Source organism: Lolium rigidum, chromosome 4, assembly GCF_022539505.1.
Source record: "Lolium rigidum isolate FL_2022 chromosome 4, APGP_CSIRO_Lrig_0.1, whole genome shotgun sequence".
Classification (NCBI taxonomy): domain Eukaryota; kingdom Viridiplantae; phylum Streptophyta; class Magnoliopsida; order Poales; family Poaceae; genus Lolium; species Lolium rigidum.
The window spans coordinates 209187091-209311166 of record NC_061511.1 but is presented as its reverse complement, the minus strand read 5'-3'; the positions used below and the strand labels follow the sequence as shown (position 1 = coordinate 209311166).

The 124076-nt window shown below is 46.5% G+C and overlaps 3 protein-coding genes, 1 long non-coding RNA gene and 2 pseudogenes across 4 annotated transcripts; all 6 read right to left on the bottom strand.

Annotated features, from left to right (window-relative positions):
• Positions 1-16615: 16615 nt before the first annotated feature.
• On the bottom strand, positions 16616-17561 carry LOC124649567. The gene is made up of 2 exons (XR_006986696.1): positions 17393-17561; positions 16616-16969 (listed from the first exon to the last, which is right to left on the bottom strand). It is a non-coding gene; the product is annotated as an uncharacterized LOC124649567 (long non-coding RNA).
• Positions 17562-22421: 4860 nt separating this feature from the next.
• LOC124648140 (putative disease resistance protein RGA1) lies at positions 22422-25073 on the bottom strand. The gene is made up of 3 exons (XM_047187951.1): positions 24774-25073; positions 22483-23619; positions 22422-22427 (listed from the first exon to the last, which is right to left on the bottom strand). Exons 1-3 carry the CDS (start codon positions 25071-25073, stop codon positions 22422-22424), a joined length of 1443 nt encoding a protein of 480 aa, XP_047043907.1.
• Positions 25074-43349: 18276 nt separating this feature from the next.
• Positions 43350-51572, bottom strand: LOC124648139 (annotated as a pseudogene).
• A 2278-nt stretch (positions 51573-53850) lies between these two features.
• Positions 53851-58091, bottom strand: LOC124648138 (inactive protein kinase SELMODRAFT_444075-like). The gene is made up of 10 exons (XM_047187950.1): positions 57890-58091; positions 57639-57778; positions 57431-57528; positions 56970-57336; positions 55594-56257; positions 55261-55421; positions 54979-55055; positions 54743-54890; positions 54216-54365; positions 53851-54114 (listed from the first exon to the last, which is right to left on the bottom strand). The coding sequence occupies exons 1-10, from the start codon at positions 58089-58091 to the stop codon at positions 53857-53859; spliced, it is 2265 nt and encodes a 754-aa protein (XP_047043906.1). The 3' UTR covers positions 53851-53856.
• A 10727-nt stretch (positions 58092-68818) lies between these two features.
• On the bottom strand, positions 68819-76390 carry LOC124706943 (annotated as a pseudogene).
• Positions 76391-77139: 749 nt separating this feature from the next.
• Positions 77140-81498, bottom strand: LOC124648137 (inactive protein kinase SELMODRAFT_444075-like). The gene is made up of 9 exons (XM_047187948.1): positions 81294-81498; positions 81047-81186; positions 80840-80937; positions 79236-80749; positions 78903-79063; positions 78483-78559; positions 78247-78394; positions 77721-77870; positions 77140-77622 (listed from the first exon to the last, which is right to left on the bottom strand). Exons 1-9 carry the CDS (start codon positions 81496-81498, stop codon positions 77365-77367), a joined length of 2751 nt encoding a protein of 916 aa, XP_047043904.1. The 3' UTR covers positions 77140-77364.
• Between the last annotated feature and the right edge of the window lie 42578 nt (positions 81499-124076).

The window sequence follows — 124076 nt, the reverse complement described above, 5'->3', positions numbered from 1 at the left end:
CGAGAACTCCGTTGTACGATGCAGCTCGTGGGACGGAGGAGAGCCGTCCGAGATACGCTCTCGATATTATGGAGATGAAGGCAAAGCACAAATGGACGGACACAAGCGTGGACGAACTCTTCGGATACTTGAAGATCCACTTTCCTAAAGATAACACGTGTGCCGGTAGCCTACAGGAGGCCAAGAAAATCGTGTGCCCTCTCGATTTACCGCACTGTAAATACCACGCATGCATCAGTGACCGCGTAATATATCGGAACGAGCATGCCAATCTCGATACATGCCCACAATGTGGCGAATCTCGATACAAGAGAGGGACAAAAAAATCTCCTCGAAAGTTGTGTGGTACTTCCCGCTCACGCCCGTCCGCAGCGGTACTTCGTGGACCCCAAGGAAGCAAAGCTCATGCGCTCGGCACGCGGAAAGAAAGGAGGCGGTGATGCGTGATGTAGAACGGGTTGAAAACCCAGTGCTAACACACCCTTCGGATGCAAGCCGTGGAAAACATTAGACGATGAGTATTACGAAGAATTCGGGAAAGAACCAAGGAACATCAGGTTGGGTGCGAGCACCGACGGACTCAATCCGTTTGGGAACCAAAGCAAGCAAGCACAGACACCTGGCCCGTGTTTGTATGGATGTACAACCTCCCTCCATGGCTATGCCTCGAAGAAGAAGTACATACACATGAGTATGCTAATCCAAGGGCCGACGCAGCCAGGGAGCGATATCAACCTGTATCTGGAGCTATTGAAGGAGGAGCTAGTCACTCTGTGGGAGGAAGGGACAGAAACTTGGGACGCCTACGGACAAGAAACTTTCCGTATGAAAGCCGCACTATTGACGACGGCGCAGGACTATCTTGGATACGGATATATCGCGTGCCAGGTGTGCCACGGACACAAGGCATGTGTGAGGTGCATGGAAAAGACGCCGTTTTACAACCTGGGTAAGGATCCCGGGTCTTCAAAACCGTCTACATGAGGCATCGAATGTGGCTTCCCAAGAATGACCCGTGGAGGAAGCGTGGAGACTCGTTCAATGGGAAGGATGAGGTCGAGGGACCTCCACCTAGGAGAAGCGGCGAAGAGATAGATACTCTGTTGAAAAACTGGAAAGACTGCGCTCCGGCGGGTAAGATAAAGATCCGGTAGCGGAAGAAAGGAGACAAGAGAAAGAAAAAGGAACCCGGGCCGCTCTTGGGGGTATGGAAAAGGAGGTCCGTGTTTTGGGACTTGCCGTACCGGAAGATCCTCGTACGCCTCATAGCCTTGATGTCATGCATATCACGAAGAACGTGTGCGAGAGCTTGCTTGGCACTCGTGCTCAACATGCCGGAGAGGACCAAAGATGGGTCGAAAGCAAGACACGACCTCGATGGCCCTTGATATCGAAAAGAGCTTCATTTCGCCCAGGATGACCAGGAAACCGAGGAGGAGGAGACGGATGGTCGCAAACGCAAAAGGGTGGCCAAGCAGCGCGAAACTCCTCGCCCTCCCGCTTCACTCTAAATCCCGATGAGCTCGAACAATTCTTCAAGTGCCTACTAGAAGTCAAATTTCCCCTAGGCTACGCGGGGCTGATACGCAGATGGCTGGACCCGACGAAAAATCTTCGCCGGGATGAAGTCTCATGACCTGTCATGTCATGATGACGCAGATACTTCCGGTTGCTATCCGAGGGATAATGGAACCGCACGTTCGTGCGACGCCGACCGACTCGTGTAACGTCTTCGACGTCATCACTCGAAAGTCGATAACCGTCAAGAAACTCGGGAGGCTGCAGGAAGAGATCGTCACCATCCTATGCGAGATGGAGATGTACTTCCCGCCCGCATTCTTTGACATCATGGTCCATCTCGCTGGTGCATATAGTGGACGATATCGAGGATCTCGGGCCCGCGTTCCTTCACAACATGATGGCGTTAGAAAGAATGAACGGCTTCATCAAAGGATACGTTCGTAACAGGGCACATCCGGATGGAAGCATCGTCCAGTGGCTTTCTCACCGAGGAGTGCATCTCTTTCCGCAAGAATTATTTAAACGAGGACGACCCACGTCCGGTTGGATTGCCCGCCAACAAGCACCTCGGCAGATTCGAGGGAGTAGGCCACAACGCTGGCAGGAGGGAACTCGACGCGGATCAAGATGATAGGAGAACCGACTTTAACAGGGCCCACTTAGTAGCACTACAAGACATGAACGAGGTAGAGCCTTGGGTGGATCAAGCACATAAACATGATCAAGAGCAGGGCTGACAAGCTGATGACTGAACAAGAGGTATTTAGAGCGCACAACTCCTCTTTCGCGAGCTGGTTCAAAGACCAGATTGATGCCAATCCCCCACCAATGGCAAGCGACGTAGACAAAATGATATTGGCCTTGTCTTATGGGCCCGCCGCCAACCTCATGACTTATCAGAAATACGACATCAACGGTTACACATTCTCCACAGAGGAGAGAGACAAAAAAAGCGACTATCAGAACTCGGGCGTGACGATGGAATCGTACACGGGTGAAGAGAAGAAAAGGTACTACGGAAGGATCGAGGAAATCTGGGAGCTCGACTACGTCGGGGAGAAGCTACCGATGTTTCGTGTCAGATGGGCTACGGACGTCACAAAAGAAGATGCGTATGTCACCACCATGCGACCGCCCCCAAATCCAAGACCAAGAACCCCACCGCGCAAAATGAGCCTTGGGTATTGGCTAAGCACGTCGAGCAATGCTTCTTCATAACCGACCCGTCAAGGCCCAGCCGTGTTGTCGTAAGGAGAGGAAAAAGGGCCCTCGTCGGAATGGATGGAGTTGCCGACGAGCAAGACTTCGACGGCCTCGTCGGAGACCCAATGATGGAAGAACCCGATGAAGACGATAGAACCTACACACTAAGAAGAAGAAGGACGACGCTACCTAGGTCAAGTGTTCCTCCGTACACAAGGAGTCGCGACGATACCAGTGGGGTCACAAGGACCAAGCGGAAGGGACTTTGAAGTCATTTGTGTATTTATAATAATTATCTCTCGAACAACCATTTGTCCTTCTCAAGTGTATCCTAAATTTATGTCTTGGTTTTTTATCGGATATCCTCGAAAGGACTTTGAAGTCATTCAAGAATTAAAATCATCAATTTATGTCTCGCAATTTATCCTAAATTTATGTCTTGGTTTTTTATGTCTTGGTTTTTTATCGGATGTTGCCAAAGGACTTTACAATTTATCTAAATAACTAGAAACAATAAAAAAAAGGTCTTAAGAAAAGAAAAAAAAGTTGCCAAAGGACTTTACAATTTATCTAAATAACTAGAAACAATAAAAAAAGTCTTAAGAAAAGTGCAAAAAATGGTGCCTTTTTGCACCCACGGGATTCGAACCCGGGGGCTTCGGCTGTGCGTAAGCGACCGGCCGAACCACCGCGCTATCGAATCGATTCTGTATAACTACGAGGGTTTACGGAATTAATACATAGACACCTGTTATCCCCGGCGAATTGCTCGATTTTGCCGGTGGTAAACGCTCTTGGGCCCACCTGTTAGTGGCTCAAACATTACCGCCGGCGTTTACAGCAAAACGCCGGGGGTAAAGTGTCCACGACTTAGTCGTTTTGGTACCGCGCGTCTGTCGTCGTTCCCCCCAAATCGACCGCCGTCGATCCGCCGTCGCCGCCTGCCTCTCCTCGCCCTGCCGTCCGTGCGCGGCGCTCCGTCGAGCTGGCCTCGACCGCCTCCCGAGCCACGAGCAGGCGGCCTCCTTCCTCCCGCCGCCGCCCCCGCCGCCAACCAACCAACCTGCTCGTCCCTCTCCCTCGTCGCAGCAGGCGGGCGATCGACATCCACGGACGGAGTCCGCCTCCACCTCACCGGACCGCCTCCTTGCGTGCTACGGTAATAAGCTCCCCATCCGACCACCGATTTCCCTTTCTCCTTGTTCATGCGTCCGCCCGTGCGGCCGCCGAGATCCGCCCAATCCATCCCCACCACTAGCTACGATTCGGTCCGGCCGCCCACGAGATTCAAACAAAAAGAATTGTTTTGGCTACTGATCTTATATCCATAATTTATTTTAGGCAATAGGGACTAGATGGCATACTGATTCTTTGCAATCATTTACACTATGAGGCTTTAGTTTCAGTAGATGCGGTTTTTAATTTTTCACATCTGCTGTGTGCAAACTTACAGCATGTATCATTCACTGTCCTTGATTTTTATTTGCTTAACCAAATGCCTCTATACTGTTCTGAACTCAAGTTGGAATTTATCAATGTTTAAGCCATGAACAAACAATTCAGTGTTGTACTGGTTGTGCCTATACTGGATTTATTCAAGATGAATTCAGATTTTGCATCTGCTCCATCTGGCTCCATGCTTGACCATTTTTGTTAAGTTATGATGCCTGATGCTACTCTGTATTGTCTATCCTCTGATTTGCATTTCCATTGCGTGCTTCTAGAATTGTTATTTGTTGCCATGCTTGAGTGCATAGGTAACACAAATCAAAAGTTGATTCATTTATGTCAACTTATTTTCCTATTTGATTTTGCATAGCCCAGTAAGTATTAGTCTAAGGCATCTGCGTGTTGTTCACACATAAGTTCTCCCTAAGCTGAACATTAACATCCATAAAGCAATAGTTTTCAGTTTTTACTCGTGAGGTTGGACTGGACACTTCGTTCCTTTTATTTTTGTGTTTCAGCTTTTACTCGTCAGGTTGGACTGGACCCATAAAAAGGGCTAACGAAGTGCTGTTGAGTTCATATGCTGGTTGATATTAACAAGTGCCGTTGAGTTCATTTCTTTCCATATTATTATAGCAACATTGGAGGAAACTCGCAGAGCTGCTTAGCTAATTGCTTTCAATCATGAAAAAAATTGCACCTACTCGCTTTCAATCATGAAAAAAATTGCAGAGCTGCTTAGCTAATTTCTTTCCATATTATTATGTTTGTCTATTTGGTTGGAGAAGTTCAGAAAATGAAGCAGATTTTGTGTTGTCCAAACTCTGTCATTTCCTTTTGATGGTGGTAGACCTGAGCCTGATGTGGTGGTGGTAGACCCGAGCATGTGTTTGGAAAAGTTGTGTGAAATCTCTCTGCAGGTACACATTGAGTGTCCATGTTTCGCCGGAATGTCGATTAACTTCCGTTCCGGCGAACTTCGGGCACTCCGGCATGACCATTTTTAGCAAAGGTCATGCCGAATTTTCGCATGGCATTGTCTTGCTTCTAGATCAATTACATCCGGTGCTCATGTGCTCTAGGTCTCTTGGTTTGGTGTTCATATTTAGACTAAACTCGCAACATTAGGCTCATGGTCAAATTAATGAATTTAGTACTTACTATACTTTTGATGCTATTGTTCTCTAGCTAGCGATGTCGTCTTCTCGCAGACCCCAACGAAGACGTTGACGGGTCTTCTCAGCGGAAGTTGGATGAGCACTACAGGCTCATGGTCTCGGATCAGCTGGAGGAACTTCCAGGCAGTGATGACGAGTCCTCGGAGGAGGAGGATGCTGAGATGGACAACGATGGTGAGGATGAGAGGGGGCTGCCGACGAGACCACCGACAGTGGCGTTGCCGGGGGTAGCTCGGATACTACTACCGAGGCCAAGAGGAAACGGAAGCAGCGGCGCCCAAACAGGGTCGGCACCACTCGCGACATAATCACCGCGGTGGACGCCAAGACCGGGATTCCTACTGAGCCCAAGCACGTGGCGAAGGGGTACGGCCTCCAACTGGGAGCAATCCTTCGGGACGTCGTCGACGTCAACGAGACGAAACTCCGAACCAAGAAGAAGCAGCATCTCGCAGGCCCAACTCCTTGCGCGGCCGCACGCACGGTATGAGTTCCTCGTGGAATACAGGAACGAGGATACCAAGGATAACATCGTGAACAGACGAGCCCTCTCTAAGTTCTCCAAGAACCTCAGCGGTTATAAAACCATGCCGAGGGGGATGCTTGGTGACAATGAGACTTGGGAAGAGATCCAGCGCCACTTCCCGCGGATGACGCCGGAGCAAGTATAATAAATTCTTGGAAAACGAGGAGCTCGAGTACACCAAAAGACAATCGACCCGGGGGAAGGAGCCGGCGGATAAGAACATCGGTCACCACAATCTCGGTTGCCGTGGCTTCGAAGGCAAGCAGCCGGTATGGGACAAGGAGGACCAGGCCTACATAAATGCCGGCCTCGAGCCCCCTTTTGCCAAGTACAAAGACCCACTCTTCGTGGCATATCTCAGGTCCCGATACCATCGAGAATTGGCTGGGAAACGTGTCACGAAACCTGATGTGGTGGTGGGAGTTGAGTTGGTCGCCGACGCGAAGGTGATGGCACTAGAGAAAGCAATGGTAAGCAATTTACCAGCTTATTAATTTGATACTCGCTCACCAAGTCCATTACATTCTAAAATTGTTCATGTTACTTCGGCGCTTGGCGGAACAAGCAGCCGCCGAATCAGCCGGCTCCTCGTCCCGCACGTCGACCGGCAAAGTCCCGTGGGACACGCCTTTTATCGGGGGTCCGAACACCGTGAAGGCGCGGCCGCTTTTGGACAAGCCCCACCGTGTCCCCGGCGCCGGAGGAGGTCGCAAGCTTGCCGACTATGGCTTGGACGTGCCCTCAAGCACTAGGGAGTCGCGGCAGGCGCAGAAGGACCGGGAGCACGAGGCTCTTCTGGAAAAGGTGGCCGACTTGGAAACAACCATGGAGCAACGCGTCGCTGCCGAGGTTCAGCAACGAGTCGGCTGCCGAGGTTCAGCAACGCGTCAGCGTCGAGGTTGCTACCAGGGTCGATGACGCGCTGGCCAACAGTGGTCAATGAAATCATCCCCGATCTTGTGCTCGTCGATGAAGAATTACTTCGACGCCGGCGGTAAGGGACCGATGCCGGTTATCAGCCTAGGCGCCAGCAACTCGGACAACCGGCCTCCAACTAGACACGCTCAATGCACACCCAACTTGGTGACTCCACCCGCCGGCAATGTCGGCGCTAGAGAGGATTCGCCGGACCCGGGGGGCCCAAGCACTAGCCCCTCGCTCACCTGCACGCCCGGCCTCGGTCCTTCAACGCGAGCCGAGCTCGACGCCCTCACGGTAATTAATTTAGTATCTCAAGCTCTACAAATTAGTTACTTTGTCGTCGCCCTCTCCGACATACACATGTTTTCACAGGCGAACGCGACTCCTTGCACCTTGCTACCGAATGTGGACAACAAGTTGAAGGCTGTAGCGAGCGGCGGTGTCATCCCCGCCAACACAAACGGATTTTCCACTCGCGTCAGGATGGATGATAGCTTGAGCCGGGTTCGCGTGAACCGGTCGTTACCGGGATGCCAAGACCTCCATCCTCCTTATCAACCCCGGAAACGGAAACCCCGCTCACTCTCGGGGACCTCAAGAATCACATCCTTCTATGGCCGAAAGCCCTAATTCGGCTGAACACCGCCTCAGGTTCGGAGGCAAGCTATGGCATGGTCACTCCTCAGGATGCAACGGATGCCCCGAGCCAAGCCAAGGTCCCAGCTCCAACGACTGCTTTGACGGCAGGCAAAGGCAGGGCCAGTGCTCCACCGGCTTATGATCAATTTGAGCCCGATAGTCAGCCCGATAGTCCGCACGAGAGTCAGCACGACAAGGCGTTGGACATCGATCAAGCTCCCATTGATACGTTCATCGCCGAGCTCGACGCCGACGCGGTTTCTCCTTACAAGCCACCCGCCGGTCATATCCTAAAGAAGAAGTTGTTCCTTTCACAAGAAACGCCCGAGCAGGAGGACACTACCGCCTTCACCGCTCCGCCCCGAGTTGGGCTTACCCCGAGGACACTCCTTGGTGCGACCACGGAAGGTATGAAACAAAACGCCGCTCCCAGTTGCAGTAAGAAGAAGGGCAGGAAGCGGAAGAAGTCGGGAGATGTTGCGGCAAGCAAGATAGTGGTTAATGACAAGTTGCCGACCCCGTGGAGGAAGTTGCATCACTTAGGCGAGCCGATGCTGCCGGCACACTATGTCAACAAGTTGACGCCGGATATGAGGAGCGTGCATGATGCTATTCTAACAAAGGAGAAGCTACTTCTTAAAGATAGAAATCCATCGTACCCGATTTTGATCGCCAAGGTGCCCACTGGCTTTGGCTTTGTCAACACATACCCTGCGGACTTGATATTCATTCGGTACGAAGACATCTTCAGGCTCTTGCACATGCAACAGCTAGACCGAAGCTTGGTCCGCCTCATATCGCTCAGCATGGCGCACGATATCGCCATGGAGAACACAACGCACATCGCTATCATGGACCCCTACTACATGACTCCAACCTGCCGCCCGGACCGAACAAGCGTTTCTCGCCAACTATATCAAGAATTTCTTGGTGTTAAACAAGGATAAGAGTTGCTTTGTCATACCATATTTCCGCGAGTAAGTATTTGGTTACTAAAGTACCCTATATTACATTCTTTCATGAATTTCCTTAATAGCTGAGTATGATGGTTTATTTCCATTTTGCGCAGCTTTCAAGTATTGCACCCTCCTCCTCTTTCACCCGTATCATTCCGATGTCACTTATCTCGACTCCGGGCTTGATAAGGAGAAAGACTTCACCGACCTTAAGTCTACACTTGATAAAGCCCTCAGCGGCTTCATAGCTGAGGTTGGCGTCAACAAACTCAGGCATGAGAAGAAAGTTAAGGGTTGCCATGTGTGCAACCACATAACCAAGTTCCCCTGCCTAAAGCAATCGGTGGATGACAATGGGATGGAGGCATGGTTTGCCATCCTACAGATGAGGGCGGTTGTAAGGTCTCGTAACGATCTCTTGTTGCCATCTGCGTCTGCAAGGGAAGTTCGTGAACATGGCGGACACCACCGATGAAAACGTGAGAGGCGACTTCCGTGCCATCCAGCGGACCATTTGCACAATACTCTGGAGGGATGTCATCATGAATGGTGGCTTGTTCAACTATGCCTCCGCACTTTCTAATTCCGAGATAGAAGGCCGATTAGAAGATGGATGTGACGAGAGAACATTCAACACGCTCGAGGGCATCCGTCCCTTCCCGCCGAAGTAGACTTGAGTCAAAAACTTTTGTGTCCTGCAAATGTTAGTCATAAAATTACATAAGTATTTTTTATGTTTGTTCTTTTGCACACCTATATGTTATATCTCTCTCTATGGATGTACTAACAACTTACATTTCTTTGTTGTGTGTTTGCATAGATGACGTACTATGTCGTCTACCACGGCAGGGTTCCCGGAGTCTACGAGGACCGGGAAGACCGTAGGAGGCAGGTCCACCGTTTCAGCGGCAACATGCCTACAAGGGGTACACCACTTTGGAGGAGGCGGAAACTCGATACGCCAACTTTCGAGCGGGACAGAGGAGGGAGATGTGGAGGACCCCTTTCATCGTGATGATGCTTGCCGCCACCGTCTCTCTAGTTTATTATGTCATTGTTGTTTAGCTAGGTCATCGACACTGGACTTATATGTATTTCTGTAACATGTGCTACTTCGAGTCGTGATGTTATGGTCAACTATCTACTATCTAAACTTGTCTTATTAATGCATGCATGTTGTGAACATTTGGGACTTTCTATATAACTGTGTATTCTGTGTATTCTGGTATACTGTGTATTCTGGTATACTGTGTATTCTGTGTATTCTGGTATACTATGTATTCTGTGTGTATTCTGGTGTATATTTCGAGTTTTATTTTTTTAATCCTGTAAACAATACCACCGGCGCCCCCAAACCTGTACCCCGGCGAAATTGTAATCGCCGCCGCTACAGCGTATTACCCCCGGCGAATTCGCAAACCGCCAGTGCTAAGTCGCTACCGCCGGCGATTCGGGTAAAGCGCCGGGGATAACAGCAGTTACCACCGGCGATTTGGAAAACGTCGGCGATACGACATTACCACCGGCGAGGTGGTCGCCGGCGAATGCGTAAACGCCGGCGGTAATGCATTTTGGGACGCCGGCGGTAAGGCATTTCCTAGTAGTGTAGGTCAATGGGCGTCACGAGGGGCCCACACACCAGGGCCGCGCGGCCAGGGCCCAGGCCACGCCGCCCTGGCGTCTGGCCACCTCGTGGCCCCACTTCGTCTCTCCCTCGGTCTTCTGGAAGCTTCGTGGAAAAATAGGACCCTGGGTGTTGATTTCGTCCAATTCCGAGAATATTTCCTTACTAGGATTTCTGAAACCAAAAATAGCAGAAAACAGCAACTGGCTCTTCGGCATCTCGTTAATAGGTTAGTGCCGGAAAATGCATAATAGTGACATATAATGTGTATAAAACAAGTGAGTATCATCATAAAAGTAGCATGGAACATAATAAATTATAGATACGTTTGAGACATATCAGAACACTAGCAAGAGGGCCCTCAAACAAATGAGGGGGAAATGTAAATCGCTTCGGTGAGGATGTAGATCGGTGTCTTCTCCTTCGAATCTCCAAAGATCAAGAGCTTTGGTTGGGGGAGGAAGGAGATCTTGCAAATCTTGTGTTCTTGAGGTGGCTCTAATGGTGGTGCAGCTTGGAAGATTTTTGTGCAATGATTGAGCAACTTGTCCCGTTGGAGAAGAGAGCTATTTATATGATTGGAGCTCTCAGATCTGACCGTTGTGGACGTTTTTCAGTCACACCGGAAGTTCCGGCCAGGAGGGCCGGAAGTTCCGGCTGGGACCGGAAGTTCCGGCCAAGAGGACCGGAAGTTCCGGCAGGAAGATTCCGAGGCAGACAAGCTGGCATACTGAGGTTGGGGCGGAACTAGGGCGGAACTTCCGGTGACCGGAAGTTCCGGCCAAGTTCCGGCCAAGTTCCGGAATTGCGAGAAAACCTTACTGGACATACTGAGCCACATTTGCGATGTTTCCGGAACTTGCCCGGAAGTTGGGCGGAAGTTCCGCTGACCGGAACTTCCGGCCTTCTTCGTCGGAACTTCCGGCCAGCAACCAAAAACTTCAATCTGACCGGCGCTGAAAAGGCTCAGCATGGAGCATCAGGGCGGAACTTCCGCCATCAGGGGCCGGAACTTCCGCCTGGAAAGAAAAACCCGCAGAATCTTCAGAATTGACATACCATACCACCAGCCATATATATGTAATGAAATCTTGTACCTGCCTACATCAACACACATAAATATATACCTAGTGTTGACATCAAACACACAAAACCCAAAAGGGCAGGAAATGTTCTTTCAAACGGTAGGTGGTAGAGAGGGGGCAGGGGACCGCGCTCGTCGCGTCCGAGGTGACGCCGCGCCTAACGAGGGCACTGCGACCACTTGCGTCGCGCCAGCTGTGCCCTGGCTGCCCAACGGCAGCGCAGGACCTGCAGCACCTGCCCGCTCCAATCCTGGAGCTGCTACCGACCGGATCTTCACCAATCCCGGAGCAGGATCAGCCTAGAAAGAAACGCCCTCTCTGTCTTTTTCTGCATGACCATGCAATATCAAATTTGTGTCAATGAAATTGCAATTTTCATCAGAATTTAAAAGTGAAGATGAATAATGTTCCATTACATGAGCTGGTAGGATATTATTAGCATGAATACCTTTTCTCAACAGAACTGTATTAAGAGAACCAAACAATATTGGAGCCTCAAATTGATGTTGAACTTGGTGACCAACAACACCCTTAGCATTATTGATCTTCTTCACAGTGCCCTTCTGACTATTGACATTGCCTTTCTGCTCATTGTTCGTCGTCTTCTCGATATCCATGTCATTTGCACCATCCATTTTATCATCATTAGATCCATTATTGTCCCCTCCATCATTATTGTCTCCATTGTTAACCATAAAATCACTACCAAGTTGAGTCATTGTAACTAGTTCCACCTCAAAACTAAGTTTAAAGAAGCCTCTTTGGATAAAAATATCCATTGTCTCTGGTATGAGAGTATGATCTAAGCATCCAATTCGCAACCTCAACTCCTTATTCTTCCTAGTGTGTACTGATACGTTGCAAACGTACTATAATTTTTGATGCTCCATGCTTGTTTTACATCAATTCCTCTATGTTTTATGTGCACTTTGCATCATTTTATGACATTTATTGGACTAACCTATTAACAAGTACCACAGTGCCAGTTCTTGTTTATTATGTCTGTTTATTGCAGAAAATGTCCAAAAATGAAAGTGCTCGGAAAATTCTGGAAAAATCACAGAAATTCTAATATACCAGAAAACCCCGGGAACCAGAAGGAGAGTCGGAGGGGGCTACAGGTTGCCCATACCAGGCCCAGGCGCGGCCAGCCCTGGCCCGCGCCTGGGGGTGGTATGGTGGCCTCGTGCGCCCCTCGCGTCGCCTATTTTCCTATAAGACCCCTCTGACCTAAAAACTCGGCAACATATCACCCTCCTTCAACGAAAAGTTCCATAGCCGCCGTCATCGCCGAAACCAAGTTTCGGGGGACAGAAGTCGCTGTTCCGGCTCCCTGCCGGGACGGGGAAGTGCCCCCGGAGCCATCGCCATCGACTCCACCGCCTCCACTTCGACCCCATGATGGTTTGTGAGTAATTCCCGCAGGGACTACGGGTTCTTGGCTGTAGCTAGATGGTACTCTCTCTCATGTGCTTCAATACAATTATCTCATGAGCTGCCTTACATGATTGAGATCCATATGATGTAATCGGTGTTGTGTTTGTTGGGATCCGATGGATTGATCATTATGTTCAGTATTTCTTATAAGTTTGTGAAGTATTTGCTGCTGCAATATTGTTATGTTTAATGCTTGTCACTAGTGCGCGAGTGGCATGAACTTAGATCTAGGCTCTATAATTGTTGCTTAGATTGTATCTACAAATTGTATGCACATGTCTTTATCCAGAGCCCGAGACCCCAAAGTGACCTTGAATTGGGATAACCGGAGGGGGTGGCTTTGATATGAGGATCACATGTTTTCACCAAGTGTTAATGCTTTGCTCCGGTGCTCTATTAAAAGGAGTACCTTAATTACCAGCAGTTTTCCTTGAGGCCCCGCTGCAAACGGGCTGGACAAAAGATGTTATGCAAGTTTCTCATTGCGAGCACGTATGACTATATATGGAAAACATGCCTACGATATTAATAGACTGGATATTTTGTCTTAATGCTAAATTCAATTCTGTCAATTGCCCAGCTGTAATTTGTTCACCCATCACTTGTTATTTAGAGAGTTACCACTAGTGTAGATCGTCGGGAACCCCGTTCCTTTATTTCATCATCATTGCTTTTCAATCAACTGCGTGATGGGATATTTTCTAGTGTCATTGCCTTTGTGTTACTGCTACTGTTGTGTTATTATTGCTCTCATATTACTGTCGCATCACATTTCCCTGTCAACACGCCATCAAAGTAGTACCAACTATTTTCTGGCTCCGCATCATATTACCACTTCTTTCACACCACCCTGTTGCTAGTGCGTTTCCAGGTGCAGCTAAATTGACAACTCCGTTGTCAAGGCTTATAAGTATTCTTTGGCTCCCCTTGTGTCGAATCAGCAAATTTAAGTTTTACTTCCCTCGAAGACTGTTGCGATCCCCTATACTTGTGGGTCATCATGTGCCATGTCCACTTCCTTTGTCTTGCCAAAGAGAGTGTCCACCGCCCACAGAGAGAAGAAGTCAGTCCTCACATCAGCTGGTATCCCTCTCACCCGCAGCCAAACCTCAGGCAACATATACAAAGGGTCCTCTAAGGCCGACCAATCCTCAAAACTAAGATTAGAGGCTCTGTCCGGAACTGGGTAAGTGCAGAAAGTCTTCATCCGCTGAGCTTCAGACTTATTATGGAATTTGACCCTAAAAAATTTATTTTGAAAGTTATAGATCTCCCATTAAAAATTCTCCACAGGTACAATCCTCCTCAAACATTCTGCAATTTCTAGAATGGACATAGGGTCACAACAGTCACTTTCACTAGCTTCACATTGTCAACCTTTGACTTGTATGTACCCCCGTGGGCAACTCAAAGAACATGAGATGTTCGATCGCATACACATACATGGTGACAGATGGTTTAGGAGTCTGAAGAAGAGGATATGCACCAGAAATATGATTAGGTGACTCACAAATGTCACATACTGGCGCAGTGCATGTATCAATTTGGTGACCTGGTTGCTTGCACCGATAACATTGATTCTTGTTAGCCTTTTTAGCCTTCTTAGCAGGATTTGGAGCATCACGTTTTGGCAACGTCGCGGAGTCCAACTTCATAGGTTGAGCTTGCTGCGAGCCTGGTGACCAAAGTTTGAGACTGATGTACCACGGTAGCATCAGATTGTGTTGTCGCTGATACCGCAACACCCAAAGCCGAAGGTGGAACCCCTTCAGCCCCTCCTCTCTGTGCTGCTGCAGCCAATGCCGCAACCACCCCCTGCGTAGCTTCTTTAAGCAAATCAGGGTTTATTCCAGCAAAGCTTGCACCATTTTGAATCACTGGATCATTGTTTCCTCCTCCACGGTTGCGATACTGATTAAAATTGGATCGACCACCATTGTACCCATACCGATTATTGGCATTGAAATTGTTGTTCCCATAATTCCTAGGATGGTATTGCTGATTATCTCCATTGCGATGATAATTGTTGAAATTCGTACCTCTATTGAAGTGTCCAAAATCAGACCCGAAATCCGCAGACAATTGCTGCCCCTGACCATGGTCCCGATCATCAGCCGCGCCGCTAGATTCCCTTCCCCTGACGACCAGAATTGTATCCTCCACCTCGACCAGAAGTAAACCTCGACGGGCTATTGAAACCATTGCCAGGGCCGTTGAACCATGTGCCACGGTCAGGGCCATTGTGGCCACCACGGTCACCGCGACCCCTGGCAGGGCCGTTTCCCCGAGCAGGACCGAAGCCCCCTCCACCATTGCTCATCGCAAGATCAGTCTCTTCTCCGCCGCCCACACGATCACCACCGCCATGAGCCGAAGTGTTCGCCCGTGCCCACCAAAACCCTAGCTTACGACGCCAATCACGCCCAACAGCGATGTCAGTGTCTATAGGTATTTTTTGGGGCAACGATCAAAGAGATTGGGCCTTAGATCGGTGAGCCTCACGAAGGGCAACGTTTAGCAGACTAGGCCGTCCTAGAACACGCGCCCTGTTATTGTTCGATTTCGCAAAAGAGCTCAGTAGCTCGTTTTTTGAAATCCGCGGATTACTCGGATCAGAGGAAGTTTCTTTCGAAAAATCAGACGATTGATGCCGTCACCGAACCACCGTCCACCCGGCAACATCATCGGCGGCGATGGGGAACGACGTAGGCTCAAGAATAGGCAGTCGAGGTCGACAACCCAGAGAGATTCCGCCGGCTGGCGACGTAGATAGAGAAGCCAGGGATCGTACCATGCATGATGAAGAAGAGAACTCCCGTGCTGCAAGGCGTTGACGTCTCTGCCGATCGAGGCGTTTCTCTGCACGATGGGCCAGTCCAGGCGCGGACTCGATCAGATCCCTGCCATCGTCCGGTGAGGGAGAACGGCAGAGGTATCTAAACGCACTCGCAGAACAACCCGCTTCGTCTTCCGCCTCTGAACTTGAACTTGAATCCTCGTCGGCCAACACCCAGAACCGACCTTGAGGGGTCAGCTCCGTTGAGCCGGACGGCGTCGAATTGTCATGGGCGGCCGGCAGGCGGGGATCGCCCCCGCGGTCGCCGAGCAGTCGCCAGACCTCCTAACGGTCATTTCCTCTGGTTCAGTTCTAACATCTTTAGGGACGTTTTAGGTATTACGGAACACGGCTACGCTCTTAAACCATGGTATTTTGGATCCTACACGTAAACTGCAGCCTAGAAATTATCTCACACAAAATTGGAGTGTACAAACTTAAAAAAATGTACTCCGTAGGACAAACTGAGGCGAGACAAAAAGTACCACGCGTCGGAGGCAGCCTAAACGGAAACCGTCGCCGCTGGATCTCTTCTCCTTCCGGCCGGCCAAGGAAGACAGCAAACCGGCCGGCGGCGCGAGTGGAGGTGCATCCTCACCTCGCGTCCTGCACTCCTAGCAGGTGTGCCGACCCAATGAAGATCTGAGTGGGGTTAGCACGCCAGTTGTGGATTTGTCGGCGCCCTGCCCTGTTTCTTGGCGCGAAACAGAGCAGCTGCTCAATGCCGCGCTCTTCCCTTTGCCCGGTACCAGAATCTGCGGCGAGGACACGATGCGGCATGGTGGCGAGTCGCTGTTCGTTCTCCACCCCATTTGAGTTCGTCGGACCTGCAGCCGGCAACCGGCGTGTGGATTCTATGGACGACGATGGGAAGGACAACCGGCGTGTGCAACTGGCGAACTCAAGATCGCTCTGTAAGTTTCTTCTTCCTTCCACAACATACGAATGGGTTTCTGAAGGTTGATGATATTTTTGCAGAAAATGAATGACGAGTATACATATTTTGAGATTCAGTTTCCAGTTTGTTAGATAGCATATATGTTCTTTTTCTTTAATGGTGTTCTGTCAGGCTCGGACACTAGATGAGGTAGAATAAGTCTAATGCCCGAGCCACAACAACAGTCTGATTCGGGCATGCTCATTTTCTATTCCCCTACCCAATGCACAAAACACCAGTACACATTCAAATAGATAATGTACCACCAGATCATCACAAGGAAGTGCCATGCTCTATAAGTGCTGAGCGAGTGTTGCATGTATCTTACTCATCAGGACGGGAAAGATGGATGCCACAGATATTACAAATTGTTTGGTTACAAAAGGATCAAACTAACAGAGCCCCAGGACATTACAAATTGTTTGATTACAATCATCACGTTGACATTCATGCTTTCTTTCAATCGAACAAACTATGGTAGAAATTATATCCCTCCAGTTTGCAAGCAAAAATCATAATTCCACTTCTCGTGATGGTCCTCCTTCAACTCAATGAATCTAATTCATCCTGAACGAAACCTTGCAATGTAATTCATGCCCTAAATTTTGCAGCCTGCTGTGGGTATAACCTGTCTAGGTCACGGTCCTAGTAAATAAGCTGCAAAACGAATAATAACAATAATTTTATCAACTTGGGTTCTAGTTCATATGAATGATAAGCTGTATACGTAAGGCAAATGTTACATTCAGATGGTTCCAAGTGTGATACACTGGCCAGTACTGCAAACAAATCCCTAGGTTACTATGTTTATCATTCCATTAGTGGCTATAACCAGTAGATGTACTCTAGAAACCAAAGAAATCATCTTTTTCTACCACTATATTTTGCAAAACGAGGTGTTGTTTAACAAAAGGAAAATGTCAAGGCAAAGTATATGAATATGTAGACATTTCTGCATGAAAGAACCCTCTGTAAAAAATGTATGAAATAATAAATTCTAATATATAAGAAAAGGGGAAGAGTACGTAAAAATAAAATAAGATTAGTACTACAGAGAGCCAGCTTTGGTAGGACACGTACCTTTTCGTTTATGTGAGCCAGCTTCATCATGTTCTCCTCTAATTCACGCCTGGAGTAATAAATGCAACAACATGACCCACCTGGCTGGATCTAGGCCCTTCTGGCCCAGCGCTGAGAGCACGACCTGCTCGACAGGCGGCATGCCCATGCATCTTCGAGGAGAGGAATGTTGGCGACCTGAAACCGGAGTGTCGGGCTCGAGTCGTCGGACACATCGACAGGCACGAGTGCCGCGTCTCCCTTTTTTGGCCTGCACGCAGCAGTTGCAGCTGGCATGGGAGCCTTGGGGGCCGTCATCTGGCTGACGGTGACAGCCAGGGCGTTGATGTGCGGTATACACTGTCTAGTTCAACCACCTCTAGGGAATGGCCTGCAAAGTAAATAATGAAACTTCTTTGATTAGCCGGCACTGCAAAGGAATTCCCAGGTTACTATTTCGATCGTTACAATGTTAGTTGCTATTATCACTAGATGTACTCTAGAAACCAGGAAATTCGTCCATGAAAGTGAAGTGGTGTTTAACAAAAGGAAAATTTAAAGACAAAGAAGATGAATATGTAGACATTTCTGCATGAAAGAACCCTCTGTAAGAAATGCAAGACAGAGTAAATTCTAATATAAGAAAAGGAGAGAGAGTACGTAAAATAAAATAAGATTAGGACACATACCTTTTCTTTTATGTGAGCCAGCTTCTTCATGTTTTCCTCTAATCTGCACCACTGCTTTAGGTTAGGGCAAGAACAAATAACTAGTGTTTGGATGTTGGTGAGTTGTTCCATGCCCTCAGGCAACTGATTTAATTCAGGGCAGCCAGTAATGTTTAGTATCTTGAGACGGGTGAGTTGATGTATGCTTTCTGGCAAAGAACACAAGACAGCACAGTGCATCAGGACAAGATCTTTGAGGGAGGTTAATTCTCCTAACCAGTGCGGCAGCGATGCCATATTGCTGCAACCCAACAGACGTAGTTCTTCGAGTTGCCACTTGTTCTTGTTTAGCCATTTTGGCAGCTCTTCAAAGTCTTGGTCTTCTAGGTGTACAGTCTCTAGAGAGGAGAGACGCCGGATGACCTCTGGTGAGCCGGTCAGATCGACTGAGCTTTTAATATGCAAATCAGTGAGGCAAGGGAAGTGCTGAAGCAACCTCCACTGATGCAGAGGTATGTTGCAGTTTTTAACTGACAGCCTAGTAGGAGAAAAAGAGGAGGTGGCACACTCTTCCCATGATGATAGCACATTATCACTGTTTGATATCACCCAGTTGGTAGATTTAGGAGGAAGTGGTACAATCCTTAACATGGGGCAATCATGAATTTCCAACCGTTCAAGCATGTGCTGCTCGCCACTGGAGTGTGACGTGGTCCACTCTTCCAGGTTTGCCATGCCACTGAGATATAGATACAATAAGTTTGGCAGTTGGTCCAGTACTAGCCATGCTGGAAAGCTGGCACCGCTGTAACCACATATCTTCAACCACACTAATGTGCTTGGTGGCATCAGATTTTCCATCAAAATTTTGTCATCCACAAATCTCTCGGCATCTCGAGTCCACTTCAGTCTCAGGTCCTTAAGTTTTTGCTTCCCCATCAAATTAATACATTGTGCCTCTTTTATGGACTTCACATTTTCAAGTTCAGTCAACTTGAGCATCACACTATCCATGTGTTGTAGGAGAACGAGGTTGCTACTAGAGTGACCATCATCACCATGTTGGACCCTAAAGTGTGGTAAATACGTCACACTGCTACCAACCTTAGGGCCTTTGGAGATTCCCCGACAATTATTTATATCAAGAAGCTTTAAACTATCCATTGTACGTATACTACTTTCTGGTAGCTCACTAAGAGAAGTGCATCTTGAAAGGTTCAATGTATGCAACTTTCTTAGGTTGCAAATACTTTCAGGTACACTATGAATATAAAAATTATCAGACAAATCCAAATGCTCCAGATTGGAAAGGTTACTGCATATAAAGTTGATGAGATCGCTCATGATATCTGCCTTCTTTTTATATTGGGGATTAAAAAAACTATCCACGGTATCTTGAGGCTTAATGTTCAGCCCAGACACATTCAAATACCGGAGATTGGAAAGACCAACCAACGGGTCATCTAGACAATCAGTTACACAACAGTTTGATAGATCAAGATGCACCAAATATTTTAGACTCCCAAATGACCTCGGCAATTTTGCCTTACTCCCGAGACAAATTCAAATACCGGAGATGGGAAAGACCAACCAACAGGTCATCTAGACAATCAGTTACACAACAGTTTGATAGATCAAGATGCACCAAATATTTTAGACTCCCAAATGATCTCGGCAATTTTGGCTTACTCTGAAAATAACTGTCATTTGAAGATAGGTTCAAATACTCAAGTTTTGATAGGTTGCCTAGAGTTTCCGGTAGCTCTCCAATATTTGTGCAGTAAGATAAATTCAAATATTCCAGTTGTGTGAGGTTTCCCAAGAATTTTGATATACCTCTAAGAGACACGCAATTTGAAAAATCTAGATGAACTAATTCTTTTAGCCTCCCAAATGATTCTGGCAAGTTTTCAATTCCTGAACAACCGGACAAATCAAGATATACCAGACCTTCAATTTCTCCAATTAACTCTGGTAGTGCTAAGATTGCAGGGGATCCATGAAGGCTAAGGTACATTAGCTTTGAGAGCCTGGTGATACTATTGGGAATGGTTACATATTGGACTCTAGGAGCATTAAGATACCTCAGTTGCTTCAATGCACCAATAGAATCTGGCAACTTATGTATGGAGCACTCACTTAAGTCCAAGACACGCAGTGACTTAGCAGATGAAAATGCATCATCATGAAGTTCAATTTTGTCACAGTTCATAAAACGGAGTGCCCTTATCTTTGATGACTCCAAGCCCAATGGCTTACTACAATCGTCAAGCAAAGCATAACGGTAGCAGTCTCCTTCAATATTGCCGCCTTTACCAACGAATTTAATTTCATCATACATGACTAATCTTGCTAAATCGTGTACCAGATCATGCATGGTCAACAATGTAGTATCTTCATCATACAGTTTCATAGTCTGCAAGAAAATCATTTTGGAGCGTCAGGTTTTGAAGCTTCTTACATTTAAGACAATTTGTGAATTAAATTCATTATTGAATAGTAAGTTCTACTTGTGCTTCTCTGCTGTTTCCCAAGTCTAGGTTTTGTCCCTAAACTGTAAACTATAAAACTAGATAATTACGTTCTTAAGTGTCACGACTATATACAATTCATTTCTCGGACAAGTGCAAAGCAGTTTTGGATGACGTGATGGTGTTTTTCAATGCATCGCAGTAAATTGACATCATATTGAAGAAATAAGATAGTTCCAAATATATGAGAACTCTAGCAAAACCAAAGAATGGAAAGTAATCATACGATAAAACAGGTCTACAAAACTCACAAATCATTTATGTAAACTAGAGAAAAAATCATCTATGATAAATCAGAATTTGTAGAAAGGTATGAAGGCATTAAAAAGCTACACAAAGGTTTATATGTCAGATTCCTTTCCCTTTTCCCCCTTACTTTGCCTTTATTTTATTTTCGAGTTTCCCAAAAAATTCAGTTTTTCGGCTAGTTAGGCTTGTGTGCAGAAACCTTTGCCGTGTCACCGTGAAAGAAATTTACATAGTTTGGATAATTAAGATTCAAATTATAATATCTATTATTTTATTAGGGCGGACAAGAGTTAATCAACAAAAAATTACTTTCCCTTGTAATATTATACTGGATCAAGCCACTATGTTTTGACTATAGTTTAAAATCCCAGACCAGACTTCTGGTCAGACCGGAATAAACCAGAACTGGTGACCTTGTGGTTTCTTAAGCTCTACATATTGTTCCTCCATTTGTCCAGGGAAAACCTAAGTGCTCGTTTGGATAGAGAGTTTTGGCAATAGTTTTTTAGGAAAACTTGTTTTGGAAATAATTTCCGGAAATGGAAAATCAGGTTTGTAAAGTTTGTTTAGCAACAATTGGGGTATCCAGAACTGCGTTTTCAGAAAAACAATGAATATCCGTTTTTCCCATAACTCTAATTCCATGGGTTGTGAAAGCCAAATTTTCCTTATGTGTGTTTTGAATGGCGCAGCCAAAAGGAGATTTTGTTAGTTATACGGTTGCCCTGGATTAAGGTAAACCAGTTTTGTTAAAACATTGTATCCAGACAAGGCCTAAGTGGCATATCACGATTTACAATCCTAACTTATAACAGGGACCAGTGTGTAAGTGTGGCAGTATGCAGGTGTCGGTTTGATGTACGATCTAGTCTCAAATGCTAAATAATCCTAGTGGCATATAAAATGTAGATTCTGGAATTTCATATATAAACCAATATAATTGGATTACTAGTCCCGCAAAATTGCAACATTCTAAACCGAACCTTCTTTGAAGAAGGGCATGCACTATAATCTTGAACTTTTTGTTATGCGGTTTTCGGTATAATGTCATGTTTACGCTTGATAGTAAAAATATCATTCGTACAAAATTAAAAATAATAGAGTTGTTCTATTGCAAGGAATGTACGTATTTTTCACGACCGAGGACTAGGCGTTGATTGCTAAGGAATGTGAGGATTTATCGTAAATTGCTCAAGTTAGCATTACCTCTGTTGCTTTTTTTATTTTTCGGCATCGATAGGGTCATCTGAGAAAATATTTCCCATTACCTCTTTAGTCATATGTTTGTAAAAATACAATATAGTAATTTTTGTGGTAAATTTAGCTGTAACATTTCCACATCGAAAATCATATAACCTGGTGTATATTTACACTTAATATTTTAGAAGAACAAAGTGTTTAACTTCTTGAACCAAGTAATCATATAGTGACAATAAGCACAAGGACCCAGCTCTATAAGAGATGAGACTGCCTATGCAAATTTATATGTTACATATATGGGTGCAAATTGACTTCAGACCCCAGGGTGGACATTTCCTACAACAGGACATTACCTTTTTCTACTAGCCATCACTACATTTGTTACTATATGCTTGCGTAGCATCACCACTATTCAAAGAAAATAACACAATTGTTCAATCGCATAAGGTATGCATAAACTCACCGATGTTGACTTCGAATGTTCAAGGAAAGAGAGTCCCAAAAGTTGATTAATATATCTCTTAGCAAGCAGACAAGTAGAGAAACCAAGAGACACCCATTGGTGAATAAGATCACCTTTAATTATCTTGTGACCTTTTGGAAATATTGCACAATAGGCAAAGCAAAGCTTCAAATATGAAGGCATAACACTATAGGTCAACTTCAAAGACGCAAGAACTTGCGTAGAAGATGTATCTTTCAAAGTAGATACATTCCATATATCACTGCCTCTCATTGATTCCCATTCACCAATCTTCATAGATCGCAGCATGTATCCAAGTGCTTTAGCTGCTAAAGCCACACCAGCACACTTCATTGCAATGACCTTCCCTATCTCCTCTAATTGTTCTTTATCGCGTCTAGATTCAAATGCACTATTTTGCTTTATTATAGACCAACAGATATCATCAGTCAATGGTGCTAATTTGTATGGTTTGATGGTAGAGATGTTTTTTGCAATGTTTTCATCGCGTGTGGTTACAATACTAACCACATTACCACCCTTCCCAACACTTAGCATAACCTTGAGTCTTTCCAGATGAAATTCCTCACCCTCCCATAGGTCATCTAAAACAATTAGAATCTTCTTATTGGCGATGAGCTTTTGAAGTGATTTATGTATCATCTCAACTTCAGTGTAGTCACTTTCCATCTCTTTTTCTGATAGTTGTGTTATGATAGAGTTCCCGATTTTCTTCAAATCAAATGTTTGGGACACATAGACCCACACCTGAGAGTATTCTTTGAACAGGGTATTATTGTAAATCATTTTGGCCAAGGTTGTCTTGCCAATGCCTCCAATGCCATATATAGGAAGGATTGTGATCTCTTCTGTCATGCTCTCGGATAAAGAGGCCAAAATTTCCTCTTTCTCCTCGGTTCTTCCAATAATTTGGGTCTCCAAGGTTGACGATGTTTCCCGTATGTCGGTTGCGTGTGGCTCATTGACGTTAGTCCCTTCATTTAATTTGAATTTGTTGTGTTGATCTGTTATCACCTCCAGATCTTCTCTCATTTTCTCCATCTTATTGGCCATTGTAATCTTGGGAACAATTGTAATACAAGGGATCATAATTGCCAAATATTTTTTGAAGGATAACTGCAAGAAATTTGATTTTCTTACTCAGTACAGTGTGAAATCACAAGTAATGCAATATGATAGTACAAATACAAGTATAGCAAGTGTCATAGAGGTACGAAGTTCGGCAAAAACATGAATAGACGCGCCTTCTAAAGAGACATGTCATATATCGTATAATTCCTATTGGTTCTCCCTTCGTTTATAATTAGTCTGCGTTCTACGTTTAGTTAATATAAAACTTTGTAAAGTTTGACTACATATTTAGAAAAAAAAATCAACATCCCTATATAGAAGTTACAGTTTTTGAATTGTCACAAACTATATATTCATAATTTATGTAAAGAACGGTAGAACACAAACAGAGGGTGTACAAAATTGTAAGAAATCCAGATTCAGAATGCGGGATTCTTACTTATAGAGGTCATATCTCCAAATGGAGAATACTCTCGAAACTTTGTATTTAGACAATAGGGATCGTAAGAGGACTTATATTTTATATGATTGTATCCATGACGATGTCTATATTCATGATGATGTTGTGTAATGGTTCTTTCATTGCTCTATGTAGTAGCGTCGAGTTGAATGAAAAACATAAAACCCTAAACCTCTGCCGTGACAGAGAAATTTTCTCTGCAGCAGCAGAGAAACGGCCGTATCCTAGCGCTTGACGCGTGTAGAACTTTAGTCCCGATTGCATAGTCTCGGTTGTGCAACTGAAACGAAAGACCGTTACCGACTGGGACTGATGTCTGTTTTTTCTACTAGCGTGTCATACCCTATAACTCCTGTTAGTGCCCCTCCGTTTATTATTAATCCGCATTCTAGGTTTAGTCAAAGTCAAACTTTTTAAAGTTCAACTAAATATTTAGGAAAAAATATCAACATTTCAATATAAAAGTTACAGTTTTCAAATTTTCATAAATTATATTTTTCATAATATATGTATTTGATATTACAGTTGTTGATATTTTTTCTAATAATTATTGTTAAACTTGATAGTGTTTGACTTAAAAGAAGGCTAGAAATCAAACTACATAAAAACAGAGGGAGAACAAAATTGTAAGAAATCCAGATTCAGAATGCGAAAGGTTTAACAAAATTTAAGAAAACGGTATGTCATATGTAATTAACTCGTCGCAGATATTGATAACAGATTGCAGAGAACGGGCTACCTTCCGAGCAGACGGTTTAGAGATCGCTTCAGTGTCAGCCTCGAACTCATCAATCATGTCGGAGATGGCATACATGGCGTCCTTAAGCCGCTTCAGCCACAGAAGCGTCGGTTCGTCGGTGATGGACCGCCTCTCGGCGACCTTGAGCACCGCCTCGACGGACTCCAGAGCCATTTTCATCTTCCTCAGCTCCTTCTCGAAGTTCTTCTGCATCATGATCTGACCTCCAATTGCCGAACCAATCTGGTCGGCCACCACCTTGAGGATGGCTGCGGCAAGCAAGCCGCCGAGCGCCGCCATGGCCGCCGCAGCTCGCGCTCAAGACTGGGGAGCGATGGGACCTCAATGGATTTATCGTGCGGTATATTTTGTGGGATCAATTCTGCGTGGAGCTAGGTTGTGATCTTCTAGTACGTATTTATCTTTCCAATGGGCTCTGTTTCGCATGCGTGTCCAGTTTGGCTTGGACCCGTGTGAAAGGCATCCACAAGACTGCAGCGCGATTGAGAACAAGCACCACCGTCCATTGACACGTTGATTCGCTTGGAGTCAAGATCGCGAAATGAGAGAAGGAGGAAATAGCCAGGAAATTTCCTACACAAGGAGGAAATAGCCAGGAAAAGAAGCGGAGTACTGTGCATCAAAGCCCCCGCGCGGACTCTTCTCGTTTCCTATTCGCAAGTCGGACACGGTCGCGACAGCAACGGCGTGGACACGATTGGCCTAGAAGCTCGAAGAAGAATGCTGGGACCTTGATGGATATTAGTTGAATTACACTGATTTTTTCTCAAAAAGGATCGTGTGTTTTTGGTTGTTTTCTGGGACCTTGATCACTACAGGAATGGTGCAAGGCGCCGACGGCCTGCTGATACGCCGAGGGCCAAAAGTTAGGGCTATCGGCGTATGGCCCGGCCAGTCCAGCCCGCGAAGAGTGTCCTCGGCGTAGGCAACGCTACACCGATGGCTACCATCGGTGTACTCCGGGCCGTCGGCGTAGGTCTAGACACGCGCCCCTCCAAAGCCAGGTCGTGATGGCGTTGTCACGGCGTTAGAGCTACGCCGATGGCCACCCTCGGCATAGGATCCTCCTTTCTTTTTTCTAATCTACGCCGACGACGACACTTGGTGTAGCCTTGAATTTTTTTCCCTCCATGCACCCCCTTCCGTGGATTGCCTTTTTTAAGTTTCAACTGAATAGCAGAAAATAATAAAAAAAATTCCAAAAATAAAATCATTCGAGATGTTCATGTGTTATGTCATCTAGTTGCAAGAGAATTTAACAAAAATGAATTTCGAAATTGCGTCATGTATCGGCAAAACGGCTTTTCTTGTTGCATACGACGTCGGAAAAACATGTATAATATATAAAAATCACCGTGGGAAAAAGTTACATCTCAGTTCACAAGGGTTTACTCGGTTGGAGTTCTTTTTAGATTATAAAAATTCCAAACAAAAATATGAATGCAGCAAGATTTTATTTTTGACAGAAATTCAGGATTTTATATTTTTTTAATTTGTTTTAAAAATTAAATTAATTATTGCATCTTGCATAAAAATTATTATTACTTAACCATTGATATTTATTTAAAAATTTGTTTAAAATTCAAAATAATAAAGAGTTATGATATCACGGTCTAAGGATTAATATAATTGATATGGCAACAATGTTTCGTTTCTTTCATGGAAGCTCAATCAAAAGGAACGAAAATGTTAAGCGTTCAAGGGCTGGAGTAGTGTGAGTATGGGTGATCAAATTGGAAGTTTGACGTAATTTGACCTAAGATTAAGTGTACTCAGAGTTAAAATGATTCATGTGAGAGACTAAAAAAATTGGAAAAAAAATAAAAAAAATTGAAGTTAACGAACGGCGTGGCTTGCGCCGATGGTCTAGACACCGACGGCCACCCTCGGCGTATACCGGCTACACTGAGGGTCTGGTCTACGCCAACGATCCACGTGGCTCTGCCGAAGAGAACCTCGGCCGAGGAGGTTGGGTGTAGCCTACGCCGATTCCTGTAGTGGATTCTCTTTATTTCAACGACAACGCATACTGTAATAAATTAATAGTTTTTCTATATTACATCGTACAACTACATAATTTAAGGTGTCAGAGTTGTTTGAGTCTTTCCGGTTAAAATGCGCCATGGTGCATCTCTGCGGCTATAGTCCATAGACATGGAATTGGCCCTCAAAGTGGATGTGTAGCATGTGATGTATGTTGTTGAGACATATTACTCCCTCCGTCCACAAGAGAATATGTCAAATTTGTTAAAATGTCAATGTAGTACTAGATACAACCAACGTTATCTAAAGCTGAGAACAAGTGGAAATCGGTGACCGAATCAATGGAACTAATTAGGGTACTAGTAAACATCGTAATCGGTGGTCACTGGTTGTCTCTTTCGTCAATCAGTGCATGATTACGCATCGCGTGAATTCACACCCTCCCCTGCATCGTGCATGCCATCTCGAAACAATACAGGAGAAGCCACTGCAGCTAGGCAACGAGATATCTGAACCAACAATATCACGGCGAAGTCGTGTTCGCGGACTGCCCATCTTGATCATGGAGAAGATGAACCCTTCAGGTTCATCGTGCCGTTCCTGTTCTGGTCCATCTCATCTGACCATAGGATGATCGATGATCTGCCTGACTCAAGGTTCCTTTGCCTTCCACGAGAAATTGAAGCACACAATGATCCATGACCGGCCGCGCGGGCCAGGGTGGGCCACTGTTCGCCTCCCGCGCCGGACCAGCCCTCGGCCGTGGGTCCCCTCCGCACGGCCCGATCCGGTGCACCTCGCCTCTCGCCCTGGCAACATATAGATTATTTGTCAGCGACCTGCCCTGTTTCCCGGCGACGGTGAGGAGAAACAGGGCAACTGCGCGGCAATGCGCTATTCCGTTGCCCAGCTTCCAATCCATCCGCGAGTGCTCGAGGCGGCGGCTGCACGGCGAGTAGCTGTTCGTCCTCCATAGTCCCTGCCCCCAGTTGAGTTCGTCGGACCTGCAGCCGGAAACCGCACTGTGGTCTCTAAGGGCATCTCCAACCCCACGACCCAAACGGACGTGTTTGGTCGTCCGATTGTGGTTGTTTGGGTCGACCTTCGGACACGCGGACAGACAATATGTCCGTGGCTTTTTTTTGGTTCCTCAACCGTATGTGAGACCCAAATTATTCCTCTTCCCCATCGAGCCATACTACTACTAGTTGGGCAAGAACATGCCCAGCGAGCTCTGCCCCGTCCCGTCGAGCCTCGGCCCGGCAGCCTCCGTCCGTGCCTCGCCCGTGCCCGCGCGTGGCCTACGCGGCCGGCGGCGCCCGCGCCCGTCCCCGTCCGTGCCCGCACTTCATCGCGGCGAGCTCCGCCCACGGCGGCGTGGCTCGTGCGGCCGGCGTCCGTTCCCACCGGCCTCCTCCATGGCCAGGGCGAGCTCCTCAAGCCGGAGCGCCGCACCGCACGTGCTGCTGAGGCGCGCGGTGGCGTGCAAGCCCGCGGCGGCGAGGCGTGGTGGCCCTGGCGGCGAGGGGCGGCCGGCGCCCGCGCAGCGTGGAGCGACGCGACCGGCGTGGCGTGGCGGAGCGACGCGCCCGGCGCCCACGCAGCCCGGCGTGGAGGAGCGACAGGGCCGGCGCCCGCGCGGCGTGGCGAGGCTCCGGGCGCCCTTGGCCGTGGCGCGACGCGGCCGCCGTGGCGGGGCTCTGGGCGCCCTTGGGCGTGGCTCGCGCGGCCGGCGTGGCGGGGCTCTGGGGGCCCTTGGCCGTGGCTCATGCGGCCGGCGTGGCGAGCGGCCGTCGCCGTCGATGAGCTTTGCGGCCGGAGCTCGTTTTGGCAGCGATAAATTCCGGCATGGATGAAAAAAAGCGAGGAGTCAGCGACGGGGTGCGACCGGCGTCGGCGACGGCGGCAGTTGGCCAGGCCAGCCAAAATCCGGTGGCTATGTCGGTCATCTCCATGGGAAAAAGAAGAGAGAGGAGAGAGAAGGTGTGGGCCTAGGCGGATAGAAACGGACGTCTTGAGCCGTCCCGAGCCATCCAGATAGACGCAAAGTCCGCCCAGATTTAAGTCAGGTTTGGTCATCCCGGACTTTAATGACCGTCCGTTTTGCATTTGGGTCTACGCGTTGGGACACATTTTTACCCAAACGGACGAAAGTGGTCTCCGTTTTTGGGTTTGGGTCTCCGTGTTGGAGATGCCCTAAGGACGCTGGGAAGGACATTGCCGGGAAACTCAAGATTATAACCTAAGATTATAACCTACTTGTAAGTTTCTTCTGCACTACAGTATATATGTGACTGACTTTAATAGAATTGATTTCTGAATGTTGATGATGCGTATATATTCTTATAAAAATGGACCTCTGAGTACACATTCTTTTGAGATTAAACACAAGAGCTCCATATGCCCTGAACATCTTAGTCACAAGAACACCGTGACAGCCTGCATGCCGCTGAACTAAACTGCAAATGCCGCAGAACTTGGATTAGCGTGCATCTCGCAGTTTTAGCCCGGACTTGGGTTGACATGCATTTGCCAGGGTGTGTGCTCACAAACCGACGAGAACAAGGAAAACAAACATTATCTACTTCGTCAGTTTCAAGCCCTGCGCATTCTCATCATGGAGCAGAGGAACTCCTTTCAGGTTCACCTCCTCTGCAGCAACATAGAGTATAGAAGCACTGCAGCTCCCGGCGTGTGACGTTGACCAGCTACTTCAGTTAGGCGCTTGCTCAGGCAACTCCTCAGCTCGATTCGTCCTGTTCCAGCCACCATCTTTCTCCAATCAGCTAGAAGCCATAAAGTCATACCTCGAAAAATGTCCGAGTAGTCTGAACTACCGAGCTATCACACTACCTTATATCGTACTACCGAGCAGTCTGAACTACCGAGTCATAAAGACATACCTAGAAAAATGGATGAAATCAGACATGTCACGAGGCGCTGGCGCGCCCGATTCACTCCACGTACAAAGGGTTGGCATAGGGTTTCCGACGCTTCTACTGTGCATCAAAACCGGTCGGCTACTTTTGAAACATGCGGGTGTCGCCCAAAACAAAGCCGGGTCCAGCTATTGGGATCGTTACGAGGCCGACATTGGCAGTACATAAAGCAGGGGATGTGAGCTACAGGGCGCGCATTGAGACAATGTATAGTTCTGTAGAAAAGGAATATATAATGCTTGATGATGTCCAGCCTCGAGGTTCCCGGCAAATTTGGTGTTTGAGGATTCCATTCTGCAGAGCATAACTGAAAGTGTTAGGTTAATATGCTTGTTGTATTACCAGGGGGCCAAAGGCCACAATATATAGTACATGTACAGGTGCACATATGCAGAAAGGCCCCTAACATATGGGGAAACTACAATATACCGATATATACATCTAACACCCCCCCTCAAACTCATGGTGGATCCACAACATCGAGTTTGGAGAGTAAGAAATCATGCTTTGCGCTCGAGTACGTGCCTTCGTAAAGAAATCCGCCAACTGCAAATCGAAGGCACATAATGAACCGCAACAACATCATCCCGTACCGAACACGTGTGTAAAAAGCATCAACACCAATATGCTTGGTCAGCTCATGCTTGACCGGATCACGTGCAATACTGATAGCACCTGTACTGTCAGACAAAAGTGGAGTGAGTGTCGTAACAGAGACCCCAAAATCTGCAAGCAACCACCGTAACCAGGTCACCTCAGCAATCAACAAAGCCATAGCCCGCAACTCAGCCTCAACACTCGAACGGGAAACTGCGACCTGTTTCTTCGTCTTCCAAGCAACAAGCGAACCACCAAGAAACACACAGTAAGCAGAAAGTGAACGACGATCCGTAGGATCACTCGCCCATGTAGCATCCGAATATCACTGGAGCTGGAGAGAGCTGGAACGGGGAAAGAAAAGGCGACGAGTGATTGTGCCACGAAGGTAACGAAGAACACGGAGGAGATGACTATAGTGAACAGTGGTAGGAGCTGAGACAAACTGACTCAGAATATGAACAGGATAAGAAATATCAGGACGAGTGACAGCAAGATAAACAAGACTCCCAACAAGATGGCGATAACGGGTGGGATCAGGAAGAGGATCACCATCAGTAGGACGAAGCTTAACATTAAGCTCCATAGGAGTTTCAACCGTGTGCTCATCCCCAAGAGCAGCACGAGCAAGAAGATCCTGAATGTACTTTTCCTGAGAGATAAAAAAGCCATCAGAAGTGGATGAAACCTCAATGCCAAGAAAATAGCGGAGAGGACCAAGATCAGTCATAAGAAACTGATCCGGAAGACGAGCCTTGACGAAGGCAATATACTCAGGATCATCACCAGTAATGATCATATCATCAACATAGAGAAGAAGAAGAGTACGTCCACGAGGAGAAGTGTGAACGAAAAGTGCTTGGATCATGAAGACTAGGAGAGAAACCAGCAGCGAGTCACCACGGAGGCGAGCGCTCAAACCAGGCACGAGGGCCTGTTTGAGACCATAGAGAGAACGTCGAAGACGACAAACCATCCCATCGGGAACAGAATACCCGGGAGGAGGCTGCATGTAAACCTCCTCACTCAACTCGCCATTAAGAAAAGCATTCTGAACATCAAGCCGGGAGACGGACTCGGCGGCGAGCAAGCAACAGCAAGAAGGGTACGCACAGTAGTCATATGAGCCACAGGGGCAAAAGTCTCATCATAGTCACGACCGTGCTCCTGTTGAAAACCACGAGCCACAAGACGCACTTTATAGCGCTCAAGAGATCCATTAGAGCAAGTCTTAATTTTATAGACCCACTTACACGTGATGGGACGAACACCAGAAGGGGGAGAAACAAGATCCCAAGTGCCAGTGCGCTCAAGCGCAGCGATCTCCTCGGCCATGGCAAGCTGCCATTCGGGATGACGCTCGGCATCCCGATAAGAAGTCGGCTCGGAAACGACAGAGAGACCATGCTGACTAGGAGAGTAACGAGCTGGAGCACGACGCTGACGAACAGGCCGTGAAGGGGGAAGCTCATCTGCAGAAGACAAGTCATCAGAAGAAGAGGAAGAAGGGACAGCATCGGAAGGAGCCGAATCCGGAGAACGAGGAGTACTAGGTGGACTAGACGAACGAGAGGATGGCGCCGAAGGGGACGCATCAGAAGTAGGAGAAAGGGGAGGAGGGACAGCAGGGGGTGCATCCGGAAAAAGAAGAAAAGAGATATCATCCACCGGGTAAGTACCCGAGGTGGGGCGAGGATAGAAGGGACGCGTCTCATCAAACGTGACATCACGAGAGATGCGCATCCGACGACCAACGGGGTCCCAACAGCGATAGCCCTTATGCTCATCACTATATCCGAGAAAAACACACTCAACAGACTGAGCGGTCAGTTTGGTGCGTTCGCGAGGAGGCAGAAGGACATAGCGAGACGCAACCAAATGAACGGAGAGTAGAGTAGTCCGGAGAAACACCGCGAGAGACGCTCGAGAGGAATGCCACCCCGTAGAGCAGCGGAAGGCTGAATGTTAATGAGGTGGGCCGACGTAGAAACAGCCTCAGCCCGAAATGTGGCGGAAGAGAAGAAGCAATCATCATAGCACGGGTGGTCTCAAGAAGATGACGATGCTTACGCTCGGCGACGCCATTTTGAGCATGCGCGCCGGGACAAGAAAACTGAGCGAGGGTGCCCTCCTCAGCAAGGGCACCACGAAGGTGCTAGGAGATATACTCACCAGCAGAATCAGCACGGAACACGCGAATGTGTGAGGAATACTGAGTGCGGACCATGGCCGCAAAACGCTGATAAATAGAAAGCACCTCACTGCGAGAGTGCATGAAAAACACCCAGGTGTACCGTGAAAAATCATCAATGAATAAGATATAGTATCGATGGCCCCTTTCGAAGCGAAGGGAGCCGGACCCCAAACATCGGAATGGACTAAATCGAACGGTCGCTGAGAGACAGACACACTAGTAGGATAAGGAAGCTGAATCTGTTTGCCTAACCTACAGCCCTGACAGTGTAACGACCCATCTCCAGAGACAGACCCCAGAAGGCCACGATGAACCAAAGATGACAGGCGAGAGTCACAAAGGTGACCAAGACGATGATGCCACCTGCTGAAAAGAGCCGGTGACGGAGGCAACAACCGAAGGAGAAGCGGCAGATGGAGTGGCAGCGGAAGGAACACGAAGCCAGTCTAACTCCCAAAGCCCCGGAGACTTACGGCTACGAGGGCCAGCTCCAACCAGGGCCTGTGTGCGACAATCCTGAACCGCACAAGACTCAGCGTCAAGAATGACGCGACAACCGAGATCGGTGAGCTGGCTAGCAGAGAAAAGGTTCATCTGAAGGCGAGGAACATGAGAAACATCAGGGACAGAGAAAAAGGGAGTAGAAAGGGTGCCTCTACTAGAAACAGGAATAGAGGTACCATCAGCCGTGACAACACGGACAGGAGAAATAAGAGACCGAAGAGCAGACAGAATAGAAGACTCAGAGGTCATATGAAAGGAAGCTCCAGAATCCAGATACCACGAGGACGTACCTGAGGTGGAGGAAGTGTGGCCAACCTTGCCACAGTAGGTGCAATGAGGACGAGGGCGGAGACTCGGACCGCGAGGCTTCCGACGTGAACCGGAATCCTAAGCATCAAGCGAGCGGTGAAGCTGCGCTATCTCATGCGCAGAGAGGGGCGCGACTGGAGAGGTCGACGTATAATCAGGTGCCGACGAGGAGCTATCACCCACACGTACAGAGGCCACCAAAGGGGGCGACGGAGAGCACCACGCCGATGAAGACAGAGTCGGCAAAGCGCGGTCATAACCACGTGAAGAGGCCGCGAGAGTCGATGTAGAGCGGCAGGCCGACGTAGACGGAGTCGACGAAGCGCGGCCATAACCGCGGGAAGAGGCCGCAAAAGTCGATGTAGAGCAGCGGGCCGACGTAGACGAAGTCGGCGAAGCGCGAGCAGAGCCACATGAAGAGGCCGCAAAAGTCGATGTAGAGCGGCAGACCGAGGGAGACAAAATCGGCGAAGCGCGGCCAGAGCCGCGGGAAGAGGCCGCGAAAGTCGGTATAGAGCGGCGAGCCGACGTAGACGGAGTCGGTGAAGCGCCGGCAGAGCCGCGTAAAGAGGCCGCATACGGCGACGAAGAATGGCTAGCCGTCATACACGGAGGCAGCGGACAAATACCAAGTACCGAAGGGAGGCCCAAAGATAAGGCGGGATCAGCGGAAGAAGACATCGGATAACAACAGCAAACGACCATTTTTTTTTGCTTTTTATTTTTGTTTTTATTTTTATTTTTTTTTGAATTTTTTTTTTCTCGGATCGAAGTCAACTGGGCAAAACGGGCCGGCGTCACGGGAGCCTGGCGCTCCAATCTGGTGACGCAGCCACGCAAGGACACCAAACGGCCAGGGAGCAAATTGATGCACTAGCCCCGCGTCCCAGATCAAAGTCTCCAGGAGATCGAGCTGGGCGCCAGAGTCCTGGCGCGAGGCAGGCGGAGAGAGTCCTGGCGCGGATCGGATCGGAAGAGCAGCGGCCGGCGCGGTAGAGCAGGCAGCGCGACGGGGCCAGGCGGGGCAGGGACCGGCGCACGGAAGAGCCGGGGCAGGCGCCGATCGGGAGCGACGGGCGGCACGCGGGCCGATCTGGCCGGAGAGGGGCGGGCGAATCTGCTGGAGGTTGGAGGAGAATCGGCCGTCGGCCGGGACGAGCGGAGCAGGCAGAGATCGAGCGGGGAGAAGTACGAGGGGATGGGCGACGGACAAGCAACGTCGGCCGAGAATAGAGGATCAATTTCGCTCTGATACCATGTTAGGTTAATATGCTTGTTGTATACTGAGGGATCAGCGCACGATATATAAGATACGTATGCGGTGCTGACGTATGCAGAAAGCCCCCTAACATATGGGGAAACTACAATATACCGATATATACATCTAACAGAAAGAATGTAAACCTCGTCGCCACACGTGGTCTCTCGAGTTTGATACTACCTCCGTTTCAAGGAATAAGGCGCCCTCGTTTTACGAGCTTTTTGTTTGACCAAGAATTACTTCACAGAGATAAAAATTATTTATATAAAATTAGTATCATTAAGAAGTGCTTTTTAATACGAATCCAACGATACTAATTACATATAGTATAATCAAGATTTTGTTGCTCAATTTTTATGATCAAAGTTTGTCTTGGAATGCGCGTGCACCTTATTCTTTGAAACGGTGGTAGTATCAAGTAGCTCCAGATTCATTACAAGTTCCCTGGTGCACGCTGCAGCATTGAAATTTACGCACACCAAATCGGACTTCAGTAAAAGGAGGCCGTAACGCACCAGGCGTCGGAGGCGTCGGAGAAGGAGTGGATCCGGCGGCCTCTCTTCTCCTTGCGGCCGGCGGGGCGAGAGAGGTCCGGCTGCAAGAGATCATCCTCGCCTCGTGTCCTGCATGCTAGCCGTGCCGTCCCCGTGGAGGAGAACGTGCTCCATCTCATGGGAGCACCTACCCAGAGGATGGATGCTCTGAGTAGCGGGGTGCCGAGCGCCCTGCCTTGTTTCTCGGCGCCGGCGAGGAGAAACAGGGAAGCTGCGCTGTGATGCGCGACATTCGATTCATCGGCGACGACACTGAGGCGGCAGTGTCGCGAGTCGTTTGCTCTCGACCCTCATTTGGGTTCGTCGGACCTGCAGGAGGCAACCGGCGTCTGATCTATGGATGACGGGAAGGACATGGCCGGCGACCACAAGATCGCTCAGTAAGCTTCTTCTTCCTTCCAGTTCCACACCATACCAATGGGTTTCAGAGAATGATTTCTGAATGTTGATGATGCATATAAATTATTCAGAAAATGAATGATGGGTATACATTACTTTTGAGATGCAGTTTCCAGTTTGTCAAATAGCATATGCCTTCTTTTTTATGAACACACGCAAAATCCATACGCCCTGAACATCTTGCTTAATCACAAAATTGGTGGTGTTCTGTTAGGCTGGGACACTAGATGAGGTAGACTAAATCTAATGCCCGAGCTACAATAACAGTCAGACTCGGGCATGCTCATTTTCAGTTCCTCTACCCAATGCACAAAACACCAGTACACAGTCAAATATGCTGAGTTGCTCTGAGATTTCAAGCGTTCCGCCTCGTTTACATTCATGCTTTCTTTAGTTTACTTTCACAAGGTAGCAACAGATACTGTATCATGCTCTAAAAGTGTTGAGCGAATGTTGGTTTCAGTGGTGGACGATGCTCAACACAAGCATGTACCAGAATCATCACTACGGCATAGATCGATGTCACTAAGATTACAAGTACACACTGTTCGGTAACAAAAGGAAGAAACTCACAGAACACCCAGAGTTATGACTGTTTCATCACGTTGACACTCATGCTTTCTTTTTATCGAACAAACTAAGCTAGAGACTATAAATCTCAATCGCTGTGAAAGAAATCTTGAAGGTTAATCCGGGCCCTCAATTTTGCAACCTACTGTACCCGCAAATAAAAAAAAATTCGCGAAAACGCAAAAGCCTTGCGTTTCGATGCATTGATAGATAAAGAAGGTTATATGTACAAGTCCGAGGACGGACGAATACCACGCCGTACAACTCGACCCAAGAAAAAAAAAACAGGTCTAGGGGAGCAAAAGGCGCACACCCCGAGCCCCCGCGTCCGGCCAAAGCCGCGCTTCCGCCACGATGTCGTTGAAAAGGGAAGTCACCGAGGGCCGTGCGTTGTCAAAGACCGCCGCGTTACAGTGTTTCCAAATCCACCATGCCGTAAGCATGATAATCGACGAAGTGTCTTTGCGCAACTGGCGTGGGGTGGTCCGCACCACCAGCGACCACCACTCCGCGAAGTCGCCCTCAGCCGTGGGAGGGCCTGAAGTGGATCGGATCCACGACAGGACCTCAAACCAAACCATCCTGGAGAACGAGCAGCCTGTGAGAAGGTGGCGCATGGTCTCAGTGAACTGGTCGCAGAGCGGGCAGCTGGGGGTATGCGGCAGCCCCCGTCTAGCCAGCCTCTCCCCCGTCCAACACCTGTCAAGGCAGGCCAGCCATATAAAGAACTTCACCCTTGGCGGCGCCCATGATTTCCAGTTCAGCTTCCAGGAGCTTGAGATGATCGCACCCTGAAAGAGGGCGTCATAGCAAGATCCGGAGGAGTACTGGCCATCCGTCATCCAACGCCAAATCATCATGTCCTGTTCCACCGAAAGATGGGTGTCCCGGAGCCGGCCCCACAGCTGCACATATTGCCAAAGTGCCAGGGCGCTCGGTGCCCCCACAATATCAGCGATCCAGGTGCGATCAACTAGAGCCTGGCGTACCGTGCGCGCCTTTCTTCGGCGCTTCGGTACCAGCGCGTACACCTCAGGCGCCACCTCCTTTATGGCTTTGCCATCCAACCATCTGTCCTCCCAGAAGAGGGCGGATTCCCCGTTTCCGACCACCATGGTGGTGGAAACCGCGAAGGCATCCAGCTCCGTCTTTGGGAAGTGCATGTCCAGCCCGCGCCAAGGTCGCAGGGGGTCAGTATGCATCCTCCAAATCCACCTCACCCTTAGGCTGGTAGCGGTGCGTGCCAGATCTTGGATCCCGAGGCCCCCAAGCCGCAGAGGTCGGCAGACCCGAGCCCAATTGACATGGCAATGTCCACCATTGGCATCAGCTCTGCCGGCCCAGAGGAAGCCTCGCAGGATTTTGATGACCTGCTTCAGGACGGTTTTGTTGATACCCAACACCATCATCTGGTGCAGCGGGATTGCTGCAAGGACCGAGCGAACAAGCGTCAGGCGTCCCGCCCTTGGCATCATAGCGGCCCTCCAGGTGGGAAGTTTGTCAGCAATCCGGTCTACCAGTGGCTGGAAAGAGGCAGCCGTCAACCTCCTGATGGACAGTGGTATGCCGAGATACTTCACCGGGAACGGCGCTAGCTAACAGCCCATGAGCCCAGCAGCGCCAGTAGCCTCATCATCCGAGCAACCGATCGGGGATACCGAGCATTTGGCAAAATTGGTGTGTAACCCTGATGCGATTCCAAAGAGCTCAAGGATGCCGCGAACAGCTCGCAGCTCCATCTCATCTGGGTGGCAGAAGATCACCACATCGTCCGCATAGAAGGAGACCGATGTCGCCAAGTCCCGTCTCGCCAGACGTCTCAGGACTCCCAGCTCAATGGCCTTCACCAGAAGCTTGTTGAGCGAGTTCATAACCAGAAAAAATAGCGATGGCGACAAGGGGTCACCCTGTCTCAAACCCCTCCGATGCCAGATGGGGGGGCCTGGCTCGCCATTGAGCAACACCCTAGTACTCGCCGTAGATAGGAGGATGGACACCAACTCACGAAACCTTGGGCCAAACCCAAGTTTGCGCAGGACCTCCATGAGAAATCCCCACGAAACAGAGTCGAAGGCGCGAGCTATGTCTAGCTTGAGCATCACTCTCGGCTCCTTCTCTCGGTGGAGGAATCTAGCTGTCTGCTGGACCAACATAAAGTTGTCATGGATGCAACGTCTGCGAATGAACGCGCACTGGTTGCGATCCACCAGCGACTCCATCCGGGGGGCTAGACGGGTGGCCAGCGTCTTTGCCGCCAGCTTGGCGAAGATGTGGATGAGACTAATCGGCTGGTAGTCACCTAAAGCCGCCGCGTCAGGGCGCTTAGGCAGCAGGGTTAGAAGGGCTTGGTTAAGGCCTTGAAACCCGCGCCCACACAACGTGAACATCTTGTGAAAGGCTGCCATGAAATCACCCTTGACCACGTTCCAGCATTTCTGCAGGAACTCAGCCGTGAAACCGTCCGGCCCTGGCGCCTTACCCGTCGGCAGTCGCCGAACCACCTCCCAAATTTCATCCTCGGTGAATGCTCCCTCAAGCTCGGATAGATCCTCTGGGTGGGTACCCAAGAAATCTAAGTCCAGCGAGTATTCCCTGTCCACCGAAGTGCCGAGCAGGCCCTCAAAGTGCGAGAAAGTCGCTTCTGCCATGGCCGCATGGTCAGAGATGACCGCGCCGTCAACCTGCAGGCTGTGTATCACATTCTTCTGGCACCGGTATGCCGCATGCTGGTGGAAAAAGGCCGTGTTGGCATCCCCTTCCTCGAGCCATGCAATCTTGGCCCGTTGCCGCGCCATAGTGCGCTCTAGGGAGGCCAGACCCATGTAGGCGTGTTTGAGGTGGGCCCTGAGCCGACGTTCGTCCGGGGACAAGCGTCATGACTCCATGGCGACATCAAGCCTCATCACCACCTCCCGCGCTATCATCAGCTGCAGTTTGACACACCCCACCTTTTTGTCACTCCAGCTCAGCAGGCAGCGCGCCCTGCGTTTTAGCTTGGCGGTGAGACGCCGGAAGGGGTCTGGGTCCCCTTCGATAACCTCCTAGGCCCTCCGCACAGCCTCATCGAAACCATCGAGCTTCAGCCAAAAGCGCTCAAACTGAAATCATTTGCGCCCTGCCGACTTAGTGGTGCAATCTAGGAGGAGCGGACAGTGGTTAGCCACCACCGTTGCCAGACAGCGCAACATGCAGCTGGAATGGAGCTCCTCCCAATCAACCGTGACGAAGACCCGATCAAGCCGGACGAGGGTAGGCGTGTCCCTCTCATTGGACCAAGTGTAGCGTCGTCCATGTAGGTAGATCTCTTTGAGTTCGCAGTCATTCAGGAAGAGCCGGAATCTGCCCATCATCCTGCGGTTGAGGTTACCATTGTTTTTGTCCTCGTCGCGGTAAATCAGGTTGAAGTCTCCGCAGAGAGCCCAAGGTCTGGGGTGACTTCCGCGGACATCCCGCAACTCAGCCAGAAAGGCGACCTTGTCGGCCTCAGCCTGTGGACCGTAAACACAGGTCAACCACCACCCAGTGCCACCTCCCACCGGGGAGACCCTGGCTGTGACACTATTATTGCCATAGTGGGCGCTGTCGAGCTGCACCACCCGGCTAACCCAGGCCACAAGAATCCCACCCCGAGTATCAGACGCCGGCAAGCAGAAATAATCATCAAAATCCGCGCCAAGCGCTTCCATAACGATAGCATGGGTTACAACAGATAGTTTCGTCTCCTGGAGACACACGATAGACGCACCCGTAGTACACACTACACTCCTAACAGCGGAACGCCTTGCGCGATCATTGAGGCCTCGCACATTGGCCACCATCACCCTAGGTTCGTACAACATTGGAACGAATAGAAGCACCCGTGGAACACCCGTGGGGGTCAAGCCTCAATGAGGCGATCACCCGTCATCCCCAGCATCGGTGGGGAGCAGCCTCTGATCGTCAAAAGCGACCACCCGTAGAACTCTGCGATCGCCTCAATCATGTCATCTGTCAGGGGTAGCTCATACATCTTGTGATACGCCTCTAGGGCGGCCGCCGACGGCGCCTCATCCCCTTTGAGAAGACCGAGCTTGTGCATCAGGTTCCGAACAGCCTTCATCTCCGCATTGAGGCCACCAGTTTGCCCTGCGATCCTCGAGCTGCGACGAGGTTGGAAGTTGAGCTCCACGAGCCTTCGTCGGACAGCCGGGGTCTGCAAGAGAGCGTCCGAGCGCGATTTCGCGGCTGTGAGGAACTCCCCAAGGGTCCTGGGCCTCGCCATGCAAACCTGCTGACGAGGGATAGGTGGCTGTCGTGCTCTGCTGAACACCACGGGTGGCGAAGCAAAGCGGCACACCGTCGGAGTCGCGACAGGTGGCGAAGGGACCAGACTCGCTACGTGGGTGGCACGAGCAGGGGGTGTCTCCAACACAATCTCTTCATCCACCTGTTCACCATCAGACTCGTCCCCGACAGCAACATGCGCCTCCGTAGAGTCAGCAATGGGCGAGACCAACTGGATTACAGGGGATAGGTTTGCGACCTCAGACCCAACCATAGCAACATCATCATACGCCTCACAGGGGACAGCAACTGGCGTGGCAGCATCCGGTAGCAGTGGCGTGGCAACAACATATAGCAGCGGCGTGGATTCCATGTTTGAAGGGGGAGGCTGAGGCTCTTCCCGCGCTTGCACCATCAACTGGGCCCCAACGTCCACCTGGAACAGGCCCGAAAGGCTAGAGGCCCGTCCGGACAGCTGCAGCAAGGGACAGCCCGCAAGTGGGCTTGGGCCAGCAGGGGAGCCCAGCATGGAGCCCAACATGGCGTCAGCGGACAGGGACGTGGGCGTCGCTTCCACCACGCAACGTGCTGGCTCCTCCACGCTGGCGTTCCCAGTCTCCTGGGCGGGACAAGGCGCCACCTGCTGGGGCTCTTGGCGTGCAGCGAGAGCAGCCTCCGGCAGGACCACGACGGAGCCGACCCGCAGCCCCGCTCCCATGTGCAGCGCATGGACGGGCGCCTCCACTGGTACGTCGCCGCGCGCAGACCCCACCGAGGCGCCGCCACTTTTGACCGCAGCGCAGGCCTCCAACGGCTCGTAGCTAGCAGCATCCGAAGGAGAAGCGCTGTCAGCGGCTTCGTCCTGGTCAGCAATGTCGGCGCCCATGACGGCAGCCGCTGCTTTGGCGCGCAGCGCCCTGATCTTGCGGCCCCCACGGTACCGCTTTCTCTTTTCCTTCTGTCGTGTTGTAGCTTGGTCACGGTCGCCAACGACGGCGCCGGACGACAGCGCCTGGCTTGACGACGGAGCAGCGCCGCCGCCGCCGGAGCCAGGAAGCACGTCCGGCATGCCCCGCGTGTAATGGTACTGCCGGCGCGTCGGCCAGACGTCCGTCCTCCCACCGTCGCCACCACCAGCCGCGGCGCCACCCGGCGTTGGCCGACGGAAGTCGACCGTCGTTGTGACATGGACGAGCAACGGATAGACCAACGTGTTAATGTGGGGCGGGACGATGGCCTGCGACGGCGCCGTCATGTCGGACAGCGAGGGCGGCTCGTCGGGCTCGACAACGTGCAGGTCCACCTCTCTGGGGATCGCCGCGGGGTCAAGGCACCACGCCGTGATGCGCATGACCCCCATGTCTGCACGGCTCCGCGTCAGAGGGTAAAGCCGCTCGACCCACGCCGCCGGCGCGAGGATCGCTTCCGCCGTCGCTAGACTCCAAGCGTTGGCGGGCACCCCTTCGACCTCCACCTCGGTGTGGACGCAGAAGCCGCCGGAGGCGGCGTGCGTCGCGACCACGGACGGAGCAGGAGCCGGAAGTCCGGCGAGGCGAGGACGCCGTCGCCAAGCACCCGATCTCTGTCTTCCCGCGCGGCAAAGTAGACGAGGAAGTCCTCCGGCCGGTGGCAGTGGACGGAGAAACTCCCCGGTGCCAGGCCGTGCACGTCCTCCAGGGCCATGGCAACCTCCTCCGTTGTGACAGTCCGGCGCACGCCAACGATGACTGCCAGTAGGGCCTTGGCCAGAGCTTCTTCCGCCTCGTCCATCTCCGGCGTGCGAGGCAGCACGCAGACCGCACGCGCCGGACGCCGCGCGAGCTCGCCGCCCACCGCCGGAGCACGCAGCCCGAGAGGAGCCACCTGCTCCTCTGCGCTCCTGCGTGGCCGGACATCCTCAGCGACTCGCCGAGCCGCCGGCAGCACAGGAGCCATGGCGCGGTCACCGGCCCTAGGCAAGGCACGGTCAGCACGCACCGGAACCGGAGCCATCGTGCGGGCAGCCCCGGCGTCCAGCCCATCCCGGCGCCCAAAGGCAGCCTCTTGGTTCGCACGTGGTGGCACAGCTGCGCCGCGGCGAGGCCCAGCTCCGGACCTACCCATGGTCTCCACACGGCGCACCACCCTCCTCTCGCCACCAACGTCACGCGGCACAGGCGCCACCTCACGGTGTCGCACCACGGCAGCCTGTCGGATCTCCGGCGCACGCGCACGGACAGCGACGGCGCCCTCACCCATCCGGCGGCCTCTCCCGTCGTCGTTGATGCGCTTCCGCGCAGGCTCCTCGCCACCAGGCGGTGATGCTGGCCGTGGCGGGCGCGGGAGCGAGCACTCCCTCGCCATATGGCCAGCCTCGCCGCAGCGGAGGCACACCGGCCCCGTGGTGCAGTCGACGGCGCGGTGCCCTGGCTGGGTGCAGAGCAGGCAGAGCCCGTCGAAGTCGGCGTAGGCACCGGCGTCGCGCACTGGGCGCGCCGCCCTCGCCGCCACCCGCTTGCCGCCGCGACGCCCACGAGCGCGCTTGCGCGTGACGTGCGCAGGCTCCTCCCATGGAGCTTCCTCCTCGTCGTCGATCTGATCCTCGGAATCGTCCAGTTCATCAATGGCCATGCTCGCCTCCTCCCGGCGGACCAGGGACCTCACCTCGCGGCGCGCATGGGAAGACTCCGACGCCTCGGTGCGCCCCGCGTCGCCCCCACTGGCCAGCACGTCGCGGAAGGAACGCGGAGTGTCCTCCGAGTCCGAACCACGGCCGCCACGCCAGCAATCCGCACGGCCGCGAGGGCTCGCCGTCGGTGATGGTGTTGGGGAGAGGGTGGGGGTGGGGGACTGGTCAGCCATGGGCGGCCGGCGACGCTCACGCGCACGCCCGCAGCACTCCTCGCTGCGCTCGCAACCTATTGTGTGCGTATAACCTGTCTAGGTCACTAGTCCTAGTAAATTTCCTGAATAATAAAAATTCTTTGATTAGCTTGGGTTCTACTAGTAGTTCATATGAACAATAAGCGTATACATGAAGCAAATGCCACGTTCCGACCAATTTCCAAGTGTGATGCACTGGCTGGTACTGCAAACAAATCCCCAGTTACTTGTGTCGATCTTCTCATTAGCAGTGGCTAAATACACCACTGCATTGTGCCTCCTAACAATCCCACACACTACTCCTCTACAAGCAAGGTCGTTGAGGCCGCGGCCATTCCAGATAAGAAGGTTGCGACTCATTGGGGTTACAATTTCGACCTGATGCAAACTGACAACAGAACAACGGCTTACTAGACTGGGGTTATCATCTTGGCAGGGGCGGGCGGCTTGGCTGGAGCTCGCTCCCTTCTTGCGAGCGGACTTTGCCAGGTTGGAGGGGGCTCCGATCTGCTCCGGTGAGAGGAGGGGGCTGTCGAAGGCGGCGGAGTACTTGCCCAGGACCTTCGTCATCCGATTCCTCTCCCTTTTCAGCTTTGGCCAGGTGCATGGTGGTGTTCCCCCCTCCGTGACTGCGTGCTTGCCATTCTGTACACGGTGGCTCCTCCTTGTTGGGCTGGCTTCCACCGCCAGATACCTCTTCCAGGAGAGGAATGTTGACGACCTGAAACCGGAGTGTCGGGCTAGAATTCGCCAACAAGCGCGGGTGTCGCGTGCATCTCCAGACCTCTGGGGCCGTCATCTGACTAACGGCGACAGCGAGGGCGCCGTCAATGCAAGCATTGATGTGCGATATACACTGTCTAGCTCAACCAGCTCTAGAAAAAATCTGCAAAGTAAATAATGCCAGTTCTTTCATTAGCCGGTACTGCAAAGGAATTCCCAGATTACTATGTCGATCGTTACAATGTTAGTTGCTATTATCACTAGATGTACTCTAGAAACCAGAAAATTTCATCCATTTTTTACTGCTCTACTATTCAAAACGAAGTGGTGTTTAACGAAACGAAAATTGCAAGGCAAAATAGATTAATATGTAGACATTTGTGCATGAAAAAACACTGTAGTAAATGCAAGACAGAGTAAATTCTAATATGAGAAAAGGAGAAAGAGTACGTAAAAATAAAATAAGCTTCATACTAGAGCCAGCTTTGGTAGGACACGTACCTTATCTTTTATGTGAGCCAGCTTCATCATGTTCTCCTCTAATTCGCACCACTGCTTTAGGTCAGGGCAATCATAAATTCCTAGTTTTTGGAGGTTGGTGAGTTGTTCTATGCCCTCAGGCAAACACTTGATACCCTTACAAACCCAGATTTCAAGAGTCACGAGAGAGCTGGGCAGGAGACATACCCTTTCACCCAACTGATTTAATTCAGGGCAGTTACTAATTTTTAGTCTCTGGAGTCCAGTGAGTTGTTGTATGCTTTCTGGCAAAGAACACAAGACAGCACAGTCCCACAGGAAAAGATCTTCGAGGGAGGTTAATTCTCCTAACCAGTGCGGCAGTGATGCCATGTTGCTGCAACCCCACAGATGTAGCTTTTTGAGTTGCCAGTTGTTCTCGTTCAGCCATTTTGGCAGCTCTTCCAAGTATTTGTCTTCTAGTGTTAGAGTCTTCAGAGAGGAGAGATGTTGGATGACCTCTGGTGAGCCGGTCAGATCGACTGAGCTTTTAATATGCAAATCAGTGAGGCAAGGGAAGTGCTGAAGCAACCTCCACTGATGAAGAGGTACCTTGCAGTTTTCAACTCTCAGCATAGTAGTTACGGCAGAAAAAGAGGAGGTGGCATTGGTGTGTGGTCCAGTACAGTACTCTTCCCATGATGACAACACGTTATCACTGTTTGATATCCACCACTCTCTAGCTTTAGGTGGAAGCGGTTTAATCCTTAACGTGGGGCAATCATGAATTTCTAACTTTTCAAGCACGTGATCCTCACCACTGGAGTGTGACGTGGTCCACTCTTCCATGATGATAGCATCTCTGAGAACCAGACGCTTTAGGTTTGGCAGTTGGTCCAGTGCTAGCCAGGCTGGAAAGCTGACACCGCTGTAACCACATATCTCCAACATCTTCAATGTGCTCGGTGGAACAAGATTTTCCATCAAAATTTTGTGATCCACAAATCTCTCAGCATCCGGAGTCCACTCTAGTTTCAAGTACTTAAGATTTTTCTTCCCCATCAAATTTATACGCTGGGCCTCTTCTACTGACTTCACATTTTCAAGTCCAGTCAAGTCGAGGTCCACAGGATCCATGTGTTGTAGCAGGACGAGGTTGCTGCTAGAGTGGCCATCACCAGGCTGCACCACAAAGTGTGGTAACGATACTGCATTGCTACCAACCTGAGGGGCTTTGAAGATTCCCGAACCATTTATATCAAGAAACTTCAAACTATCCATTGTACCTATACTACCTGGTATCTTTTGAAGACGAATGCATCCCGCGAGGTTCAATGTATGCAGCTTTCTCAGGTTACAAATACTTTCAGGTATACTTCTTATACGATTATTAGACAAGTCCAAATGCTCCAGATTGGAAAGATAACTGCATATATAGTTGATGATACTGTCTATGATATCTTCATTCCTATTCATCAGCCAAGACACATTCAAATACCTGAGTTTGGTCACATTTTCTGGCAGCAACTTGGTAGGTGTACGATGTAAATTCAAATGTTGCAGATTGGACAGACCAGCCAAAGCTTCATCTAGACAATCAATACCATGACAGTTTGATAGATCAAGATGCACCAAACTTTTTAGACTAGGAAATGACCTCGGCAATTCTGACATTCTCTCACAACCTGACAAGCTTAAGTACTTGAGTTGAATGAATCTTCCCAAAGCTTCGGGGAGCTTTCGAAGATCACACTTCTCTGAAGATAAGTTCAGATACTCAAGTTTGTTCAGGGTGCCCAAAACTTCTGCTTCCTGGCAACTTTCAAGATATGAGCTGAATGATAAGTTCAAATACTCTAGTTCGGATAGGGCGCCCAGAGCTTCTGGCATCTCTCCAATTTTTTTGCAGTGAGATAAGTTCAAATATTTCAGTTTTGTGAGGCTGCCCAAGAACTCTGATATACCTCCAATACAAGAGCAATTTGACAAATTAAGATGCACTAATTCTTTTAGCCTCCCAAATGATTCTGGCAACTTTTCAATTTCTGAACAACCTGACAAATCAAGATATGCCAGACCTTCAATTTCTCCAATGGATTCTGGCAAAGCCAAGATTCTAGAAGACCCATGAAGGTTGAGGTACATTAACTTTGAGAGCGTGCTTGATATCATTCGGAATGACCGCATCTTGGACTCTAGGAGCATTAAGATACCTCGACTGCTTCAATACACCAATAGAATCCGGCAACTTATGTATGATGCACTCGCTTAAGTCAAGGACGCGCAAGGACTTGGCGGATGAAAATGCAACACAATGAAGTTCAGTTTTGTCACAGTCCATAAAACGCAAGTGCCCTTATCTTGGATGACTCCAAGTCCAATGGCTTAGTACAATCATCAAGCAATGCATAATGGTACCAGACTTCCCTTAGTGTTCCTACCTTTGCCGAGCGACAAGGATTTCATCGTCCATTACTAATCTTGCTAAGTCATGTACCGGATCATGCATGGTGAACAATGTAATATCTTCATCATACAGCTTTGATAGTCTGCAGGGAAAATCATTTTACGGAGTCAGATTTTGGGGTTTCTTATATTTAAGCTAATTTATGAATGAAATTCATTATTGAATAGTAAATTCTACTTGTGCTTCTCTCTTGTTTCCCAAGTGTAGATTTTTTCGCTGAACTGTAAACTGTAAAATTAGATAAGTATGTGCTTAAGTGTCGCGGCCGAACATAATTCATTTCTCGGACAAGTGCAAAGCAGTTTCGGATGTTGTGATGGTGTTTCTCAATGCATGGCAGTCAATTAACATCATATTGAAATAATAACAGAGTTCCAAAATTATGAGAACTCCTAAGAAACCAAAGAAGAAAAAGTAATCATACGATGAAAGAAGTCTAGAAAACTCATAATAATTTATGTAGACTAGAGAAAATTCATCAGAATTTCCAGAAAAGTGTGAAGGCATAAAAAGCAACACAAAAATTTATATGTCAGATTCCTAATGCTGGTTAGACTTGTATGCAGAAACCTTCGCTATACCATCATGAAAGAAATCTACATAGTTTGGACAGTTCCGAAGCAAATTATATGATTTATTATTTTAGGGTAGGAATAGTTAATTGATCAGAAATTGTATTTTTCGTTGTAATATTATACTAGATCAAGCCACTCGTGTTTTGACTATAGTTTAAAATCCGGACCGGATCGCCGATCAGAGCGGAATATTGTTTCTTAAGCTCTAAATATTGTTCCTCCGCTGGTTCAGGGCAATCTCAAGTGCTTGTTTGGATATAAAGTTTTTGCGCTAGATTTTAGGAAAACTCGTTTCGGAAGATTTCTCGAAAACCAGTATTACTAATTACTCGGTTCTTAAGAATAAGTAGATGAAAAATCCTGTTTGGAAATTTTGTTGAGAAACAATGGGGGTAGCTGTAATTAGTTTCCTATAACCGCGTTTTCAGAAGAACGATGAATATGGATTTCCCAAAATTCTAATTGCTTGGATTGTGGAAACCATTTTTTCCTTATCCCTGTTTTGAATGCCTCATCCAAAAGAGAATTTTTTTGTCAGTTGCCTGGGACTAAGGTAGGCCAGTTGTGTTGAAACACTGTATCCAAACAAGGCCTAAGTGGCACTAGTGTGTAAGTGGCAGTATGTGGGTGTCAATTTCATGTATGATTGGTCTCAAATTCTAAATAATCCTAGTGGCATATAATATGTGGATTTGGTATTTCATATATACCAATAGAATTGGATTACTAATCCCACAAATGGACTTATGCTACTCCGTCAGCTTAGAAAAGTCATCTGAAGTGATGATCACATCCATCTGGTTGTAGCCTAGGTTCAGTAAAATCTGTTTCCAAAGAGTGCTTATGTCAGTGGCCAGAGCTCTGGTATCCGATAAGGAACCAGTTATGTTTTTGTGGCCAAAACTAATCCAAAGTAATAGTATACTGAATAAATCCACACAGTTGTGATGATCAGTTCATATTACTTCCCTAAAAATTAACAGCACAGTATTATATATTTATCCTTGTATATCGAAAATTTTAGTTATGAAAGTATGCTATGCGGATATGCAATTCTCTTTTTGTAGAATAATGTTTTTTCGTACGGATTTTCTGGAAAAGTTTGGTCATGAAAGTTTAGTAATGAAAGTACGCTATGTGGGCACAACTTGGTTCTAGGGAAAGTTTAGAATTTTCACGGCATTCACTTGCACTTAGGGATTTCAAACCCGGCACATGTGTGAGTGTGGTAGTATGTGAAAGTAAACTATGTGGGCAACAACTTAGTTTCTAGGGGAAGTTAAGATTTTTTCACTCCATTCACTTGCACTTAGGGATTTCTAAACCGACGCATGTGTGAGTGTGGTAGTATGTGTGCATGAAACTGTTCTGTTTTAATATTTACTATTGTAGTATCAAATTCTAAATAGCCACAATGCTCTATAATATGTGGATTTTGGTAATTGGATTATTAATCCCACAAGAATGCAACACTCCAAATTGGCGTGTTGCAAGCATGCATTTTAGTTCAAACTTTTGCTATGCATCTTTCAGTATTATGGCATGTTTCGTCTTTATAGGAAAAATGTGCATTTGTTAGTGTCCTACGTAAGTGAATAATAATAAAAACTTTCCCTTGAAATATATGTATATTCATCGAGGGCTTGGCTTGCCCAAGGAGTGAGAACCCTTCAGGATTTCTAGTGAATTGCCCAAGGTAACCCTATCTTTATTGGATTTTACTTTTGGAAGCAGGAATGTTGGCCGCCACTTATTTATTTATATGCTAGTAAAAGATACAATCAGATAAAAAATTTGCAAGAAATATAATAAAACATTTGCACATAAAAAATCAAATATAAATTTTGTAACCTACATTTAAAATAAATGTAAGAAAAAACAGAGGGTTAACTTTTCGTACCAAGAGATCATGCTATACACAGGAAGTGGAAGTAAGAGACTTGTTTATCATACGTTATATGAGGATGCAAACTTTAGACCTCGTGTTTGGCATTTCGTTTTGCTCCTAGCAATCACTACTTGATATGTTTTTTCTTGATTTTGAGCATGCCGCAATAGAATTAGTAGTTGAATATTGTGGGGTTGTACTAGGAGCTAGTGCAATAATGTACAAGTGGGTGTTCTATGTGTATCAATTTATGAAATGTTTAAGAACTTATTTGGAAAAGTTCTGTTTTGTAAGTTACACCTCTGTATATGTTATACTATCATCTCAATATCTTGCATCTTGTGTACTTAAAAAATATGCACTACAGACTTAAGTGACCTTGCAGTAGTTTGAAGAACGTAAAATACATTCAATCACATAAGGTATACAGTATAAACTCACCGATGGTGACTTGGAATGTTCAAGGAAAGAGAGTCCCAAAAGTTGACTAATGTATATTTCACCAAGCTCCCACGTACAGAACCCAAGAGAAACCCATTGGAGAATAAGATCATCTTTTGCTATCTTGTGACCTTTTGGAAATATTGCACAGTAAGCAAAGCACAGCTTCAGATATGAAGGCATAAAACTATAGCTCAACTTCAGAGATGCAAGCACTTGCGAAGAAGTTGGATCTATTGAAGAAGATGCATTCCAGATATTACTATCCCTCACTGATTCCCATTCACTTGGTTTCATAGATTGCATCATGTGTCCAAGAGAGATAGCTGCTAAAGCCACACCACAACACTTCATTGCGATGACCTTACCTATCTCCTCTAATTGTTCTTTGTCATCTCTAGATTCAAATGCACTTTTTGCTTTATTATAGACCAGCACATTTCATCAGTCAATGGTTCTAATTTGTATGGTTGGATGGTACAGATATTTTCTGCAATGGCATCATCACGTGTGGTTACTATGACTACCACGTTACTGCCCTTCCCAATCTGCAGCATATCGATTAGACTCTTCAGCTGATATTTCTCACCCTCCCAGAGGTCATCTAGAACAATAAGAACCTTCTTGTCAGCAAGGAGCTTTTGAAGACAATTGTGTATCATCTGCATTGTACTGTACTCACTCTCCTTCACTTCCATTGATAGTTGTGATATTATAGAATTGCCAATCTTCTTCAAATCAAATATCTGTGACACATAAACCCACACCTGAGAGTATTCTTTGAATATAGAATTATTGTAAACCATTTTTGCCAAGGTTGACTTTCCAAGGCCTCCAATTCCACATATGGGAAGGATAGTGATCTCCTTTTGCATATTCTCAGATAAAGAAGCCAATATTTCCTCTTCCGCCTTGGTCCTCCCAACAACCTGTGTCTCCATGATTGACGTGGTTTCCCGTATATCGGTAACCTTTGGCTCATTACCATTAGTGTCTTCCCATAATCTGAATTTCTTGTGTTGATCGGTTATCACCTCCAGATCCTCCCTCATCGTCTCCATCTTGTTGGCCATTGTAATCTTGGGACCAACTAGGAGACACGGGATCATAATTGCCAAATATTTTTTGAATGAAAACTGCAAGACAATTGATTTGTTACTACAGTGAGAAATGACCAGCTTTATAGTTCTATACTACAAAGGCATTTGGCACAACTGGATTTTCTAAAAAACATCAAGTTTCTATAAGACCAAATCTTCTTTCATATTTTTGAAAGATTCCGAATGTATGACCATGACAAAACTATAGGAAAACTAAGCTCAGACATGAAAAGTCTTGCAACATTTAGAAAAGTTAAATCATATCAAAAACAATTCTAACTTGTCTATTTAATTAGCTCTAGCAAGTTTCTATAGAAAGAAGTGATCAATGACGATAGTTGGAAGAACAAGGTAGAACAAACAGGCCGGTGGCCTGCAGCGCACACATACCTTCCGTGGAGACGGCTGAGTGATTGGTTCTGTCTCGGCCTCGAAGTCATCAATCATGTCCGAGATGGCGTACATGGCGTCCTTGAGCCGCTTCAGCCACAGAAGCGTCGGTTCATCAGTGATGGACCGCCTCTCGGCGACCTTGAGCAAGGCCTCGACAGATTCCAGAGCCATTTTCATCTTCCTCAAATCCTTGTCGAAGTTCTTCTGCAGGGTGATCTGACCTCCGATGGCCGAACCAATCTGGTCGCTCACCACCTTGAGGATGGCAGCGGCAAGCATGCCACCGAGCTCCGCCATTGCCGCCGCTGCTCAAGGTTGGGGGAGGGGGCTGGGAGCAAGAGCGGTGAAGGTAGACACTCCAGCTTCAGATCTGATCTAAGTAAAGCCTGGGCGTATGACTGTGGCACCGTGCTCAACTGTTCCAGGTCAACTCTACACCAAGTCTTTGTTTTTCCGCGTATCACTGTGGCACCGTGCTAATTAAATACGACCACATGTAAGCCAGTTTTTGCAACAGCAAAAAAATCACTTTTTTCACTTCCAAAAATTCAGGAAAAGAATATGAGTACATATTTAGGTGTCTACCATACACGTATGAAAGTATAAAGATATGTTTCCAGATGCGGCCTACACAAAAATGAAAAATATGGAGAAAAATAATAAAACTTCAATGCCTACTTAAACCCGCATTTTTTATTTGTGTACCCTAAAATATGATGTAGTTTTAGGGAATCTCCAATGAGGCGACGCAAAACGGACGTTTAAATTGTTCGCGATGCGTCGGCCGAAATAGTTGAAAATGACCGCGCGTCCCTTCATGCGTCGGGGCATCCCCTAGCGGCATGACGCCCCACTTTTTTGGTTCGCATCGTTTAAAAATAATTTACATAGTGGTAAAAAGAAAATATACAATATAAAAACTAAAAGCCCTAGCCTCAAGTCTGGTACCTGCAGCGCCTGTTTTATTATGCATATTCTCTGAAAGAATGATTATGCTATGGCAAGGCAGCTGGTGGGTGTTTTCTGTGTTGCACAGGCTGCACTAAGCCTGGAAAACATGGATTACTCATATCACGAATTTGAGCTCAGTTTCCAAAGTAACTGAAGCAACTGCATGTATGTCATCATGCTAACCTCAGTTCATGTACCAAAATAATTATCTGCCCAGATGACAGCATAACACAAAGCCCTAATACTATGCTTTCTACTCCATTACTATAAACAGGGAAATTACAAGCAAAAAGTTTATATTCCAGTTACTACAATGGTTAGAGCATCTCCAACAGTGCGCTGTAAAATCTCGCGCGCTATACCGGCGATTGGGCGCGCTGCATACGCGCGCGCGCGGCATAGCGAATTTGCCCCCGACGGAGGCTGTATTTTGCAGCGCGCGTTGGTGTGCGAAAAACGCACCTCCGCCAGAGGCGCTATTTTGCACCTCCGCCAGAGGCGCTATTTTGCAGCGCGCGCGTCACAAACTGCTAATCCAACCGTTTTTTTTTTTTTTTTGAAAATTCATCAAACAAACTATGAAATTTGATCGAAAATACGAATATATTTAAAGTGCGACGATACAATGCGACATTTAAACGAAAATACTAAATAAAAACTACTACTCGGACTGGTCGTCGGACTCCCGGCCGAAGTCGAAGCTGCTCAGTGTCGTGTCCGACACCGGCGTCGACGTCGTCGTGTACTGGAACTCGGAGGAGGACGAGAGGACGACGGTCGACGGCCCTGCGGCGTTCTTCCTTTCCTCCTTCCTCCTCGCCGCCGCGTCGGTCCTCGCCTTCTTCTTCGCTTTCATCGCCGCCTTGTCCTCCTCCTTCTGCGCGTAGAAGGCCTCCGTGGCGGCGACGTCCTCCGGGAACGCGCGCGCCCACTCGAGGCGCAGGCGCTCATCCTGCTCCGCCACGCGCAGGCGCTGCTCGAGGTCGCGGGCGCGGCGCCGCTGCTCGGTCGTGATGAGCGGCGATGGCGGCGTGAGCATCTCTGCCTGCTCGCGCGTCCAAACATCGTCGAAATTCATCTGCCGACGGGGGCGGCCGAGGCGCCACGCGACGGCGTCGTAGGCTCGCGCCGCCTCATGCGCGGTGTCGAAGGTACCGAGCCAGATCCGCTCCTCGCCGGAGCGAATCTCGGCGTCGAAGCGGCCGCTCGGCCGCGCGCGGACGCCGCGATAGCCGGAGGCGGAGCGGCGGCGCGGAGGCATGGCGCCGGAGACGGAGGCGGACTGTCGGCGCGGAGGCAGAGCGGTGGCGCGGAGGCAGAGCGGTGGCGCGGAGGCAGAGCGGTGGGGGAGAGGCGGAGCGACACGCGAAAGTTTCAGACGCGGGAGGCAGTTGGCCCGTTCGCGCGTGTCGTCTTTATAGCGCGTGCGGTAGCGCACGCAGCAATTTTCCCGCGTGGGATAGCGCAAACGCGCGGGCGCGGCAAAAATTTTACCGCGCGCGCCCTTTTGCCGCGTCTGCTGGAGCTTCGCGCGAGGCTCGCGCGCGCCAAACTGGCAGGTATTTTGCCGCGCGCGCCTTTTATAGCGTCTGTTGGAGATGCTCTTACAGAGGCAAGAGCAGCACATGTTTCATCTTGGCCGGCTGCAATCTGCAGCTGAAGGATACCAGAACCTGTCAGACAGCTCTTGCCTGTCTGAGTCCCAGGCACTCCTCAGGGTCTCATAAGAGCGGTTCACCTCGCTGACATCCTTCGGCTGAACTGGGCTGCTCTGCTCCTGATAGTGCTGCCGGTCACTCATCATCCGCCGGCTCATGCTCCCGGCGACGCTGCTCGTGGCGGAGATGCAGCCGGACTCCACCATGTCGCCCTCCAGTATGCGGAGGACCTGACAGTTAAGAGGTGCGAGAACAAGGGTGAGCATATACTATATGTGGAGATTGTTGCTACTAGGAGATGGTGAAATGCTTTGTGTAGCATCTGACTAACATGGGACATGCGCGGCCTCGAGTGAGGGTCGCGCCTTATGCACAGGTTCGCCGCGTGCAGCATGCAGTAGACCTCGTTTTCGCAGAAGCGGTCCTCGAGGCGCGGGTCGATGAGGTTGTCGAGTGCGTGGTCTTCCAGTAGAGGCCGGGCCTGTTGCCAAATGAAGTGAACAGGGTTGGTACCATGGCATGTGATGCAAATGGATCAAAACAGAACAAAATCCACTTCGCTTTTAGCTTGTGTTGCTGATTGAGCATGAACAGGTACATAAATATCCGTTAGTTTCATGTTGGTTGATGGCGTAAACATCATAATTTTCTCTTACAAATTTTTTTTCTTGACACATGATTCTTCAGTTAGTGAAAATCATCATGACTGGGCACTAGCTATCGTGTTCATACTGCAGATTTATACTTTCTTTAGGAACCACAAAATCATACTAATAAGTTGGCTTTAGTCATTAACCAGCGAAGAGAAAATCATAAAGGGATATGATAGTAGTAGTTATCTAATCATGTGGTGCTCACCCATTCAGTTAGGAACTGCTGGCCCTTCGGTCTGTTAATATCGACAGCCTTGCGCCCAGTGACAAGTTCCACTAGAACAACCCCAAATGAGTAGACATCAGCCTTCTCAGTTATTTGCCCGCTCTGGGCATATTCAGGTGCCAGATAACTGCGCAGTGAAAGCAAGAAGCTCAGATTTGCCAAAATTACAAGCTACACCTGACCAAGCATGGGAATGTGCATATCTGATAGCATACCCGAATGTGCCGATGACTCTTGTTTCGACACCCATGTCTCCATCAGGTTGCCATCTAGCCAAGCCAAAATCGCCGACCTGCGACACCATTATAAAATAAACTTCAATCTCATCATGCAATACACAGTCAATACTGATCCCAACGACACCAATATGTGGTTATTAAGGTCCAACATAATGTAGGTATGAGGTAAGGTTTTATAGCAATTGGCACATCATTGCGGAAATAAATTTCAATGCTGGCAGTGACTTGTTTACATTGTGAGAAAGTTGATGATCATACCAGTGGCTCAAAATCATGTGTGACAAGGATGTTATTTGGTCTCATATCACGATGAATGATGCAACCGACCCTGCATTCTTCATGGAGGTACCGCAGCCCTCTGGCTGCTCCAACTGCAATCTTTTGTCTGGCAGCCCACCCCAATGTCTCTCTGTTACGACCTAATACAGTGCAATGTTTAGCAAGGTTAGACTCATTAATTTAGAGAAGTACACTTCCCTTTTGTCCAAATATTGCCATGAGAAATCAATACAAGAATCATCAAAGCAGAGGCAATGCATTTTTGTCTAAACGACTTGTCACGTTGAGTTTTGAGGATAAAATGTAGCTTACCATAAAGATGTGTATCCAATGATCTGTTGCAAATGTACTCGTAAACCAGCAACCGCCTCTTGTCTTCGACACAAAACCCAATGAGCATCACAACATTCCGGTGTTGCGCACAGCTCAGAACCTCCACCTCCGAGCAAAACTCGACATCACCTTGGGAGCTAGCAAGTTTATACTGCTTAACAGCAATCGCTTGGCCATCAGGAAGCACCCCTCTGTGAACAGACCCAAACCCACCCTCGGCCAGGAAATTTGCTCTGGAGAAGCCACCGGTCGCATATTCCAGTTCCGAGTAGCTGAACCATCGTGGAGGCTTTCCGAACACCGGCGTCTTATGCTGACATACAGAGCACAGAGGTGGCGGCCCGGGCGGCGCGCTCCTCGACAGAGAGACGACGTCTCTCACGTTTCCTCTGAAGTTCAGGTCAGACCTGCTCCTAACTGCGCTGATCTCAGTCAGCAGGTCTAGCTTGGAGATCTTCTCGAGCAACGCGTCCGCCGTGGGAGTTCTTCTAGCTCTAGGACGGTTTGGTGTTAGTACTTTAGAGGATACAGGTCTCTGCAAAATGTCAGCCATCCATGGTTGAAGCAATGAGGCTGCTGCCTGAGGGGCTGAAGTTTCCGTCTCGGAATCAGATACGTTGACATGCAAATGCTGTATATTATCATTGCCTGCTACTTCCTTCAGAGGGCTATCTGTTCCCGAAACACAAGAAGTGACAGGGCGCGAGCTAGCAACAGAGGATGTTCCGGTACTGTCAGTCACTTCATTCGTCAGAGAGGTATTTGTTTCTGAATCACAAAATGGAGAACTGGCAGGGTCTGAGCTCGGGGCAGAGGATGTTCCGGTATCATCGGTTCCTTCTTTCTTCAGATACGTTGACATGCAAATGCTGTATATTATCATTGCCTGCTACTTCCTTCAGAGGGCTATCTGTTCCCGAAACACAAGAAGTGACAGGGCGCGAGCTAGCAACAGAGGATGTTCCGGTACTGTCAGTCACTTCATTCGTCAGAGAGGTATTTGTTTCTGAATCACAAAATGGAGAACTGGCAGGGTCTGAGCTCGGGGCAGAGGATGTTCCGGTATCATCGGTTCCTTCTTTCTTCAGAGAAATGCCTGTTTCTGAATTGCAAAATGTAGAAGTAACATGGTCCGAGCTTGTAACAGAGCATGTTCCGGTATCTTCGGCTGCTTCTTTCTTCAGAGAAACATCTGCTTCTGAATCACAAAACGGAGAAGTGCCAGGGTCTGAGCTTACGGCAGAGCATGTTCTGACATCCTCAGTTGCTTCTTTCTTAACAGAGCTAATTGCTTCAGAATCAAAAAATGGATAAGTGCCATGGGCTGAGCTTGAGACAGAGGTAGCTCCCATATCCTCCGTCAATTCTTTCTTCAGAGAGGCATCTGTTTCAGAAACACACAATGGAGAAGCACCAGGGTCCGAGCTTGACACGGACGACACCCCGGCATCAGTACTATCACACGGTGTTACCGACTCTGTGCTGCAGCTCGGCGTCACTTCGGGGCCTCGGATTGAGACCGTTTCCTCCTCTTCTATACCACCTGCAACTTCACCACCATCTGAAGCGCTCGGCTCGGGCTGCGGCAGCAGCGCCGGAGCTGGTTCCTCCGGCTGTTTCTCCGCCAGGTTGAGCCGGACAACTTTGGGCCGGGAGCGCCTCATGAAGACGATGTTGCATTGGAGGTCCTGCATGCAGTGCCTCTCCTCAAGCTTCAGGTCCCTGAGCAACGTCAATGCAACACACATATGAGTGACTAGGCTTCTGATACTGAAAACTTCAGCTAGTGTGGCGGTGGCAGTGTCGCGCGCGTTACCTGTCCAGCACGACCCAGCTCGCCTGTGCTTGCTTCGACTCGGCGGCCACCACGCCGCCGGAGGGCGAGGTGTGGACGATCCTCACCTTCACGTCTACCTGCAGCGAATGAAGCAGCAGGAGTTACTGAATTGAAAGGAAATTGAGTACTAGATGAAGCTGAGTGTCAACTGAAACTGACGAACAGCAGCAGCACTGAGTAGCAGCACCTTGTTCGGGTCATAGAGGTCGCGCAGCCTCAGCATCATCTGCGTGCAGAGCTCGGAGACGTCCGACCGCTGCACGGGCGCCGCCGCGTGGCCGGTGGCGCAGCCCCCAGCGAAGAACGGGAAGCCCCAGGGCCTTTTGCCTGAAAGAGGCGGAAAGGGCAAGAACGGTTTTTTTTTTTTGAGCATTAATTAGTCAGATAGACGGCGGAAGCCATGGATTAGGGAAGCTCGGGGTGAGGAGGAGGGCGTACCGGAGGTAGCGGGCGGCGGCGGGGGCATGAGGACGAGGAGGAGGACGGAGTCGCCGTGCCGCGCGACGTGCGCCAGCGCCCACGCCGCCGCCTCCCTGGGGATCTCCCTGGGCGCGGCCCGCGCCGCCACCACCACCGTCGCTCCCCGGCTCTGCGGCTGCGGCCGAGGCGGCTCGCCGGCGCCTCTTCCCGGCGCCGCCATCACCAAATGCAGCTTTATTTTCAGCGTTCGAATTTCGAAGTCAGTCAGACGCTCTTGTCCTAGTACTGTTTCGTTTCATGTCCTCAAGTCCAAATTAAAGCGACACGTACGCATGGACTTTATGTTCAACTTTACTTAATTTGTTACATATACTCCCTCATCTCTATAATAACTGACGAGCTTAGTTTAAATTCAAATTCTCGACACTTATTATGGATTGTAGGAAGTACCTTTCAAGATCTAGTTTGGATGAAATTTCAAGAAAATTTGCCCTCATGAATCTTTTTCTTCGCCTCTACGTCAATTATAGTAAACACACGAATACATGTTCTTTTGAAGAAAAGAAAAACTGCTATGTTTTTCTGCAACGCAACCAAACTGCATGTATTACTGCCTCTGTAATAAAAAGATGTCATAAAACCGTTTAAATTTGATATATTTAGACATCCTTTTCTGATCGAAGGGAGTACTAATTTTTGTGTTCCCATTTACCGTAAGGTTTAAAATGACATGACATCGTTGCCACCGTTCTTCATTTTGAATGTTCTTAGAACAAATAGCCGTCAGACAAGTGAGTCTTGTTCAAAGTTATAACTTATTACACAGTAAAAAAAGAACAGGGTGGCTGAACTCGACGCCTGCGTTTCATGCGTGGCACGGAGGCTAAGGCAAGATGGTAGGCAGCTTTAACTCGCAAGAGAAGAGGGAGCCTTTTTCTTTTTTGTCTTGATCATTGCATATGCATGCCGCTGCCCTTTATCTCCTCGAAAGATGCGTCGCGTTTGAATTTGGAGAGAGGCAACTGAGGGAAGAATTCAAACATTTCCTCTACTCGGAGGTTCGACGATGAAATTCTCTTTTTTTGTGCTGGTCAGTTTTGATTTACTTTTATATTTGAACTTTTGTTTGTTTCCAAATACTACCTCTGTCCATAGAAGGACGTCGAAAGTTTGTCTAAATTTGAATGTATCTAGACATCCTTTAGCGTATAGATACATCTGAATTTAGATAAACATTTGACATCCTTTTATGGATAGAGGGAGTACTTTATATTTGAGCTTAACTGGGAGACCGGTTAGGTCGACTAGAGGAAGGAGAAATGCAACTGTTTTGATGAAAATGATAATGTATTAATATTAAGGTTTAAAATAGCACGCAATTTCTCCGCTAAAGGCATGTCCAATGGTGTGCGCTAGTGTAGGCGCTTGAGTAGAGAAACAACGGAACTTAATCCCAGCGTTCTACCCGTAAGTGCACAGCTCCAACGCTAGCTTCCAACTTGAGGCGCTTATTTCCCCAGTACATTAGATTTTAGAGCCAAACTTCAATAAGCGCCCGGACGCAACATCTTGCGACGACGTCTGAAACTAAGCGTCTGTCAACCCGGATTTTGCCATGCAACTGCCAAATCGCTGGGATTAGGACCCCTAGCATCTGGGCTTAGCACCTTGGCCTGTAGGTGCCCTAATAGCGCGCTATAGCATATCTAGAGGGCCCATCTAAATTTTAGTAATTTTGCTCGCTATGGCGCTATTTGCGAAATAGCATGCTGTATCGCGCTAAAACTTCATAGCGTTAATGCGCTATTTTTTCCAGGCAAGTTGCTTTCAGTTTTTCATGGTGATGAACCGCAATCTATTGGTTCCACTTATAAATCAGAAGATAATATCCCTAATGCTAATAATTTTTAATAAATAATTTATACTATGTTGTTGCCTTGTGAAGTGCTGATATTAGCTCTAAAATATTTAAGATCTATTTTTATATGTGGTTATGTATGTGATTCAGTCACTTTTGGACTATATATCATGGAAAAAAATAGCACGCTATTTCGGCGATAATAGCACACTATAGCGTTTATAGACAGTCCACGCTACATCATTCGGCACTATAGCATGCTATAACGCGCTATTAGCGCGCTATAGCATGCTATAGCACGCTAATAGCGTATTTTTTGGCCGACGCTATTTTATTATAGCGCGCTATTTTCTTCCTTGCTATATATCCATTCATTCTAGTAAAATTATTTATTTTTAAGCTATATTTAGTATTATTTTAAAAACGCTATTTGAAATACTACTGCTATTTCATTTAGCACGCTATTTTAAACCTTGATTAATATCGTGAAGATAGCAATTGCACTAGGCTCTGCACCAACAGGATGTTCAAACATGTTAACACGATGCATACATTTATAAAGAAAGACCCTCACATGGTGATTGTCACTTGCATTAGTAACACTCTAACCACCACCAAAAACAACACTCGAACTACAAAACATGTGAAAGAACATTTGGTCTCCTACTTGATTTTGTGTGTTTGATAACAACACTTGAGAGGGTTTAACCGTGTGCTAAGAGGTGTTGAGTTTATTCAAACAAATAGCACAAGATTATTGACTGCTCAAAAAGGTGAAAAGAGGAGTTGACACTGGGAACGTAGAAGGAACACCAAGAAGTGATCATTGGTGTTCCAGCACGACGAAGTTTTTCCTGGGCAGGATAATCCGCCCCTTTGGGAAAATCCCCCCACCCTCGCAGATATTTGGCAAACAACCTTAATGAGGTCGTTTCGCGCGACCTTCCGGTGTCGCCGGGTTTTGGAGAGGGAGGGGGGATAATTTGACCACCCGGATTATACGTTGTGGGCCGGATTATCCACCCCATGAACGGTCCGATTATTTTTGGAAGGCCGGAATATCCGGCCGTGCGCAAGGGCCAATGGCTATTTCAGGAATGGGGGTATAAATCCCCCCCCCCCCTCAGTCCTTCTACCTTAAGACTACACACCCTCTCCTCCAAAGAACACCAATTTCTACTAGATCTCCTACATTAGCCAATCAAAAGAGTTGATCTTTGGAGAAGTGAAGGAGAGGACCTAGATCTACAAGTTCACCAAAGCGATTTGAATTTCCCTCTCATTCACTTGAGGGTCCCTTTGGCTAGAGTTTCCTTTCGAAACCCTAGTGTTTGTTTACACCATTGATAACTTGTTGTTGTGCAGCTTTGGGAGCCTCCAATTCGGTTGTGGATGCGTGCCCCAAGAACCTTGTAAATGCCCAATTTCTGCCTCGAGGAAATCCCTTAGTGTACAAGTGAGCTAGGCTTTCGTGGCAGTTATCACCAAAGAATAGGGTGAGATCTTTGTGGCGTTGGTTAGGCCTCTTGCTAACCACACCCCTCCAACATAGACGTACTTCCCATCAAAAGGAAGGAACTACGGTAATCATCCATTGTGTCTCTGCGTGCTCCACCCTCGGTTACCTCTACCCTTTATTGCCTTGTGACATGGGTATGCCATATCGGGTACTCAACATTACCATCCCTGGTACGAAGTCCATGATGGAATAGGATAAGGCCGATGAAGAAAGCTACACGAAGCCGAATCCCAGTTATTATGTAAATAAGAAAGCTAGGCCCATGTCGGATAAACCGACATACATTATGTAAATAACCTCGAGGTGGACTCTGAGACCTAGCCCACTATATAAGGGCTAGGAGGAGCCACCGTGGGGGACATATTAAACAACTCGCAACACCCCTATAACCCTAATTCTCGACAATACAATCTCGACGATTTTTTCCATTGATCATACTTTTCGTCGGTTGCCTAGTTTGGCTGACCGGTCTTTGAATTCACCAGCATTCTCCTTCCTTTAAACCCAACTCCATCATTTTGGACATTGATAATGTTATCCCTTGTCACCTTGTGTATCTTGCTTAGTTGTGTAGCTCTTCATCTAGGTAAATTCACTTAGTTGCATATCTAGAGAATTTACCTATTGCGTCAAGCCTAAATTAAAAAGAACTAAAAATTTCGTAACACCTATTCACCGCGTTCTTGTCCGCTGCGGCCCATTCGGACCCATTTGGACGCAATGCGCCGCCGCATTGGAGATGGCCTAAGGGCATCACCAGCAGCCTGACCGTTTGCGCGCGGACAAAGAATGGCTCTACCCCAGCCTAGTGGTCCGACAAAAACTGATCGGCCTGTCCGCGGGGTCGCAAACGTGGCCCGAATTTGCGCCATGAATGCGTCGGTACGGACGTTGCGCGGACAGCTCGCGGGTCCGCCTGGGTGGTCTCCGGGGCCGCGGGGCAGGGAGACATAGTGCCAAATAGCATTTCATTACTATTGGTTGTTGAAAGGACACGGATGTCGCCTAGAAGGGGGGGGGGTGAATAGGCGGTTTAAAACTTTTACGAGATGGGCTTAACAAATGCGGAATAAAACTAGCGTTTACTTTGTCAAGCCCAAAGCCTATAAACTATGGTTCACCTATGTGCACCAACAACTTATTCTAAGCAATGGTTCACCTATGTGCACCAACAACTTATGCTAAGCAATACAAGCAAGTATGTGATAGCAAGATATATATAACTTCAATCACGATGGCTATCACAAGGTAAAGTGCATAAGTAAAGAGCTCGGGTATAGAGATAACCGAGGCACGCGGGAGACGATGATTTATCCCGGAGTTCACACTCTTGCGAGTGCTAATCTCCGGTGGAGAGGTGCGGTTGCTTAGTGCTCCCGAACGCCACAAGAGGCTCACCTTGAGGTGTGGTTGCTCGATGCACACCAACGCCACAAAGGCCTCACCCCAAGATGCGGTACTCACACCACACACCGAACGCCACGAAGGCGCCTCACCTAAATCTCCGGTGACCCTCGCCACAAAGGCCTAGGTCACGGTTCCACTAAGGGATTTCCTTCGAGGCGGAAACCGGGCCTTACACAAAGATTGGGGCACACATCCACAACTTAATTGGAGGCTCCCAACAAATCGCCACAAAGGCGTAGAATCCGTCTAGGGTTCCAAGAACCCAAGAGTAACAACCTTCTTGCTTTCACCTCCACGAATCACCGTGGAGAACTCAAACCGATGCACCAAATGCAATGGCAAGAACACCACAAAGATGCTCAAGTCCTTCTCTCTCAAATTCCAACAAAGCTACAAAAGCTATTGGGGGAATAGGAGAGGAAGAACAAAGAGGAGAACACAAAATGCTCCAAGATCTAGATCCCAAAGATTCACTCACAAAGAGAAGATTTGGTTTGGTCAAAGTGTGGATCTAGATCTCCTCTCTCTTTTCCCTCAAAATGGAGCAAGAATCATGGAGGGATAGAGAGATAGGGCAAGCTTCTCAAGAACAACAATGGAGGAGAGAGAGAGTGGAAGAAGCAACAGCCCAAGCGAGGAAGAAGGGGGTATTTATACCCCCCAAGAAAATCGAGCCGTTACGGACTTTCGAGGGCCGGATAATCCAGCCTGAGTTGGGGCCGGATAATCCGCCCCCCGGATAATCCGGCCTCAGGGACAAAACCTGGTAAAAATCCGGCCAAAAGTCCGGCCCCTATCCAGAGCAGCTTTTCTTCAGGTCCTTAGACGATTTCGAGGGGGCCGGATATTTCCGAAATATCCGGCCCGGATAATCCGGCCCGGATATTTCTGAAATATCCGGCCTAAGCAAACTGCAGAAACACCAAAACTAAAACGGGCATAACTTTTGCATCCGGACTCCGATTTCGATGATCTTGGGCTCGTTGAAATCACAACAACGAGCTCTACAACAATATGCATAGAAACATCATAGTCCAGCAAAGGAGGATAGAAACAAATGATGAAAGGTTTGACCTATCTAAAAAGACATACCGGTAAAACCTCCAATCTCGAAAATGCAACAAGTTGCCCATGCAAAAACCATTCTCAATGAACTAGAGCTTGTCATGAGAATAAACACAAGCTCTAAAACATCACATGGATAAGATCCAAATAAAACCAAGAAAGATGATGAACCAAACTCGAAAACGCAACAAGTGATCTATGCGAAATCCGTTTTCGATGAACTAGAGCTTGTCATGAGAATAAGCACACGCTCTAAAACATCACATGGATAAGGTCCAAATAACAACCAAGAAAGATGATGCAAGGATGCAAAGGTTTGAGCTCTCTCCGAACGATACGATCGAGTTACTCACTCGAGAGCACTCTTGATAGTACGGCAACTAAACTATAAACCGGTCTTCAACTACACTATAAGACCGGTGAGAAAGAAACCCTATCAAGAGCAAACCTTATACTTGCGCATTCCACTTGAGCTTGATGACGACGATCTTGACCTCAACAAGATGGAACGCCTTTCTTGCTTGTGCTTGCTTGACGAAGTCTTGTGGATTGCTCCCCCATAATCCACCATGGGAGAGCTTCTTCTTCGGCGCATCTTCACATAACCATGACCACCATGTGGATGGCTAGACTCAAGCAAAGGACCTCTTCAAGATGGCTCATCTTGAACTTGCACTTCATTTCACCATGGCAAGCTTCAAGCTTATGAACTCTTCGAGTTGGCTCATCTTGAACTTGCACTTCATTTCTTCATTCTTCATCATGTTGATGTCTTGAAGTAACTTGAGGGCTCACTTCATCTTCATCTTCAAGACATACTTGACACTTGATATCCTTCATCAATTTCTTCTTATTGCAACCTTGAAGCCAACATATGGTTCAAGAATTGCCTATGGACAACTCCTACAAATATAACTCAATGCAAACATTAGTCCATAGGGATTATCATTAATTACCAAAACCACACATGGGGGCTCCATGCACTTTCAGTTGTCCAAAAATTATCACCTTTACATAGATGATTACAGATGAGTTAACCTAAACTACAACGACCGTACCTACTCTACATCGCGTGGCCTACTATAGCCAGGGTTACTCGCAGTAGCGTAGCCTACGGGCCACCGTCGTGCCCTGACGTCCCGGCGCCGTCGGAGCTCCTCCAACGGTAGACGTCCATTTGGGCGGCGAAGGCCTCACGACGATGAATGACGGTGGATGCGTCCTCCTGCCGCCAGCGTGCCTACCCCTCGGACAGAGCGTCATCCCAGCTGGCTCTGGACGCGGCTTCCTCTGCTATTGCCGCCGCGTCCCTGTCGGCCTCGTAGCTGGCCACGTTTCTCGCCACCATGACCTCCGTGGCGGCCATCGCCGCAGCGGCCTACTCCAGCTCCCAGTTCTCCCGATCCACCCGCGGCTGCTCCTGCCGCCTCGCCGTCACCACCTCCTCGCGCGCTGCGAGGTGGACCGCTGCCGGGGCCGACATCTCGTACGGCCGCCTCATGGCAAGCGCTTGGGAGAACGCTTGAGCCTCCGCCGCCGACGCGTAACAATGATTTGTGTCCCGCGGGACGGTCTCGAATGACGCGAGCAGCGCCCGTTGCTCGTCCGTCACGCCGATGGCATTGTCATTGCCCAAGTTGGTGAGGTCGTCATCTTCGTCGTCGTTGAGGTAGACGACGCCCGGGTTGGGCCCCAGGGTGCGCAGAGCTTCCCGTGAATCCCGTAGCAGCGCCCTCGCTTCGGCGAGGCTAGAATTGGCCACCTGGATGTCAGTTTGGGTCACCGACGGTGGCTCGCGACGGAGGGACTCCAGGGGCCCACACTCCTCCGCCTAGGCAACAACCACACGCGCTGCCGCCTCCCCCATGACCTCCCGGTAGGGCCCGTAGAGCTCGTCCTCACGGGCGTACGCGGTGGCCTGCTTCGCGTCGAGCGCAACCATCACGTGGAGCTCTGCTCTGTCCGGATCTTCCGTATAGAGAACGCGAGCCATGGCGGTGATGCGGCTCCAGGTACTTTCATGGTCTTCCATGGATTGTAGATAGGGTTTACCGTCAGGGCGGTACCATCCATTATGTAGGCACGGCAGGGTAGGAACCAGCGTTCGGTTTCCTGCGCGCGAGAGGCGGTGGCCGAGCGTACAAAACTCTCGGCCGCGCGCGGGAATCGACCGCCCTCGTGCGGGAACTGGTAATCTCCGGTGGCGGAACTCGACGGAACGTTGGTCGCCGTTAAATGAGGTTGATAGTAAAAAAAATGCGTCAGAGGACACCAGAGGCAAACAACCACTCTAGCCTTTTTAGCCGATTTCCATTACCACGGCCCGACCCGAATAAATGCAGACAATCACTTTTGATGACCTAAATGCGCCGGGCCGCTAGAGAACGACGGGAAGGACTGCCAATGAGTTTCACAATGATTTCTGAAAGTTGATACACCGAGTACAAATACTCGCTCCGTTTCATAAAACTTGTCTAAGATTTAATTAAATTTAAATATACTAGATAGTGTCTAGATACATCTAAATTTTGACAAATCTAAGATATTTTTTATCGGCCGGAGGAAGTACTACTTTTGTGACTTGGTTTTCAGTCTCTTCCGTGCATAAACACAGAGGTCCGTATGCCCTGAACATCTCCAATCAATAAAAAACACTCTTGGGAACAGACTCTGAAGCCATAAAGTCATGCCTCACACAGATGTTCAGGCAGTCTTAATCGCCGAGCTATCAGGTAAATCGTAGTGGCCGGAAATGCCTCTCGTGTCCTTGATGCCGTCCTTGAAGCAGGCCAAGGCCCACGGTGATGGTGTTCACGATGAACAGTTCAGCGACCTGAAGGTCTTCTTCGTTGCCCTCAGCGCCTCCGCTTCATCCGAGCAGCCAACAACCTGGACGCAGCACCTCCCATCTCTGCAAAGATTGGACCAATCTGAAACTAGCAAATTATGTATGGTGGAAATGTGGAATAATACATACATCAAGAAATCAATAAACGGAGGAATTGCAGATTATATGTATCAATACATTACCACCAGCCCCTGGAGATGATTGGAAGGTGGAGTGTGACGGGGTAGGGGCCTAGGGGGAGATGGCCTGAATTTGCCTCCTGAATGCGTCGGTGCGGACGCTGAGCAGATAGCTCGTGGGTCCGCCTGGGTGGTATCCGGGCCCGTAGGGTAGGGAGACATAGTGCCAAATAGCATTTCATTACTACTGGTAGTCCAAAATTATCACCTTTACAAAGATGATTACGATGAGTTAACCTAAACTACGACAGCCGTACCTACTCGCCATCGCGTGGCCTACTATAGCCAGGGTTACTCGCAGTCGCGTAGCCTACGGGCCACTATCGTGCCCTGACGTCCCAACGCCGTCGGAGCTCCTCCAACGGTGGACGTCCATGTGGGTGGCGAAGGCCTCACAACGGTGAATGGCGGCGCGTCCTCCTGCCGCCAGCGTGCCTGCCCCTCGCGTCGTCCCAGCTGTCTTTGGACGCGACTTCCTCTGCTATTGCCGCCGCGTCCCTGTCAGCCTCGTAGCAGGCCACGTTTCTCGCGACCGTGACCTCCACGGCGGCCATGGCCGTAGCGGCCTACTCTAGCTCCCAGTTCTCCAGATCCACCCGCGGCTGCTCCTGCCGCCTCGCCGTGACCACCTCATCGCGCGCCGCGAGGTGGACCGCCTTCGGGGACGACATCTCGTACGCCCGCCCTCATGGCAAGCGCTTGGGAGCACGCTTGAGCCTCCGCCGCATGATGATGATCGGCGTCCCACGGGACACCCTCGAATGACGCGAGCAGCGCCCGCTACTCGTCCAAGTTGGTGAGGTCGTCATCTTCGTCGTCGTTGAGGTAGATGACGCCCGGGCTAGGGCCCTAGGGTGCGTAGTGCTTCCCGTGACTCCCGTAGCAGCGCCCTCGCTTCGGCGAAGTTTGGGTCGCCGACAGTGGCTCGCGACAGAGGGACTCCAGGGGCCCACGCTCGTCCGCCTGGGCAACAACCACGCGCAACGCCGCCTCCCCCATGCCCTCCCGGTAGGGCCCGTAGAGCTCGTCCTCGCGGGCGTACGCGGTGGTTTGCTCCGTGTCGAGCGCAACCATCATGTGGAGCTCTGCTTTGTCTGGACTCTGGAATCGACCGCCCTCGTCAAGGAACTAGTAATCTCGGGCGGCGGAACTTGACGGAACGTTAGTCGCCATTAAATGAGGTTGACAGTAAAAAAAAAGTGAGTCGGGCCACTGGGGACACCAAATAGGCAAACGTTCACTCTAGCATTTTTAGCCGATTTCCATGACCGCGGCCTGATCCAAACAAATGCAGACAGGAATGAGTTTCACATAATGATTTCTGAAAGTTGATATACCGAGTACATATACTCTCACCGTCTCATGAAACTTGTCTAAGATTTAAACTAACTTTGAATATATCTACGTACTATATAATGTTTAGATACATCTAAATTTCGACAAATTTAAGAAAATTTTGGTGGGCAGGAAGGGTCTCTTCCGTGCATAAACTGTAACACAAAGGTCCCTATGCCCTGAACATCTCCAATCAATACAAATCACTCTTGGGAACAGACTCTGAAGCCCCACATCTCCAATCAATACAAATCAGCGACATGAAGGTCTTCTTCGTTGCCCTCGCCGTCGCCCTCTGTCAGCGCCTCCGCTTCATCCGAGCAGCCAACAACCTGGAGATGATTGGAAGATGGAGTGTGACGGGGGAGATGCGCGCGCCCTGAAGACGACGAGCGCGGCGAAGTCTCCCTTGGAAGCCACTGGCTTGGTGCTCGCGACGCTGGCATCTATAGCAGCGGGTCGCCGCGCCGGACCCCTCCAGGACGGCCGCGAGCGTGCCACCACACTGTTGAAATCAGAGCCACGACACTGCTGCTACCACTCCGCGATTCCCATGCTTCCAAACAGTCGCATCGACATTGATCTTTTTTTTTTCTTCATATGTCCTACGAAATGAGCTATCCAGATCGTGCTTGGGTTTGAGGGTTTAGTTCTGCCCTGGAAATCTGGGCGAGTTGCTTGCGGTAGCCCATGGTGGGCTGGCGTCCACCGCCCCAACAACAGGGCCCATGATCTGGGCCCTCCTGGGGAGAGGAATGTTGGCGACCTGAAACCGGAGCCTTGGCTTGCACTTGCACACCGTGCATCTCCTGACCTTGGGAAGCAACAGTTGCAGCTGGCACGGCAGCCTCGGGGGCCACATCTGACTGACGGCGACTGATGTGCGATATACACTGTCTAGCTCAACCAGCTCTACCAAAATACCTGCAAAATAAATAACGATAGTTTTTATTAGCTGGTAGTACAAAAGAATTCCCACTAGATGTACTCTAGAAACCAGATAAAGTCGTCCTTTTTCTACTGCTCTACTATTCAACGCGAAGTGGTTTTTAACAAAAGAAAAATTGCAAGACAAAGTAGATGAATATGTAGACATTTCGACCCTCTGTAAAAAATGCAAGACAGAGTAAATTCTAAATATAAGAAAAAGGAGAAAGAGTACGTAAAAATAAAATAAGATTAGCACTACAGAGAGCCAGCTTTGGTAGGACACGTACCTTGTTTTTTATGTGAGCCAGCTTCATCATGTTCTCCTCTAATTTGCACCACTGTTTTAGGTCAGGGCAATCATAAATATGTAGTGTTTGGAGGTTTGTGAGTTGATCCATGCCCTCAGGCAAACACTTGATACCCTTACAATTCAAGATATCAAGAATCACCAGAGAGCTGGGCAGGAGACATACCCTTTCACCCAAGTGATTTAATTTATGGCAGTCACCAATGTCTAGTATCTGGAGATGGGTGAGTTGCTGTATGCTTTCTGGCAAAGAAGACAAGACATCACAGCCCCACAGGACAAGTTTATTGAGAGAGGTTAATTCTCCTAACCAGTGCGGTAGTGATGCCATGCTGCTCGCAATCCCACAGACTGTAGCTCCGTAAGTTGCCGCTTGTTCTCGTTCAGCCATTTTGGCAGCTCTTCCAAGTATTTGTCTTGTAGCTTTAGAGTCTCCAGAGAGGAGAGATGTTGGACCTCTGGTGAGCCGATCAGATCGACTGAGCCTTTAATATGCAAATCAGTGAGGCCAGGGAAGTGCTGAAGCAAGCTCCACTGGTGCAGAGGTACCTTGCTGTTTTCAACTGACAGCTCAGTAGTTACAGGAGAAAAGGAGGAGGTGGCATTGGTGTGTGGTCCACTACACTCTTCCCATGATGATAACACGTTATCGCTGTTTGATATCACCCAATATGTAGCTTTAGGTGGAAACGGTTTAATCCTTAACATGGGGCAATCATTAATTTCCAACTGTGCAAGCACGTGCTGCTCACCACTGGAGTGTGACGTGGTCCACTCTTCCAGGTTTGCCATGCCTCTGAGAACCAGCCACTCTAGGTTTGGCGGTTGGTCCAAGTGCTAGCCAGTGCGGAAAGCCGACACCGCTCATGAATCGCATATCTCCAACATCTTCAATGTGCTCGGTGGAACCAGATTTTCCATCAAAATTTTGTGATCCACAAACCTCTCAGCATCTGGAGTCCACTCCAGTGTCAAGTCCTCAAGTTTTTTCTTCCCCATCAAATTTATACGCTGGGCCTCTTCTACGAACTTCACATTTTCAAGTCCAGTCAACTTGAGCACCACAGGATCTATGTGTTGTAGCAGGACGAGGTTGCTACTAGAGTGGCCATCACTAGGCTGCACCGCAAAGTGTGGTAACGATATTGCACTGCTGCCAACCTGAGGGGCTTTGGACATTGCCCAACATTCATTTGTATCAAGAAACTTCAAACTATCCATTGTATCTATATTTCCTGGTATCCCGCTAAGACAAGTGCATTTTGACAGGTTCAATGTATGCAGCTTTCTCAAGTTACATATACTTCCAGGTATACTGTAAATATCAGAATTGTAAGACAAGTCCAAATACTCCAGATTGAAAAGATTGCTGCATATATAGTTGATGAAACTGTCCATGGCAACTTTAGACATAAGAGTCAGCCCAGACACATTCAAATACCGGAGTTTGGTCACATTTTGTGGCAGCAACTTGGTACGTGTACAATGTAAATTCAAATGTTGCAGATTGGACAAACCAGCCAAAGCTTCATCTAGACAATCAATACTACGACAGCCTGATAGATCAAGATGCACCAAATTTTTTAGACTCCGAAATGACCTCGGCAACTCTGACATTCTCATACAACCTGACATGTTTAAGTACTTGAGTTGAATGAATCTTCCCAAAGCTTCGGGGAGCTTTCGAAGATCACAAGCCTCTGAAGATAAGTTCAGATACTCAAGTTTGTTCAGGGTGCCCAAAACTTCTGCTTCCTGGCAACTTTCAAGATATGAGCTGAATGATAAGTTCAAATACTCTAGTTCGGATAGGGCGCCCAGAGCTTCTGGCATCTCTCCAATTTTTTTGCAGTGAGATAAGTTCAAATATTTCAGCTTTGTGAGGCTGCCCAAGAACTCTGATATACCTCCAATACAAGAGCAATTTGACAAATCAAGATGCACTAATTCTTTTAGCCTCCCGAATGATTCGAGCAACTTTGCAATTTCGAACAACCAGACAAATCAAGATATGCCAGACCTTCAATTTTTCCAATGAATTCTGGTAAAGCCAAGATTTTAGAAGACCCATGAAGGTTGAGGTACATTAACTTTGATAGCGTGCTGATATCATTCGGAATGAGTGCATCTTGGACTCTAGGAGCATTAAGATACCTCAGCTGCTTCAATACACCAATAGAATACGGCAACTTTTGTATTGAACACTCGCTTAAGTCCAAGACACGCATGGACTTGGAGGATGAAAATGCAGCCCCGTGGAGTTCAGTTTCAGCACAGTCCATAAAACGGAGTGCCCTTATCTTGGATGACTCCAAGCCAATTGGCTTACTACAATCATCAAGCAATGCATAATGGTAGCAGACTCCCTTAGTGTTCCTGCCTTTGCCAACGACAAAAATTTCATCGTCAATGACTAATCTTGCTAAGTCGTGCACCAGATCATGCATGGTCAACAATGTCATATCTTCATCATACAGTTTGATAGTCTGCAAGAAAATCATTTTACAAAGTCAGATTTTGGGGTTTCTTATAATTAAACCAATTTGTGAATTAAATTCGTTATTGAATAGTAAATTTGACTTGTGCTTGTCTGCTGTTTCCTAAGTGTATATTTTTTCCCTAAACTGTAAACTGCAAAATTAGATAATTATGTGCTTAAGTGCCACGACCAAACATAATTCATTTCTCGGGCAAGTGCAAAGCAGTTTTGGATGACGTGATGGTGTTTCTCAATGCATGGCAGTCAATTAACATCATATTGGAAAAATAAGATAGTTCCAAAAATATGAGAACTCCTAAGAAACCAAAGAAGGAATAGTAATCATACAATGAAACAAGTCTAGAAAACTCATAAATAATTTATGTAGACTAGAGAAAAATCATCTATGATAAATCAGAATTTGTAGAAAAGTGTGAAGTTATAAAAAAGCAACACCGCGGTTTATATGTCAGATTCCTTTCCCAATTTTACTGTCTTTATTTAATTTTGGATTTTTCCGATTTTCTTCAGTTTTTCGTGATGGTTAGGCTTGTATGCAAAAACCTTCGCTACCTCATCGTGAAAGAAATCTACATAGTTTGGATAGTTAAGAATCAAATTATATGATTTACTATTTTACGGCAGGAATAGTTAATGGATCAGAAATGTACTTTTCCTTGTAATATTGTACTAGATCAAGCCACTGTGTTTTGACTATAGTTTAAAGTCCAGACCACATCGCTAGTCAGAGCGGAATAACCAGAGCTGGTGACCCTAGTGGTTTCTTAAGCTCTACATACTGTTCCTCCATTGGTCCTGGGCAAACTCAACTGCTTCTTTGGATAGAAAAATTTTGCGCTAGATTTTAGGAAAATTCATTTTGGTAATAATTTCCCGAAAACCAGTATTAGGAATTATTCAGTTATTGAAAATAAGTAGATAGAAAATCCTGTTTGGAAATTTTGTTGAGAAACAATTGGGGCAGTTGTAATTAGGTTCCTATAACCGCGTTTTCAGAAGAACGATGAATATCTATTTCCCAAAACTCTAATTGCTCGGATTGTGGAAACCAATTTTTCCTTATCCGTGTATTGAATCCCGCATCCAAAGAGATTTTGTTAGTTATACGGTTGCTTGGGATTAAGGTAAACTAGTTGTGTTGAAACACTGTATCGAAACAAGGCCTAAGTGGGACTAGTGTGTAAGTGGCAGTATGTGGGTGTCGGTTTCATGTATGATTGTAGTCTCAAATTCTACATAATCCTAGTGACATATAATATGTGGATTTGGAATTTCATATACCAATAGAATTGGATTACTAATCCCACAAATGGACTTAAGCTACTCCGTAAGCTTAGAAAAGTGATCTTAAGTGATGGTCACTTCCATCTGGTTGTAGCCTAGGTTTCAAAAGAGTGCTTATGTCAGTGGCGAGAGCCCAGTATCCGACAAGCAACCAGTTATGTTATTGTGGCCAAAACTAATCCAAAGTAATAGTATAATGAATAAATCCACAGTTGTGATTATCAGTTCATATCACTTTCCAAAAATTAACAGTACAATATTATATCTTTTTTCTTGTATATCGAAAATTTTAGTTATGAAAGTATGCTATGTGGATATGCAATTCTCTTTTTCTGGAATATTTTTTTTGTTAGGGATTTTCTAGAAAAGTTTGGTTATGAAAGTTTAGTAATGAAAATACGCTATGTGGGCACAACTTGGTTTCTAGGGAAAGTTAAGAAGTTTTCACTCCATTCACTTGCACTTAGGGATTTCAAAACCGAGGCATGTGTGAGTGTGGTACCATGTGTGCATGAAACTGTTCTGTTTGAATGTCTACTATCGTAGTATCAAATTCTAAATAGTCACAATGGTCTATAATATGTTGATTCGGTAATTGAAATATTGATCCCACAAAAATGCAAGAGTCCAAATTGACGCGTTGCAGGCATGCATTTTAATTCAAACTTTCTCTATGCATCTTTCAGTATTATGGCACATTTTGTCTTTATAGGAAAAATGTGCATTCTTTTATTGTCCTACGTAAGTTAATAGTAATAAACATTTTCCATTGAAATATATGTATATTCATCGTGACCGAGGGCTTGGCTTGCCCTGTTAAGGAGTGAGAACCCTTGGAATTTCTCGTAAATTTCCCAAGGTAACCGTATCTTTATTACATTTTTCTTTCGGAAGTAGAAATATTGGCCAACACCTATTTATTTATATGCTAGTAAAAAATATAATCAGATAGAAAATTGCGATAATATAATATATCATTTCCACATAAAAAATCAAATTTAAATTTTGTAACCTACATTTAAATAATATTTAAGAAAAAACAGAGGGTTAACTTTTCGTACCAAGAGATCATGCTAGACACAGGGAAGGGGAAGTAGGAGACTAGTTTGTCATACGTTATATGAGGATGCAAACTTTAGGCCATGGTGAGCATTTCCTTTTGCTCCTAGGAATCACTACTTGATATGTTTTTTCTTGAATTAGAGCATGCCACAAATAGAATCAGTAGCTCTGAATATTGTGGGGATGTACTAGCTAGGAGCTAGTTCAATAATGTGCAAGTGGGTGTTCTATGTGTATCAACCACTGAAATGTTTAAGAACTTATTTGGAAAAGTTTTGTTTTGTATGTTACACCTCTTTATATGTTATACTCTCATTTCAGTATCTTGCATCTTGTGCACTTCAAAAATATGCACTACATACTTAGTGACCTTGCAGTAGTTTGAAGAAAGGAAAATACATTCAATCACATAAGGTATACAATATAAACTCACCGATGGTGACTTGAAATGTTCAAGGAAAGAGAGTCCCAAAAGCTGACTAATGCATCTTTCACCAAGCTCCCACGTAGAGAACCCAAGAGAAACCCATTGGTGAATAAGATCATGTTTAGCTATCTTGTGACCTTTTGGAAATATTGCACAGTAGGCAAAGCACAGCTTCAGATATGAAGGCATAACACTATAGCTCAACTTCAGAGATGGAAGCACTTGCAAAGAAGTTGGATCTGTTGAAGAAGATGCATCCCAGATATTACTATCTCTCACCGATTCCCATTCACTTGGCTTCTTAGATTGCATCATGTGTCCAAGAGAGTTAGCTGCTAAAGCCACACCACAACACTTCATTGCAATGACCTTCCCTATCTCCTCTAATTGTTCTTTGTCATCTCTAGATTCAAATGCACTCTTTTGCTTTATTATAGACCAGCACATTTCATCAGTCAATGGTGCTAATTTGTATGATTGGATGGTACATATTTTTTCTGCAATGGCATCATCACGTGTGGTTACTATGACTACCACGCTGCCCTTCCCAATCTGCAGCATATCGATTAGACTCTTCAGCTTAAATTGCTCACCCTCCCAGAGGTCATCTAGAACAATAAGAATCTTTTTGTCAGCAAGGAGCTTTTGAAGACAATTGTGTATCATCTGCATTGTACTGTACTCACTCTCCTTCACTTCCATTGATAATTGTGATATTATAGAATTCCCAATCTTCTTCAAATCAAATATTTGTGACACATAAACCCACACCTGAGAGTATTCTTTGAATTTGGAATTATTGTAAACCATTTTTGCCAAGGTTGACTTTCCAAGGCCTCCAATTCCACATATGGGAAGGATTGTGATCTCGTTTTGCATGTTCTCAGCTAAAGAAGCCAATATTTCCTCTTCCGCAATGGCCCTCCCAACAACATGTGTCTCCATGATTGACGTGGTTTCCCGTATATCGGTAACCTTTGGCTCATTGGCATTAGCATCTTCCCATAATCTGAATTGCTTGTGCTGATCGGTTATCACCTTCAGATCCTCCCTCATCGTCTCCATCTTGTTGGCCATTGTAATCTTGGGGCCAACTATGAGACACGGGATCATAATTGCCAAATATTTTTTGAATGAGAACTGCAAGACAATTGATTTGTTACTACAGTGAGAAATGACCAGATTTATAGTTCTATACTACAAAGGCATTTGGAACAACTGGATTTTCTAAAAAAACATCAAGTTTCTATAAGACCAAATCTTCTTTCATATTTTTGAAAGACTCCGAATGTATGACCATGACAAAACTATAGGAAAACTAAGCTCAGACATGAAAAGTCATGCAACATTTAGAAAAGTTAAATCATATCAAAAACAAATTCTAACTTGTCTATTTAATTAGTTCTAGCAAGTTTATATAGAAAGAAGTGATCAATATGATGATATCTGGATGAACAAGGTAGAACAAACAGGCCGGTGGCCTGCAGCGCACACATACCTTCCGTGGAGACGGCTGAGTGATTGGTTCTGTCTCGGCCTCGAAGTCATCAATCATGTCCGAGATGGCGTACATGGCGTCCTTGAGCCGCTTCAGCCACAGAAGCGTCGGTTCATCAGTGATGGACCGCCTCTCGGCGACCTTGAGCAAGGCCTCGACAGATTCCAGAGCCATTTTCATCTTCCTCAAATCCTTGTCGAAGTTCTTCTGCAGGCTGATCTGACCTCCGATGGCCGAACCAATCTGGTCGCTCACCACCTTGAGGATGGCAGCGGCAAGCATTCCGCCGAGCCCCGCCATGGCCGCCGCTGCTCAAGGTTGGGGGCTGGGAGCAAGAGCGGTGAAGGTAGACGCTCCAGCTCCAGATCTGATCTAAGTAAAGCCTGGGCTCAGGACACTTTTCCAGGTCAATTCTACACCAAGTCTTTGTTTTTCCGCATATGACTGTGGCACCGTGCTAATTAAATACGACCACATGTAAGCCAGTTTTTGCAACAGCAAAAAAATCACTTTTTTCACTTCCAAAAATTCAGGAAAAGAATATGAGTACATATGTAGGTGTCTACCATACACGTATGAAAGTATAAAGTTATGTTTCCAGATGCGGCCTACACAAAAATGAAAAATATGGAGAAAAATAATAAAACTTCAATGCCTACTTAAAGCCGCATTTTTTATTTGTGTACCCTAAAATATGATGTAGTTTTAGGGAATCTCCAATGAGGCGACGCAAAACGGACGTTTAAATTGTTCGCGATGCGTCGGCCGAAATGGTTGAAAATGACCGCGCGTCCCTTTGGGTCGGGGGCATCCCCTAGCGGCATGACGCCCCACTTTTTTGGTTCGCATCGTTTAAAAATAATTTACATAGTGGTAAAAAGAAAATATACAATATAAAAACTAAAAGCCCTAGCCTCAAGTCTGGTACCTGCAGCGCCTGTTTTATTATGCATATTCTCTGAAAGAATGATTATGCTATGGCAAGGCAGCTGGTGGGTGTTTTCTGTGTTGCACAGGCTGCACTAAGCCTGGAAAACATGGATAACTCATATCACGAATTTGAGCTCAGTTTCCAAAGTAACTGAAGCAACTGCATGTATGTCATCATGCTAACCTCAGTTCATGTAACAAAATAATTATCTGCCCAGATGACAGCATAACACAAAGCCCTAATACTATGCTTTCTACTCCATTACTATAAACAGGGAAATTACAAGCAAAAAGTTTATATTCCAGTTACTACAATGGTTACAGAGGCAAGAGCAGCACACGTTTCATCTTGGCCGGCTGCAATCTGCAGCTGAAGGATACCAGAACCTGTCAGACAGCTCCTGCCTGTCTGAATCCCAGGCACTCCTCAGGGTCTCATAAGAGCGGTTCACCTCGCTGACATCCTTCGGCTGAACTGGGCTGCTCTGCTCCTGATAGTGCTGCCGGTCACTCATCATCCGCCGGCTCATGCTCCCGGCGACGCTGCTCGTGGCGGAGATGCAGCCGGACTCCACCATGTCGCCCTCCAGTATGCGGAGGACCTGATAGTTAAGAGATGCGAGAACAAGGGTGAGCATATATATGTGGAGATTGTTCCTGCTAAGAGATGGTGAAATGCTTTGTGTAGCATCTGACTAACATGGGACATTCGCGGCCTCGAGTGAGGGTCGCGCCTTATGCACAGGTTCGCCGCGTGCAGCATGCAGTAGACCTCGTTTTCGCAGAAGCGGTCCTCGAGGCGCGGGTCGATGAGGTCGTCAAGTGCGTGGTCTTCCAGTAGAGGCCGGGCCTGTTGCCAAATGAAGTGAACAGGGTTGGTACCATGGCATGTGATGCAAATGGATCAAAACAGAACAAAATCCACTTCCCTTTTAGTTTGTGTTGCTGATTGAGCATGAACAGGTACCAAAATATCTGTTAGTTTCATTTTTGTTGATGGCGTAAACATCATTATTTTCTCTTACAAAAATATATATCCTTTGACACAGGATTCTTCAGTTAGTGAAAACCATCACTACTGGGCACTGGCTATCGTGTTCATACCGCAGATTTGTACTTTTATTAGGAACCACATAATCATACTAACTTATTAGTCATTAGCCAGCGAAGAGAAAATTAGAAAGGAATATGATAGTAGTATAGTTATCTAATTATGCGGTGCTCACCCATTCAGTTAGGAACTGCTGGCCCTTCGGTCTGTTAATATCGACAGCCTTGCGCCCAGTGACAAGTTCCACTAGAACAACCCCAAATGAGTAGACATCGGCCTTCTCAGTTATTTGCCCGCTCTGGGCATATTCAGGTGCCAGATAACTGTGCAGTGAAAACAAGAAGCTCAGATTTGCCAAAATTACAATCTACACCTGACCAAGCATGGCAATGTGCATATCTGGTAGCTTACCCGAATGTGCCGATGACTCTTGTTTCGACACCCATGTCTCCATCAGGTTGCCATCTAGCCAAGCCAAAATCGCCGACCTGTGACAGCATTATGAAATGAACTTCAATCTCATCATGAAATACAGTTAATACTGAACCCCACGACACCAATGGGAAGACAACTCTATCACACTTGACATTATAATAAATCTAAGAGATGACCAGATACCGAGCTTCATGAATAAAGGAAATCAGAAACAATAGCCACAGTGGATCAAAGACAACCAGATAGTTATTTAGCACATAAATAACACATGGTTATTAAGGTCCAACATAATGTAGGTATGAGGTAAGGTTTTATAGCAATTGTCACATCATTGCGGATTTTTTTTTCAATGCTGGCACTGACTTGTTTATATTGTGAGAAAGTTGATGATCATACCAGTGGCTCAAAATCATGTGTGACAAGGATGTTGTTTGGTCTCATATCACGATGAATTATGCAACCAACCCTGCATTCTTCATGGAGGTACCGCAGCCCTCTGGCTGCTCCAACTGCAATCTTTTGTCTGGCAGCCCACCCCAATGTCTCTCTGTTACGACCTAATAGAGTGCAATGTTCAGCAGGGTTAGACTCATTAATTTAAACAAGTACACTTCCCTATTGTCCAAACATTGCCATCAGAAATCAATACAAGAATCATGAAAGCAGAACCGATGAATTTCTGTCTAAACGACTTGTCACGTTTAGTTCTGAAGATAAAATGTAGCTTACCATAAAGATGTGTATCCAATGATCTGTTGCAAATGTACTCGTAAACCAGCAACCGCCTCTTGTCTTCGACACAAAACCCAATGAGCATCACAACATTCCGGTGCTGTGCACAGCTCAGAACCTCCACCTCCGAGCAAAACTCGACATCACCTTGGGAGCTAGCAAGTTTGTACTGCTTAACAGCAATCGCTTGGCCATCAGGAAGCACCCCTCTGTGAACAGACCCAAACCCACCCTCGGCCAGGAAATTTGCTCTGGAGAAGCCACCGGTCGCATATTCCAGTTCCGCGTAGCTGAACCATCGTGGAGGCTTTCCGAACACCGGCGTCTTATGCTGACATACAGAGCAAAGAGGCGGCGGCCCAGGCGGCGCGCTCCTCGACAGAGAGACGACGTCTCTCACGTTTCCTCTGAAATTCAAGTCGGACCTGCTCCTGACTGCGCTGATCTCAGTCAGTAGGTCCAGCTTGGAGATCTTCTCGAGCAATGCGTCCGCCGTGGGAGTTCTTCTAGCTCTAGGACGGTTTGGTGTTAGTACTTTGGAGGATACAGGTCTCTGCAGAATGTCAGCCATCCATGGTTGAAGCAATGAGGCTGCTGCCTGAGGGGTTGAAGTTTCCATCTCGGAATCAGATATGTTGACATGCAAATGCTGTATATTATCATTGCCTGCTACTTTCTTCAGAGGGCTATCTGTTTCCGAAACACAAAGTGGAGAAGTGACAGGGCGCGAGCTAGCAACAGAGGATGTTCCGGTACTGTCAGTCACTTCATTTGTCAGAGAGGTATTTGTTTCTGAATCACAAAATGGAGAACTGGCAGGGTCTGAGCTCGGGGCAGAGGATGTTCCGGTATCATCGGTTCCTTCTTTCTTCAGAGAAATGTCTGTTTCTGAATTACAAAATGTAGAAGCAACGTGGTCCGAGCTTGTAACAGAGCATGTTCCGGTATCTTCGGCTGCTTCTTTCTTCAGAGAGACATCTGCTTCGGAATCACAAAACGGAGAACTGCCAGGGTCTGAGCTTACGGCAGAGCATGTTCTGACATCCTCGGTTGCTTCTTTCTTAACAGAGCTAATTGCTTCAGAATCACAAAATGGATCAGTGCCATGGTCTGAGCTTGAGACAGAGGTAGCTCCCATATCCTCGGTCAATTCTTTCTTCAGAGAGGCATCTGTTTCAGAACCACACAATGGAGAACCACCAGGGTCCGAGCTTGACACGGACGACACCCCGGCATCAGTACTATCACACGGTGTTTCCGACTCTGTGCTGCAGCTCGGCGTCACTTCGGGGCCTCGGATTGAGACCGTCTCCTCCTCTTCTACACCGCCTGCAACTTCGCCACCATCCGAAGCGCTTGGCTCGGGCTGCGGTGGAGGCGGCGCCGGAGCAGGTTCCTCCGGCTGTTTCTCCGCCAGGTTGAGCCGGACAACCTTGGGCTGGGAGCGCCTCATGACGACGATGTTGCATTGGAGGTCCTGCATGCAGTGTCTCTCCTCAAGCTTCAGGTCCCTGAGCAACATCAAAGCAACTCACACATGAGTGACTATGCTGCTGGTACTGAAGAATTCAGCTAGTGTTCCGGTGGCAGTGTCGCATTACCTGTCCAGCACGACCCAGCTCGCCTGTGCTTGCTTCGACTCGGCAGCCACCACGCCGCCGGAGGGTGAGGTGTGGACGATTCTCACCTTCACATCTACCTGCAGCGAATGAAGCAACATGAGTTACTGAATTGATAGGAAATTGTGAGTACATGAAGCTGAGTGGCAACTGAAACTGACGAACAGCAGCAGCATTGAGTAGCAGCACCTTGGTCGGGTCATAGAGGTCCCGGAGCCTCAGCGTCATCTGCGTGCACAGCTCGGAGACGTCCGACCTCTGCACGGCCGCCGCCGCGTGGCCGGTCGCGCAGCCCCCCGCGAAGAACGGGAAGCCCCAGGGCCTTTTGCCTGAAAGAGGCGGAAAGGGCAAGAACGATTTTGTTTGAACATCAATTAGTCAGATGGACGGCGGAAGCCATGGATTAGGGAAGCTCGGGGTGAGGAGGAGGGCGTACCGGGGACGGCGGGCGGCGGCGGCGGCATGAGGACGAGGAGGAGGACGGTGTCGCCGTGCCGCGCGACGTGCGCCAGCGCCCACGCTGCCGCCGCCCTGGGGATCTCCCTGGGCGCGGCCCGCGCCGCCACCACCACTGTAGCTCCCCGGCTCTGCGGCTGGGGATGCGGCCGGGGCGGCTCGCCGGCTCCTCCTCTCGCCGCCATCACCAAATGCAGCTTTATTTTCAGCGTTGGAATTTCGAAGTGGTCGGCCAAGAGAAGCGGCGGTCAGTCAGACGCTCTTGTCCTAGTACTATTTGGTTTCATGTCTCAAGTCCAAATTCGCGTGCCCATTGATCAATATGAGCGGTCACCTTAAAATGGAAAGTACATGTTGGAAGCGCGTGGAAGGATCTGGCACACCTTAATCATTAGGATTTCTATCTACACCTCACAAAACCGGAAAGACGTGTCCAGCTGTCAAAGAAACGTAGGCTAGCTGATATCATGTGTTGTTTTTTTAAAAAACTATAACTTTTAAACCGTGCGGCTAAATTATAATCCGTTTTCACTTCTAAAATCTCCACGACGAGAGCTTCGAAACTAGACCACATTTTCATATGTTTCGATAGATTTTTTTAACAAGCAACTTTAATGCGCGACAGAGCAACTTTGTTGTGCAGCAAAGCAACTTCGGTGTGCGGCAAAGCAACTTTTGGAGTGCAACGAAAACTATCTTTCGCCACTATCTTTGCAGCAAGTTGCCTACCGTTGTATCGAAATTGCCTGCCGTTGTAGAGAAGTTTCCTACTGACGCAGCGAAGTTGCCTACGTCGCAATGAAGTTTCCTACCGTGGTAGCAAAGTTGCATATCATTTGCAGTGAAGTCGTCTACTGTTTCAACGAACTTGCCTACTCGTTGTTGCAAAGTTGCCTACACTACCGAAAAGCATTATAGGCAACTTAGCAACGATGAAAAGCAACTATTGCAACAAAGTTGCGAGGATGACTCGGCCGGCATGAGCGGGGGAACGACTGACTCGACCGACGTGGGGGTGTTTCGGAAAGCAACGCTAGCTATGCCAGAGTCACCAAATGTGGGGCGATGATATTTACAACTGCGCTTGTTAGTGGCGAGGGTTGGGATGACTTGATCGGCAACATTGTTGCTACGAGCGATCAGGGCTAAACCTTGTGAACTACATCATGGATGCGGCCAACGACCTAGAGTTGCTCGTATTATTTTTTCTGGTGCATTAGAAGTTGTTGCTGCAGCTGTTGCGAAGCCTACCATCGTTGTGAATCAATTGTTTTCGTTGCACATGAAAGTTGCTTTTCCACACACCAAAGTTGTTTTGCTGCAAAACAAAGTTGCTCTGTCGCGCATCAAAGTTACTTGTTAAAAAATTTCATCGAAACATATGCAAATGTGGTCTAGTTTCGAAGCTCTCGTCATGAGGATTCTAGAAGTGAAAACGGATTGTAATTTCGTCGCACGGTTTAAAAGTTACAGTTTTTTCAAAAAAGACACATGTTATCAGCTAGCCTACTTTTTTTTGACTTGACGCACGGTTCACAGCTGTCGTGTAGTGCGTCCGCCTGGGTCTTCGGTTTGGCACGCACCCGCTTGGAAGAATTCAGGCCAAATTAAAGCGACGCGTACGCATGGACTTTACGTTCAACTTTAATGAATTTATCATCTCTATAATAATTGACGAGCCTAGTTTAAATTCAAATTCCCGACACTTTTTTTTTGAGAACACAGTACAACGCAGACGGCTCACAAACACGCACGTACAAACACCCCTATGAACGCACGCACACCCTACCGAATGCTATGAAATTTAGTTTTCAAGATCTAGTTTGTACTATGAAATTTCAAGGGCCCTCATGAATCTTTTTCTTTGTCTCTACGTACGTCAATTATAGCAAACACACGAATACATGTTCTTTGGAAGAAAAGAAAAATTGCTACTATGTTTTTCTGCAACGCAACCAAACTGCATGTATTACTACCTCTGTTTATAAAAAGATGTCACACGATCGTTTAAATTTGGATATATCTAGACATTCTTTAGTGTATGGATAAATGCAGATTTAAACAAATTTTCGACATCCTGTTGTGTGATTGGAGGGAGTACTAAATTTTGTGTTCTCATTTACCGTAAGATTTAAAATGACATGACGTTGTTGCCACTGTTCTTCATTTTGAAAGTTCTTAGAACAAATAGCTGTCAGACAAATGAATCTTGTTCAAAGCTACATAAAAAAAAAAAAGAACAGGGTGACTCAACTCGACGCCTGCATTTCATGCGTGGCACGGAGGTTAAGGCAAGATGGTAGGCAGCTTTAACTCGCAAGAGAAGAGGGAGCCTTTTTTTTTTGTCTTGATCATTGCATATGCATGCCGCTGCCCTTTATCTCCTCGAAAGATGCGTCGCGTTTGAATTTGGAGAGAGGCAACTGAAAGGAGGAATTCAAACATTTCCTCTACTCCTCGGAGGTTCGACGATGAAATTCTCTTTTTTGTGCTGGTCAGTTTTGATTTACTTTTATATTTGAATATTTTGATTTACTTTTATAGTTGACTAGTGGAAGGAGAAATGAAACACTCGGACTACAAAACATGCTCTCCAAAATCTACGCATTCAAAAGAAAATAATGCATAAACGTTATCGTCGCCCGATCGAAGATCTTAGGTTTGCATCCTAAAGAAAAGTCGGAGTTCCCAAAACAATGCCTTCAAAGGCCATTGTTACGTACATCCAACAAAGGCTAGCCCATGGGGTTTTACCCTGAAAAACACGACTCGATACTAGAGAAGCACCACCAAAACCGAAGTTCCTAGTGTTGCCGCCCCACTTTCCAAGGACCCTGCTGCAAATCACGAATCTAAACATGAAAAATCATGCAGCCAAGCCCGCTCGACCATGAACCAATGTCTTCATTGCATTCATGATCCCTCCTTCGCCGTTACCATCTAGTCTTCCAGTCGTAGCTGACTTGACATTCAGTGGCGGAGCTTAGTTGAAGCAAACATGTGCCATGGCCCGCCTATCTATGCTATTATTCAGTCAATGTAATTAGTCTTATCTAATCCCACTTTCACTACTGTTTTCTCTTTAAAAAATATTTTTGGCCCGCCCTAATTTCTTTGTCAAGCTTCGCTACTGTTGACATTTCCTGCCTCTGCCAACCCTACCATGGAAAATCACAATTTCAACATGTCCCATGGTGTTAGCTGAATGCGGAGCTTCACAACACACCCCTTGAAGCCCCATGGGCTGATGTTTGTGGATCGCCCGATCGAAATCCATCCAATACAGGAGTCGCCAATCTGTGAAGATCGTCAATGGAGAAATCCGGAACTCATCGATGGCCTGATCGAAGGCGATCAACAACAGAACAACAAGTAAGGCGGAAGAGGACCGCTACGACCGCTTACCTCCTTTATTGTGTGGAAGGAGATGGCACGAGAAAGGATCTCCGTTGGCCATCCACCTACCACGAGGGGAGGGATCGACGGTGAACCAAGAAGAGGCTGGCAGGTCAACCCTAGGCCAATACTCCGCTAGTGGCCGACACTTCTCCCCAACCCACATCATAGCATGGGGCACTGCCCTAGCCTCCTTGCTCCGACGACATGGACGTGTTTGCCCTAGCCCTCGCCTTAGATCGTCGATGCCCGCCTTCCCCAAGCTGTCTTCGACATATGGGGCGTTTTCGCTGCCGCGACAAGAGCCGGTGGCAACGGTGGAGCAGCCTCCCTTCGTGTGGCTTCTGGTGGTGGGTAGGGTTAGGCCCGGTGCCGCCCTGGGGGTGCGACACCGGACATGGTGTGAGACACGTGATCAAGATGTACGTATGTATCCCTTTTTTGAGAAACACGGTACAATCAAAGACGCTCACATATACGCGCACACACTCACCCCTATGAACGCACGCACGCACACCCTACCCCTATGAGCACCTCCAAGAGACTGCGTCGAAGAACTTTTTTTCGAAATGGGTTTCACCCTGGCCTCTGCATCGGTTGATGCACACAACCTTTTATTAAAGCCTGAATATTCAAAGTTTACAAATCATGGATCAACGAGGGTCGATACAAAAATCAACCACCGAAAAATAAGAAGTCTGCTAAGCAATCTAGGCATCTTCTAATCTCTTAATAGGCCGCCAAGTAGCCTGGTAGAAAATATCCTGGGCAACCATTCGAAGGCGGTTGCATCCAGAAACCATGCGCTCCCGCTGGTCCTCCGGGAGCAAGAAGCGCCAAAGCTGGATCCAGTGAACCATAGTGTGAATAACCTGCAAGAAATTAGTAGAGTCCTTTTTATTAAAAACAATATCATTTCTGCAATTCCAAATTGACCAACATAAAGCCGAAACACCAATGCGAATCCTAGCTTTATCATTTTTGTCAACTCCATTAAGCCAATTCCCAAACATATTTGCGATGTTGGATGGAGGTGGAATATTATATGCAGCAAAAACCACTCGCCAAATAAGTCTAGAAAAAGGACATGAAATAAACAAATGTTCAACTGATTCCTCAGCGTTACAGAAAGAACATTTCGTATTTCCATTCCAATTTCTTTTTGCTAGATTATCTTGAGTCAAGAGGACTTTCTTACTAAGGAATAACATAAAGATTTTAATTTTTAGTGGGATTTTTTTCCAAAGGTATTTACGAAGATATCTTGTATGCCCATTTAACATATCACCATACATAGATTTGACAGTGAATTTCCCTGACGAAGTTAGGCCCCAAACGAACTTATCTTGATCCTCATTTAAAGTTATCTCCATTAATCTTTGGCATAAGTGTACCCATTGATCCCATTTATCACCAATCAGCCTTCTCCGAAAATCAATATTTAACGGAGTTGAACTCATTACATTTGCCACAGTATCATGTTTACGATGGACTATATTGTATAACTAAGGGTACTGAGATGCAAGGGTATGCTCACCTAACCATCTATCCTTCCAAAATCGCACTCCTTCTCCGGAGCCTACCTCAAATTTTCCTCTACTAAAGAATTCCCCTTTAACTTTCATTAGTTCTTTCCAGAAAGGTGAATCGGTAGGCTTACTTTCAACTTCAGCCAAAGTTTTCTGTGAAAGGTATTTGTTTCTTAAGAGTTGTTGCCATAACTCTTCTTCAGAAAGGAGTTTAAATAACCATTTACTAAGTAAGCAATGATTTTTAATCTCCAGTACTTCAATTCCAAGACCACCTTGGCAGGGCCGGCTCTGGCCCTAGGCGACCATGGGCAACGCTCATGGGCCACTGCGGTGACCCAGCATACCACTGCATGTTGTAGTATGCAAGTCGTTGATATGATCTTCATGAAGGGACTTCTTCACAAATATCACATCCTTCAGAGTGGTACAACAGAAACATTGCAGGTCATAACACTCTAGATTATATTACAATTATGGTCTTAACAAGTTGGTATTCTCACTGGTCCGATGAGAACACCCTAAGATACTACTGAAGTACTATTACAACTCAACATAAAGATTAAACTGAGCTCAACAGCTTATTTAGGTAAGCTACTACACTGCTCGGCTCTAAGATGTCTAGGGTAAGACACTACTCCTCCGCCTCATTGTTGTCAGCTCCGTAGACTAGTCCACGCCTTCCACTCCTCCGGATAGATCAGGTTCCTCGTAGACCAGCTCGTAGTCTCCTTCTGGTGCTCCATCGTTGACCTCCACTTCATGGTCACAGTCTAGCAAGGGTGTCGAAAGAAAGTGAGTACAGAGGTACTCAGCAAGTTCAAAAGAGAAAAGGTGTTTGATGCACTAGCTACGACCATTTATCAGAAAATCTCAGGTCAATGCATGTTTCAAAAACATTTCTTCAAAAGGTTTATTTTATTCTGAAAACTATGCCCGCCAGTCTTCACAGGTTGACCAGAACTTCATGGAGTTCCTTTCCTGCCGCGTTCGTAGTTCCCTTCCCGGAACAGGGAGTGACAACCACAATATTATACACTCTGCAGAGGTACGTTACTTTTCCCATAAGAGAACTTATCCTTGATACCAACCGAGACGCGTTTCTCGTCCACACTTCCTTGGTGTGGGGCCAGGTGTAAGATCCAAGCCAATCACTGCCTTCTTCGCGACCCTGCATACCCACCCTTTTGTCCATCCGTACATCCCCGGTAGACATCTCTCGATCATACGGCTTTACCCCCGATGTACAATGGACAATCCCTCATAGACGGTAGAGCACTCTCATCCACATGGATGGGGATTTAAAAGGATTTCCCAACCTACTGCGGTGTTATCCCAACACCCAGCCAGGCTCTATCAAGTCCGTTGATATGCAGAAGGGAAAAGATACAGCTGACTTCCCCAGAGCCATTATAGATCTCATGGTTAACGCGAAATGTACGGCGCTAGAATCACTAGACGGCATTGGTGATTAGTCCTATATAAGTAGAACCCTTGCAATGGAACCTCCACCATATCAACACATACCATGGTTCCATTGCCCGCCACATAGTCATATTCATAATTGGAAAAGTAACATTTTATTTTCAATGCAGGAATGATAAGTATAGTACTTTTGTGGGTAAATTGATATAAAACAATCAAGATGACATGAGCAAGGCTGAACTTGCCTGGTGACTGCGAGATAATGCAGTTCGATGTGTTGGATGGAACCTGGACCTCGAGTTCTGTAAAGAAGCATCATTGTCTGGTAAGGACAATGTTATAAAATCCAAATGATGCATGCAAGAGTGTATTATTTCATGTTGAATCCCTTACCCCAATATAGTTATTAAGATTTAGGTTTGAATTAAATATTTATGCCTTTGGCAGTAATTTATAAGTCCTTTAAATCCTTTATCATGGTTTTCTTTTCTAAAAAGAAAAGGATTTAAGAGTAATAGAATTTTCCTTTGGAAAATATTTATTTCAAATAAAGAATTTGAAATAATAGAGTTTTCCTCCTTTTTGGGAATAAAAGAAATTTTGGAATATTAGAATATTTCCTTTTTTGGAAAATCTTATATCTTTAAAAGAAATGACTTGGAATAATAGAGTTTTCTTTTGAAAATATTTGATAAACAAATATTTGAGTTCATTTGGAATTTTCCATGATTTTTATATCAAAGGAAAATTGCAAATTTAAAATTCCAAGTTTATAATTAAATTCAAAAATTACAAAATTTGAAATTTTGTTATAAATTCCATTTCTTATTTTATTCTGATTAAGAATAATTTTTAATACACTAATCCATTTTTTCTTGAATTTTAGAGGTATTTACAATTATTTGGAATTTGGTAAAGTCCAAGGGTTATTTAAAAAGTGAAAATACTAAATTGCCCCTGGCCCATTTGGCCAGCCCACTAGGGCAGCCCATTTGGTCAGCCCACTTGGGCCAGACCAAAACGGTTCGGTGGGAACCGACCGAGTCAGCCCACCTCACTCACTCGCCCCTCTCTCTCGCGCAAACCCTAACCTTAGCTGGTGTCAACACCCGGATTTTTAAGTCCAGATGCCTATTATGCCATACATCGCAATCCTAGGAATATTGTTTTTGCGAGACATAATAGATTGATATCACAGAACATCATTCATTACAAACCATAGTCGTCATACAACAAGAGATCACATGATCGAAACTTACAACAATAGTTGATCTAATGATCAATGCAACACATAGCGGAAGCGAAGTAGTAGTAGTCCATCTATTCCACAGGCAACGCTTGACGTTTAGAAGACGATCATAGTTATCGTAGACGTCCTGCTATCCGTCATCCTGATGTTGTTGCTCCTCTTCATAGTCTGGCCATTTGAATAGCCAGGGACACAGCCGTGAGTACTTTAAAGTACTTGCAAACTAATACTAGTGTAAGTACTATCCATTTTAGTAAGGGGGTGCTAAGCTCTAGGTTTATTTGCATAAAGCCAATTTTAGTTCATAAGCATTTTAATAAGAGACTCTTCATTGTCTAACTACTCAAGTGGGAACATTAGTGTCATTCCCACAACTCTGTTGTGATAACGTCAACTTCACCTTCCAATTCACCATTCATTTTTAGAAAACCTCTGACAACGGAACAGTATGGCCATCCAACCGTCCATAACCGCGGACACGGCTATTCGAATAGGTTTAACACTCGCGAGAGGTTGTACACTTGTGCCACAACTTTTGATTACATCCGTCGGGGATAACCTCCGAATCATCATACTCAGTATGCGGATCATCAACCATAACCTTTCACTTATATACCCTAGTATAGGCACCTCCCCCATGAGCTTGGCCTCCCAGTGATGGCAAACCGCCAACCTGGGAACTGCACAGGGCTTGGGTCGGACATTCACCTCATTTCACGTCATTTCACTTTCAACGGAGGCAGCCTCGGCATAACCCCTATGACGCTTGTTTAGAGGGAACCCATACTAAAATACATAAACTTCCAGTTAAGCCCTACCCATAATCAAGTATTATGGGGGTACTAAAAAATTGAAATGGTATCGCATCCGAACCCAACCATCAGTTTTTTTGTAAAATTCACCATGTCCCTCACAAGTCATATTCACCTTCAAAATCTTTCAATAGAATGACTCATCATTCCAAGGTTTTCACCATCATTGGTTTCACATATTTCCCATCTAGAGTAGTCAATTTTAGTTTAGCACTAGCAACTAGCCATGAGGGGTGCTAACTAACTTGTAGCTATCTAGGCTAAGTTTGATGCTCTTGTAATACTCTAGACTTAGACCAAAGTTAACTATAAAAGTAAGCTTTAATAAATAAAGTAACAACTTGCAGGAAATAAAGACTTGGGATGTGCTCCTTAAACCTAAAATAGAAGTGCAATGGTGCCTTGCTCTAGAAGAGCTTTGCATTAGGGTAGCTTGCAAGAGTATAGCTTGCCTTGAGTGGTACAGTGATCAAAGTTTTCTTCTTCTTCCTCGTAGAAGACCTCCTCCTCCTGGTAGTCCTCGGTACTAGCGTCTATAAACGGATACGAGGTGTACAATCACCAAACAAATCTTACTTGCTATACCAAACACACAAATGGTTTACTCCAGCTATTCTAGCATCACACCCTTATTAACATGGTGGTTGACTTTGTTTTCTGTTTAAGAAAAATAATTTCCTCTCATTAAAAATATTTACTAGGGTTTCTATTTAGTTCTTTGGAGAAATAATTTCCTCTCATTGAATCTTGTTAAGATTTAACCTCCTCAAATAATAAGATATGAACACATGTTGACCCAGGTCAACACTTCATATTTATCATTTGGGAAAATGATTTAAATGAGGCATTACACCTCATGCAATTTAACACTTCCTTAGTAATAATTTAATATCACCAAATAATACCATATGAGATTATATAGACCAAGGGCAATACCTCATGTTGAATTACTTAAGACAAAGATTTAAATGAGAGGGTACCTCTCATACTCTTTAATAAATAGATTTGGGTAATTTTAATGGACTAGATATAGCCATATAGCCATTATTTATTCTAGCCCATGATCATATGAAGCAACCATGTCATATTTTTACATATTCAGATAGACAATATGAAATGTGATTTTTGAGAGTTGGAATCAACTCAAAATAGTTTATGGTTGATTTTTAATAAATGTTTGAAGTTTAAAAAGGCCCTGCCTTGTTATTTTTACCACATGAGTTCTACATTAAATCTAGGGTTGAGACCAGTGGGGTTGGATAGAGAATTTCATTAGCTTTCCAGAAATATAAAATTTATCAAATTTGGCTCAGTGGATATTTTCCTATTTAATTTTGAATATAGCATCAGTATTGAATTTCAGCTAAATCAAATAATTCAAAATTCGAATTTGTGGGCTCGGGCGGGAAAAGAATTGGGCCGGCCCAGCTGCGTGTCTCGCACGAGCGGGCCGCCTGACAATGGGTCCCGCCTGTCAGCGGCTAATCAAACCCGAAGCGGTGCGAGGGACGTGGGACGTTGGATTAGAAATGGATCGGACGGGCGAGAAGCGTCGTCGTCGACGACGAGCACGGCTCACTGGTGCGGCGAGGGTAGGGGGTTGGCGGCTCACCGGCGCTCCGGCGATGATCGGCGACGACGCAGGGCGAGGTTGTCGACGACGGCGAGCCTCCTGGTACAAGCGGCGGCTCCTGGGGCGGCTCCGAGCGTCGTCCTCGTCTGCGGCGGATCCGCGGACTCCGGCGAGCAATTGGCTGGCTACCGGTGACAATGTGCAGAGGGAGGTGGTCGAGGAGAGCGAGAGGAAGGAGGGGAGTGAGCTGGTGTGGAGAATTGAGGCGGGGGTGGTCTCCTTTTATAGGCGCGAGGGGTGCCGAGGCGCATGGATGAGGTCGAGCATGGCGACGGCGTTCTGGGCGGTGAAGGGGCAAGGCGAGGATAGGGTGCTGTTCAGGGTGTCCTGGCGGTCCTCCCGGTGGTCATGGCGCGGTTGGGCGGTGCCTAACGCGGTCGGGGGCAGGCGATGGTCTGCGCGGCCGTTGCGGCTTTCGGCTCCTTCTCCGGCGACGGCGGGCTGCGGTCGGGGGCACGAGCGTGTCCGCGATGTTCGCTGAGCAGTGGTGAAGCGAAAGGGAGCAGTGCGGAGGTGAGGCGAGGGCGAGGTCAGTGGCGCATCACGGCGTCCGGGCGCGCTCTGTCGTGCGCACGTCGACGTGGCCGTGCACGCTCTGGCGTGACTGGGTGTCGTGGGCGCGTTCTGGTCTGGGCAATGTCGGGCTCTCCTTGGCCAAGGGCGGGTACCAGCGGGTTCAGGGGAGTGAGGGCAAGCTCCAGGACATGATCGTGGTGAGAGGAGGGGGCAGGTGTGAGAGGTGGCAGGGTGAGTGGCATTATGGCCGGCATGGCCATGCCATGGTCATGGTGATCAAGGGCAAGGGCTGGCAGGGTGCAGAGGGGACAGGGGAGCACGGTGGGTGAGCAAGGGAGGCAAGGGTTGGGCAGACACTAGTGCAAATAGTGGTTTGTGTTTTATTTGGTTCCTGCCCACCATGTGTTCGATGAAATGGCCGCATGAACTCAATTTTTGAATTTTGCAGAGATATTTTATGGAGATGATTCAAATAATGTTTGGCACACAATGGTAGTGTTGGTTTGAAAAATGGAGGTGGTTTGTAAAAATCCAAAAATGGGTATGATCTTATTTCTGCTTTGATGTTGCATCTTGGCTTGATCATATTAAGCAATTGAGAATGAATTTGCTAGGTTGGTCTTTACCAAAGTTGTTCATCTTGATAAGTTCTTGGATGAGGTGTAAAGAGTTGAGAGAGTTTAGTTTAACAATTTCTTAATACAGAGGCTCAAAGTGGGTACCCTGATATAGAAGTCAATTTTGACCATTATCACATGTGGTTAGGTTTTGAATTTTTCTTTGATTTGAATTTGGTTTCTGTGATGCAAAAGGGATTCTTTTGAGTTTAGATGAGTTTCCAAACCATTGGCACAAATTAATATGGCCTAGGTTAAAGATTTTCAAAAATGGCCATAGGCCCATATGTGAGGTTTTTTGCAATTTCTCCTTTTCTGCTTTTCTTCCCTTTTTGATCTCAAAGGATCATGGTTAGGGTTTAGAGATGATGTCAAGCAATTCAAACACAAGGCATGGCAAAGTCACACCATCATGCATCCATACTATGCAACACATGGAAATTAAATAAAGTTTTTGTTAGCTCCAAATTTTGAATATTGAAAACCACTTTTCTTATTGATTTGAAATCTTGGGATGTTACAAACCCTTCCCCCTTACAAAAGATCTCGTCCCGAGATTTTAAAGAAAACTAGGTACTAAAGAGATCTGGGAATTCAGTCCTCATGTAATCTTCTCGCTCCCAAGTGGCTTCTTCTTCGGTATGGTTACTCCATTGAATCTTCAGGAACTTGATACTCCTGGTGCGGGTGGTTCTGAAGGCTTCTTCCAGGATGCGAACAGGTATTTCACGATAGGTCAAGTCCTTGTTGATATCCACAGCTCTGTGGTCTAGGTTTTTGAAAACCTCTGTCTTCTCCGGCACTTCCAAACATTTCCGAAGTAACGAGATGTGAAACACATCATGCACCGCTGACATTTCTTCTGGTAGTTCCAGTTGATATGATACTTCTCCTCGGCGACTCAGAACTTTGAAGGGTCCAACATATCTAGGTGCAAGCTTTCCTCTAAGTTGGAATCTCTGCATTCCTTTAAGGGGTGATACTTTGAGATACACGAAATCTCCGATATCGAAGGTCATCTCTCTGCGTCTCTTGTCAGCATAACTCTTCTGTCTTGATTGGGCAGTCTTGAGGTATTCACGGATCTTGTGAACCTTCTCTTCAGCTTCTCGGAGAATATCAGGTCCAAAAACTTGGCTATCTCCGACTTCTGACCAGTTCAGAGGGGTACGACACTTCCTTCCGTACAATGCTTCAAAGGGGGCCATTTGCAAACTGGCTTGGTAGCTGTTGTTGTATGAGAATTCTGCGTAAGGCAGACAGTCTTCCCACTTAGATCCGTATTCTAGCACACATGCTCTCAACATATCTTCAAGTATTTGGTTGACTCTTTCTGTCTGTCCATCAGTCTGCGGGTGATAAGCTGTACTGAAATTCAGCCGGGTTCCTAATCCTTCATGTACTTTCTGCCAGAATCTTGAGGTAAATTGGGATCCTCGATCTGATACAATTGACTTTGGGGTTCCATGCAGGCTCACTATTCTGGAGATATATAACTCTGCTAGCTTGGGACCTTGGTAGGTGGTCTTGACGGGGATGAAATGGGCTACCTTGGTTAATCTATCGACCACTACCCAAATAGAATCATTTCCTCTACTTGACATTGGCAATCCAGTTATGAAATCCATTCCTACAGAATCCCACTTCCATTCAGGAATCTGTAACGGCTGCAGTAATCCTGCGGGTCACTGATGTTCTGCTTTGACTCTCTGACAGATATCACACTTGGCTATGTAACTTCCGATCTCTCTCTTCATTCCATGCCACCAAAATTGTTCCTTCAAATCTTGGTACATCTTGGTTCCTCCGGGATGAATTGAGTAAAGGGTATCATGGGCTTCCTTCAAAATGACTTGTTTCAACTCCGAATCTGCTGGCACACATCGGCGTCCGTTGTACCAAAGAACTCCTTCTTCATCTTCGTTAAATCCAGGTGCCTTTCCTGCAGCGATTTGGCTCTTGATTCCATCAATACTAGCATTTTCTTTCTGTGCTTCCTTTATCTGACTAATCAAGGTGGGCTGGAGCTCAATGCTTGCTAGGAATCCTTCACTAACTAGCTCCAATCTAAACTGCTCAAATTCTTGATACAAACTAGGCTGCTCTTCGGCGATCATGGAGTTTAATTTACACGGCAGTCTACTCAGGGCATCCGCTACCACATTGGCCTTGCCGGGGTGGTAGTGAATTTCCATGTCATAGTCCTTGATTAACTCTATTCATCTTCTCTGCCTCATATTCAGCTCCTTCTGGGTGAAAATGTACTTCAGGCTCTTATGATCTGAATAGATCTCGCATCGATTCCCCATGAGGTAATGACGCCAAACTTTCAAGGCTAAAACTACTGCTGCTAGCTCTAAGTCATGGGTTGGGTAATTCTGCTCATGTTGCTTCAGTTGCCTAGACAGATATGATATCACTTTGCCTTCTTGCATCAACACACATCCAAGACCAATCTTGGAGGCGTCACAATAGACGTCAAATGGCTTGGTGATATCGGGCATGATCAATATTGGGGCTGAGGTTAATCTGCTCTTGAGTTTCTGGAAACTCTCTTCACACTTATCAGTCCATTCAAACTTCTTGTCTTTCTTCAACAGTTGTGTCATGGGTCTTGCGATGCTTGAAAATCCTTCAACAAATCTGCGGTAATATCCCGCCAATCCAAGAAATGCACGGACTTCAGTCTGAGTGGTTGGGGCTTTCCATTCTGCAACGGTCTTGATCTTTGCGGGGTCAACGGCAATTCCTCCTGCAGACACAATATGTCCCAGGAATCCTACTTCCTTTAACCAAAACTCACATTTGCTGAACTTGGCATACAACTGATGCTCCCTAAGGGTTTCCAGGATAATTTCCAAATGTTGCTCATGTTCCTCTTCTGACTCGGAGTAGATTAGGATGTCGTCGATGAAAACAACTACAAACTTATCCAAAAAGTTCATGAAGATCTTATTCATGAGATTCATGAAATAAGCTGGGGCATTGGTCAATCCGAATGACATGACATTGTACTCATACAATCCATATCGGGTGGTGAAGGCAGTTTTGGGGATATCGGTTGCACAAATCTTCAGTTGATGGTAACCAGTCCTAAGATCAATCTTAGAGAACACTTTGGCTCCGGTCAGTTGGTCAAACAGGTCTTCTATCTTTGGCAAGGGGTATTTGTTTTTGATGGTGACATCGTTAAGCTTACGGTAATCCGTACATAAACGAGTGGCACCATCCTTCTTATCCACAAACAAAACTAGGGATCTCCAGGGTGATGCACTTGGTTGGATCAAACCTTTGGCTAGCATATCATCCAGTTGCTTCTTCAGTTCTACTAGCTCTGCTGGGTTCATGCTATAGGCTCTCTGGGCTATGGGTCCTGTTCCAGGGATTAACTCAATGATAAACTCGATATCCCGATCTGGGGGCATACCGGGTAGATCATCAGGAAACACATCGGGGTATCTACAGACGGCCCTGATCTGATCCAAGGTTGGCTGGGCTAAACTCTGGTTGCAGGTGAATTTTCTGGGCAGCCTTTCAGACACGTGTTCTACTAACACACCGGTGCTACTAGTCATAGTGATGGCCTTCTTGGCACAGTCAATCAATCCATGATGTTTTGACATCCAATCCATACCCAGCACTACTTCCAAACCTTTTGTTCCCAGAACTATCAAATTGGCATAAAAATCTATTTCATGAATTTTGATAGGCACATCTTTGCAAAATTTTCTAGCTTTTGTTGTTGAACCAGGTATTTGAACTATCATGACATGCTTCAAACTGATTGGTTGAATCCTACTAGTGCATGCAAAATCTTCAGTTACAAACAAATGCGATGCTCCAGAATCAAACAACACTATTGCAGGTATTGAGTTAACAGAAAACATACCCAGCACGACATTTGGCACTTCCTGGGCTTCTTCGGCAGTCATGTGAAAGAGGCGGCCATTGCGGTTGTTCGGGTTGGGGTAAACTTCCTTCCGGTTGAAACACGGCGTTGCTGCTGAGCAGGTGCAGTGGTGTTGGGGGCAGTCTTGGCTAACCTCTTGGGGCACTCATTGGAGTAGTGACCCACAATTCCACATTCATAACAAGTTATTGTTGACTTGTCCTTGGGGGTGACGGGGACGGCATTGCTCCCAGTCCTTGGAGCAGTGTTGGTGTTGTTGTGGTTGCCGGGGGCTCTCATCGGGGCACGGTTGAAGTGGTTGTGGTTGGCCGGGTGGCTGTTGTTGTGGCCTCCTGGCCTTGGGTGTCCTCCACTCCGATTGGGGAAACTCGGACGTGACAGCGGCACATGGGGCTTGTTGTTTCTCGGGGCAAATCCTCCACTTGAGTTGGGGCGATACCTTGGGGTATTGCTGGGCCCACTCTGGTTCATCATTCTGCGCTTGCGGTTCTCCTTGGCTTGATGTAGTTTTCCCTCCATCTGGATGGCTGAGTCCACCAGGGCTTCTAGGTCAGCAAAGGGGATGTTCACCAGCACAGTCTGCATCTCATCATGCAGTCCATTCAGGAATCTTTCCTTCCTCTTCTCGTTTGTGTCGGTCTCATCCGGGGCGTACCTTGACAGAGTGAGAAACCTGTCGCGGTATTCTACCACGGACATCCTTCCTTGTTTGAGTTCCCTGAACTCATCTCTCATCTTCTTGATCAAACCTGGTGGCACATGGTACTTGCTGAACTTGAGCTTGAAGTCTTCCCAGGTCATCATCTGTCCGGCGTTCATTGCACGAGCGCTAGTCCACCAGGCTCGGGCAGGTCCTGACAGATAGTGAGTGGCAAACAGTACCTTCTCTGCAGCTTCAACTCCTGCAACTTCCAAGTTATTCTCCATTGTTTGGAGCCAGTCATCTGCATCTAGGGGCTCTTCTGTCTTGCTAAACATGGGAGGATTTGTGTTCTGGGAATTTTTCAACTTAGATCCAGGATGATCATGAGGTCCATGCCCTTGGTTGTTCTGGGCTATCTGCTGCAGTACGGCAATATTGGCTTGGCGCTCAGCTCTCTCGGCTTCTCTATCTGCCATCAGTGTTTGTAAGAGCTGCAGCATTGCATCTTGATTGCTGCCGTGGTTTGGAGGGGCCATCTGAACATTGAGATAGATCATGAGATAAGAGGGAATTTTCTATGGCTTGATTGGGTAAATTAGAAGTGTAAAACTTGAGTACTTGTCATGTTGAAATCAACAACACTTTCATTCATTCCAAACAACACATATTACAAGCTAACACATCAAGGGTTTTAAGAACCATTCCTTCGTTCTACGATACAAGGGATCCTGATACAAACTCACACCTACTCAAGTGATCTAGTGATACTACTCCTCATCCTCAACATCTATCGGGATGAAGTCATCTTCTCCTGCTTCCATGAACTCATAGTCTTCCACATCAGTGTTCTCGTCTTCTTCAAAGTCATCGTCATCACTCAGGTAGGCTGCTCCTCCCTGAATGTCTTCACCTTCTTCTTCTAGATCCCTCAGCTGGGTCTCCTGTGCCTGGACAGTTGCCTCCAGGGATACTATCTTCGTGCGGAGGCGAGCAATAGTGGAGTCCCTCTTGGCACGCTGCTGGCGGAGTGACTTGCGATCCTTGGCGAGCATCTTGATGGTCTCGGTCTGCTGCGACATGTGGAGGTGGGTCTGGTTGGCGTAGACGCGGGAGTTGTCCAGCTCCTTGCGGGTCCCATGTAGCATGAATTCCAGGTGCTCCACGTGATACTTCAGCTCTGGGTGCGGTGACAGGTCCATGGGTCCTCCAATGGAGTCATGCCGTGCAAAGTGAGCAAAGCGAGTCCCCTGGATCTGAGTCACATTCTGCCCACACAAATGGGCAAGTGCTTCCTGCAGGGCTCTAGCTAGTCTATCTAGCCAGTTGCTTTCTCTGATGGAAAACTAGATCCTCTCTAACATAGGAGGCTCCATCTTGCCCCTCAGATCTGCAACTACGACCCACTGCAGTTCTCCCCCGGGCTGGTCGTTGACTTGAGCTCCAAAGAACTCCGGGTGCGGGCGCTCAAGAAACTCAGATAGAGCATCTAAATCCCTCTCAAAGATCAGGCTTCCCCCGTTGCCCAACTGGTAAAACTTGGTGTGGTTGAGCTGCTCCATCTGTAGGTGAATTGGATAAGTAAGTTAGAGGAGTGAGCAAGTGTGTCAAAATTTTATGTAGAATTACAAGAAAAGTAGAGCATGTCTTCCTTATTTTGAAAAGACCTCAAAGATAAGAGAGTGAATAAGTTTTCATAAATATCCACTTCCTTTGTTTTTGCAACTCAATTTTTCAGACGTCCATTCTAACTAGGGTCTCCTAAGGTCAAACAATGGCTCTGATACCAACTTGTCAACACCCGGATTTTTAAGTCCAGATGCCTATTATGCCATACATCGCAATCCCAGGAATATTGTTTTTGCGAGACATAATAGATTGATATCACAGAACATCATTCATTACAAACCATAGTCGTCATACAACAAGAGATCACATGATCCAAACTTACAACAATAGTTGATCTAATGATCAACGCAACACATAGCGGAAGCGAAGTAGTAGTAGTCCATCTATTCCATAGGCAACGCTTGACGTTTAGAAGACGATCCTAGTTATCGTAGACTTCCTGCTGTCCGTCATCCTGATGTTGTTGCTCCTCTTCATAGTCTGGCCATTTGAATAGCCAGGGACACAGCCGTGAGTACTTTAAAGTACTTGCAAACTAATACTAGTGTAAGTACTATCCATTTTAGTAAGGGGGTGCTAAGCTCTAGGTTTATTTGCATAAAGCCAATTTTAGTTCATAAGCATTTTAATAAGAGACTCTTCATTGTCTAACTACTCAAGTGGGAACATTAGTGTCATTCCCACAACTCTGTTGTGATCACGTCAACTTCACCTTCCAATTCACCATTCATTTTTAGAAAACCTCTGACAACGGAACAGTATGGCCATCCAACCGTCCATAACCGCGGACACGGCTATTCGAATAGGTTTAACACTCTGCAGAGGTTGTACACTTGTGCCACAACTTTTGATTACATCCATCAGGGATAACCCTGAATCATCATACTCAGTATGCGGATCATCAACCATAACCTTTCACTTATATACCCTAGTATAGGCACCTCCCCCATGAGCTTGGCCTCCCAGTGATGGCAAACCGCCAACCTGGGAACTGCACAACGCTTGGGTCGGACATTCACCTCATTTCACGTCATTTCACTTTCAACGGAGGCAGCCTCGGCATAACCCCTATGACGCTTGTTTAGAGGGAACCCATACTAAAATACATAAACTTCCAGTTAAGCCCTACCCATAATCAGGTATTGTGGGGGTACTCAAAAATTGGAATGGTATCGCATCCGAACCCAACCATCAGTTTTTTTGTAAAATTCACCATGTCCCTCACAAGTCATATTCACCTTCAAAATCTTTCAATAGAATGACTCATCATTCCAAGGTTTTCACCATCATTGGTTTCACATATTTCCCATCTAGAGTAGTCAATTTTAGTTTAGCACTAGCAACTAGCCATGAGGGGTGCTAACTAACTTGTAGCTATCTAGGCTAAGTTTGATGCTCTTGTAATACTCTAGACTTAGACCAAAGTTAACTATAAAAGTAAGCTTTAATAAATAAAGTAACAACTTGCAGGAAATAAAGACTTGGGATGTGCTCCTTAAACCTAAAATAGAAGTGCAATAGTGCCTTGCTCTAGAAGAGCTTTGCATTAGGGTAGCTTGCAAGAGTATAGCTTGCCTTGAGTGGTACATTGATCAAAGTTTTCTTCTTCTTCCTCGTAGAAGACCTCCTCCTCCTGGTAGTCCTCGGTACTAGCGTCTATAAACGAATACGAGGTATACAATCACCAAACAAATCTTACTTGCTATACCAAACACACAAATGGTTTACTCCAGCTATTCTAGCATCACACCCTTATTAACATGGTGGTTGACTTTGTTTTCTGTTTAAGAAAAATAATTTCCTCTCATTAAAAATATTTACTAGGGTTTCTATTTAGTTCTTTGGAGAAATAATTTCCTCTCATTGAATCTTGTTAAGATTTAACCTCCTCAAATAATAAGATATGAACACATGTTGACCCAGGTCAACACTTCATATTTATCATTTGGGAAAATGATTTAAATGAGGCATTACACCTCATGCAATTTAACACTTCCTTAGTAATAATTTAATATCACCAAATAATACCATATGAGATTATATAGACCAAGGGCAATACCTCATGTTGAATTACTTAAGACAAAGATTTAAATGAGAGGGTACCTCTCATACTCTTTAATAAATAGATTTGGGTAATTTTAATGGACTAGATATAGCCATATAGCCATTATTTATTCTAGCCCATGATCATATGAAGCAACCATGTCATATTTTTACATATTCAGATAGTCAATATGAAATGTGATTTTTGAGAGTTGGAATCAACTCAAAATAGTTTATGGTTGATTTTTAATAAATGTTTGAAGTTTAAAAAGGCCCTGCCTTGTTATTTTTACCACATGAGTTCTACATTAAATCTAGGGTTGAGACCAGTGGGGTTGGATAGAGAATTTCATTAGCTTTCTAGAAATATAAAATTTATCAAATTTGGCTCAGTGGATATTTTCCTATTTAATTTTGAATATAGCATCAGTATTGAATTTCAGCTAAATCAAATAATTCAAAATTCAAATTTGTGGGCTCGGGCGGGAAAAGAATTGGGCCGGCCCAGCTGCGTGTCTCGCACGAGCGGGCCGCCTGACAATGGGTCCCGCCTGTCAGCGGCTAATCAAACCCGAAACGGTACGAGGGACGTGGGACGTTGGATTACAAATGGATCGGACGGGCGAGAAGCGTCGTCGTCGACGACGAGCACGGCTCACTGGTGCGGCGAGGGTAGGGGGTTGGCGGCTCACCGGCGCTCCGGCGATGATCGGCAACGACGCAGGGCTAGGTTGTCGACGACGGCGAGCCTCCTGGTACAAGCGGCGGCTCCTGGGGCGGCTCCTAGCGTCGTCCTCGTCTGCGGCGGATCCGCGGACTCCGGCGAGCAATTGGCTGGCTACCGGTGACAATGTGGAGAGGGAGGTGGTCGAGGAGAGCGAGAGGAAGGAGGGGAGTGAGCTGGTGTGGAGAATTGAGGCGGGGGTGGTCTCCTTTTATAGGCGCGAGGGGTGCCGAGGCGCATGGATGAGGTCGAGCATGGCGACGGCGTTCTGGGCGGTGAAGGGGCAAGGCGAGGATAGGGTGCTGTTCAGGGTGTCCTGGCGGTCCTCCCGGTGGTCATGGCGCGGTTGGGCGGTGCCTAACGCGGTCGGGGGCAGGCGATGGTCTGCGCGGCCGTGGTGGCTTTCGGCTCCTTCTCCGGCGACGGCGGGCTGCGGTCGGGGGCACGAGCGTGTCCGCGATGTTCGCTGAGCAGTGGTGAAGCGAAAGGGAGCAGTGTGGAGGTGAGGCGACGGCGAGGTCAGTGGCGCATCACGGCGTCCGGGCGCGCTCTGTCGTGCGCACGTCGACGTGGCCGTGCACGCTCTAGCGTGACTGGGCGTCGTGGGCGTGTTCTGGTCTGGGCAATGTCGGGCTCTCCTTGGCCAAGGGCGGGTACCAGCGGGTTCAGGGGAGTGAGGGCAAGCTCCAGGACATGATCGTCGTGAGAGGAGAGGGCAGGTGTGAGAGGTGGCAGGGTGAGTGGCATTATGGCCGGCATGGCCATGCCATGGTCATGGTGATCAAGGGCAAGGGCTGGTAGGGTGCAGAGGGGACAGGGGAGCACGGTGGGTGAGCAAGGGAGGCAAGGGTTGGGCATACACTAGTGCAAATAGTGGTTTGTGTTTTATTTGGTTCCTGCCCACCATGTGTTCGATGAAATGGCCGCATGAACTCAATTTTTGAATTTTGCAGAGATATTTTATGGAGATGATTCAAATAATGTTTGGCACACAATGGTAGTGTTGGTTTGAAAAATGGAGGTGGTTTGTAAAAATCCAAAAATGGGTATGATCTTATTTCTGCTTTGATGTTGCATCTTGGCTTGATCATATTAAGCAATTGAGAATGAATTTGCTAGGTTGGTCTTTACCAAAGTTGTTCATCTTGATAAGTTCTTGGATGAGGTGTAAAGAGTTGAGAGAGTTTAGTTTAACAATTTCTTAATACAGAGGCTCAAAGAGGGTACCCTGATATAGAAGTCAATTTTGACCATTATCACATTTGGTTAGGTTTTGAATTTTTCTTTGATTTGAATTTGGTTTCTGTGATGCAAAAGGGATTCTTTTGAGTTTAGATGGGTTTCCAAACCATTGGCACAAATTAATATGGCCTAGGTTAAAGATTTTCAAAAATGGCCATAGGCCCATATGTGAGTTTTTTTTGCAATTTCTCCTTTTCTGCCTTTCTTCCCTTTTTGATCTCAAAGGATCATGGTTAGGGTTTAGAGATGATGTCAAGCAATTCAAACACAAGGCATGGCAAAGTCACACCATCATGCATCCATACTATGCAACACATGGAAATTAAATAAAGTTTTTGTTAGCTCCAAATTTTGAATATTGGAAACCACTTTTCTTATTGATTTGAAATCTTGGGATGTTACAGCTGGCGATTCCCGTGGCGATGGCGTCGCCGCCACGGTCGCCGCCTTGCTCTGGTCGTCTCCATCGGTTCTAGAGCTCGCCGTTGGTCGCTTTCGACGCAGCGCGCGACAGCGCTCATCTTCATCCGCGTCGATCTGGATTTCCCCCCCTCTGCGGGTCGTGCGCATGCTCGCCCGAGCCAGACGCCGATGAGTTCCTCGACAAACTCCGTCGATCTGCATCTCCTGGACGCTCCCGTGTGTTCGCCGCCTTCTACGCTGGCGGTGCGTGGTTTGGCACCGGCCTGGCCGCGGTTTGGTGCTGCCGTGGCTGGCCTGTGCCACCGTGCCGCCATGGATGCTTCCATGAACATGCCAGGTAATCCTATCCTCCTGCTACTCCTCTCCATCCTCTCCTTCTGCTCCATCTGCCTACTAGATCCGTTCATGCGTATGATGTTGCTGCTATTCTGCTTGTTGTGCTTGCTGTGCTTGCTGTCTAAGCCTACTGATGCCATGTTCTTGCCTATCCATGTCTACTGGTGCTATGCTTATGCCTGTATAATTCTCACTGGTCCACTGTGCTAGGCCTATCCTATTTGTTCATGTCCTTGTGCTGCTCATATGCTTACTGGTGGCCTTGCTGTTGACATAGACTAGCACTGCTGACACTTGTGGTGCCAGTGATGCTTTCCTGTGCCCTGTGTATGATCCAATTGATCCATTTTTGGATCACTGCATGCTTGTGGTGCTGTGTTGTGCCTTGTGCTTGATCTAATTGATCCATTTGATCAACAGATGCTAGTGGCTAGTTACTGGTTGATTCTTGGCTAATTAAATGGCTTGCTCTAGCTACTGATGCTCAAGTGTGTGTGTGCTGTCGTTGCTTGTCCATAGCACATTGGACAAGATCCAATGGCTAGGATGCAATGGTTTATGCTGCTGTTGCCTCTCAGTGATGCTATTGCTTGTTAATGCATGGATTACTTTGTGTTCATGCCTTGGTGGATCTTACTAGCTGGTCTTTGTAGCTTCTAGTACCTGTATATCCTCTACTGGTTGCTATCTGTGAATCTATACTTGTCTATTTGCACATGAATATTATCTAGATGATCTTGGTATCTAGCTGCTCCACTTCTGCCAGTAATCCTTGGTCAATACCAAGTGATGACAACCTCATGAGCATCTGCTCATCTTATGCCTTGTGTCATGCTATAAAATGGATTGGATCCATTGGATCCTCTCCAGGTATATGTATACCTTGTTCCAGCTCCTAGATGGTTATGCTTAGTTGCTGTTGAGCTTCTGCTGGATGATTTGATTACTTGCCCTGCTCCTCCTATCTCCTGGATGATCTTGCTTAAGTTCCCATGTCTCTGTTGGGTTTTGGTTGGTTGATTTGGATGGATGGATGGTTTCTATGGTTGGTTTTGCTGTTCTTGAGCAAGAACAGAGATGAACTAAGCACTATTCATTGCTGGTTGCTTGGTGAATGCTTATCTGGTCGACTTGTGAATTATTCTGCTGGTTCTACCCTTTTATACTATCAGCTGGTTCTCCCTGGCTGTGACACACAAGCCTGTGCCAAGCTTGGTGACTAAACCATGGTTTGGCTTGCTGTTGAGCATGCACAGCAGCTGGTCAGCTGTGTGTGTGCTTTGGTGAAACTTGAGCTCATGATGGCTTCAGTTTTGGTCTGCTGGTGTCTATCTTGCTTCTGGCCAGATTTGGACAATGACAAGTGTCCTTGACACTTGGATTAACCCCCTGTCTAGTTCCACTTCTATTTTGCAGGTTTCAAGCTCAATGAGATCCAAGGACAAAACCTTCCAAGACATTTAGTTTCGGATCTTGTATAGAATCCAATTCTTGTAATCTTATTTTGTTTTGTTTATTATTTCATCCAATTCTTGTATGATAAATATTGTAAAGACAATGTAATGTGTGTGTATGATCAATAAAGCTCATGTTTTTGGTTAATAGCTTTTATGTAAATTTATCATTCACTTATGAATTATTTGGGTATATATGATGTGATTTGAATTATGAATTCATAATTCATTTATATAATGTTTACTTATTATTTCTTTTGTTTGAATTCAAATATGAATTGCCAATTCAAATATTCTCCCAAAATCAACAAGTTTCAAAAGAGATCATGTCGAAATTCTTAACACTCACATTGCCTAACCCTAATAGCAACGAGAGAGAAACCTCGATCCCTCTTAGGTTTTTATGCAATAAGGCGCGAAAATTTCCCTCGTTTTGCGATGAAATGCACATCCCATTTCTAAATCTACCCTTCGTTGTTCCTATGTTCTGGGATATTACAGCCTCTCCCCCTTAACAGAAACTTCGTCCCGAAGTTGTGATTGAGGTACCTGAATAGCTCGGGGTAGGTTTTTCTGAGATCGTCTTCCTTTTCCCAAGTTGCTTCTCGCTCGGGGTGATGCTCCCATTGTGTCTTACAGTACTTGATCGCCCGATTCCTTAGCTTCTTCCAATGTACTTCCAATATCTTTTCTAGTCTTTCGACATAAGTGAGGTCTGATTGCAATTCTAACTCTTTATGTGAAACTGGGTCATCTGGTGCTTTCAAACACTTTCTAAGTTGAGATACATGAAATACGTTGTGAATCAAACTCAACTGCTCAGGTAGTTCTAACTCAAAAGCTATCTCTCTGTTTTGAATGAGTATCTTGAATGGTCCTATATATCGAGGACTTAACTTTCCTTTCACACCGAACCTTTTTAGTCCTTTCATTGGGCTAACTTTCAAATATACCATGTCTCCCACTTTGGGTTCCCATAATCTTCTTTTCTGGTCGGTATAACTCTTCTGTCGACTCTGAGCTATCTTGAGTCTATCCCTGATAACTTCGATGACTCCTTGTCTCTCCTTAATGTAATATGGTGCAAACTCCTTGTTTTCTCCCATCTCAAACCAACAGATTGGAGATCTGCACTTTCTTCCGTATAATGCTTCATACGGTGCCATTTGGATACTACTTTGATAACTGTTATTGTATGAAAACTCCGCTAACTGTAGATGGTCCTCCCATGAGTCTCCAAAGTCTAGAGCACAAGCTCTAAGCATGTCTTCAAGTATTTGATTGGTTCTTTCCGTCTGTCCTCTGGTTTGTGGGTGATAAGCCGTGCTGAAATCCAACTTGGATCCTAGAGCTTCTTGGAGTTGTTTCCAAAATGCTGACGTGAAGATCGAACCTCTATCTGAGACTATCTTCTTCGGTACTCCATGTTTACTAACTACTTCCTTGACATAGATATCCACAAGCTTTTCAGAAGTATCTTTCTGATTTACCGCTATAAAATGAGCACTCTTGGTAAGTCTATCAACAATTACCCATATCATATCCTTCCTTTTACTGGTCACTGGTAGACCGGTAACAAAATCCATTCCGATTTCATCCCATTTCCATTCCGGAATATCTAAAGGTTTAAGTAGTCCAGCAGGACTCTGATGTTCTGCCTTTACTCGTTGACATGTATGACATTCCGAGACATACTTGGCTATTTCCCTTTTCATGTTGTTCCACCAGAACATTTCTTTCAAATCCATATACATCTTGGTACTTCCCGGATGTATTGAGTAAGGTGTTTCATGAGCTTCCTTTAGTATGATTGCCTTAACTTCCGGATCATCGGGTACACACATCCTCTTCTGAAAGTATAATGAATCAAACTCTCCAACATTGAATTCAGATGGTTTTCCTTCCTCAATTCTCTTGAGTTCTTCTTGGATGAATGGATCATCAACTTGTTTTCGAATGATCTCATACTTCAAATCAGAATACATTTCATCCATGATCCTCAAGGTTGCTACACTTCCCACTGTATCACCTTGAATGAGTAAGATCTGAGCTTCTTCTAACTCTTTCCGAAGTTCCTTTGGAATCTCCCATTCCGTAGGTTGATTCTCGGTACTTTTTCTGCTTAAAGCATCTGCTACAATATTAGCTTTGCCTGGTGTATAGTTGATCGTCAATTCATAATCCTTGATCAACTCTAACCATCTCTTCTGTCTCATGTTCAATTCCTTTTGGGTAAAGAAATACTTCAAACTCTTGTGATCCGTATATAGCTCACACTTGGATCCATAAAGAAATTGTCTCCAACTCTTCAAAGCATACACGACTGCCGCCAACTCTAAGTCATGTACTGGGTAGTTATGTTCATGTGGTTTCAGTTGCCTTGATCCATAAGCTATTACTTTACGGTCTTGCATCAGAACACATCCAAGTCCATTCTTGGAAGCGTCACAATATACTGTATAATCCTTTCCTGGTTCTGGAACTGCTAAACACTGGTGCTGTAGTTAACTTCTCCTTGAGTTTCTGGAAACTCACTTCACACTCATCAGTCCACACAAATGGGGTGTTTTTCTTGAGTAACTTGGTCATTGGTCCTGCAATCTTCGAAAATCCCTCAATGAATCTTCGATAGTAACCTGCCATTCCAAGAAATCCTCTTATTTCCTTAGCATTCTTGGGTGAATTCCACTCCAATACAGACTGAACCTTGCTTGGATTCACAGCTATCCCTTCTTTGGTTATGACATGTCCAAGAAATTCTACACTATCCAACCAAAATTTGCACTTGCTAAACTTAGCATATAGCTGATGTTCCCTCAAGATCTGCAAAACTATCTTCAAATGTTTTGCATGTTCCTCTTTATCTTTGGAATATATCAGAATGTCATCAATAAACACTATCACGAACTTGTCCAGGTACTTCATGAATATCTTGTGTCGTGGTATCGTCACGGCATATGCCATAGGATGGCTAAAGAAGGTGGTTCCTGCTATGGTCTACGGCGGTATCCGGAGGTGGGTATGGGCACGAGCGACACGGCGACGTACCCAGGTTCGAGGCCCTCGTATGGAGGTAACACCTCTACTCCTGCTCTAGAGTGTATAAGATGTATCACAGTACAATGGTGCTCCTTGAGCTGTATCCGGCTGTGAGGGGAGGCTAGAGGTAGACGAAGGTCTCTCTCCCCGAGCGGTGCTAAGTGTAGAACTGAGAAGTGATCGATCGTCCCCCCGTGTAGGAGGGGTTGCCCAGCTTATATAGACGCTGGCATTTTACATAGAAGTCCCTATGACCTACTGGCCGGCTCCGCCGGCTCCGGCCTTATCGCTCCTTCCCGAGGCACTGGCGTCACTGGCCGTTGAGGCTTGTCCGTCCTTCTGCCGAAGTCTACGGCGGCAGGACGTGCCAAGCGACGTGGGGGAGTGTCCCTGTCGGCACCGGTAGCCTGTAGCCGTACGACGCAGCCTAGGCCACGATGGCCTGTCCGACGCGGGGCACTGTTTCTCCACAGTGCCCCTTAATTTACGGGAGATGAGATCAGCATGGACTTCTGCACCCGGATCGCCTTTCCAGTTCCTTCTCCTGCAAGGCTCACCAGCCGGGAGCCGGTCAGGGAGAGGCAGACCAAGCCGGACATGGCACGTAGAAGCCGGTCCAGCCACAGCGCAGACGGCCGTGGCCAGGCCGGCGTGGATCTGGGGTTAGCCGGCTCGCAAGGCAGCCGGCCACGGCTCCAGCCGGCTGCTCCTCAGCCGGCCTTTGCCGCGGGCCAGCCGGCCTCGAGCCAACTATTCCCAGTCCTTTGCCATACCCGGGGTCTTCCCCCCGACATCTTGTTCATCAAATTCATGAAAATAGCTGGTGCATTTGTTAGTCCAAATGGTACAACCAAGTATTCATGGTGTCCATACCTTGATACAAAAGCTGTTTTTGGAACATCTTCCTTCTTAATCTTGATTTGATGGTATCCTGACCTCAAATCTATCTTCGAGAAAACTCCGGCTCCTTGAACTTGATCAAAAAGATCTTGTATTCTGGGCAAAGGATACTTGTTCTTGATTGTTACATTGTTGAGATTCCTATAATCTTCACACATTCTCTTACCTCCATCTCTCTTATCCACAAATATAACTGGTGTTCCCCATGGTGACACACTTTCTTGGATAAATCCTTTCTGTTCCAGTTCATGAATCTGAGCTTTTAATTCCACTAACTCCTTTGGCCCCATTTTATATGGTGGTTGAGCTATTGGTGATGTGCCTAGAATCAGGTCTATCGTGAATTCTATCTCCCTATCGGGTGGCATACCCGATAGTTCCTTGGAAAACACATCTTGAAACTCATTTACCACAGGGATTTCTTCAATCTTTACCCCCTTCAAACTGTTAAGCTCCAATCCTATCTCCAACTGAGTATATTTGTCTCCCTGAAATACTGTCTGACCTCCAATGGAATTGCGGAGTGATACTGTTTTGTCTCCACAGTTAATCACTGCTCCATTCTCCGTCAACCAGTCCATCCCTAGGATGACTGATATATCCTTCATGGGAATGATGAAAAGATCCGTGAAATAAACACAGTCACATATAGTTATGACCTGTGCCTCTTTCACGTGGGTTACTAAGATCGTTCCCCCCGCAGATACGACAGTTATAGGATTTTCTAGTTTGGAACATCTAAGCCCATATTTTTCCACAAACTCCCATGCAAGAAATGATGTAGTTGCTCCCGTATCAAATAGTACTTTGCCAGGATGCGTAAGAATGCTGAGCGTACCTAAGACTGCTTGATCCGACTCTCCAGCTTGTTCCAAGGTTGTGCAATTCAGCTTTCCATACGGTTTGCCCCTCTTGTTGTTGTTGTTTCCACCTCCAGCTCGTCCTCCTCCCGAGTTCTGTCCACTCCACGATGCCTTGTTCGAACACTCAGGCTTGATGTGTCCCTCTTGTCCGCAACCATAACATATGATCCTAGGCTTCTGACAGTCCTTCTGCACATGTCCTTTCTGCCCACAGCTATGGCAGATGATTTGATTCCTTGGGTTCTGACTCAGACCTCCATGGTTGTATTGATTACCGGTAGGTCGGAATCGTGGTTTGAAACTCCTGTCTGGTGTTGGTTTAGTAACTGGGTATTTCCTTGGCTCAATACGAGCCCTCTTCCTCCTATCCTCCTGGACCTGCCTGTAGTCATCCTCGAAAGTGATTGCCGAGTCAATCAGTTCCTGGAATTCTGCAGTCCGTGCCAACCTCAGTTGCATCTTCACATAAGGGTTCATTCCTTTCATAAACCTCTTTTTCCTCTTTTCATCCGAGTTCACCTCCTCGGGTGCATACCTTGACAGTCTATTGAAATCACGAACATACTGCATGATTGGTGCAGCGTTCTGTTGTAGTTCATCAAACTCTCTCTTCTTTAACTCCACCACGCTTTCCGGAACATGAGCATCCCAGAACTTCTTCTTAAATTCTTCCCAGGTGAATACCTTTTCTGGAGGATGTACTGCAACGACATTTTCCCACCATGATGCCGCTGGTCCTGACAGCAGATAAGTGGCATACCTTATCTTCTCCTCATCGTTGCATCCGACGGTTCTTAACTTCCTTTCTGTATCCATCAGCCAATCTTCTGCATCCATTGGTTCTGGAGCCGATGCAAAAGGTAATGGCCTTGCATTCTGAAAATCTGATAGAGTCACGCCCCTTCCTTCGTTACCCTTGTCATTGATAACTTGAGCGAAGAAATCTTGCATATTCTTGTTTTGACTCTCCTGATACCTCCTCCTATCTTCTTCCATAGACCTCATGTATTGTTGAAAGTCTGGGTGTAACATTGGATGTGGTGGTGGTGGTGCATTTTCCATTCTGGCTGCTGCATCTGCTTCTTCCTTTTCTTTCACCGCCCGCTCTCTTCGAGCCTCTTCGGTCTCAACTAACGCCATATCCCCCTAGTCCTGTAACAAAGAGCGATTACTCATAATTACACCATGCAAATGTTTTCTGAGCTCAACTCATTGCCCAGTACTAGTCACACATTGAAATCAAGAAGCAAATCCAAAGCAAACATTTATTATGTATATACACCGTATATAACATAACATTACACACATATATTACATGTCGCGTATATAACCACTTATTTTGGCTCAAAGCCCAAGCCAACGGGAATTTAACATACATCTTAGTACAATACCATCTATACTACATTATTCCCTTCTCGAACACTACTCCTCATCATCTTCGTTCGCCTCCGTGTACATGCATGGAGTCCATCCGGTACAGCGGTTGGTCTTTCGAACACCGTCCGGAACATAAGTCCTTCCAGTTGGAATGTAGTCTAAGTCGGACGAAGTGCCGAGATAGAGATCTGTCATGCCGAAATATCTGGACAGTGACTCGTATGTATCCCCAGTAGGATACACACTTCCCTCATTCGCCATCCATGAAGGGTTTCTATCAACTTGCCCCCTCATCTTCTTCTTTTTCTTCTTCTTCACTCCGGAACTCTCACCTACCTCATATTGAGATGTCTTTGATACCCCCACCTCCAAATCGAGAGAAATGGAGTTGGTAACTTTCTCTTCCTACCCGTAGTGTCGGTTAATATACTGGTTAACCTCGCCTCCTTCATCTTCCGTATCACACGGGATAGGTTCTTCTTCATCTCCAAAGGGTTCCCCGAAACGCCAACCAGTCGAGTTCTCGATTGGTGATTCCGAGCAAGCTAGGTTTCCCGAAGCGTCTCCCCCATATCCTGCATCATATGACTCTGACACATGTGGATAACGTGGAACAAAGTTGGGTGTGAGTGGTTCTGATTTTGGCACCTGGTCACTCAAATCTACGTAGCTGTTTAGGCTGAAGAAAGGTGTTGTATGTTGGGGCTGTTCTCTAAGATCATGCATTCGAGCCTGGACTTTGTCAGGGTCCGTGAACTCAGAAAGCATGTGTGTGACTTCCTCCACCATCTTCATGTGAAGTAAATACATCGTAATCAGCAAGGACTTGCAGCTGTCCATGTGTTGTGCTGCTACTTCAGGATGTTTATGTGCCATGAGTAGATGATTCAGAGAAGGATCCTCATCTTCCTCGGCATGAGGCACATGAGAATACTCTGAACACAGGAATTCTACGGATTTGTGTTGCCTAAGTTTGAGAATTGTCTTAAAGATAGCCATGTGGTACGCCGTTGTGAGTGTTTTGGCTTCTCCATACGGCATAATGCGGCTCATCTCCAGTTGCTTAGGTAGTTGGACTGAAACTCTGCACTTGGCTACTATCTCTCCATCATAGTAGATGTACTTGAGAACATGAATCTTAGTTTCGCAACGAAGTTCCTTCAGCATCCCTCGCAGGAGATTTGTAAGACTTCCCTCATAATCGCCAAGCCAGCCTTCAACCTTCATTAACGTCCTCTTTGGAAAAGTGTATGCAATTTTGGCTGTATACATGAGTAAAATATTAGTAGTGATGATGCATCATAATAGTTATAATAAAGAATTATCGCACTAAAAGATATGATTTTGCTATTCTCAAGTGAATAAAAACCATATTTCTAGAGAATTCCTTACTATTCCTACTTGACTCCTACATGTTTTTCCCTTTACTAGGTTTTTCCAACCTAAGGTTGCAACATTTGCTCTGATACCAGCTGCGGTGACCCAGCATACCACTGCATGTTGTAGTATACAAGTCAGTGATATGATCTTCATGAAGGGACTTCTTCACAAATATCACATCCTCAGAGTGGTACAACAGAAACATTGCAGGTCATAACACTCTAGATTATATTACAATCATGGTCTTAACAAGTTGGTATTCTCACTGGTCCGATGAGAACACCCTAAGATACTACTGAAGTACTATTACAACTCAACATAAAGATTAAACTGAGCTCAGCAGCTTATTTAGGTAAGCTACTACGCTGCTCAGCTCTAAAATGTCTAGGGTAAGACACTACTCCTCCGCCTCATTACTGCCACCTCCGTAGACTATTCCGTAGTCCACGCCTTCCACTCCTCCGGATAGATCAGGTTCTTCGTAGACCAGCTCGTAGTCTCCTTCTGGTGCTCCATCGTTGGCCTCCACTTCATGGTCACAGTCTAGCAAGGTTGTCGAAAGAAAGTGAGTACAGAGGTACTCAGCAAGTTCAAAAGAGAAAAGGTGTTTGATGCACTAGCTACGACCATTGATCAGAAAATCTCAGGTCAATGCATGTTTCGAAAACATTTCTTCAAAAGGTTTATTTTATTCTGAAAACTATGCCCGCCAGTCTTCACAGCTTGACCAGAACTTCATGGAGTTCCTTTCCTGCCGCGTTCGTAGTTCCCTTCCCGGAACAGGGAGTGACAGCCACAATATTATACACTCTGCAGAGGTGCGTTACTTTTCCCATAGGAGAACTTATCCTTGATACCAACCGAGACGCGTTTCTCGTCCACACTTCCTTGGTGTGGGGCTAGGTGTAAGATCCAAGCCAATCACTGCCTTCTCCGTGACCCTGCATACCCACCATTTTGTCCATCCGTACATCCCCGGTAGACATCTCCCGATCATACGGCTTTACCCCCGATGTACTATGGACAATCCCTCATAGACGGTAGATCACTCTCATCCACATGGATGGGGATTTAAAAGGACTTCCCAACCTACTGCGGTGTTGTCCCAACACCCAGCCAGGCTCTATCAAGTCCATTGATATGCAGAAGGGAAAAGATATAGCTGACTTCCTAGAGCCATTATAGATCTCATGGTTAACGCGAAATGTACGGCGCTAGAATCACTAGACGGCATTGGTGATTAGTCCTATATAAGTAGAACCCTTGCAATGGAACCTCCACCATATCAACACATACCATGGTTCCATTGCCCACCACATAGTCATATTCATAATTGGAAAAGTAACATTTTATTTTCAATGCAGGAATGATAAGTATAGTACTTTTGCGGGTAAATTGATATAAAATAATCAAGATGACATGAGCAAGGGTGAACTTGCCCGGTGACTGCGAGATAATGCAGTTCGATGTGTTGGATGGAACCTGGACCTCGGGTTCTGTAAAGAAGCATCATTGTCCGGTAAGGACAATGTTATAAAATCCAAATGATGCATGCATGAGTGTATTATTTCATGTTGAATCCCTTACCCCAATATAGTTATTAAGATTTAGGTTCGAATTAAATATTTATGCCTTTGGCTGTAATTTATAAGTCCTTTAAATCCTTTATCATGGTTTTCTTTTCTAAAAAGAAAAGGATTTAAGAGTAATAGAATTTTCCTTTGGAAAATATTTATTTCAAATAAAGAATTTGAAATAATAGAGTTTTCCTCCTTTTTGGGATTAAAGAAATTTTGGAATATTAGAATATTTCCTTTTTTGGAAAATCTTATATCTTTAAAAGAAATGACTTGGAATAATAGAGTTTTCTTTTAAAAATATTTGATAAACAAATATTTGAGTTCATTTGGAAATTTCCATGATTTTTATATCAAAGGAAAATTGCAAATTTAAAATTCCAAGTTTATAATTAAATTCAAAATTCCAAAATTTGAACTTTTCATATAAATTCCATTTCTTATTTTATTCTGATTAAGAATAATTTTTAATACACTAATCCAATTTTTCTTGAATTTTTAGAGGTATTTACAATTATTTGGAATTTGGTAAAGTCAAAGGGTTATTTAAAAAGTGAAAAGACTAAATTGCCCCTAGCCCATTTGGCCAGCCCACTAGGGCAGCCCATTTGGTCAGCCCACTTGGGCCAGACCAAAACGGTTCGGTGGGAACTGACCGAGTCGGCCCACCTCACTCACTCGCCCCTCTCTCTCGCGCAAACCCTAACCCTAGCTGGCGATTCCCGTGGCGATGGCGTCGCCGCCACGGTCGCCGCCTTGCTCCGGCCGTCTCCGGCGGTTCTAGAGCTCGCCGTTGGTCGCTTTCGACGCAGCGCGCGACAGCGCTCATCTTCATCCGCGTCGATCTGGATTTCCCCTCCTCTGTGGGTCGTGCGCGTGCTCGCCCGTGCCAGACGCCGATGAGTTCCTCGACGAACTCCGTCGATCTGCATCTCCTGGACGCTCCCATGCGTTCGCCGCCTTCTACGCTGGCGGTGCATGGTTTGGCACCGGCCTGGCCGCGGTTTGGGGCTGCCGTGGCTGGCCTGTGCCACCGTGCCGCCATGGAAGCCTCCATGAACACGCCAGGTAATCCTATCCTCCTGCTACTCCTCTCCATCCTCTCCTTCTGCTCCATCTGCCTACTGGATCCGCTCATGCGTATGCTGCTGCTGCTATTGTGCTTGCTGTGCTTGCTGTCTAAGCCTACTGATGCCATGTTCTTGCCTATCCATGTCTACTGGTGCTATGCTTATGCCTGTATAATTCTCACTGGTCCACTGTGCTAGGCCTATCCTATTTGTTCATGTCCTTGTGCTGCTCATATGCTTACTGGTGGCCTTGATGTTGACATAAACTAGCACTGCTGACACTTGTGGTGCCAGTGATGCTTTCCTGTGCCCTGTGTATGATCCAATTGATCCATTTTTGGATCACTGCATGCTTGTGGTGCTGTGCTGTGCCTTGTGCTTGATCTAATTGATCCATTTGATCAACATATGCTAGTGGCTAGTTACTGGTTGATTCTTGGCTAATTAAATGGCTTGCTCTAGCTACTGATGCTCAAGTGTGTGTGTGCTGCTGTTGCTGTCCATAGCACATTGGACAAGATCCAATGGCTAGGATGCAATGGTTTATGCTGCTGTTGCCTCTCAGTGATGCTATTGCTTGTTAATGCATGGATTACTTTGTGTTCATGCCTTGGTGGATTATTTATGGATGAACTGCTTATGCAGTGTTGATTATATGCATTGTTGTGTATGATTTGATATTTCCATGATCAATTTGGAAATAAATGAAGTCTGAATCCATTTCTGGATAGTGATGACTTATAATTTTGGTTTAATGGATGGATTTGTGGTTGATGTGACCACAGTAGCCTTGCTACTGCTTGGTTGCTCTCACAGTTGGATTAATTCTTGTTGGCTACTCATCTTTGCTTGCACAGTAGGAAATCATACTTAATATGAATGCCACTGTGTTTGCCTGTGAAGAAATAAAGGTTTAATCTAATGGTTTCTTGACTAGGATCTTACTAGGTGGTCTTTGTAGCTTGTAGTACCTGTATATCCTCTACTGGTTGCTATCTGTGCATCTATACTTGTCTATTTGCACATGAATAGTATCTAGATGATCTTGGTATCTAGCTGCTCCACTTCTGCCAGTAATCCTTGGTCAATACCAAGTGATGACAACCCCATGAGCATCTGCTCATCTTATGCCTTGTGTCATGCTATAAAATGGATTGGATCCATTGGATCCTCTCTAGGTATATGTTATACCTTGTTCCAGTTCCTAGATGGTTATGCTTAGTTGCTGTTGAGCTTCTGCTGGATGATTTGATTACTTGCCCTGCTCCTCCTATCTCCTGGATGATCTTGCTTAAGTTCCCATGTCTCTGTTGGGTTTTGGTTGGTTGATTTGGATGGATGGATGGTTTCTATGGTTGGTCTTGCTGTTCTTGAGCAAGAACAGAGATGAACTAAGCACTGTTCATTGCTGGTTGCTTGGTGAATGCTTATCTGGTCGACTTGTGAATTATTCTGCTGGTTCTACCCTTTTATACTATCAGCTGGTTCTCCCTGGCTGTGACACACAAGCCTGTATCAAGCTTGGTGACTAAGCCATGGTTTGGCTTGCTGTTGAGCATGCACAGCAGCTGGTCAGCTGTGTGTGTGCTTTGGTGAAAGTTGAGCTCATGATGGCTTCAGTTTTGGTCTGCTGGTGTCTATCTTGCTTCTGGCCAGATTTGGACAATGACAAGTGTCCTTGACACTTGGATTAACCCCCTGTCTAGTTCCACTTCTATTTTGCAGGTTTCAAGCTCAATGAGATCCAAGGACAAAACCTTCCAAGACATTTAGTTTAAGATCTTGTATAGAATCCAATTCTTGTAATCTTATTTTGTTTTGTTTATTACTAGATGATTTCCCGCGCGTTGCTGCGGGAACCTGACTTAATGGATTGAAGAAAATTTAATGATAAATTCATCAAGTATATTTAGTGAAAATGATCTCAGATTGTACTATTATATTATTATAGTACCACGTCACCAATATATACACACATGATTAGATTGCCCATAAAAAAACAATAATCAGTTTGAAGAATGCTACTGTGCGCACCATGCCTTCTTTCTGGAGAAAATATATGTGAACATTTTAGTAGACATAAAGTAAGAGCCTTGCAATATACATTTGAACAAATTGATGTGGTGAAAGTATTTCCAGTCATTGCGGAAGAGTGCATAACAACATGCGAATTAAATCGGACTGGGAAAATAATCAGTTAAATAAAAGAAAGATATACCTGAATAGAGCCGTGCAAGAATACAGATATAAAGAACTCTTCTGTACTTCTGTAGCCTGACGGTCGTGTTAGCCTCAGGATTGATGAACCAACGAAATTAACAACACTCATTGGAGGATACCAATTAAGTCGCTGCACATAGTGCACTTGAATTTTCATTTGCTCTTATTAGTATAACCTGCAAGAGCAAAAAAAAGTACATATGTTCGGAGAAGCAGCTTGTGAAGATTTCACCGGTCAACCAAGTGACTCGGATTCATTCAGTTAGGCTTGGATTTGACATTCAGACGTAGTACGTTAGGACCCGATCTGTTGGCTGCAGCCTCCAGGTGGACGGACGTGCATAATGGAAGGTAATCTCCAAACGAACAGACGGATATCCCATATCCAGGCGAGACTAGGGCTGTGTGCATCTATTTGATGCAGAGGCCGGGTAATACCCATTTCTAAAAAAAATATCCAGGCGAGACTGCAATGGGCTGCAAGACGATGGATGGCTTCAGATTGCAAGCCAAAATTCCTAAGAACACATCATGTATGCATCTTTCTATTAACTCGTACAGAAAGAATCCAAGACAGGAAATACTTTCATTAATCTGCATTCTTTGTTGCACAAATCCGGTGGACCAATTGCCATGTTGTGCCTTGCAGGATGAGTCCCGGACTAATTTCAAAATACCTGTTTGGAGACGATGGACCGAAAGTCGTTCCTTGTGGGAGGAGAGAAACACTCGCACACTCCTGCTGACCATTATGGACTCTCGAGACATTGGGGAAGAAGAAACATAGCATATGCGCTAGACCAGGAAAACCCAGTGCTTTCTTCAGGCCGATGAGAAATCTAGAACAGATGGAGGAGGAGAGTAATCGTGGCACCATGTCTCGTTGTAGAACAACAACATGAGTGGACTCCGGTGGGCAAGGAGCCTGGAACTGGAATAATATAGAGACATGATGTCCTGGGAGACGAAATGATCGGTCTCTTGAAGGACCCGGAGGTATTAATTATGTGCTAGTGGGAGATGAAGTGGAGACGACACATGCATGCAAAAAAGTCACAGAGAAAGTGATACGCACTCTAATTCCAAACTGGTGACGTGGAATACTAAATTAGTTAATGTAGGTCTTACCAGCTGACATGTACTGAAACTGACGGTAAAAATGGGATTAGGTGATGTGGCATGTTTGCATGTTGAGAGAAATCAACTTAGTGGGTTGCTCCTATTTAGGTATTATAGATTCCATCCAATTCTTGTATGATAAATATTGTAAAGACAATGTAATGTGTGTGTATGATCAATAAAGCTCAAGTTTTTGGTTAAGAGCTTTTATGTAAATTTATCATTCACTTATGAATTATTTGGGTATATATGATGTGATTTGAATTATGGATTTATAATTCATTTATATAATGTTTACTTATTATTTCTTTTGTTTGAATTCAAATATGAATTGCCAATTCAAATATTCTCCCAAAATCAACAAGTTTCAAAAGAGATCATGTCGAAATTCTTAACACTCACATTGCCTAACCCTAATAGCAACGAGAGAGAAACCTCGATCCCTCTTAGATTTTTATGCAATAAGGCGCGAAAATTTCCCTCGTTTTGCGATGAAATGCACATCCCATTTCTAAATCTACCCTTCGTTGTTCCTATGTTCTGGGATATTACAGCCACCGTCTGGGCAGGGCCCCACTAGCACATCTCTCTTCTATACCTTTGTGCTGGAAAAAATGTTTAAAAGGGCCAAAAGCCCAGGCGGCAACCGGCAACGGATAGAAAAGAGGCCAGGAGGGGATCGGACGGGACGACACGGAAATAATTAAAGAAGGAATCGAACCGATCACCTCTCGCTCGGCTTCTGCCTCCGTGTATCGCCTGTTGCTATTCCACCCCGAATCGATCGCCTCGACGCCTCTCGATCCATCATCCGACGATCGCCTCTCGCTCCGCTCGGCCTCGCCTAGGACTAGCCAGATCGCCAGCGGCCAGTGCATGCCGCCACCCGCCAGGCCCTGCAGGCTGCAGCTGCAGATCACCGTCTCTGCTTTCTTTTCGACCGACTGATTATCTGTTTAGATAATTCTTCAAATTTGTATCTGATCCACCTTTTTTTTTTACCGGAAAGGAATTCTGTGTGTTCCTAACTTCTTGTCATCTGTGTAAACATTGTGAGAGATGAATTTAATTTTATTTTCACAATATTATGAGGCACATTGCTCTGAAACGGAAACATAAATTTGGTGCTACCCGAAAAAGTGAAAAATGAGAGAATCAACTTACTGAATCACGGAGAGCTGCTTTAAATAGGTATTTTCAGCAACAAGTAGTGTTGATGTCCATGGAGACAATCAAAGGCAGGAATCCAAAACCATGATCAAAATTTAAGTGCTGACCATGAGGTCAATGAACAGTCCTTGGATGGCAGTATGTAACTAACTAGCATCGAATTTTGCTGAAGTAAGTATGCAACTTACTAACTACAATTTGTTGAATTTAAAAGCAGATCAACACTAGTAAAACTTCATATAGTTACATGACTGTTTAGTGTTTAACATTTATTTGTAGAATCTCGGGCTATGAGTGTATCGTAGAATGTTAATTTTTATTATTTTTCTAGTAAAACTAGATACATATATCTCTATATATACATTTGTATTCATACATGCGTATTAGTCTTAGGGGTCTCTTTCGCCGTCTCGCCCAAGGGCCACACGAAAGATAGAGCCGGCCCTGCACCTTGGTCCTTAGGTCTATAAATCAGGTTCCACTTAGTTAACATATGTTTCTTTTTATTTTCCTCACATTGCCAAAAGAAACGTGATCGGAAAAAATCCAATCTCTTCCTTACCCCTTTAGTTAAATCAAAGAAAGATAGCATAAACATCGGTAAACTAGTAAGAACAGAGTTAATCAATACAAGGCAATCCTCATATGATAACAACTTTCCGGCCCAACACCCAAGTTTTCTCTCAAAACGACTTTCCACTGGATTCCATTCGGAATTTTTTAACTTTCTGTAATGAATTGGAATACCCAAATACCTGAAGGGCAAAGAACCAGATTCACAACCAAATAGTTATTTATATTACTCCTCTTCCTCTTTGGCCTTACCAAAACAGAAAATCTCGCTTTTGTAAAAATTGATTTTTAGTCCTGACAATTCTTCAAAGAAACGTAATATTAGTTTCATATTTACAGCCTTTTCAAAGTCGTGTTCCATGAAAAGTATCGTGTCATCGGCATATTGCAGTATAGAAATTCCTCCGTCAACTAGATGAGGAATAAGACTTCCTATCTGTCCATCATCTTTCACTCTTGCCATTAGGATAGCCAACATATATGCAACAATGTTGAACAACATAGGTGACAGCGGGTCACCCTGCCGAAGACCCTTCCTGGTTTGAAAGTAGTGTCCAATATCATCATTGACCTTGATCCCTACACTTCCTCCTCTAACAAATTGTTCGATAAGTTGACACCATTTGGGATCAAAACCTTTCATGCGCATAACTTGTTGAAGCAAAGGCCATTTTACCTTATCATAGGCTTTCCAAAAATCAATTTTAAATATCACTCCATCCATTTTCTTCCGATGAAGTTCGTGAATGGTTTCATGTAAGACAACTACTCCTTCAAGAATATGTCGTCCTGGCATGAATGCCGACTGTGTAGGACTAATAACTGTTTCGGCAACAGTATTAGCTTTAATAGTAGCGACTTTCGTGAATATTTTAAAAATAACATTGAGCAGACAAATTGGTATATATTGTTGGATTTGAACCGCATTCTCCTTCTTAGGCAACAGGATAATAACACCAAAGTTTAGTTTAAACAACTGTAATTCCCCTGAATGCAGTTGATAGAACATTGACGTTAAATCAACCTTGATGACTTCCCAAAAGGTTTGGTAAAACTCAGCCGGAAAACCTTCAGGTCCTGGAGATTTATTTAACTCCATTTGAAAAATAGCATCCTTGACTTCCTTCTCTGTGAATTCGGCAACAGGGATATTATTCTCCTCTTGGGTTAATTGCGGAATATCCTGTGTAAACTCCTCACTCAGTGTGAGAGTAGAAGTAGCTGGCTCTCCAACCAACTTCTTATAATATTCAGATATATAGACTTGTAAATTTTCATCACCCACTATGGTTCCTTCCTCTTGTTCTAGTTGAAAAATTCTTTTCCTTAGATGTTTTCCATTTGCAATTAAGTGAAAATATTTAGTATTGTCCCTCTCTTCTTGAATATGTTTTACCTTGGCCCTCTGTGCCCATTTTGACTCCTCATCTCGATGAAGTTTTGTTAAATCATCATTTGTCTTTCTTAGCTTTGCTCTCTCATCATCATCTAGAGGAATTGACTCAGCTTTCAAGTCCAATTCATCTATTAATGATAGCAATTTTTCTTTTTCTTTCTTGTATTGACCACTTAAACATTTTGCCCAACCTTTTAAAAAACGTCTAATATGTCTGATTTTATTCTACCATTTGGCAATAGGAGAATTCCCCCGGGTCTCAGTTTCCCATTCAGCTTTCACTATCTCATAGAAGTTCTCATGTTTCAACCATGATGTTTTAAAAGAAAAGTGAGATTTATTGCCGATATGAGCGTGATTACCCGAATCAATTAATAAAGGAGCATGGTCGAAGCCAGTCCTTGTCAAAACTCTAACTGTGACTAAAGGAAATTTTTGTTCCCACTCAACTGTCGAAAGGACTCGATCAAGCTTCTCATGCGTCGGGTTTTCCCTTCGATTAGCCCAAGTGAATTGTCTACCTGAGAGAGCAATCTCTCCTGCGTCGAAGAACTGATCCGGTGGGTCTTGAAATTGATGAAGTCGCCACATACGTCTCGCTGTCGACGGAAACATCGTCTCCCACTGAAGAATATCTCACCTTTATAAGATACCAAAGTGTTAAATCTGGGAACTCTGGTAAACTGGGGTGCCACTGAGCATACGAAATTTGATTAACCCGGCGATGCATGCACGTAGTATATCTTAATCTCTCTTTCTTGATGTGTGCACGAGACGGCCTACCTAACAACATTAGTAGTAGTACGTGACATGGTGATGAGACTTCATTTCCGAATGGATGGACCGATGTGCAACTTCACAAGGCTAGCACGAGTGATGAAGCTCTCGAGTGGTCCCCGTCGGCCGTCGGTTCAATTCAGCTTCCCAGTGTAGCCCGGAAATTCAATTCAGCTTCCCAGTGTGTATATACTCTCTCCATCCAAAGAAATATTTTTAAGTGTTAAAATCCTAACAAAAAACACACATGTACACCTTGATAATCTATGTACATACATTATTGGTACAGTTTAACGAAAAACCGATATTTTGTCTAACCAATGTTAAAGGGTAAAAAACGGGTCTATTGTTCCGGTTGGGAAGAGCATTTAGTCCCGATTTCCCAATCGAGACTGTGAAAACGGGACTAAAACTGCACTCTTTAATACCGATTATGTTACAAACCGGGACTAAAGGCCCTCCACGTGGACCGTGGGCGTGCACCGGGGCGGAGTACCTTTAGTCTCGGTTTGTAACACCAACCAGAACTAAAAGCTATTAAGACTAGTTTTTTATTCAAATTTTTTCTAATATTTTTCCAGTTCTTCTTTTTTTCTACTTTTTTTTAGAATTTCTAGTATTTTAGTTTTTCACTAGTTTAGTCTCTAACTATAGAAATTCGTAGCATAGAAAATAAAAAATTCCTACCGCAACAACGAATAACAAGCCAAGATCTGATCTAGTAGATGGTAGCAACGAGATAAGATCAACATACCCTCGAAGATAAGCGTTAACGAGATAAATCTCGTGGATGATGTAGTCGATCACTTGCCGCTCTCAGGAGCGAGTAGAAAATCTTGACGGTGTCGCAATCGGGTAGCACCTTCGCACTCGGTCACACGTACGGTGTTGATGAAGACGTCCTTCTCCCTATTCCAGTGGGCAGCGGAAGTAGTAGATCCTCCTCGAAATCCCGGCAGCACGACGGCGTGGTGACGGTGGTGGTGGAGATCTCCTGCAGGGCTTCGCCGTAGCCGTGCGGGAGAGAGGTGGAGGAGGGTTGCGCTAGGGTTTGGGAGAGAGGGCTAGGGCGCCGGCCTTGGTGCCCTTTGGTGGTGCGGCTCAAGTGGTGGCCGGCCCCTCTCCTCCTCTCCCCTTTATATAGGTGGAAAATCTTAGGCTCCAATCATACTCCTCATGGGAGTCCAATTGAAAAACTACCTGTTGTAGGCATTACCCTTCGGGTACCCGACATTGCTATACCCGGTACAGATTATGAAGATGGACCAGCGCAAGGACTCGACAAGCTGGTCCCACAAGAAATATCAACTTAGACTACAAGAAAGAAGACTCCAATACAAATTCTACTAGGACTCTTGTAAATCCTAGCTTGGATGATATATAAAGCCAGGCAGGGGCACCCCTTAGAGGAGATTATTCAGATTCAAAAACACAATATGTAAAGATCGCACACGCGATACGCCTAGACACCACTGTAAGGGTATATTGCCCCTATGTGTGGTTTTGGTAATTAATGACAACCCCTATGGACTAATGTTTTCATTGAGTTTATATGAAGGAATATTTCATAGGTGCTACTTGTAGTCCATGTGTTGGATTCAAGTATGGATGCCATAAAGATAAAGATATACCTTGTGTATTGGCATCAAGATCATTGATTTGAAGATATATATGTGATATGATCAAGAAGATGAAATGAAGATGGAGTTCCTATGTGGAACTCA

What these genes read in the sequence shown, in the direction of transcription:
- LOC124648138 (XM_047187950.1), bottom strand. Translation starts at nt 58,091, where the DNA reads ATGGCGGCGCCGGGAAGAGGCGCCGGCGAGCCGCCTCGGCCGCAGCCG. An exon ending in GCCGCCGCCCGCTACCTCCG is followed by an intron (nt 57,779 to 57,889) that starts GTACGCCCTCCT and finishes CGCCTCTTTCAG; the next exon opens with GCAAAAGGCCCTGGGGCTTC. An exon ending in CGAGGCCGCGCATGTCCCAT is followed by an intron (nt 54,115 to 54,215) that starts GTTAGTCAGATG and finishes CTTAACTGTCAG; the next exon opens with GTCCTCCGCATACTGGAGGG.
- LOC124648140 (XM_047187951.1), bottom strand. Translation starts at nt 25,073, where the DNA reads ATGGCGGCGCTCGGCGGCTTGCTTGCCGCAGCCATCCTCAAGGTGGTG. An exon ending in CTAAACCGTCTGCTCGGAAG is followed by an intron (nt 23,620 to 24,773) that starts GTAGCCCGTTCT and finishes AATTTCTTGCAG; the next exon opens with TTATCCTTCAAAAAATATTT.
- LOC124648137 (XM_047187948.1), bottom strand. Translation starts at nt 81,498, where the DNA reads ATGGCGGCGAGAGGAGGAGCCGGCGAGCCGCCCCGGCCGCATCCCCAG. An exon ending in GCCGCCGCCCGCCGTCCCCG is followed by an intron (nt 81,187 to 81,293) that starts GTACGCCCTCCT and finishes CGCCTCTTTCAG; the next exon opens with GCAAAAGGCCCTGGGGCTTC. An exon ending in CGAGGCCGCGAATGTCCCAT is followed by an intron (nt 77,623 to 77,720) that starts GTTAGTCAGATG and finishes CTTAACTATCAG; the next exon opens with GTCCTCCGCATACTGGAGGG.